At 41.5% G+C, this 125,664-nt stretch overlaps 1 protein-coding gene across 11 annotated transcripts; it reads right to left on the bottom strand.

Annotated features, from left to right (window-relative positions):
• Positions 1–22,027: 22,027 nt before the first annotated feature.
• fat1a (FAT atypical cadherin 1a) lies at positions 22,028–104,718 on the bottom strand. 11 transcript variants are annotated; one of them, XR_005636682.1, is made up of 32 exons: positions 102,678–102,832; positions 97,836–101,125; positions 84,612–84,926; positions 72,188–72,249; positions 65,663–65,992; positions 63,920–64,136; positions 62,381–62,449; positions 61,270–61,409; positions 52,554–52,829; positions 52,047–52,257; positions 47,377–51,450; positions 46,564–46,760; positions 46,274–46,427; positions 44,801–45,034; positions 41,530–41,916; positions 39,365–39,579; positions 37,987–38,124; positions 37,645–37,788; positions 36,005–36,202; positions 34,748–35,344; positions 33,803–34,025; positions 33,588–33,719; positions 33,267–33,424; positions 31,886–32,354; positions 30,908–31,061; positions 30,442–30,552; positions 28,749–29,392; positions 27,906–28,043; positions 26,814–26,859; positions 26,089–26,148; positions 25,184–25,219; positions 23,584–23,658 (listed from the first exon to the last, which is right to left on the bottom strand). XR_005636682.1 is itself a non-coding variant. In XM_039779929.1 (31 exons), exons 2-31 carry the CDS (start codon positions 101,095–101,097, stop codon positions 22,979–22,981), a joined length of 14,025 nt encoding a protein of 4,674 aa, XP_039635863.1. In that variant the 5' UTR covers positions 101,098–101,125; positions 102,678–102,831; the 3' UTR covers positions 22,028–22,978. The 11 variants fall into 11 exon arrangements, 9 of the variants coding, with proteins under 9 accessions (XP_039635863.1, XP_039635214.1, XP_039635125.1 ...); XM_039779929.1 differs by lacking the exon at positions 26,814–26,859 and having other exon boundaries at positions 22,028–23,658; positions 102,678–102,831; XM_039779635.1 differs by lacking the exon at positions 26,089–26,148 and having other exon boundaries at positions 23,526–23,658.
• Positions 104,719–125,664: the final 20,946 nt, after the last annotated feature.

Raw genomic sequence — 125,664 nt, 5'->3', positions numbered from 1 at the left:
GTTTTTTTTGGTCCTATTTGTGGAAAGAGCTTTGAAGTTTCAGGCCTCTGGGGTGGGCAGTTCCCATGACAGCAGTTAACTAATATTTTAGGGCCAGCATTGCTAGGAGACACTACACCGTACTGACAGCTCACGACCTACAACCAATAGTGACTGGAGCAGGTCGTAGCCCTGTAGCCTACGAACGTTGATACAAGATATTTTTTCTCCTTTTTCATCTCGTACTGTTAGCGATTTCAGACGTCTGTTCCTTTTCAACATTTGAGTGGACCCATCATGCTGTCAAGTTTGTATTCAGCTCGGAAATTAAAAAAGCTATAAGTAGCAAGCTGGGTTAATAGCTTCCACTCAGAAATGTTAGCACTGATTCCCTCTTGACGTTACTTTTTATTGATGTTATTTAACCCCTGCTGAGCCACTAATACAGTTCTAGCAAAACTCAGGACAGTCTAAGGCAGATGTGACACATTATGCCCCACAACATTTACTGTGTCAATCAAGCAGGCACAGAAGGCTGGAGTCGCAAGTTGCATGTCATTTTTGTGAGTGTCTGCAAGCTGCGCCTCTCTCCTCATTGCATGTGCATTTAAGGGAGGATTGAGCAAATGAGAGGAAAACTGTTAGGCTGATTATGTATTCCGCTGGTTTACTAAGGGTCACGCTATTTGCGGCTGTCAGTTTTTTACGCAAGGGGATATGGTGCTGCAGCTCAGCCTTCACAGCCAGTTTCTTTCAGTGGTCACTCATGGTATTGCAATGAAAATCCCCTCTGGGGCCCAAGCATTTTTCCCATTGGCCACCATTGTAAAAGAGACATCTGTAAAGCTGTAAAACTGACAGGACACCTCGAACTGCAAATAAGGTAGACTATGACTTTTTCTATTCTGAATTTGAAATCCATGGACTTTTTATATTTGAAAAACCTTCCCTGAACCGAGAAAAGCCATTTAAAAAAACTGTGATGTCAGCACAATGTAAAGTCTATGGTGTGAGCGGGAACTGGCGTCCGGGGCCTGCAGGAGAAAAAGAACTGCGCATATTCATTGGGCCACATATCGCAGAAGTAAACCCAGACCTGGAAGCTTAGAAACTTTTTTTGCTGTATGCGCCAAGCAAGTAATTGTTATTGAACTGAATAGGCGTCATTTTGGGATCCACTATCCAGTTATTATAATGCATCCATGGTTTTAAAAGGGGAAAATACAATTTGAACTTCACCATCAATCAACTGTTAAATCTTGCTAGTGTTCGCTGTCTTTTTTTTCATTGTCCCTTGTTCATCACAAACTGTAATTAGTACCCGCCCACACACATATTTCATTATTCAAATGATGGGACCGACTTGTTAGTCACTACAGAACCAAAATCTTACGTCCCCTGGAGAACACTAACGTAGTGGCGTTATAACAGCAAAAAAATTAAAAGTCTAACAAAAAAACAAGAATATAACTGATTTCTGAGCAAAAATTATTTCATTTTAAACATGCACACCAAAACACGCCTTCCTGTGAATCAGTAGCTGACAGTTCCTGTATGTACCTCCTATTCCGTGTCAGAGCCCATGATTCACCGTTTTCCCGGCGGTTCCTTTATTAGCATCGAGAGCAATGAAACTTTTATCAAATGGATAATTGAAGCAGTTCATAAATCAGTCATTCACACGAGAGAGAAGCAAGCAAAGAACATGTAACCCTTCCCAAGACAAGATAAGTAATGAACAGAAAAGAAATGTAATGTAAAAATGAAAAGAGACATATCTTCAGCGGATACTATATGTTTTGTTTGAACTCTCATACTTTTAGGAAAGCACACTACCGCTACAAGGGTTTACATTTACGAAAATGCTCTTAAAGAGTAAACGGCATGATGCTCCGGCACAGGACGCACCTACAGTATGAACGCTTGCTTAATGCCACATTGTCATTTTCTTCTTTGGCCTTTAATAATAATAATAATAATAGATTTGATTTGTAATGCACTTTACATTTGAAGCAAATCTCAAAGTGCTACAGGTAAGATCATAAAAGCATGGTAAGAACATCAATATAACATGCAAATACTGCAACGACTTGCAGGGATAATTAAAACTCATAAGTTCTGCTAAAAAGAAAAGAAACTTTTTTAAAAGTCTCAATAGTTTGAGGTGCCCTCAGATGGTCGGGGAGGGCATTCCAGATCCAAGGAGCGGCAGAATAGAAAGCCAGATCACCCATTGTGCTGAGCCTAGTCCTGGGGAGAAGGAGGTTGTAGTTAGAGGGGTGAGTAGTGGTGGGTAAGGAGGGAGACCTTACATTCAATCCTGGCGGAAACGGGAAGCCAGCGAAGTGAATGGAGAACGGGTGTGATGTGGTCGTATTTTCGCACTCTCATCAGGATCCTTGCAACACTATAATACTATAAACACTATATTATATACTATAATACTGCAGTCTTTGCAGGCTTTTGTTAGGGATCCCCATGAGAAGTGCGTTACAGTAATCCAGTCTGGAGGAGACAAAGGCGTGGACCAGTTTTTCAGCATCTGCTAAGGTGAGTGTGGAACGGAGTTTTGCAATATTTCTGGGCTTCAAAAGGTGAGTTGTGGGTCAAATCTTACACCAAGATTGGTGACAGTTGTGGAGAGGGATATGTCATGACCAGAGATAGTTATGTCGGTTATGGAGGAAGACTGGGTTTGATGTGAGGTGCCAACAAGAATTGCCTCCGTTTTGGAGCTGTTTAACTGGAGGAAGTTGTGTTTCATCCACACCTTTATCTCCTCCAGACAGGCGGTGAGTGTTGAAGACGGAGATGATGTTGGTGGAGCTGCAGAGGTGCGTGTTTCCGATTTCATGTACAGTTGTGTGTCATCAGCATAGCAGTGAAACGAGACTCCATAGCGGCTAATGACATGGCCGAGGGGGAGGATGTAAATGATGAAGAGGATGGGGCCAAGGACTGACCCCGCAGGTGACCGTGTGTTGGCGGGACCTTGCACTTCCAAGTGAAATGTACTCTGTTCTGTCAGTGAGGTACGATTTAAACCAGTTAAGAGCAGTGTCAGTGAGTCCAGTGGTTTGATGTAGCCGGTTGAGAAGTATGCCATGATCCACAGCGTCGAAAGCAGCAGAAAGATCGAGGAGTATGAGGAGGGAAGGTGAACCAGCATCAGCTGCCATTCGTAGGTCGTTTGTGACTCTAACCAGGGCTGTTTCCGTGCTGTGGGCAGAGCGGAAACCAGACTGGAATTTTTCGAAAAGGTTGTTATGTTTGAGATGATCCTGGAGGTGGGCGGCAACAAGTTTTTCCAGTACTTTGGAGAAGAATGGGAGATTGGAAATGGGCCTGTAATTTGCAAATACATCTGGAGCAAGGATGGTTTTTTTGAGGAGTGGTCTGATTATGGCAGTTTTAAGGGCAGATAGAACATTGCCAGACTGGAGAGAGTGTTTTTTTACAGTGATAATCAGAGGGCTTAGAGCATAGGTGTTTACTTTCACTAGAGCTGTAGGAAAGCGGTCCAGGGCACAGGTGGTGGGTTTCATCCTTTTGATTATCTTCTCAACCTCTTGCTGTGAGATTTCTGGGAAGCAGTGTAGGGGCTCGGAGATTGCAAGCTGTGAGTGGATAGTCGGGGCGGGTAGTGGTGAGGATCCAGGAAAGGTAGAATGAATTGAGTCTATTTTTGTTTTGAAAATTGAATTCAATTGAAATTGAAATTATTACAGTGCTCTTCTGTAGTTTCTGTAAGTGAGGGGGTTTGTGGTTTGAGAAGATGATTGACGGTGGAGAACAGCTGTTTGGAGTTTCCAGGACTGTTTCTGATGACATTTGAGTAGAAATGTGACCGTGCCTCTGTAAGTGACTTTGAGTAGTCCTTTTGGTGTTCCCGAAAAGCGAGCTTGTGCACAGTGAGACCTGTGGCTTTGTATCTCCTCTCAATGGCAGGCCCAGCTGCCTTCATTTTTCGTAACTCAATGGTGTACCAGGGGGCTGATTGGGAGAAAGTGACTGTTCTGACCGGGTTTTGACCGGGGCTTGGAGATCCAGAATGGTCCTGAGGGTGTTATTGTAGTCCACTGAGTCCATGGCTGATAAACAATCTACCGAAAGGAGATGCTGGAAGTTGGATGCCATAGCCTGTAGGTAGATGTTTTTCAGGTTTCTGAAGCAGATTTGGGCTTGATGAGGATGGACGATGAAGACATCCTCATGGAGATGGCCTTGTGGTTGGAAACACCCAGGTCATACACCAGAAGATTGCTGAGATGAGTGGAGTTTGTAGTGACTAGGTCGAGAAAGGAAAGTGGAGAGAAGTGCTGTGTGTGGGGGAAGAAAAGTGCAGATGCAACTGTGATGAGGACAGGAGGGTGCTGAGAGGACCCTCCCTACACACACACACACACACACACACACACACACATGCGCACACACACACACACACACACACACACACACACACACACACACACACACACACACACACACACCTGCCAGAGTCTCTCATTTGAGAGAGCTGTCAGCAAAATGAAGGAGAGGAGACAGAAGTAATGTAATGAGCGCGGTCCCGACACAGCCCCGGCATGTCTCTGCCGCTTGACTGGTCATCACTACATCCCATAGAGAAACAAGAGTGTTTGCTTTTATCTGCCGCTGTTCCCTCCTCCTCCTCCTCCTCCTCCTCCTCCTCCTCCTCTGCTCGACCGGTTGCCGTGACAACAGCTGAGCTCCACCCAGGAAAGAGATGTGTATGCTGGTAGAAAGAGGATTATTGAGGTCAGTGGTCTCTGCTCGCACGCACACACACGCACACACACACACACACACACACGTTTTCTCAGATCACATGATTGTGCAAAACACAAAATACTGTAACTGGTATAATTTAGCATAAATGGAGGGACACAAGTTTTTTGTTTGTTTTTGTTATTAATTTAATACCAAAAATAAATAAATAAACTGTCCAGTGGATACACTTTCCCCCTTATGTACTGATACTATTTAATTTAATAGATTCTGTCCTCCTGGGGAGTTAAACTGAATAATTCATTGTCCACTGATTGAAGTCACATGCTTTATATTTTATGGGTTCCTATTTATATTGTGTTTGGGATTGTTATTTAAAAACCAGTGATTGGGTTTCTCAGCGCCTTTTAAAAAGGCTCCTCCTGTGATATACTATTAAACTTCCATAAAGTTGGGGGACTTGCAAGAGACATAATAAACAATGAAGGGTCATGATAGAAGCAGCAGGGGCTGAAATTTTGACTTTTAGTCGCTACAATTGGCCAAAACTCCATTAATATTAAATCCTATATGTCTCAGATAATTTAATTACATATGCTGTCCTGTGAAAACCATGTAAAAAAAAAAAAAAAGTCAACTTCTCATTCAAAATAACTTAGCTTTGTGTCCAGCTCTGTGACAATGCATTTTCAAGGGATTACACTAGGTTTAAAATTGGTTTACATACTGTAGCTTACAGTTTTTTCCAACTGCTTACACACAAAATCTTTTCATGTCAAACGATTTTTGAAACCTCTCACTCAAAGTGCAAAACTACACAGCAAATCTCCAAAACCATGAGCTATTTCTCAGCCTTTCACTCAGTTTTCAATTGCATAAAACACTTTTTTCAAAACATTACACACAATTCTCTACCTAAGACACAAAAATCTAACAAGAAGTGACTTGCTATCCATTTCTAAACACAACCAATCAAAATGCTACACTTATTTACCAGGGCATACACACACTCCTCACATTTGCAAACACATTATGTCATAACTGAACACTAACCAATCATTGCTTTAGTATAGGCCTATGCATAGGTCAAAGGTCAGATTACCTGTTTTGAACAATGGATGCCAACAACAGACAGAGAGCAAGGGGAGGAGGAGGGAGATACAGGGGATGACAATGAGGAGGAGGAGGAGGAGGAGGAGGAGGAGAAGGAGGAGGAGGAGGGAGAGACAGGGGACAACAACGAGGAGGAGGAGAAGGAGGAGGAGGGAGAGACAGGGGACAACAACAAGGAGGAGGAGGAGGAGGAGGGAGAGACAGGGGATGACAATGAGGAGGAGGAGGAGGAGGAGGAGAAGGAGGAGGAGGAGGGAGAGACAGGGGACAACAACGAGGAGGAGGAGGAGGAGGAGGAGGAGAAGGAGGAGGAGGGAGAGACAGGGGACAACAACAAGGAGGAGGAGGAGGAGGGAGAGACAGGGGATGACAATGAGGAGGAGGAGGAGAAGGAGGAGGAGGGAGAGACAGGGGACAACAACAAGGAGGAGGAGGAGGAGGAGGGAGAGACAGGGATTGACAACGAAGAGGAGGAGGAGGGAAGAAGAGGAAGAAGGAGAGCCATCTCTGATGAGATCAGGCCCACACTTCTTCATCATGTGATCAACCACGGATTGACCAATGAGAGAGTAGCTTTACAGTGGCGTCCATACTGCATGCAACTATCTAATGACAATTTCAGCATTACAAATCAATCAGACTTTGTTTTGCCCAAAGTGCATACAATACCCCCCCACAACACGCATGCATTTTTTACAGTGCACTTTTCAACCCCTCTCAGCAGATGACTTTCTCTCTAGAACATTGTAAATGTAGATATAAGCCTATGAAAGACAAAAGAGCTTTAGATTTAGAACGACAGTGTGTACATAGTATATCCAAAAATGTACTATTATGAAAAAGTGTTTGCCATTTGATGCAAATGCTTCATTTTGAGATGTATTTATGGTATTTTGAATGCAGTGTTTCATTTTGAAGGAGATGTGAGGCACTTAGCATTTTGTGTGTAGTGTTTTGAAAAAGATTGTCCCCGTTTTCAAAATTGTGCTTAAGCAATTGAAAAAAACTGTAGTGTATATATAGGTCAAAGGTCAGATTACCTGTTTTGAACAATGGATGACAACAATAGAGAGCAAGGGGAGGAGGAGGGAGAGACGGGACAACAACAAGTAGGATGAGGAGGAGGAGGGAAGAAGAGGAAGAAGGAGAAAAGCCCATCTTGAGTAGCTTTACAGTGGCGTCCATACTGCATGCCACTAACTAATGACTATTTCTAATGACTTTGTTTTGCACAGAGTGCATACAATTCTTGTTTCATGCTACTGTATACAACACCGTGCTACTCTTACAAACATAATGTTTTGCCCAATAAATATTTTCTGTTTTACTGTAACATTACATAGTTTTTTACAGTGCACTTTTCAACCTCTTTCAGCAGATGACTCTTTCCAGAACATTGTAAATGTAGATATAAGCCTATGAAAGACAATAGAACAACAGTGTGTACATGGTATATCCAAAAATGTACTATTATGAAAAAAAGTGTTTGCCATTTGATGCAAATGCTTCATTTTGAGATGTGTTTATGGTATTTCGAATGCAGTGTTTCATTTTGAAGGAGATGTGAGGCATTTTGCATTTTGTGTGTGCAGTCTGGGGAATTGTTTGTAGAGTTTTGAAAAAAGGAGACATAATTTTGAAAATGTGTGTAAGCAGTTGGAAAAAACTGTAAGAGGTTAAGCATTTTTTTTTCTGTCAACCCATACAAACACATTTGGTTGGACAGCAACTATGCATGACATCATTACCCAGAGAGTTGCATATCAATAAAATATAAAAAGTTTCAAAGCATTTTCACAAAATGAAGTCATGCAGTCGTCATCCTCATCATCAGTAGTAATGTAGCTCAGCGAAAATTCTTTCAGGAAGACCTAACAAGTAATCAGTCCCTCCTAAAGCGAATCAGCGCTGGAGGCATTCACCTTCTGATAAACCAATCAGGAACGGCTAAGGATCCCATAGGCCAATCACAGCGTCTCATCACTGGTTTAAAAAGCTGCTTCTCTCCCTGTTCTATCAGCTGTCATTTCAGGAAGACGTCATCCCTCCTCCTCCCCTTCCACCTCCCGTCCTGGTGGTTCTCCGGCTGTCGCTGCGATGCCTCCTAGGTCTGATTTTCCGGCTTCTCCGCCGCCACTGGTGTCTGGATTCCATCGGGGGGGGTTACATCTTGGTTCACTACCCCTACATTAATTTATTAATATATTAAATGTATTAATAACGATGCATTGTACACTACATGCTGTGTATATTAAAACCTTTTGCATATCTGCAAACAAGTCTCTCCTGATTGAAATAGTAGTTTTGTGTAGCAAGCTATAGAACACTGAGAAACTTGAATATGGAAAAAAGTGAATCAAGTTTAAAAGGGAAAAGAGTAATAATTGAGATTTCAACTAGAACAAGTTAACAAGATATCACTATGGCATCATCGGGGTTATTTTCTCAGACTTGACAAAACTCCTTTAAGCCACAGAAGACAGTACTTCTCATGATGTGTAAACGGATCTTCATGTCAGAAAGTCCACTTGTATTCATTGTATGCCTTTTTGCACTGCTGTTCTTTTAAAAGTGTGTCCACGTTCATCCTAATAATACTGTTAGTGCTACATTTCTCCTGGGAAATAGTAATTATTCTAGCAACACATAAACACAGCACTGCTGAAAGGGCTCCTCCACAATGAAACATGTCTTCAAGATATTTGATGCAGCTCAAATTGACATGACAGGAATCTTCCCCTGAGATTTTCCCGCCGGCTGCTTCTGTTGTGACCAGGCCAATAAGGTCAACGAGAGGGTGTTTTCTTGCGGCGGCTCTTGGTTTGTCCCAGTGTGCATTGTGTGTGGAGAATAATGTCGGGGCAGACAGCTGTGGTGGGTCGATGCTAATATCTCCTCCAAGTCTTTTTGTGTAGATCCGACATTTCTGGGTCTGAGGGGGGGAGGGGGGGCTCTCGGCATAATTCTCACGAATGACCGGGCACGTTATTGTTCTTCTTCAGTCAGACAGACAGTCGGTACTGTTTAAACAACATGATTCTCGTTAATCACCCTCTGCGTTTCTCTCAGACACTTCTGTTTGATTCGACTTGATATTTGAGGTATTTAATATTTGCACTTTGTCTGAGGGACCTCAGCTTGCATTTATAAATAGTCCTGTGCACACAGTCTGCGCAAACAGCAAATTACAGCTTGAGGTATGATTGATGCAACACTAATCTTGCTGTCCAAAACACAGTCTTATACTGACTGTTCTAACTTTCTGTGAGGAGTTTTATGAAGTACATGAATGGCATACATGTATAAGGTATACGGACCTATTATTTCAATTTTTAAAAAGTGGGTTTTTGGCTTTAAAGGGCAGAAAAGAGTTTCATCACTTACTGGTAGACAGAGCAGTGTGAGGGGAAATAACGGAGATTTGAAGTTTACATTGTGCAGGTTTTCATACCAACTGATCCATGAATCGGCTTATTTGGCTGATCTGTGTTCCTCCATTCATCCAGAAAGATCCACTGAGTGAAATCATTTGATGAGACTCCAGGTTGCTCCGCTGTTTTTGGAACTCAGAACCACCCTGTCCTCCTACCGGCTTTTATGAGTTGCCATATGCAGCCATCTTGTGGTTTTCATACAGTATTACAGACTCGCAGCCTCTCAAGTGAAAGCTAATAACCCCATCATCCCCTGAAGCGGAACACCTCCTTTCCCACAGTACTGCATTCCTGATGCCATATTATGAATAATGCATTAACAGGTCTGAAGATCTTAATTTATTTAATGGGGAAAACATCTGGTGCCATATCCAGAGTTAATTGGATCCACCAAGCATGAGATTAAGCAGCACGAGTGGCTGCAAAGTGATTCGAATACAACCTAGAGTTTGGGATGTACTGTATGTTCTTCTTCACATTTTACCTCTCAGACTGTGGAGAATCTTTTAGTCCACATGTGAAACCTGAGCGCAGTTTCTAAAAATGCTTTTTAATGCTGCAAGCCAACTGAGAAAGAATTGTCCATTTCCTCTAATCGGTCTTAGCAACAGCCTCCTTTTGGGGTGACAAATGAATTGACAGACCCGAGAGCTAATTGTTTTTAAACCCAGGAATGTCATCGGCACTCTGATGCTGAGAGAAGCAGCACGATATGACAACACCGCTTACTGTATACTGGGAAAGCAGTTCAAGAATTACTGACCACATTTTCTGTGTAAACCTAAGTGATGTGATGCTTTTCTTATTACTTACACTCAATGAGACTTTACCTAATTAAATATACTGGAGGGTAAATAGATGTGCAGCCAGGATGTCCAACCCTAACCCAAACCCCTAACCCTAACCCAAAAGTTGTAAGGGTTCTGCTTTTAAAACTTAAACCTACATTGTGTAATGTTTTGAGTTGATTCTATAGCAAAAAACCCTTTGTTCTTTCACAAATATGTACTCATTCATGTGTTATTACTTCCATGAACTAATCAAAGTATTCTCGTAAGTGTAGAATCTGCCATGCAGAATCATTCAGAATACATACGAGCGACTTGCTCGAATGACGGCAGCCATGTAGCGCCTCCATCTTTAAAATACATTACCCAAAGAGGGACATACCTCCGCATTTCGCCCTCTTACACCTAGTGACACTGTGACGAATGCCAGGGGGAGATTACTCGCCAGGGAAGCGAAAAAGAGAATTAAAAACGACAACGCGACAGGCAAAGCAACAAGACCAAAATTAATATTGGAGTGGCCAGAACAGCTGCGTGTAAACGATGGAGAGAGCTAATTTCGGGTTCGGCCACCGTAGGAGGAAGGGCTAGAAAGTAATATTCAGTTGGTTGTCAGATACAATTTCAGGAATTCTTACACAATGTAGCTTTAACAAAAAGAATTTTGGTGAGAAATGAGGAAGCCAGAGGAATTAAACAGCATGACCTTTCAACTTGGTTCCACCTTCTTCTTTTTTTACATTTATGTAACCTATGTTACTTTTTTTTTTATTATTTAAATTTTAAATTAAAAAAATAAATGTTTGCCTGTAAAAACTCAATTTGCCTTGTGTTTATCCTCCTGCAGCATACTTTGCTTTGTATTTTCAACAAACTCAAGAACAAGTACGAATATCCCTATATATTACAGTTTTTTACGATTGTTTACACACTAAAATAAAAATGTTCACACAATTTGCAAAATTCTACTCCAATGAGCAAAACACCTCCACAGATTTGCACAACATTACACACAATGTCTGCTTCACCCTTTTTGCAAAACATTACACACAGTGATTTGTAAAACTCTACACACATTTTCACACCTTAGACACAGATAAGGATTGTGAGGTTACTTCCTTGTCATTACAAAGCACCAGATTGCCAATTACCACACTAATGAACGAATTGGATAAACACATCTACCAGGTGTGGAAGCACACATGTGCTAATTTGAAAACGCAGCACTCAGGTGTGCTATAAAAGGCAGCAGGTGAGTTCACCTGTCTTCAACAAAAATGGAAGGAGTTAGAAGAAGAAGAAGAGTGAGAATGAGAGGGGGAGCTCAAAGAGGAGATGAAGGTGGTAGAGGAAGAGGAGAAGAGGTAGAGGAAGAGGAGAAGGAGGTAGAGGAAGAGGCCTAGGTAGAGGAAGAGGAGAAGGAGGAAGAGGAGAAAGAGGTAGAGGAAGAGGCCTAGGTAGAGGAAGAGGAGAAGGAGGAAGAGGAGAAAGAGGTAAAGGAAGAGGCCTAGGTAGAGGAAGAGGAGAAGGAGGAAGAGGAGGTAAAGGAAGAGGCCTAGGTAGAGGAAGAGGAGAAGGAGGAAGAGGAGAAAGAGGAAGAGGCCTAGGTAGAGGAAGAGGAGAAGGAGGAAGAGGAGAAAGAGGTAGAGGAAGACGCCTAGAGGTAGAGAGAACAGAAAAGAAAAAAGAAAAAACACGAGGGACCAAATTTGACTCGAGAAATCCGTACACACTTATTGACCATGTTATCAACCATGGACTGACACTGATGGAAGCTGGACAAAGAGTTCAACCAAATCTCAGCAGAAATACTGTTGCGTCAGTAATTCGGACATTTCATCGAGAAAACAGGTAAGCTAACCACACAGTATAAATTGAAACTGAAGCTTGTATAATCAATATTGTTTACTGTGACATTTGACTGTAGGCTGTCATATATTTATAAATTTATTTATTTATTTTTCTTATTTTTTTTTTACATAGGATTGAGGGTCGAGGACACCAAGGTGGAAGGGGCCCTATGTTTACTCGTGCACAAGAGGCCGCAATTGTGAACATGGTTTTGGCCAATAATTGTATCAGGCTACGAGAAATCCAAGCCAATATCATCAATGACGACAATATTTTCAATAACATCCAACGAGTCTCTCTGTCAACATTAGGTCGAATCCTAAAGAAAAATCAAATCTACATGAAGCAACTGTATCGGGTACCATTTGACAGAAAGAGAGTGAAACATCTGCGCAATGAGTATGTGGAGGTATGCATTGTTCATCTGACTATGGTGTGGTATCATGCACTGCTCATAATGTTCTGTCACAAAAAATATACTGTGCTATAGATATTGAATAGCATCCTATTTTCTTGTGTTTCAGAGAGTCTTGCAAATGGATGCTGCTGAAATTCAACATGAATTTATATATGTGGATGAGGCTGGATTTAACCTTGCAAAAACAACAAGAAGAGGGAGAAATGTAATAGGGCACAGGGCAATCACTAATGTGCCAGGGCAACGAGGGGGTAACATCACCCTTTGCGCTGCTATCACACAAAATGGGGTCCTCCACCACCATGCAAATCTGGGACCCTATAATGCAAATCTGATACTTGCATTTCTTGACCGATTGCTTGAGATTGTCACCGCATTACACCAAGTGGACCAGATGCGGTACGTTGTCGTTTGGGACAATGTCCCATTCCATCGGGCTGCTCTGGTCCAGAACTGGTTCCATGATCACCCTGATTTTGAAGTTTTATATCTTCCCCATACTCCCCCTTCCTGAATCCTATAGAAGAATTTTTTTCAGCGTGGCGGTGGAAGGTATATGACCTGCGGCCTTATGACCGTTTGCCCCTCATTCAGGCCATGGAACAGGCATGTGATCTTATTGAAGCAGCTTCAGTGCAGGGGTGAATTCGTCACACAAGGCGATTCTTCCAACGGTGCCTTGCCAATGAAGACATAGCCTGTGATGTGGATGAAATTTTATGGCCTGATCCAGCCAGACGGAGAGACGAATAGTTACAGTATTCTTGTTGCTTTTACTGTAGCTTTCTTTCAATTCTGTTTACTTTTACTTTTCTTTTCTTCAGAGTCAAAGTGTATGTACTGTAATTCATGCAGTAATTTTTATTTGTCTACAGATTTTATTTGTTTACAGTAATTGATATCATTGTTGGTTGATGACTGAAACTGATTATGGTAGAAATACTGTAAGTATTGAAATAAATACTTGAAATATTCAGTCCGCAGCATCAAGTGTTGTGCAGTGCTTGGTAAGGTTATAGTTGGCCTACAGTATTGTGTACATTCTCCTTAGATCTCAAAACAAATCATGAATGATGTTGTGAGTTTCTCACTATTTTTTGTCACCTAAATTATCTCTTACATAAGAATGTCTGGCCAAAAATCTAATTGCCTACTTTTTTTTTTTTTACAAATGTGTTTTTTATTTATCACAGCAGTGTGAAACTGGCTGCAATAGTGTATGATCATTGACAACTGTGTTGGTTAAAATGAAAACTAATAGCATTTTTACAAATATGTGTATATGTTTTGACTGAAGTGTGTATTTTTTTGACTGAAGTGTTTCATTTTGCAAACAATCTAGGAATTTTGCAAATTGATTGTGGTGTTTGGATAATTGTGATTATATTTTGACAAAAAGAACCCGGTTTTCAAAATTGTGTGTAAAAAATTGAAAAAAACTGTAGGAAGAGTTAGATGAGATGATTGATACAAGTCTTCCAGTAAATATGTAGCTGGATCCAGGAGACCGTTATAGCTTAGTTTATAATTCAGTCTGGAAACAGCATGGCTCTGACGTACTTAGTTAAATATTATAACTGCGGGCTCGACAGATAATTAGAGACGGAGAAATCCATCACACTTTAAGATTTATACCTGCAGATTAAAAGCTTATTATGAAGTGAGTAAGTCAGTAATCCATCAAGCGTGCTGTTCACTACTGTATGTGTAACTTTGATGTCCCCCAGTGGCGCTAGCACAAAAGACAGCAGGACCACTATTTTCATCATGTGATTGTAGTACAATCACAGAGTGTGCTCAGTACATAAATGCATAAATGCATTTGGCACAACCTGGCAACCCAAAAGTTGCTCTCGCAAATGTTTAATTGGAGCATAATTTAAGCAGTTAAATTAGTCAATACCATACAAAAGCCACACATTACTAAGACATTTTCAATCAAGTTTGCCTCATCATAAAGTAGTAGGGATATTTCATGTTGGTGATATGATTCATTAGAGTGAGGCTGAGGAGGGATATGTCTTTTTGTATTTTGTTTTTTGGGGTTTTTTTGGGGCATTTTAGGCCTTAATTTCCATAGGACAGATGAAGACACGAAAGGGGAGAGAGAGGGGGAACGACATGCAGCAAAGGGCCGCAGGTCGGAGTCGAACCCGTTGCCGCTGCGTCGAGGAGTAAACCCCTGTACTCGTGCGCCTTCTCTACCAAACGAGCCAACCCAGCCACAGGAGGAGGGATATGTCTTGACAATAGTCAGCCAATAGTCTATATCGACAACGTTTCACTTCCGGGATTGTTCAGGTGCCGCCAGAAATACCGCCGGATGTCCCTAATTTTGTCCAGATGTCAGTCACCTTCCACTTTCTTTGTGTTGGCATCTTAAACTCCGGTCGAGTTAGGAGGACTATGGTTAACTGCTCCTCAGATCTCTGCAGGGTAAATCCAGCTAGACTGTCTGTCCAATTTGAGTTTTCTGTTGCACAACTAAAACAACTTTTGAACGTACTCGTTCCACTAAAACAAGTTCCTCCTTAGCGCCGCCCAAGACGATTGTGATTGGTTTAAAGAGATACCAATAAACCAGAGCACGTTGTTCTCCCATCCCGGAATGCTGCGTGGACTAGCCTGACCTTCCTCCGCAGCGCTGTGGAGGAAGATCTGGCAATGCGAGACTAGTCAGTCAATAATGTGGAGTGACTCAGTGGTCCTAACTGAAGGGCACTACAAAGCCCAGGAGGAAGAACAGTCAGTCCTGTGTGGAGCTGTGACCGGGTCAGCACAGAGCAGAGAGCCACACGGTGACAAAACACAGAGCTCACAATGAGTGGAATGGTGCACCAGGCCCGGAGGTATCAGGGTCACGTTAGTTTATCATCCTTGTGTGAGACAACCAGGGTTTATTGATACAAGCAGCCGCAGGGAGTCAGAGGAGGGAGGTGACACAGAGCTGTCAGACTGTTGGCTGGCCTGGAGAGTTCATCATTTAATCTCCAGTGGATACACTTTCCCCTTATGTACCGATACTTAATAACATTAGTCTATATCGACCACGATTAATTTAGGGGATTGCTCCGGTTCCAATGGAAGATCCGCCGGATGTCCCTCATTTTCGGCCGGACGTCCGTCACCTTCCGCTTTCTTTGCGTTGGCAGTCTAAACTCCGGTGGATTTCTGAGGACTATGGTTAACTGCTCCTCAGATCTCTACAGGGTAAATCCAGTCAGCTAGCTAGACTATCTGTCCAATCTGAGTTTTCTGTTGCACGAATAAAACAACTTTTGAACGTACACATGTTCCACCAAAACATATTCCTTCCCGAGGCTATTTTCAGGGCTCCAGACTAACTTTTTTCACTAGGAGCACAGTGGCCCCCAACTGAAAATGTTAGGGGTGCAACCACAAAATTTAGGGGCACACACCGTAAATCAACATGCTGACCAAATATTCACATTTATACTAATTTCCACTGTATTACTAATAAACACTTTGATAATAGATGCAGAAATTACAATGTGCTATTTCAAATTTAGTTTCACATTTTATTTTGCACTTTTGAAGATGCAACATAGAAGGTAAACTGACAGCACCATCGCTGTCATGACAGTACAAATATTTAAAAAATATACCAGGTCTAGTCTCCAGTCTACAATTACAATGAATTCAACTTAAAATTAAACATGCATTGTTTAGGCTACTAAACTAAAATAAAAAAAAACAACCTCCCTCTCTCCTCCCAAACCTGCCCTACAACCTTGAATTGAATAATTATTAATTTCTTACTCACTGTAACTTTTATTCTTGTATTTATATTATTCTTTTTTAGCCTGTTTTATTTTCATCATGACCGCTTTTAATTGCTCTTTAATTAATGTAAAGCACTTTGAATTGCCTTGTTGCTGAGAGGTGCTGTAGAAATCAAGCTGACTTCAGCCTGTCAGTCAGTCCCCAGGGCAGATAAACCAACGTTGTGCCTGCCTGACTCAGAGGAAGTGTAACGTCAACAGCCCCGCGACCGCTTTTGCCTCGATATTAATATAATATCGCAGCAAACGCTGTCTGTGTGAAGTTTTGAAAAAATTTAACCACACTTGCAACCACTTTATCGGCATTTCCGTGACTAACTGTGACTTCAACAAAACTGCAGAGCCGACGAGTCTGCTCTGTCCGCACCTCTGCGCGTGTGTGTGTGTGTGTGCGCGCCGGAGCTCCGCTCTCTGTCACTATGCAGAGAGGACCATGGATATATTAGGAGAGGACAGATAAGCTTTGTGCTTACACGCTCTCAGGTACCGAAATTTCCACGTTCAACGTTTTAAAAAGGGGGCAAATTTACTGGTCGCACATATGCGACTGGATGTAAAATTTAGTCGCCCACTCTAAACATTTGGTCGCAAAATGCGACCATTTGGTCGCAGTCTGGAGCCCTGTATTTTGCAGAGGCACCGTTATTGTGTCCGGCGCGTAGCTCCGCCCAAGACGATTGTCATTGGTAAAAGAAATGCCAATAACCAAAGCACGTTTTTCTCCCATCCCGGAATGCTGTGTGGACTAGCCATACCCTCCTGTGCATCGCTGTGGAGGAAGGTCTGGCAATGCGAGACATTAAGGGCCCTATCTTGCACTCAGCGCAATTGCCTTTGTACACCGACGCATGTATCATTCCTATTTTGCACCCGACGCACAGCGGACTTTTCCCTCCACAGACGCACGTCGGTAAATTAGGGAATGTATTTGCGCTCTTGGGGGCGGTTCAGCGAAAAGAGGAGGCGTGTTCAGGCGCAAACGTTCCCTGGTGCTATTTTGCAGTTTCAGAAAACAATTCCACCACTGACCAAGAAAAACCTGGTCTAAAGTCAGTGGCGCTAGTCTAAAGACAGTGGCGCGTTATTCAGATGCTATTTTAGGGGCGCGTGTTTGGCAATAATGTAGCGTGTGCACAACGCGCATACACTTTGGTTCCCTCACCTACAAGGACGCAGCAGTTCCCATTTTTGCAAACCATACATAATTACAAGGAAAAATATTACTGAAAATGCACTTCAGGTGTTTGGATAGATCAAGAGGCACTTTACAGTACAATCCTCAAAGTCGCAGCATTCTTTGTGGCTTGTTGTGTTTTATACAACATTTCCATGAATCATGGATGTGTTGATGACATAAATGAGGAAATATTAGAGGACTTAAGGAGACGTGATGTTGAACTACAGTGGGATTGGACACTCCGGCGGGATCTGGTCCGGGAGTGGCAAGATCAGATTCAGATTCAGATTCACTTTATTAGCCATTTGCAGTGTAACCCACATTGGAAAAAATGTGCAAGTAACTCAAAGTGCAAAGTCAACACAAACATACAACATAAAAACAGACAAAACAAAGCCACATAAAACCTCAATATTAAGATGCTAAATATTAAAATGCTGTACAATAAAATCCATACATAAATTTAAAGTGCCTAGTTTAAGGTACTTTGTTCAAAGCAATCACAGCTTGTGGAAAGAAACTGTTTAAATGGCGATCAGTAGAACATTTGGCAGAACGATACCTTCTCCCTGAGGGAAGCATCTCAAAGAAAGCCCCTGCTGGATGGCCTGAGGCATCATTAGCCAGTTGCAAAGCTCGAGTCAAAAGTCTAGCTTTATATGTGAACTCCAGGAGCAGTAAAGTGCAGCCAATAATTCTGCTGGCTGAGCGAACCACTTTATTCAAAGCCTTCTTCTCTTTCAGAGTGAGATTACCAAACCACACAGTAATCCAACTGGTTAGGACACTCTCAATTACACAATAGTAAAAGTTCAATAGAATCTTAGTATTTTGAGTAAACTCTCGAAGCCTACGTAAAAAGAAAAGGCGCTGTCTCGCTTTCTTAGCAATGTTAGTCGTAGAGCTCCAATTCAAATCATGAGAAAGATTCCCCCAAATTTACATTTCTCAATAATCTGCACATCAGAATCATGGATAGTAATAGGCAACTGATTCCTATTATGACAAAAGTTCACACGTTTTTGAAGTGTTCAAAAGCAAGTTGTTTTCTTTACTCCATTGAACAACATTCTCCACCTCCTCGCGATAATGAGATTCATCGTTTGAACTGATCAGCCCAATGATAGTTGTATCATCGGCATATTCGATTATCACATTATTATCATGAGATGCTGCGAGGTCATGAGTATACAATGTAAACAGCAGGGGGCTCAGAATACACCCCTGCGGTAAACCAGTGCTAACATACAGCTCATCTGAGATACAACCATTGATTTTGACCCTTTGTGGTCGACAAGTCAAAAAATTTAAAATCCATTTACAAATGGCATCATCAAGTCCAAGACATTTCAGTTTATGAATGAGCTTTGTTGGGACCATTGAGTTAAAAGCTGAACTATAGTCTATAAATAGCATTCTAGCATATGATTTATGTACATCTAGATGCTTATAGACAAAGTTTAAAGCAAAGGAAATAGCGTCCTCAACACTTCTGTTTTTCCTGTATGCAAATTGTAGTGGGTCCACAGACACAGGGATTTGATCTCTGATAAAATCCAACACCAACCGCTCAAAGGTTTTCATCAGGACAGATGTGAGGGCCACTGGCCGATAGTCATTTCGACACGTCACAGGTGTCTTCTGGAATTATGATTGATCTTTTAAAGCTAGCTGGAACAGTGCACTTCTCAAGTGACATGTTGAAAAGATCTGTCAGAACAGGAGCAAGTTGCTCGGAGCACAGTTTAAGGACACGTGGAGGAATACAATCCGGTCCAGGTGCCTTCCTAACCTTCGTCCTGGCCAAAACCCTCTGGACATCCTCTTGAATGATGGTAAAACTCTGCTCATTACAAGCAGGAAAAACAACAGGTTCAACATTTCCGATTTCAAAACGACAATAAAACTAATTTAGTTCGTTTGGCAAGGATGGATCAACATTAATGATGGATCCTCCTTTAGGTTTCCAAGCGGTGATAGAATTTAACCCTTGCCACATACGTGGTGGGTCCCCCTCCATAAAATGACCCTCTATCTTAGCTCCATAGGCTCGTTTAGCAGCTTTTATGGACCGCTCCAAAGAATATCTGGACAGTTTATAAGCAACTGCGTTACCAGATTTAAAAGCCACGGCCCGCTGTTGCATTTTCCTATTCACATCCGCATTGTACCACGGGTTCTGACTAGCATGCCGTTTTATTACCTTTTTTGGAACACAGCAATCAATGCAAAAAATCAATATACCCAGTCACTGCATCACAATACTCGTCCAAGTTTTCTGAATGGAACACAGACCAATCAGTAGCATCAAAGCATCCTTGTAGTTTCACTTCACTCTCCTTCCTCCAGCACTGAACAATACATGACGGGGCTTTTGATTGTTTACTCCTCTGTATATATGTAGGAAGAAGTAACACAGAGGATTGATCTGATTTTCCAAAAGCTGGTCTGAGACTGGATTTATAAGCTGATTTTACATTACTGTAACAGTGATCCAGGATATGCGCTCCCCTAGTTGGATGTTTAACATGCTGATATTAGTTGGGAAAGGCAATTTTAAAATTACATTTATTAAAATCACCAGCTACTATAGCCACAGCATTAACCTTGGAGTTCTCAAATTTGTGTACAATGTCACTTAATTCACTCAAGGCAACAGAAATGTCCGCCCGCGGATGTATGTAAACTCCACACAGGAACATCACCGAAAACTCCCGCGCGATGCGCTCCGGGTGGACGGAGTTGGGGGAGGAGGAAGGATCACATCAGGAGCAGGTGGTGCGTTTGAAGGCCCACGCTCCATGGCTGCAGCAATCCTCTCCAGACTTGAGGAGATGCGCCCGAGAGGCCGCAACAACATTGCCACCCGGACAAGACGGGCATTTATTACTTTGCCGCATCCCGGACAGCTCCCGCTGGCGTGCGCCAGGCAAATCCGCCGTCATAATAGCAATCCACCATGGAACAAGCGCGCCTGCTCTTAAAGGGAATGTGAGATGACGCTCTGATTGGTTATTTTCACGTTACGCCCAAACCACACCTAGCTACTTCAGACCAACCCATTTAAGATTTGCGTCGGGCGCAAGAGTCATTTATCCCGCCAGTATCATAGCAACAGCGGCCGAGATCCGCCCACAAAGCTACTTGCGTTTCACGTTTGATACTTGCGTTTCAGATCGTTAAAATAGGGCCCTAACTATGTTGTTGTTGTTGTTGTTGTTGTTGTTATTATTATTATTATTATTATTACTACTTTCATTTTCATGTTTCTATTTTTTATTTGTTTCTCCTTATCCTCTTCTCCTCGGCATAAGGGTTTTGTTGTGGGTGGGATGGGGTTAACAGAAAGATGTCTTTTTATAATTGACACTGTATTATTGCATTGAATTTTGTGCATTCTATCTTCTCTAAAACAATAAAAAAAAAAATAGGGCCCTAACTCATCTTAGTTCACACGATCTGACAGCAGTGATTCAGGAAGTATTCAGACCTCTTTGTTTATTTCATATTTTGTTATGTTGCAGCCTTATGCTGAAATCATTAAAATACTCCCCCCCCATAATGACAAACTACTGGGCCACTTAAAGACATTCACAGAGTTGTCCCCAAGCCACTCCTTGGAGGTTGGAAGGTGAACCTTGGCTTGTCATTAAGGATACCTCTGTACTTTGCTTTATCTTTCCTTCAACCCTGACCAGCCCCCCCAGTTCCTGACATGCACAGAGCGCTGTGAAAGCTCATCTAGACAGCTGCGTGCCTTTCCAAACTCGTCCAATCAATGGAATTTACCACAGGTGGAGTCCAATCAAGGTGTAGAAACATCTGAAAGATGATCAAGAGAAATGGGAGGCACCTGGGCTACACCTCATGTTCAAAGGGTCTGAATACTTTTTATATTTTAGTTTTCTCTTTTTAATACATGCGGGGGCTGTCAATGTGATGTTTCCGTTTGCATTCATTCAAAAATGTCTAAAATCCTGTTTTTGCTTCGTCATTATGGGGAATTGAGGGACTATAGACTGAATTAATTAAAACTACTTTAGCATAAGGCTGCAACATGACAAAGAGTGCAGGATTCTGAATCCTTTCTGAATGTCCTGTATACACTCTGGATCAGCTTGTTCCAAGGCTTTATTAAAGATTAATGGTGTTAACACTGAGAAAAATATTCAAAACCAAATTTTATTGCTGCAGTATTCCATCAAACTGAAATATTCTAGCTATCTTCTGTACTATTTTATTCACATTGCTCTAACATTCAGCCTGACATATGTGGTATGTGTGAAAACTATGAGAGCTGTACAAGAATTCAAAATAACCTTTTGAGTGTTGTATCTTTGGCTGCATGCCATGGGTTTCTAACGACCCATCAGTTCGCCGCTGCTTGTTAACAAGTTACAGTTTTGTTGCTCTGATAATTATAATGTCACTGTATATACAATTTTAAAAAACAAATGTCATTTGTCACATATATTGCAATAAATTGTAGGGCTGCAACTAAAAATAATTTTCCATGCTGATTTGCCTGCCAATAATCTTTTTAAATAGTGGATTAATCATTTTGTCTAAAATTATTACAGCATTTTAAAGAACTGTGACCCGTTTGTATTACTATTCCAGCCATCCAAACAAATGTACTGTACCCAGATTACTGCTACTACTTAACAACTTCTATTCATGAATACAGTTTGTAAATAATTGCACACAGACAGCAGAGCTATTTTTTAGGAATAATTTATTGCCAGTAGGAAAGCGTGAGCTTGTGGCAGTATTCAATAAAAACCTTAACAAGACCATAGCATTGCTCACACACACATAGACACCTGAAAAAGTCCCGTGTCCATGGATAACTCTGCACTATAAATATATTGGGTCCCATTTTCTTGGTGGAAAAATAAAGAGGTTCCAAAGTCAAAATTTACAAACAAACAAATGAAAGAAAAAAAAAACAACAACAAGAATATGCAGTCATTCATTGAAGACCCTTTTTGAAATGAGCAGGAGACAATAAACTTTACGAGTACACAGTTTCGGAAAAGCCACGCTCTTTTCTTCTCACTCTTTTTCTAACGTTTCCTTTTTTTTTGTGAATGTAAGCACAGTAAGGCTGATAATGTCACACCATTTAACTCTTTTTGAAAATAAAAGCATAGAATATCTACAAAACCTAGTAAACTTTGAAATCAAAACTGTACATTTAAATTTACATTGAAAATGAGGACTTGTATAAAAAACATTTTGCTTGGTTGTATTTATAGAAACAGAGATATTCTTTTCTTTTTTTTTTCTCATGATGCTTTTCCTGTTCTACATTGACGTTGTCCCTTCGGACGATCCACTTCCTGTGTATGATGACAGTTACTTAAAGCGATGGCACCGCCAACTCAAAGGGACAGAAGTTGGACTGAGCAGATGTTAAGATGCTACAGAGTCTCTCCTATAGCTTCATGAGATCTTCTCAGCAACCAGTCTCAACAACCCCCGTGTTTAGACCCAATTCATCGTGTGTGTGAATGTATATGTATGTATGTGTGTGTGTGTGTGTGTGAGTGTGTGTGTGTGTTGTGTTTTCTGTGTACACATACTGTGCATGTTTCAGTGTGGGTTGTGTGGGAGGGGTTAACATAAGGTGTAGCTGTGGGTTCAGGCACTTTTGTTTGGATCCAGTGTCAGACTTCAGTGTGCTGTTGGGAGTCCAGCGCCGGGGTGGACAGCCGCTCAAAGTGGCCCTCGTCGCCGCTCTCGTAGTCGCTTATCATGGCCTCGGACTCCTCGCAGCACGCCGACATGTCCGAGCAGGAGGCTGTGGACATGTACAGAGACATGGACATGTTGTCCAGAGCCGAGGAGTCAAAGTCCCGACTGCAGCCTAAAGGGTATCCCCCTCTGTAGCCACCGGTGCCCATGGTGGAAGCCGGGGTGGCGGTGCCCGAGGTGGAAGTGGCACCTTGGCCGTCGGTGTCGCCGCCGTCGCCTGGGTAGGAGTGCTGTGGCAGGTACTGGTTAAGGCTGTAGAGCTGGGGCAGGGCCGGGCGCTGGCGGACCCCGGCCGGGCCGCCCGGACCGGTCCCAGACGGGTCAAAATCTCTGCCCGTGGGCCGCAGCGTGTCACAGCGGTCGCCGTACTCTGGCAACGGTGGCGGCGGCAGGTCGTCGTTCGCAGGGAAGTCCTCCGGCGGCGGAGGGAAGTCGCTCTCGATGTCGAAGCCGCCGGGATAGTAGTCGGTGTCGATGGCGCTCGGGTCGCTGTACAGAGGGGCGGGCGACTCCACAACCTCATACTGTGGAAACTCCTGGATTCCAGGAAGTTGAACACTTGGCATCCAATCAGATGTGTCCCAGTGATATCCTGTTGGAGAAGGAAAAGCCCAAAAGCACAAACGCACGCATTAGTATTCCGCACCAACCAAAGCTTACGTCCAGTACAATTGTTAACATTCACCAAACGACATCATGTTAATGTTAAAAAAAAAAAAACACACCATGCAACAGTAGCACAATACGTCACACCAACACAATGAGTTTTGCGTTAATGAACACTGAACTTCACAACACTTTGTGAGAGCAACTATTTAACACACTGCCGACACATTCACAGACTTAAAGACACAGTGAAATAAACAAACAATAGATCAAGATCTGTTCGGTCTCCCTGTGTTATTTGTTCAGTTATATCTTGTTATCTTCCAAAGATATGTGTAAACAAAACATTGGCGTTGGGTTTTGTCATAGTAAAATCCTTTTGCTTTTTCTTTCTGTAATATATATATATAAAAATATTTGTGCTTAATCATCGATCCGTTCAGGGCACCTACAGTGCTCAGTATCTCTCCACAGCTTCATATCAAATCTATAGCTTTGATTTTAACCACCCTAGTAATTATACCACACGTTCTCTTTCACGTGGTTGTATGTCAAAGTATTCAAGCTAAAGACGCACTTATTGTTTCACTGTGACTTAAAGGACAAATCATCAACATGTAAACAGAAGCATTGAGAACTTTGTAAGTGTACAGGCAGTTTATTAAAAAGATAGTTTAGAAAGACAGTACCGTTCACGTATACATACAGGCGCCGTCTTGGGAAAGCAGTCATGACCAGTCCAACGACAAACGCCGTGCAACCAGTGACACAGTAACAAGCACGGCGTTCGGCTGGTCGTGACTGTTTTCCCAAAAATGGCGCCCGCCTGTATACGTGAACGGTACTGTCTTTATAAACTATGTTTTTAATAAACTGTCTTCTCAATGCTTAAGTTTACATGTAGGGATGCTACCGTGGAAGTGTGGTGCTATTCTGAGCCGTGTTAGTGGTATAGAAATAGCGATTTCTTTTTACTTTAGCCGTGGCCCAACGGCTAGCTTTATAAGCTAATTAGCGGTTTGCGCTAAAACTGGTCACATTCGATTAGCATGAAAACATATCCCATAGAACGGTCGACTCGGTACACATGTGTTATTAACCCCTAGGTTCATTTTGCGCCGGATTTGTCCTTTTAAAGACAGAGTTGTCTAGTACTCTTAACAGTACTAACAGACACACATACTTCCATCCAATCAGCTACATTTCCAATTAGTTACTGATCATATAATGCTCAAATTAACATTTTCTTTCAGTGTTGTCACAACATCGAAGCCATGCATGGGGATGTTTTTTAGGGTGTTATAAATCATCTTACAGAGGCAGACGTAACCTTAAGAGGCCAGTACTGATGCAGAGAGAGAGAGAGCTCGGTGTCACACCAGCTTGGCCTCACAGAGCAGGTCTAACCCTCTCCCTCTCATTAGGCTCCGGGGTTAGTGGTTAAGAGTTAAAGGGTGGGGATTGGGGGGAACACCAATGAACATCAGGCAAACAAAGATGTAAAAAGTCACCTCTTGGGTTCTTGAGATCATGAGCCAAAAAAGACTCTTTATATGAGGCGAGAAGGAGGAGAAAGAGAGAAACAACAAGTCACGTTAAAACCTGAGAGGAAAGAACAATCGGCTGAAGCTTGATTTATGGTTCTGCGGAGGCTCCACGCCTGACATTTATACTTGTGCGCTGGTGTGTGCGTCGAGCCGGCGTGTGTGTGTGTGTGGGGAGTGTGTGATAGAGCGAGGGAGAAAGTGAGAGAGTGACGGTGATTAGCTTCGGAGCGAGTAGCGACTCTAGAGTCATAGTGAGAGAAAAGAAAGTGTCTCCCCTGTTCTTTGTGACCACGGTGGGAAATCTTTAGCAGGAGAAGTTAACCCTCTCCTTGTTTTTATGTTGTTTATGGAGAAGGAGAACCAGGAAATGAATCAGGGGGAATACAACGCTACCCAGCCACGGCCGAGAGGTGCAGTCAAGCTACGGCGTAGGGTCCGTGTCTCCGCGTACCTACATACGTAGCTGCGGCGTGGATTTGTCGCAGAAGCGTAGATCAAGCTTTAGACCACGAATGAAATGAAATGGGATGAGGGACATAACGAAACACTGAGAGACACAATAATGATAAAGAGAGTGACAGGATAATTAATGGACAACAGGTTTGCCATTTTCTTAAACAGACTTCATGAGGTGTGTAATCAAAAGTTGGCAAAAGATCAATACGGAGTCTTGAAGGCAACACTTACGTGCCTGTTTAATTTAGTATTTGCATATCTTTTTTAATTAGAAGCTGAATCAAAAAAAAAGAAAAAGGCCAGGGTCGGCCGAGGTCTCGTCGGTGTAAGATAATGGCAGCTCTGGAACCTGCACTTCACATCCCAACACCGAGGCCAAAAACTACTGGCAGATGGAAGCAATAAAAGAGTACCTTCTCCTTCCACCGTGTCAACGGCAGCATTGACAAGGTGGATTACAGTCACTATGGAGGCTTGTGGGAGGCAATGGGCGGGGGCAGAGAGTGGGTGGAAGAGATCTGGCATTAGTACAAATGCTTTTATAATGTAAAAAAAAAAAAAACACATATGGAGTGCATGGTGGTGGGAGTGATTCCAACACACGCGACATAATTCCCCTCCCAAACTGTCCTGGTTGCTGGAGTTTTTTATTTTTTTTCAATATATCGTACGCCCGGGCAGGGAGGGTTCATGGCTGGGCACAAGACGATGGTGGAAGGCGACACAGTGAGGGGGGAGGGTCTGGATTTTGTTTTGTGCAAGATAACACACAACAACAACGACATACTGAGATGCTACGGGGTGCCATCAACAGTACAGATGGAAGAATCAGTGAAATTCCCCGGAGATATAAACGCATTTCCAACCCCGACACACGGAAACGCCTGTGTGTGTGTGTGTGTGTGTGTGTGTTTAGGAAAACAAACTGGGGAAATGAGGAAAACAGAAAAGACGTGTTTAGGAAATATTCAAGTAACTAATTCAATTTTCGGATTCATTTGCATTTCCCGTGAAAGATATGGAAGGTTTTGATGACTTAGGAGCAGCACAATCCCCACCATGGTATCCCAGTAATGACGGGGTAATAAGGGAGATATGAAGAGGAAATTACAGGAGAACACAACATATGCGCGTATACCCTTGTGATATGTTCCTTGATGTTTGCTTTAAACATCCGTTTGTAGCTACATTTTGAAACAAAAAAAAGAAGAGACAAACAAAGGGAGAATAAGAAGAAAAGGCATGCTTTAAATGAAAAAAAAAAAATCTGTCAAAGTCAATGACCTCGGGAGCGATTTTCAAACAGAACATAAGTGCCTTCTAGGTAAGTCATCAAACTCCTTTTGAACACCGGTGAAGTGAGAGCCGGCGGATCAGAAAACAGGGTCGGAATGTTTTTATGTATCTATATAATCTCGGGGGAATTACACAGGGCAAAGTCTTGTGATTGCTTCCGTCTGTACCGGTAATGATTGAGGACTTACAGGCTGGCCCCCTCCCTATTTAAAACCTTGTTCTGGATCTGTGGACTGATTTGATCCATATGGGAGCTGAAGCCCCGCAGCAAAAAAGAAAGAGAAAAGAACATGTGACCCCAGAGCCACCATTTTGGGCCATCCATTGTGAGCAGCGTGCAAAGAAACAGAGTTAGCATCGAAATCCACAAGGCTCTACAAGACAAGAGGAAACACAACCCTGCACGCTGATCAGACAAAAAGAAAAGAAGAAATAGATCATCACCAGTGCAGAATAACATCTTATATGTGTGTGTGTGTGTGTTATAGAGCTGCACAATATGTCGTTTTTTTTATAGTCGCCACGATATCAACTGGCGCAATATACATGTCGCTAAAGGCTGCGACATGTCGCCAGAGACAGAGTTTTTGTGTTATGATAATTGAAGGAACACATGAGTAGAAAACAGCACCTGTTACAGTGGTTCTTTTTTTGGTTGTGCCTTTTATGTTTAATTCAATGTTCCTTGAGTTCCTTTCGTTTGTTTTTTAAAATCAACAAGCAATTTCTTGTATTTTAGAAGAATACTGAAAGCAGCAGAAATGCAGAACTGAGTACATTTTAATATCAATTTGTTTATCGCAAGTAACATCATCGCATATTTCCCTCATATCGTGCAGCACTAGTGTTATAAAACATGGCACTTTGCAAACTATGCTGTCTTGTCTAGTTTTTCTCCGATGACGGAGGGCGATAGATTTAACATGCTGCGTACCGTTATCGTCGCAGGACTCTGACTGGAAGGAGCTGAGGGACTGGACCTCAGACATGCTGCCCCTGGTGTTGTACGGGTGACAAGCACTGTCCTCCAAAGGCTTCTTGGTCAGACATGAGTCCAAGTCCACCACTTTGGCTGGAAGACAAAGCACAGTTTCATTTTAGCGTGTAACCCACAGTATATGGATGGAATATAGAAAGCTGTATGGGATGCGCAACAAATTCACTTTTGAAAAGACAAAAATACAAGTCCTTGTAGGGTGTTGCTGCTTTTCGAATTTCCATGGGAGTTTTCTACATTTAAATAGTAGAAAATCAATTTCAAACACATACATTTTCTGGTGTCAAAGCGCAATATGGTAAATATATACAAAAATGTATGTTAGGCAAAACTCTTATAAAATTTATTTTTTATTCATTCGGTAAACAGAATTTGCTATCAAATTAAGTTTCCTGGCAAGAGCGACATCATTCGGTACAAACTATAGAGTAAACAGAGACAAAGTTAAACTAGTATTTAACTAAATATTATTTAACCAGATTTGAACCCATTCAACAGGAAACTTCCAAGAAATCTATTAGATAATTAGGGACCTATAAAATAGTGTTAGCCAGAATTTCACTAACTATCTTCATGATTGGATTCCACTGAAAGTGAATGATACTTTTGAATTGTTAAATTCAATATTAATTTTCTTAAATGCAATAAATGTCCTGATAGTAGTAATTTGGAACTCAATGCAACTCCTGCGTTGGCACAGACGTGTGATAACTTCCGTCGTGATTTGGCACTATAGTATATAAAGAAAATGGACTTGGTTTAAAGCTGATGAGAACTTACCATCATAATCATAGTCCCAGTTTGGCTTCTGGATGGAGTCACTGTCTGAGACGGAGTTGGAGGGTGGGGGAGGGGGGAGATTGGGCGCTACACTGCACACGGCCACGGTCTTGCGGTGTCCGTGCACAGAGTCCGGGTTGAAGGTGCTGAACTCCGGGTGCTCCGGGATGGCCGAGCCCTCAAACGAGTTCCTGTCCAGGTTGTTTCGCGAGTCGCTTGGAATGCTGGGAGTGTAGGAGATGGGCCTCACGGGGACCTGCGGCGGGATGTCCGAGTAGATGTTCTTGTTGAGTTTGGCGTCAAAGTAGGGCCTCTGGAGGAAGGAGTGAGGCACGTTTGAACCCCCGAGATGTTTGTCGTCGTTGCCGGCCTTTGACTTTCTGCGACAAGCCTTCTTGCGGATGATGATGAAGAGGAGGACCAGGATGAAGATGCTGGACACAAAGACCACGATGCCGATCACCTCCTCCAGGCCGATGTTCCAGGAGGTGGAGACAAATTCGTTGCGGATCTCGGCGGCGAGTTCACACATCTTTCCGTTGAATCCCAGCGAGCAGTTGCACTTGTAGGCGCCGTACGTGTTCTGGCACTGGCCGCCGTTGGCACAGGGGTTCTTGATGCACTCATCGACATCGCTCAGGCACCTGGACAACACGTTGGGATTTAGTGAGGCGTGTTACAAACTGCTGAGATCAGACTTGTCTAGTTGGAGATTTTAAAGTGCTCATATTATGCTTTTTGGCTTTTTCCCTTCCCTTTATTGTGTTACATCTTTTTTGTGCACGTTATAAGTTTACAAAGTGAGAAGTCCACCCCAAAGGGACCTACCATCTCCAACAGAAAACACTGTTAACAAACTGCTCCAAACAGCTCTGTTGTAGTCCAGCCTTTACTTCAGAGACAAACGTTCGTCACTTTGTAACACACGTTATAATGCTCGCCTAGCTGCTAGTGTGGCGCGCCCTCATCCTCTGCTTCTGACTGGCTAGTAGTCCTTACCTAGCTACTGCGAATGTGCGACTCCCAACAAAGATGGAACAGAAGTGAGATGCCTCACTCTGTAGCTAAAACAGAGATCTCAACACACAGGGTGAAAAGAGGAGCTGCAGCAATGTGCAGTACAACAAAAATATGGTGTTTTTTGAAAATTAACCCATGTAAACCTATTCTGATATAACCTCTATATACAATTATGAACCTGAAAATGAGCATAATATGAGCACTTTAAATCATTTAGTGAGTTCAGTTCATGAGTTTAAACACATCTACAGGTTTCACCAAGTCAAATTTAAGACTTTTTAAGACCATTATGAATGAAATTTAAGACATATATCACGACATCCAAAACAAAGTCAGATGTCAAGAGTCCGGAAACATTTTTGAAACAATTGCCCAATTTCCTTATTGGCATTATAGGACTGGTGTCTAGATTGGCTGTAATATAAGTTGCATGTTGGTTTCATTTGTAGTTGTAATACAGGGAATTATATTTGGACTAGCGACAGAAAAACTACAACACCACAGAATAAAAAAAACACACATTCTAAAGCGCTGCGGGAACATTTCAATGAGCATTAGAGGTAGCATAACATTGACATAAGAAAATTAAGACCTGTTTAAAATAATTTAAGACCTAGAACACAAATCTAAAGTGAATTTTAGACTGCAACCAAACCCTGCAACATGTACGTACCGGTCTCCCTGGAAGCCTGCTTCACACTCACATACTGGACCATCCAGGCTGTCAATACACTTCCCACTGTTTTTACAGGGGTTGTCTCTGCAGTACGGCCCCAACTGGCACCTGAATTCAAAACAAGTTCACTTAAGAAACCTCAAAAAATTATTTTTACAAACATACATGTTATGTGGCTGCAGGATATACTACAGTGTAAAGTAATGCATAAGACATAATTCATAAAGGAAGATTACCGGTCTCCAAATTTCCCCTGACATAGTTTCGATATTAGAAGTAAAATGATGTGTATAAAGTACAGTGATAATTTTGCCTTTGTTCATCATCATCATCATCATCATCATCATTATTATCACACAGACACACGTGCAAAATCATTCTACCAACATGGCATCCCTGCTGCAAGCTTGAGGAAAATGTTCACTATTTCTATGTATAATCAAGACCAAAGAGGATGTAATACCTTTGTCCTGAGTACTGGCCTCTGCACTGGCAGTAGAAGTCGTCTGCACGAGGTACGCAGGTGCCCCCGTACAGGCAGGGGTTGGAGGCACAAGGACTTATGCCAATCTCACAGTGGGTGCCCATGAAAGAGGCAGGACACTTACAGAAGTAGCCTGTGAAATTCAGAAAGAAAGACTTATGAAGACAATGATGCTTTTTGAACTACTGTAAATACTCCAATCCAAGCCAGTTTGGAAAGAATTGCTGGAGGCGAGTTTTCTCTTAAAGCAGGTATGCCATGTGCGTAAGCCACGCATTATTCTACATCATTTGCATTAATTCCAATATTCCGATTACATGCTTACTACACAGTTTTTTGTTTTGTTTCAGCTGATTACTGAAATTCAACACGCCTAAACAACAACGCCTTCCAGAGATGGTGAGGGATTATGCACCCTGAACCGCTGGCAGGTTTTTAATGCGACACAGATGCAGAAATGTTGAGTTTGCATTAATAGCAAACAGCACTAAGTACAAATAAACGGCAATAGGAGCACATCCGAAAAAAGGGAGAGGTCTTGCAAAACTATGATTAAAGATGCCTGTCTCCAATAGCTCTCGAATAAAAGAACAGGTTCACCTCTTCAGTCGCTACAGCTGTTAGCAAGTAGTAAAGAGAAAGCTAGTTTGATTCATAAATAGATAAGGAACATAGGGCATAATTAAAACTCCTGTTAAACCTTGCCGAGACCTGAGATAATGTACAGATACGGAAAAAGGACAATTTGAAATTTGACTTAAAAGGTCAACGTTGCTGATTTTTAACCAGGTTTGTGTCACTGCAGCGCTGGCAGTACATGGAGATGAACGGCACCGGGTCTACTCCCCCAGGAGTCACAAGCCGGCAAAAACCCTGCCGCATGACGCCTGCCAGTGGTTTCCCTTTAAGCACCTCCGGTGAAATGGAGTGCAATGAGCTGAGCAGGACATTATGTACCTCCATTAGGCAGCGAGTTGCAGCTCCCGCCGTTGGCGCAGGGGTTGCTGGAGCAACTCTCAGCCGGCGCGAGTGCACAGCCTGGGGTCACTTCCACAATGTCCTCCAGCACGGCGTAGGCCCGCTGTGCTTTGGTGTTGAGAGGCAGCTCCTGGCCGTTCAGAGTGATGGCCTCCATGCAGCCGCGGAGCCCGTTGGTGACGGGCAGGCTGCGCCCGTGGCGCGCCGAGGTGAGCTGGCGCACGTGGCCGCCGAAGTAAATGCTGTTGTCGAGGTTGAGGGTTCGCAAGGTGCCCGGTGCCGTGCCCGAGGCGGCGTGCACCCGGTCCAGCACAAGCTTAGCGTAGTTACCGTCCACCTCCAGCGTGAGAGAGTGCCACTCGCCGTCGTTAACCTGAGCGCTGTGGACTGACACCAGGCCGGGCCCGCTGCCGCAGTCAAACTTGTACTGCAGACGGCCGTTCACAATCTATCAGAGTCCAAAAAAAACACAGAATCAGAGCACGATCAACATCCAGCATATACCAAGGAGGTTATTCATCTCATCAATTCTGCTCTTTGTTTCCCTTGTTTCATTAACACTTCACAAGATTAAAACTTGGGCGGAGAAATCGTAATCAAATCATCAAGTCACGGCTATAAATCAATGTCTGACACTGTCGTAAATCACTCCCTATCAGAAAATACAGCTTGCATCGATTTATTACCATGTCATGAAATCATTTTTTAATATTATCTTGCTATAGAGCAAACAAATGTCTTACAGCTATAGCCTACTAGGTTTACAGGAAATTATCTTTATACAACAGTATAACTTCTGTTCATGCCTCTAAATAAAACATAATTAGTTTGTTAATAAACATTAATTAACAGTTTGGACAGAAATTAACAGATAAACAATAACTGCCTCTTAGCCAGCCAGGTTTTAGTCTAAAGTTGGGCGTGCAGACTCTTATACCAGACAGACAGAAAAGGAATGTGTGGAAAGCTGCTTTCTCTTTCCCTCCCAGTACTAAAATAGCTCTTGTGTGTGAGATTCTCTTCAACCCACCACCACATTCCCATCCTCCCTTATGTGAAATAGGTTTAAAAATATCTTTTTTGAACCCTTCAGCATAGTTGATTGGTACACATGGCAGGGTGGTCTCATGGGAGGGTGGGTCAGTTTTGTGTTTATTAAGCCCTTCTGATATGGAAATGCTTGGCAGTAATGGAGAGACAAGCTCAGAAATGCAGAGGGACAGTCAGCCTAGACTTAATTATGATAAGTGAGGTTATCATTTTAGTTTAAAAGACGCTGAATGGACTGTTAATAAGGCTGGACAAATATGTTTACCCCCCCCCCACACACACACACACACACACACATACACAAACACACCTCAAGGATGCTGTAGTCGGTTCCTTTAGCGTACATGACAGTAGCATGGCTGGAGAAGGTCCTTAACCTCAGAGACAGTTTCATTAACTCATTGTTCTCGTTCTCCATCAGAAGGTATTTCACATAGCCGCTGCCGCTGAACGTCAGTGAGTGGCCATCTGACAGGAAGTAACAGACATGTATCAAAAAGAGGTGGGACACGCATGCAGCATCAACATTAGATTACTGTATTTGAATTATCGCCACAAGTGGGAGAAGCTGGAGACGGGTAAAGGACGAAAAAACATCTGGGAACACAAATGAAGAGGTGGGTTGTCTTACCGGAACATTTGCCCTTTTTGCCCTCTGGACACACACAACTGAACACAGTATCTCTTGGATCTGCCACACATTCCATTCCCTCAGGGCAGGGGTTGTTCTCACACAGGTTGTTCAACACGGGACATCTGCCACCTAAATGCCAACATACTTCCACTTAGAATGGGAGTTTCTCACAGACAGTAAATGTGCGTGCGTGTGTGTGTGCGTGTGTATACCTTCACACTGGCAGGTGGCAGTTCTCAGGTGTCGTGGGGTAACAAAGCTGAGGCGAGCCGTGCTGTAAGTGGACATGGCGGCCTTGTCCAGGGAGATGACCTCATCGCAGAAGCTTAACGGGCAGTGCAGACCCGCACACAGCTTCTGCACCACCCGCACGATCCGAACCCCCGTCATCTCCTCGATCACAGCCGCAGAGGAGTTCAGCTTACGGAAAACGACCTGAAGACAAACGAACATCAGCTTTTATGTCATCGCAAACTGAATAGCTTTGGGTTTTGGACTGTTGGTCTGGCAAAATAAGTCATTTGAAGACATCCCCTTGGGCTCTTGGAAATGATGACATTGCAACAGTTTTCACAAATTCATAACACTTTATAGACTAAATAATGAATTGATTGATGATTGTTAGTTGCAGCCCAACAACAAAAATAACACTGTTATGTACAAGTTTGGTACTAGGGGTGGGAAATCACAGGGTACCTCATGATACGATATGATACACAATACATGGCTCACGATACCGATGATGTCACCACACAGCCATTCTGCGATAATCAATAAATTGCTAGACAATCGGTCTATGAATACAAAAATGTCTGTAAAAAAGGTTAAGTACAGGCTTTCTTTCTTTATTCACTGCAAGTGCAAACTGTTAGATAAAAAGCACAATTAAATTATGTTTAAGTTTCCCTCATTCATGTGTTGAGCGCTACCTTGAGGAGCCACTAAGTAGCGACGCTGGGAGAAGGGAAATCTATTCAGAGCGCCTTATTTTATGAAATCAAAATATCGATATTTTGCAGCAGCATATCGATTCTGTATCACACGGAAAAGAACAACGATATATTGCCGTATCGATAATACGTCCCACCCCTGTTTGGTACCAGTAGCTACAAATGAACATGTAGAACCATAAAAAAAGTAATCGTGGCTGTTCTCACCTCCTGAGATTGGTAGGGGCTGCCAGATCTCTCTAGAGCCAACAGCACATCCAGATCTCCTTGCTCTGAAGGCTGCAGGCTCACTAACTGGACTTCACTCCTCCTGACTCCAGCGATGTTCCTCAGTGCCCGCTGGAAGTTGCGCCAGTAATCCCCGATGAACTCCTCGGGGGCAATGTTTGCAAAGCGCACCGCGATAGAGTTGTCCAGAGCCTGACGCGTTGCCTGCCTAATGTGCACGGTGACGTCGGCCGCCGTGGTGAAGCGCCCGTCGGTCACCGTCACGTTGAGAGGGTAGTGGCCCACGTCGAGTGGTCGTAGGGCGATGACTTTACCGTCGGAGGCGGAGACTGAAAACAAGGCGCCGCTCTCGTCTGAGGGGGAGGAGGAAGAGGGGGCGAGGCTGTAGGTGAGAGTGTCGTAGACGTCTTGGTCGGTGGCGTGGATCTTGCCCAGGACACCACCGGGGTATTCATCGCCAGCGGTTGTCACAAAGATGTCCAGCGGAAGGATGGCAGGGGGGTAGACACTCTCCTCGATGATGCGTACGCTGATGAAGGCGGTGGAAAAGAGCTGAGGTCTGCCACCGTCTGACACCTGAGCATGAGGAATGAGAAGAGGAAATAATGTGCACTGTTAAGTTCAGATCTGCAAGCTTTATTTTTCAAACAGCAGAGGGCAATCAAGCTCTTTCGCTGATATCCCTAGGTCGACGGCATCGACATACTGTAGGTGCACCAGATATTAAAGCCAACAAATCAGCTACAGATCATGCATTTTAACATTCACAGGCATGGTCATGTGTTCTGCAAGAAAAAAAAACAACATAATGTGACTCAAATCTGAGTGTGCATCTCACGTAACAAGACATCACACTTACATTTCGTATTCCATCTGCCCACTCGTTTCTTTCCCCTGTTCTTTCCTGACACATCAACACCCAGCAACACACGTGACCGTGCCAACTCAAAGCAGTCTTTGATTTATGATTCTCCTGTGAGATGCACTCTGATGCAGCAGCTTTATTGTATGTCTATTTCAATTCAGCATGGTGAAAAGCTTTACATCGTATACATTTTCAAAAGGTTAAAAACATGGAGACACAAACATTGACTGGGGAACGGACTAGAGTGAGCATGACAGAGAAAAGGTACAGAGAGGGAAAAGAGGGAAGACAAATAGATCAGGTTGCTGTGGCTTGACGGTTAAATCAATACAACCTCTCAACTGTGGTTTCTCATCGGTGCTGTGACTCACCTGAGCTTGAAGTAGGTAGTGTTCTTTACTTTTCCTATTCAGCGCCCCCACGGCCACAAGAGCTCCCTGCTGATTGATGTGGAAAGCATCGCCCTCGTTCCCATCCACGATGGCAAAGGTGAATGGTGGGCCGTTGTGGGAAGCGTCCCGATCCGTTACGATGAGCTGAAGAACACTTGTGCCTTTTGGTCGATTCTCCTGCGGGATACAAGAGAGGCATTGTAAATATTCGTGAAGAGAGGAGGTGGTTCTCCGCATGCTCTTCAGCTCTGTAATGTTTGACAATGTAATGTTTTTCAGAAGGTAAGATATGCACCCACAGAACATTGCTGACGTAAGAGAAATTTGAACGGTGCTGAAACTAAACAAGAGCGGAAAATGGAAAAACCAAAGCTTTCCTATTTATTTCAAGTCTAAGTCTCGCATTGCCAGACCTTCCTCAACAGCGCTGCGGAGGAGGGTCTGGCTAGTCCACACAGCATTCCGGGATGGGAGAATAACGTGCTCTGGTTTATTAGCATTTCTTTAAACCAATCACAATCGTCTTGGGCGGGCGGACCAACGGTGCCTCTGCAAAATAGCCTCGGGAAGGAACTGGTTTTGTTGGAAAATGTACGTTCAAAAGTTGTTTTAGTCGTGCAACAGAAAACTCAGATTGGACAGATGGTCTAGCTAGTTGTCTGGATTTACCCTGCAGAGATCTGAGGAGCAGTTAACCATTCGACATCTGGCCGAAATGAGGGGCATCCGGTGGAATTTCCAACTGCACCTGAACAATCCCAGAATTTCAATCCATTGCTAATATAAAAATACGGATTATGACCGCTTTAAAGATTTGAGTTGATGACTTAATCTTCTTCTACTGGTGCTGGTATTTGTCAGCTGTGCTTGTCTAACGGCTCATCCACCATACTTCTGATGAGTCCCAGCGATGGGTACAGTGTGTACACCCTGTGTTTCTTTCTTCTTCTGTTTTAGTGTGATTTTGTGCCTAACTTTGATCAAGGAACCATAGGAAGTAAAATAAAGCCAGTCAGGATTTTGTCGGAGGCAAAACAATCTTTCATCCTGAAGTGCTTGAGCTGTGTACAATGTGTGCGCCGTCTCCTCAAAGTATCTTTTAAATTGCTTTTTCACTTTTCTAAACAGACAGGAAAATTGGAAACAAATCATCTTCCGTCCTAACTTTGAAAGTATTATCTTTCGATTTCTCCTAAAACTGGAATACAGATGCATTTCATTCTTCTCATTTTCGCACATTTTCCCTCCACTCCAGCCAACCACCCATTATCAGCTCTGTATCTTGCACATTCCCACTCTTCCTCACTCCTGCCTCGCAGCCTTTTCCTTCCATCCCTTATGTGAATTCTCATACTTAAGATGCAGCCTCTGTCTTTTAATCCCCCCCCCCACTGCCCCCTCCTTTCTCCCCTGTCCTTACCTCTGTTCTTGCTCCAGCCTCCTACTTGCTTCTTGACATTCTAGTTGCATAGTCTCCCATTATTCCTCCTCCCTGTTAATCCCTCTCTCTGTGTCCACTGCAATGCCCCCTGCACGTCCCTTTCTCTTTCCATCAACCTCATTCTCATCCTCTCTACTTCTAATCAGCCCTCCATACTGACCCCTTTCCCCCCTCTCACCTGGATGATGAGGCTGTAGTTGGCCTGGGAGAAAAGCGGCGGGTTGTCATTGACGTCTGAGATGTCTATGTTGATCATGGCGCTGCTGGAAAGAGCGGGCAGCCCGTTGTCTGAGGCTACCACCATCAGAGTGTACCCTGAAGTCTGAGAAAAGCGGGGGAGAGAATCACCATACATGCAAAGCTGCTTTTGTAAGCAATAACAACACAGTGGAGCTCAGTAAACAGGCTTCCCTATTAGGCCTGACATGACTCTGATTGGATTCTGCACAGAGTGCAATTGGTTCCTCGGTGGATTAAACTCTGTGTGTACAGTCAGCATTGTATCTGCTGTTTCTCTTACTCTCTCTCTGTCCAGCTGGCGAGCAACTCTCAGCTCTCCTCGGACCGGATCGATGGTGAAGGGGCTGCCTTGGTTCCCGTCCACGATGGAGTACCGCACGTGATCGTAAGACGGCCCGTCAAGATCCTCAGCCATCACCTTTGGATCAATCAAACAATCAAAACAACGATCACTCAACCATCCTTGAATATTCAAATGACAATTTAACGCCTTTGCATATTATATGTTAATATGCGTAAAGGCTGTAAAAACCTGTTTCCTGAAGGTTCTTACTATGACCGATGGGTTCCTACATGAACACACAATTATCTGCCACATTTAGAAGAAGAGAGTGATTTCTGCATTTGTGTTTTGGTCTGTGCTCTTCAATTGTTTAAAGTGTATGGATCTTTAATAATTTTCCTAGCCTTTTTCTTGCATCGCCAAGTGTGAATGTCCTTTTGGCGGGTTAGGGCACCACCTATTGTATGTTCAGCTGAACGAACCACTAATTACCATTGTTTTTTAGTAAGTAAGTCTTATCCGATTTTTCAATTAATCAATGTAATAATCGGTAGAAGACTCGACAACTAAAATAATTGAAAGCTGCAGCCCTAGATGCATACAACCTATCTTTTCTCCTGAGCACCCTCCTCCAAAAAACCTACAGGAACACACACACACACACACACACACACACACACACACACACACACACACACACACACACACACACACACACACACACACACACACACACACACAGTCTTAAAAGCCACCAACCGTCACTTATTGAAAGGGATCCCCCGGGGAAATTTAGCAGACAGTGAAGATTTACAAGTATGAGACAACGGCAAGTATTAACATCTAATTTTCTGATGGATAATTTATATTCAGGTACATTGGACACACAGATAAATGGCCACAAGCAGAGGTCCTTTACTAGGGGAGGGAGGAGAGGTGGGCTGCGGGGGTAGACAGAAATAGGTAGAGAAAGCCTTATCTAGGATAGGGGCTTAATGAGTCAAATGCCTTTCAATTAAACTGTTTGAGCATGTGTGTCAGATAATGCATGAGAACAGCGGTGCATTGAGCATGAAGAGCATCGGTCCTAATTTAGCTGTTCCGCCAGATGGTGATTTGCCACAGGTGCAGATATGAGATAGTGTATGCAGTGAGTAATGGGCAGAGAGGAAAAAAGGCTGTGAGGGAGAAATAGACGATGAGAGGGTAAACAAACTGACAGATCTAAATAGAGGAAGAAGTAAAAAGAGAGAGAGAAGGAAAATGTCTTTCACCCAGCATGCAGCTTTACAGTAATTACGGGTTACTGCCCCACAACAAGCAACCATTGTATTCAAACATGTCCCTGAAGATAGCATAGCGTGTATGTTCTTACCACCATCACAGTCTTCCCCAGCTCCGTGTCCTCGCTGACGACGGCTGTGTAGATGTCCTGGCTGAAGACAGGTCTGTTGTCGTTGACATCAGTCAGGTTGATGTTCACAGTGGCCATGTCGCTGAGCGGTGGCGAGCCACCATCTGTAGCCTCTAAGGTGATGTAGTATTCATGGGAGACCTCGTAGTCCAACCCCTCAATCACAAAGATGTCACCTGAGGACAAAGGGACAACAGAAAGTCAGAGTGGTAGGTAGGGAGGCAGACCTGCTGTCATGTCACAATAACTCACACTTCAATACCAATATCTTATTTAAATATATATTTTTTTTAAATCCCTACGATACCACAGTGCGCCAAATCATTCATGAGTCATTCCTTCTTTTGCTGCTACCATAACTTTTGTCAACTGATTTCTAACAAAGGGACCCCCCTCGAAAACAAGATGATACATCTCAAGGGGTTTATCCTAATAAACTAATTTTGAACTCTACATGCAAACATTTCCAGCTGAAATGCACCGCAAACCAAGAGTCAAATTCGGCATCCGCAATTGACTCTCATTCGAAATTCAAAAGTTTTGCTTGGCTCAGCTGCTCTAACTTGCATCGAGACAACAGAAAGGTATCCTAGTTTTTTTCTTCTTCTTTGGTGTCGTGTTGCAGCGGGGGAAGCTAGCCAATCACAGTTCAGCCGGAAATTCAAGTGAAATTCAGTTACGGTTGAAAACTGTTTGCAGTTTAATTTGCAAATGTTTTGTAAATATTTACGTGCAAGATGAGGTGTTTGGGATTGCTAAATGACACTGCAATTTTTGGGTTGTTTGTCCCCACAGCAATTTAGCATGATACCATGGTAATGTTACGACAGGAATGCAGACTGTGTAGACTCAACAACAATTAGACTGCGTGGGCGATGAAGTGCTTAATGTTTAACTCCCTGTGCCCTGTGGACTTTTTTGTAAACAAAATGCCCTGTGTTGTGTATATTCTTGAAGCACAACAAACCTGACGAACATGTTTCCTTCCTCCTGAAAATCTTGCAAAGAGCAGATTTTTGTTCATAGCTTAGTTGCGCATTGTTTACATTCATGTTTGCTTGCTAGCAGTCTTCTTCTTCATTACCTTTGTTTGCTCATTTCTGTGCTTCTTTGCATGCTGCCGACACCAACTGTTGATCAGTGCAATAGTGTGGAACCTGAGCAGGAATGTGCTTCCTTGTGTGTGTGTGTACGCCATGTAAAGAAAACATGAATCCTCTTGTGAAAAACACTGCTCCACAGTGCTACCACTGGTCAAAGACTGCACAACGTACCTTTAACCCCGCTGGTGACACTAAAAATATAATTTCATTTGGTAAACTTATCAAAGTTTTTTCTTTTAATTCAATATTTGTTTGGAAGTAACCAGGGTTTTTCCTGCATAGAGGAAGTTTTGGCACCCCCCCCCACCTGAAGAAGGTCTGAGACCGAAACGTTTTATTTTTCTTAGAAATAAATTATTGCTTGCGTACTGGTCAGTGTGCAGGATTTTCTCAAAAAATTTTGATCTGCTACTTTTGATCTTATCCTACGCACCTGCCCGACAAAAGAGGTGTGCAAAAAAGCTTTCCTACGTGGCACCCCCCCCACGCAAAGAGGTTTTAGCCAGCACCAAAGGAAAATCACCAGTGGGAAAATGATAAGAATTGAGAGAGAAAAAACTCTTCAAATTCTCAAACAACTGTTGAACAAGCAAAACATAATCTTGAATAGGAGCGCAAATCTCAGTTTTACCGCCCAGAGTCAGGCTGTGTGGGACTCTCCCGATGATTTCACCAGTAGTATTTAAATATTAATATTATTTTTTAAGCAATTTTGTTAACTGGGGTTTCATATACTTAAGCAAAACAGACAGTTTTGTTTATCAAATTGTCAAAAATGACAGGCACATGCACTGATTTCTGTCAAATAAGGTAACACAGACTCACTACCTTTACTGTACGCAAACCGATCATGCTTGGTGTCGCATAGTCACCCCCCCCCCAAAGGCTCTTTCTGAGTCAGGAAAGACCTTGCAGTAATACTAAAGTTTACACCGTCATTAGGGAGAAAGCTAAGAGCACATTAAAAGCTGACTTAGAAGAATATAAAAAAGAAAAAGTCATCTATTTCATGCTACCACATACCAGTGCGGGGGTCCACGCTGAACATGCCGTGCTCATTCCCACTGATGATGCTGTAAGAGATCTCTCCGTTAGCCTCCATGTCCCGGCTGGCGGCCTGCACTCTGAGCACCTGTGTGCCCACCGCCACATCCTCAGACAGCGTAGCCGTGTATTCGCGGTGCTCAAACACCGGGGGATTGTCGTTAATGTCCAGGACGGAGATCACCACCTGGCAAAGGGAGGAGAGCCGCGGGGAGCCCTGGTCACTGGCGCGGGCCTTCAGCTCATATGTCGACTGCACCTCGCGGTCTAGGGGGCGTTCCAGGCTAATAACACCTGTGTGCTCGTCAATCGAGAAAAATCCATCAGCAGAATCGCCCAATGAGTAGAGGATGTCGCTGTTAAGACCTGGGATGACAGAAAAAAGGACAATTCATGTTTGTTTTTTTTTACAACGTGAATCCAATTTTTGTATTTTAGACAATCATACTAGTTCGTTAACATGTGATACCTCTCCGTTTACACCCTGTCCCTGTACCCCACATCGCAGCGATTAAACTGCTGAGTAAAATGTTATCTTCACCAATAAGATAAATAGCCACATCAACAGAAATACACTGGTAAGTACAGGGCGTAACAAGCATATTGATTCTTATATTGATGTATTGATTCTTGAATGATTAAAATCGTCGCCCTCTATTCTCATTCCGACACATGCATCTTTCACACAGCCTCTGAAAAACAGGAGCTGTAAACGTCTAATCCATGCCATCCTCATAACTCATGTCCTCCCACTAGCAAGACGCTCCCAGCAACGAGACAGAGACGGATCACAATAATAATCATAATGCCTTTCTGCAGGTGGCCCCCATTTGGAATACGCTATTATATTCCCATTTATCAGGTAAGTGCCCCCGTCCTCCGTGGGAATGTCATTATTGTGCTGGAGAGACTACCACGAGGAGCCCTGCTTATATGGTTTCCCATCACTTTTATCTGGTCTGATCGTCCTTGAGACAACTGCTTATTGGTGGTTAAGTGATCTGTGCTGAATCTTGATTGGCCGTATTGCCGCATACAAGTATGTTTATGATTGTATGCCCATCTCAGTCCCATGACTGGACTGTTTAATATTAAGGTAGAGCTGGAATGAGTCGATTGATAGAACATTATTCTGCAACTTATTTGCCATATATGATAGTAAATAAACTGAATATCGTTTGTGATTGAATTAAAAAAAAGACACTACTCTGAGCTGTCAATTTTTTTTTTTAATTGTATAAAGCAAATAAGTTATTAATCAAGAACATAATCAGCGGATTCATAAAAAAAATCTTAGTTGCAGCAGTATATTAAAGACAATGTTCAGCACCTTTTATTCATGTGAATCTCTACGATATTGCTAAAAACAAACATGCTAACTGCACACTGATCTTTGAAGCAATGCCGACTGATTTCATTTTGAGTACAAATGGCACTTTAAGACATCTTTCTTTACAGTATTGAAGGCAAGATTGTCAGGAACATATATGAATCTGGTGCAGCACCACGGCGGACAAAGCAGAAAATGATTAAATTCCTCCACAGGAGGGACACTCGGGTCCAGGCAGAGTGATAAAAGGATAAAGCAGAATCATAGAAGGAATGTGTGATCGCATAACTTTGGTTTATCACGGATCAAGGCCACCAGTCTGGATCTGTGTGTCTGTCTGGTTCAAAACCACCCCGCACTGATAAGTGCTGCCTTTTCCGAGATTGTAACAGCAGGCTGAACTGAGAAGCAGAAATGTGGGCAAGTATCAAACATCTTCCAGCCAAATGGGCAGCCAAATTATTGATGCAGTGGCACACAGCAGCCGGGGCCAAGAACGAGTCCTCACAGAGATATGCAGAGACAACTATCGATGGAGGATGGATGAAGCGACTCTTTTCTCTTCGGAAGAGGGTTACATTATGTTTCACAATTTGATGGCTGCCTGCTAAGACAGTTGACTGTAGCCTGAGTGAACTGGGTCAAAGCTACAACATCTAATTCTTCTTGTACACTCTACATGTTGCTTGGGATCTGCCAGTTGTGCTTTAATCTGGCACCTAAATCAAAAAATACTAGACAGACACACAAAAAAGAACTATCCACACGTGAGAGAAATACTAATCAAATCCATATCTGCTTCACAAAGTGTAACTCTAAATAATTATTGCCCCAGGCTAAACTGCAGGAAGCACCTTTTTTTCTCCACCCCTCCTTCAACTACCCTTATCCTTGATATTCAAAATGAAGCAAATTGTGTGCAAGCAAAGCCTCAGGGAAGAAACGTCTTAATTCCAGCGCTTTCCATTCACCATTTTAAGTTCCGCTCTGAGGGATCCAATTCTAGCATCCCTTTCATACTGTCAAGCTGTCAGTCCACCCAAAAACGGGACTGAAAAAAGAAAAAGAAAGAGAAGGCGTTGATTCTCTGACAGTGAACATGCCAGAATGGTTTGTGCTCCACTAAAGTAAAGGTGTAATCTGGAACAGCAGGTCCAATAGTTTCTTGGATAAAGTCTCAAGGAGCCTAAATGACTGTTTAACTGCATGCTTTAAGTTCTCAGTCTTATCCACATGTGAGCCTCTCAGTGGTTGGCAATGCTTGCTGAAAGGTAAAGATGCCGGAGATGAATATGTGGCCTGCGTGTTTGTACCAGCTTAATGTGTATTCCCTTCTAATTCTTGCATAAAGGAAAGATAATAGCCCGTGCATTGTGGGTCAGCATTTAGCCAAGATGCACATGCATGCTGTCTATAATCATTTTGAATCACATGTGCTTTTTATTTTCATTTGTGACCTGAAGTAATGTCTTTGTTGGCATTTAAGCATGATGTAGCGGCATTTGTGAAGAGCAAGAGCTTTCAAAGGTTTGCCTAAAATAGTTTTAATATTTAAAGTTGTCCAATCATGGCACAGCAACTGTGACTAGGCATCGTAGGCCTGTCAAACACTGACCAGCGCTTTGATGAATTGTCATTTTAAATGCATGGCCGCTGGCTAGAAATTTGAAGCCTGCTTATATTTTCCACTGTCTGAAATCAACGACCCATTGTTGAAACAAATTACAAAATATTTTGTCTGTAAAATCTGCCCTTCCACAATGCTGTGAGAGAACAGACAGCTCGACAGGCGTAGCGACAGTACATAAGAAGGCAGGGCTTAGCGAACATTGTAGTGTAGTAGGTAATGGATTCACTTTCCTTGTTGTACATTTGATTTTTCAGGTAATGGACCCATATTGTGCCTGAGAATAAACTCACCAGTATCAATATCGTTTGCCAGCAGTTTTGCCACGTAAGTGCCCGTCTCTGTGTTCTCGAAGACAGTAATGGTGTAGGGATCGGACGAGAACTGAGGCGGGTTGTCGTTGACGTCTTCAACAGTGATGTGGACGTCAGCCTCGCAGTACCGTCCTCCCCCGTCCACCGCCCGCACTTTGAACTTGTGCTTGTCCTGCTCCTCTCGGTCTAGGGGCTGTGACGTCTTCAACTCCCCTGAAGGTGGGACAGAAGATTTTTGAGCAAAATACACACAAATAAAGACATACACTCTTTGGGGAGTAGAAAGATGCAATTTGCTATTTAAAGAACATACAGTAAAAAAAAAAAAAAAAAGACAAATGTAAAATTTGTGTAAGCAATGAATCTGACGATTGAGTTAATGTATATAAGACTGTATATAAGTCAAACCACGTATACTCTAAAGCACTGTAACCCCTTTGTCTGCTGTCTACTAACCAAGTAAAAAAAAACATCCAAACAAATGATGGCTTCCAGGGGAGAGAAGAGGGGAACAAATAAGTAATTGAAGCGCGAGAAGAGGGGAAAAAAAATGGCAAAGAGAGTGGAGGGATGAAGGAAACCATCAGAATTGGCAGCTGAGAGCAGCTTGGAAGTACCCTGGGATATGAGGCAGCCAGCATTACCACAACCTCTCTGGAAAACTCCAGAGCCTCTTGGCGGTCCTCATCTGCAATAATCCTACTTGTCTGCACTGAAGAAAGAAAACATCCCCTCTCCATAACGGTAGCACTGCTGCTAGAAACTCAGTAGTAAGAGTTGCCAAAAGACAGCTGGATGATATTGTTGCCTTGGTGTCAGTCTCTCAGCATATCAAACATGACATTTTTACGTTTTTTACATTATTTTGGGATTGTATGTAGCAGCAGAAATATTGTATAGCTGTTTAAATCTACTGGCTTAGTATATTTCATACTTCCATGCTTTAATTTAGCATTTTCTTTTAAAAACAGGTTGTTTGTGATTAACTGGCATTGTTTTTCTTCTTTCTTTTTTTTCATCCTAGCAGCCAGATGGAATCTCTGATTTAGAGGGTCTCCTAGAAGAAATTATTTGCAGGCAAGAGAAGTATAGCACTCATAAATTCAATTTAAGTGTGCAACTCTGGATTTTAGTGCCACTGTGGGTCTTTCATCTGCCCCGCAGGGAAATGTTCTGTTTTAAAAATGAATAAGTAAATAACAACTGGGCACAAGAAAACACGTTTGCCTCTTCTATTGCTAATAATGATTCACACACACACAAAAAAAAATACTAATTTTGCAGAGGGATCACAATTCTCAAATTTTAAGACTGTAGAATGGAAGACCGCTGTCGTGCTGAGCTGCCTTTTTAATTTTGGGGCTCGAAGCAGAGGGCCACATCACACAATCAGCACTCTTCTTCATACACCTAAGCATTTGCATCCATTCTTGTTAACACGCAGACACACACCTGTATCAGAGTCAATGATGAACAATTCAGATCCAACTCCCTGGAGCTCATAAGAGATTTGGGCATTTGAGCGGATGTCGGCATCTGTTGCAGAGACCTGTAAGACGAGCCTGCCGGCAGGGGAGTCCTCTGGGACGCTCTCGCTGTACAGGGACTGGGGGACGGATTAATAAGAGGAAAATGGAAGAGGGAAAGAAATGATAGTGAATACCAGCAAGAAAAGGGCACAAAAAACGCAAATTAAGTGCTGAAATGACAACAAAGTCGAGAAAAAAATAAATTGAATTTACCTTTTGGCATACAGGGCTGTTGTCATTGGCATCCAGCACCTTGACCTCTACAACGGCTTTGGCAGTAAAGATGCCATCACTGGCAGTAATGTTAAGGAGATAATTGTCCTTCTCTTCACGGTCCAAGGACTTCCTGACAGAGACCTTCCATTCATTCTGAATGTGTTCGATGGCAAATTGGCCAAGTGGGTCCCCTCCTGTTTGATGTTAAAAAGAAATATAGCACTTCAGAATGATCAACAACTCAGAGGCAGCAAAGCAGCAGCAGTCATTAAAAAAACACAAGGATATGGGTCTGTCCAGCATTTTAAACTGCATTCCACTAAACATCTATCAATAATTACTGAAATTATCTTCACAAAGCAAACCCTTATTTCTAAATCAAATATGTTTGGTACACAAGCAATCCTGCAAACCAAGAAACAACAGAAAATTTAGATGAATTAATGCTGCATTCGGATTCCTTTTGATAATATTCCCAGACTACTTAATTACACTTGCTAATTAGCACCAGAGGAAGTATTCCCTCCCAGTCTATTTCAAAGCATTATTCAGATAATTATATATTTCTGTATTATGATGACCTTAATATTTGCCTTGAGCTTTGGCAGATTAGGCGATAACTCAAGACTCCTAACAGATAATAGGACTGTGTTATGTTTCAAAGATGAGACATTATCATCATATTAAGTGGCATAAACGGATAATCCCCCCTTAACTCTGTTTATGAAAAACTGTTACACAAAGGACTAGGGTGTAAACTGTCTGGGCTTACTTATAATATTTATAATAATAATAATAATAAATGCCCACCTGTGATAAAGTAGTTCACTTGTTTATTGATGTCCTCGGAATCATCATCTGTAGTGCTGAGTATAGCGATGACTCCGCTGGGAGGAGGGTCATCTTCACTGACTGTGCCTTTGTAGATCTCTGCAGTGAAGCGGGGCGGGTTGTCGTTCACGTCAGCGACCGTTACCTCCACTCTGGTGCCGTTAACGTGTTGGACTTTGTCGCCTTGGTCTGTGGCTAGGACGGCGATTGTGTATTTGTTCATTTTTTCGCGGTCTAGCTCTTTTAAGGTGGTCACCCATCCGGTTTCGCTATTAATAGCGAACAGCTCGGAGATCTCCTGCGAGTTCTGCTTGGGGTCGAGGCTGTAGACGACATGGCCGTTGGTTCCAGAGTCTTGGTCGGTGGCTTTGACTTGGATCACTTGAGCCCCACTTGGAAGGTTTTCCACAATGACAGCCTCGTAAGGGTGTGACTCAAAGACAGGTTTGTTGTCATTAAGGTCCTTCACTTGGATGTTAACATTTACAGATGTCACTATGTCATAGTTCTCATGTTTGGTTTGGGAAAGCAAAGTGAGTTGGTACCATTTGGTTGTCTCATGGTCGAGGCTTTTCTGAAGCTTTAAGGCCCCGCTGTCTCTGTCGACAACAAAAACCTCGTCTTCGTTGCTCTCAGGAGTGTTGCCCTTCACAAGGCTGTAAATGACTGGTTGCTCACTCTCAGCCTGAATTACATCGATCTCTGTGCCAATGGGAAGGTCTTCAGCAATTGTGTAGCGGTAATGTGGTTCAGCAAATTTGGGAATTGGTGTCTCTGGTGCAACAATCCTGATGTATACCTGTACAACAGAATGTTTGGGTGGATTCCCAGTATCCTTCGCCCTCACAAAAAATGCATAGAACTCATTTTCCAGTCCAATGAGACTCTCTTTGGTCGTAATGACTCCAGAGGTTGGGTGGATTTCAAAGTTCTCCTCCACATTTTCAACATCTGCTTCAATTGAATACTCAATGTCAGCATTGCTTCCCTCATCCATGTCTGAAGCAGCAATTTTAACCACAGAGGTTCCCCTTGGGACATCTGATGCAATAGTGGCTTTGTACTCAGCCGCTCTGAATTGTGGGGCATTGTCATTGACATCTGTGAGAATGACATTCACTATAGAAAAGCCTACTTTTCCACCGCCGTCTTTAGCTATGAGAGAAATAGGAATAACCTTTTCAACTGTAATTTCGCGATCAAGGCTCTCAAGAGTGAAAATCTCTCCATTTTCATTGACAGAAAATTTGTCTTTTGCAAAGTCATTGACAATCTGGTATGTTATTCGCCCATAAATGCCTTCGTCATCATCTGTCGCCTTTGCTTCTGCTACCAAGGTACCAATAGGTGAGTTTTCAACTAGCTCTACCACATAGTCCACCTGAGAGAAGGTGGGGTTGTGGAAGTTGGCGCCAGTAACTGTTACCATGACAAGGGCTGAGCTTCTGAATACACCGTCTGATACTGATACATTGAGTTTGTAAAGAGGCTGCATATGTGGCCGGCGGTGGTTGGAAATGGCAATGGCGCCTGTGTGTTTGTCGATGGAAAAGTTCTGATCCTCATTGCCGGATATAATGGAGAACTCCAACGTATCAGAGTCTGAGCTATCAGCATCAGATGCCTGGACTTGGGTGATGAAGTGTCCACGCGGGGCTAACTCGCTAATAGTAGTTTTGTAAATGTGCTCTGTAAATATTGGAGCATTGTCATTCAGGTCGGTAACGTCTATCGTCACAATGACATCACTCGATAGGGCTGGAACTCCTCCGTCCACAACGCGGACTCTCAACTTGTGCTGCTGGATCTCCTCATGATCAAGAACTTGGGCTGTAGATATTATTCCTGTTTGACGGTCAATAGTGAAATAATCTGAACTCTTCCCTTTTTCCTCAACCAGCTGAAAGAATACTTCTTGGTTATTACCAGTATCAGGATCTTTGGCATCAACTTGCAAAATGGATGTACCAATGACAGAGGCCTCTGAAATATTGGCATAGTACGCCTTCGACAGGAACACAGGGGCGTTGTCATTTACATCTTCCAGTATGATATCAACAAACACTTCAGAGTGTGCTCCAGTCAGAGAATCTGTGGCTCTTACATTTAATTTATAGGCAGGATGTGTCTCAAAGTCCAGAGGCTGAATCACATGAATAACACCTGTGTTGAAATCAATTGAGAACTGTTTGAAAGGATCTCCTTCCGATATGCTGTACACAATCCGAGGGCCTTCAGAATCATTGGCCTGTACATGAAGCACAGGTGTGTGTAAGGGAATGTTTTCAGGGATTTCAATGCTGTAAAAGGGCTTCTCAAACACAGGCATTGCTTTGTTCACCACTGTTATTGGCACTTCTACTTCTGCTGTGAGTGCTACCTCTCCATTATCCTTTGCCATAACAACGACGACAAAGTCTGTGTTAAGCGAATCCTTTTCAAATTTCTTTTTGAGGGCGATTTCACCAGAGGGACTAATTTGAAAGTGCTCCTGGTGTTCCTTCAGGTGATAATGGATTTCTGCATTCGGGCCCATGTCTTTGTCCACTGCTGTGACTTGTCGTATGACCTGGCCTTCCTCTGCGTCCATCTGGACCAGGGCATGATAGGGAAGGTTCACAAACATAGGTTTGTTGTCATTTACATCTTCCACTGTCACAGTTACAAGAATGTGAGCCCCATCTTCAGATTTGTCCTCTCTGGTGACCTCAACAACTATATCAAATGTGTCCTGTGCCTCGCGATCAAATGGAATCCCAGTGGTTGAGATTACTCCAGATGTGCGGCTGATTTCAAATCTGCTGTCAGGGTTCAAAATTTTGTAAAACAAGGGCTCGTTCACCTGGTTCCCAACAGCAGCAATGACAGCTAGTGTTTTTTTCTCAGAAAGGTTTTCTTGGATGTGGGCTTTGTAGGACTCCCTGGTGAACTTCAGCTTACTCTCCTTGTTTTCCTTCACATTTATCTTCACTGTAGCAACAGTAGCAAATCTACCATCGGAAACCCTGACCTTTAATTCATATCTGCTCCTGAGCTGTGTGACATTCTGAATAGAAATTATGCCTGCGATTGGATCAATTTTAAATTTATCACCAATATTTCCCTCAGAGATGGAGAAGATAAGTTTGGAGTTAGGCCTAGAGTCTGAGTCTGTAGCATTGACTTTAATGACTTCCACCCCTTTGTAAGTTGGCACTATGACGGTTGTCTCATAGAGTTCTTGGCTAAAAACTGGTGGACAGTCATTAACATCAATTACTTCAATGGTCACGTTGGCTGGCGTCTCTGCAAATAGCCGTGGCATTCCTAGATCATGGACCTGGACTGTGAAGCGGAAAACACTCCTCTGTTCATAATCCAAAGCTGCTGTGATTCTGATTGCTCCAGTGCTTGAGTCAATGGCGAAATAGTTATGTGCATAAGGTTCGACAATTTGGTAGATGAGCATGGCATTCTGGTCGCAATCAGCATCAGAGGCACGAATGACAAAAGGAGTGTTTTCACGGGTCAGAACAACACTGTTGACTGGGGCCGACTCACTGATTACTCCTTTGAATTCCCTCTGGAGAAAGATTGGAGTATTGTCATTTTCATCCTTGAGATGAATCAGTAGAGTTGCATTGCTGGCAAGTCCCGCCATGTTGGTGCCCTGTATGATGAGCCTGTATTGAGAGGCGGTCTCATAGTCTAAAGCTTTCTGGGTTACAACCACTCCCGAGTTAGGGTTTATATCAAATGCGTGGTTGATGTTGCCACCTTTTATTTGATAGAAAACAGATGATTGGCTGTCGGCTGTGACTAAGCTCACAAAACTTCCTGGATTGACTGATTCACTGACTTCTGCAGAGAACTCTTTTTCGGTGAATCTGGGGGCCGCATTGTCAGAAACTGTTACCATAATGTGTACATTGGCTGTAGTTGACAGTGGAGGTATTCCATTATCAGACGCTTTAACGGTCAGTTCAAACAGGGTCTTGCTGCTGCGATCAAGTTCTTTGGCTACTGTAATTGTCCCAAGAACAGGGTTGATGGCAAATGAGTTTGCAACATTTCCTGTAAGAAATAGACAACAAAAGAAGAACATATTAATGTGGCTGTACTAGAAATATTTTCCAATTCTGATCCATGTGCCTGGTAATTAATGCAAAACATATATGGTAAAAAAAAATAATAATAATAATATTTTTGCTACGTGTTGTACCAGGAAGATGTGGTTGATAAGCATTTGCAGAAATTGTCAGAAATGCCTTTTCAAACCATCAGTTTCACTCAAAACAAAGCAAGCAACAATTTAGCTATGTCAAATATGCATGTATTCAAACAAAAAGCTAATAGCCACATGTTTCTTGTTCTCATAAAACAGCATATTGTAGGAGAAAATCATCGTGGGAAATTCTGAGGGGGGATCCACCCATCTCTCACGTATTTGGAGATCCTCTAGACAAAGTCTCCAATATTCTCCTACTCTTTGTAAAGTATTCCATTCATAATCAAGATCCAGTGGGCAGCACGACTCAAGATGACTCATGCATTTTTTACGAGCTGATTTCATTTGCATTCATTTACAATGAAAGCTTTCTGCAATGAGAAAAGAAACTAGGGAAATTGTGGCTCAACAGAATGGCACAGCAACTTTTTTGTGCATTTACCTGATTCAATGCTGTAGACAATGTCTGCGTTATAGCCCTTGTCTTTGTCAAGAGCTGTGACCTGGAGCACAGCCGAGCCTACGGCTGCAGATTCAAACACACGGCCAGAGTAAGGTGTGCCTATAAACCAGGGTGCATTGTCATTAGTGTCATCCACATTGACAATAACACGCACAAGGTTCCTCTTTACTGGGATGTCTTGGTCTCGGACCTAGTGAAGTGAAATTTAGAAAGAGACAGACAGACGGAGGAGGGGGGAAGAAACAGTGACAGACGAAGAGTGTCAGAGCCCTCAAGCGATAATTCATACTTCAATAGTAACATAATAAAACAGCAAATTATTCATATTTTGAAAAGCATAGAAAAAAAAAACATATCTTAATTTCACGGATGTTTATTTTTCCAATGAAGCAAACATTTCCTAAATAAACTCCATTAAACCATATGTAGGAACATTTTATAATTTATCAAGCTATTGTTAAATTGTCAGTGTTCATTGATTCATACCATGACGGTGAGGATGTGACGATGCATGGTCTCATGATCCAGTCGCTCAGCGGTGTACAGCGTGCCAGTTCCTGGGTCTAGTCGGAACTTCCTCAGGCTGAAGGGATCGGTGCTGCTCAGGAGAGTAAAGGTTAGTTTGTTCTTCTCGTCTCTGTCCACGGCGCTGATCTGCAGCACCTCAGTCCCTGCTGGTTTGTCTTCAGGGACATTAACCTCATACACCTCCTGAGAGAACTGTGGCCGGTGGTTGTTGGTGTCAATGACACGGATAAGCACCTATAGGAGAAAAATACATTTTAGAGAATATACATTTTTAACACCGGACTTACACCATCTCCCAAATAATGCATGTGAAAATACTTTTGAGGCTATTATCTGAGTCTAATTCGGTCATTCTGTACTTCAGATGGCCATGTTTCAGAGGATAACTGGATGGCTGTATCAGTCAAAACAATTCAAGTGTTACAAGTTACTGTTGAACATTTTATTTGATGAAAAGCATGAAAAGGGTAATTCTGAAGCAGTGGTCCCCAAACTGGATTAAGTTTCTGTAAGGGTTACAGTTAGTGTTAGGATTATGTGCAAAAACAAAAATTACATACTCCAAAAAACCCAATAACAACCAGAAAACTAGTGTGAGTGTAAATTTACACAAACACATTTAACATTAACTTTAAGTCCTCCCATGCTCTTCAGTAATGCGCAGCGTTATGTCGATATGGACCAAATCGATACATACACCTGATGGCAAAAGCAATATTTTAACTGAAGTGCAACTTAATGCTGCTAACAGTGAAAACAAGAAATCAATGCTGAAAAACCATAATGCATCCAAATGAACTGTGAGCTACGTACAGGAGTGGGTTATTAAATTGAGAGTACATGTGTAATCAACCATTCGACAGTGAGTTGTCAACTGTGATAGGTTAGAAAGCCGATGCGTGGATATTAACAATATATAAGATGTCTAAAAGTCATATGCGTTTTAGGATGGTTAAACATGTTTTAGTGTTACTGTTTAGCAGATATAATATTCTGCTTATGTTTTCACAAACGACCGTTCAGACTCAAATCCATGAAACCAATCTCTACACGTGCTTCTTGCTTTGGACAGCAAAAAGTGCAGTCGCTGTGTTTTTTGCCACACACACACACACACACACACACACACACACTCACTCTCTCACACACACACACACACACACACACACACACACACACACACACACACACACACACACACACACACACACACACAACAAAGAATCTAACATCCCCAAACTGTAAAATTCCACTGGGAGCATGTTTTATCAACACCAGCCACTCGTCTAGTGGACTTCCGACAGAGGATTATGGAGAGCTGCTGGAATGCCATCTCTGCTTCCCAGACCAGCGAGGGGCTTCTACCGTTGCCAAACATGAGGAACAAAGGGATCAGCATAGATTAGACACCTGCATACCAAACACCAGGGGGTGATGTCCCACAAGGAAAAAGGCAAAGCCAAGCTGTTTGGTGCAGGAACAGTGAAGGGGACTGTAGTCACAAAAGTTCTGACCAGTTGACAGCTCACTAGCTGACCAGGATTTGTCAGATCTCTGGTCAACACAAATGCCCACTGTTGTTTTTCGTCATAATACTGTTTGTTGAGCCTATATCAGAGACAAATATAGACTCAACCTGACAGCACTGATAACATTTACAATCTGCTGTGTGCTGTGATGTTGGCAATGCTGCTGAAGCTCACAGATGTCATCTTGCAGGGGGAGTGTTGGGCTGCATGCTGTCTGTCAGTGCTAAAAAACTGGCTGTTTGCCACAAGTCATGTGTCATGAGCGGCCCATTTCGCACTGCTTATCAGGATGCGTAATGTAAAATAAATACAATTGTGTGGAATTTACCCTGAAACAGCGTATGAAATAGGGCCTCTAGTGTATGTTGCACCCTCAGCGGGATGACAAGCTATCTCGTTCCAAGCATGTCTTTTCATGTCATGCCAGACATCATATAGCACCACATCCGTGACGTCTCATGATACATCTTTCACACACACAGATGCACATGCATGCACCCCCACACACCGGCTCATAAAATTTGCACTTCCACACATGCATCCACACAAAGAGGCTGTCCAATGTGTCTCAATCTGGCCAGGGCCAGATAACACGTCTTGTGAATAGTGAGTGAAGGTGGCAAGAGCTGATAGTGCTGTCAAGAAGGAGAAAGGAATGGAACCTGGTCAGTAGTGTCCACATCTATCCACAATGTACTATGTCAGATGGTTTAGAAAGCACACAAAAGCCTATTCAGCCTCTATATGCACACAAACTCGGTTGTTCCTTTTGCAAGGAGGCTCTACAACACTTCAAAGGAACTTTGCCCCCAAACATCACAAAGCAGCATGATACAGCCTGACTGCAGCAGAAATGCTGGTGTAGAAGAAAACTCTGTAGTCTTTGTATATGGCTTCCTCTGGGAAATCTGAAGAGGAACAAGATTGAGACTGAGACACAGACGTGACAGATGGAGATACTAAAGACAAAAAAAAGTGCTGTGAGGGTGAGATGAGAGTATGAAAGAGAAGTGACGGTGAAAAAACAAGAAAGCTCAGGGAAATGGTCAAATTTAGAAAAGACAGGTTGTGGGTGGGAATGACAGAAATACACAAACGGAATAAAATGCATTAAAAAATAAGTCCTAGATACAATAGTCAGCTTTGATACTGTAAGTTAAGAAAACATAACTGTGACTGAATAAGGTAAGCCTTCGAGTGAGACATAAAGAGAGTCTTTGTAATGTGGACTGAGATAACATGAGAAACAGCAGACCAGGAACAGATTGTGAGCAGAACAGCTTGAGGTACTTCTGCATGGCCACGGGAGGATGTCATATAGTTGGAGATGGGGGAAGGGAGGCTGGGCTGCATGCCGAGCCTGCCTTGTTGGCGCAGCTCCTGGCTATGAGGTGCCCGAGCTAGAATGCGGCACCCCTTGTCTACATCATCAGCTGATCCTTCAGAGACGCCTTCATGGAATTACAGCGTTCAAATGGAAAGCACATAACAGAAAGGCCGACTGTTTCCCATAGACCTCCCACAGACCATGAGCTTCATATTGATATCGCCACTGGAGCCCCAGGCAGGTTGGAGTTAACATTATGTTTCAATCTTCAGCTCACAGTTTGTCACTGTCATTTGATAATAAAATAAAAATTCAAAAAGAAAAGCGTGCATAAGAGATCACAAAAGAAAACAGAGCCTTCTGAATAACGAAACACCTTTTGTGTGTTGTGTATCCAGAAAAAAGGACACATAGGGGCTTGCATTGTGCTCATTGTCCTCCTGTGCCATGCGTAGGAGAGGAAGCCCCCCCTGCCAGGTGGCAGGTTCTGGGCAAAGGCAGGGCACTGGCACCAAGCACTCCTACATGTTCCCAAAACAGGATTAACACAGCCCACTACCCACAGAGGTCCGTGCCCTTGTTTGCATTTTAGTCTACCTAAACAGAATAATCATCATCATCATCCCTGCGTGCCTGGCCAATAAATGTGGAGCTCCTTGAAAAGACGGAGAGCGAGAAAATCAGAAAGAAAGACAAAGAGGGATAGAGTAAAAGAGAGAGAGAGAGAGAGAGAGAGAGAGAGAACAAAAAGGGAGGAAAAAAAACATTCCAAGGAGAGAGAAAATAGGCCATACCGTCTGGCGGCACAGCTTCCACATGAGTTTGATTTGAGGAATAGATAAGTCTGACATTGTGCGTGATCGGGTAGATCTAATTTGCAGTGGAATTCAGTATGACTTGTTTTAAAGGTAAACATGCTGTCTCCAAATAAAACTAATTAATATTCAATAACAAACAACTCTTTTGCATTTGATTTCCTATTAAAATTGTCTCTTACTGGATTGTTGCAAACACAGATACAGAGACAATTGATTAATCAACATCTGTCTTTTATATAATAATCTACAGATTATAAAATGTCTTCAAGTGTTCAACGGTTTAGCCTAATTCTGAACAAGGGGTTCATATTATTTGCTGAGCCAAGAAACTTAAAAAGTAAATGAATACATTTCAGTGTGGTTTGACACAACCTTCAAAACCATAGCCCCATTGGTTACTCATTGTAACAAAAAAAAAACATGTATTTCTCTGCAAGAGGTACATCTACAGTTTTCTGTTAAAAGCCCTGCTGACAGAGCAAATACTGTCAATGCTGAACAATGTTATCGGATAAACAAGTTAGTAGCCAAAACACTCAGATGGATTTCCTGAAACATGAAGCACTCAGTACTCTGAATCCTCAGGACATTTAAGGCTCCCCCGCACATATGTGCAAGTCAACCGACTGATACTGTATGTGATGTATCAAATGTGAAAGAAATGGAGGTAGACTCTTTAAGATGTCAGTTTTCAATCCCTTTTCCTGGTTACAAAATTGGCTATTTGAAATTGATGTAATGCGAATTGCTTTGCTTTATTACAGTTCTATTAACTATGTCTTCTTGTGTTTCTTGTCTGTAACTACATGATATTATAAGCTGCTGCATGTCTTGGCCCGGTCACCCTTGAAAAAGAGATTCTTAGGGCCCTATTTTAACGATCTGAAACGCAAGTATCGAATGCCAAACGCAAGTAGCTTTGTGGGCGGATCTCGGGCGCTGTTGCTATTATACCGGCGGGATAAATGACTCTTGCGCCTGACGCAAATCTAAAATGGGTTGGTCTGAAGTAGCTACATTACTCATAGGTGTGGTTTGGGCGTAACGTGCAATAAACCAATCAGAGCGTTATCTCACATTCCCTTTAAAAGCAGGCGTGCTTGTTCCATGGCAGATTGCTACTATGGCGGAGTTGCTAGGCGCACGCTCTTAATAAATTCCATGGGCGCACACCAGGAGAAGTTCACAGCCGAGGAGTCCGACGTTTGCTATTGATTTTTCTTTTTGACAAAATGTAAACAAAGAAATATCACAAAAACATACTTTCCAGTGTTTTGGGCTCACTCTCACTGAATCACGAGGTTATGAATGCATGGTGATATTTTTGCAATGTAGTCTAACATTAGACCGGGATTACCTCACTACAGACGATGCAGCTCTTCTGTCTCTCCTCTCCCGTGCTGCTGCTGGGGCATTTGGGTCAAGTGGCATCGGCACATGTAGTTCAACAGCACATCTCCTTAAGTCCTCTAATATTTCCTCATTTATGTCATCAACACATCCATGATTCATGGAAATGTTGTGTAAAACAAGGTCATATTTTTTCCTTGTATTTATGTATGGTTTGCAAAAATGGGAACTGCTGGGTCCGTGTGGATGTGGGAAGCAAAGTGTATGCGCCCCTAAAATAGCATCTGAATAATGCACCACTGACTTTAGACCAGGTTTTTCCTGGTCAGTGGCGGAATTGTTTTCTGAAACTGCAAAATAGCACCAGGGAACATTTGCGCCGGAACACGCCTCCTCTTTTTGCTGAACCACCCCCGCGAGCGCAAGTTCATTCCCTAATTTACCGACGTGAGTCTGTGGAGGGAAAGGTCCGCTGTGTGTCGGGTGCAAAATAGGAATGATACATGCGTCGGTGTACAAAGTCAATTGCGCTGGGTGCAAGATAGGGCCCTTAATCTTAATGGGTTTCTCCTGTTCAAATAAAGATTATAATAAATAAAAAAATATGAAGGATATACTACACTGAAGACAAATGGTTCTCTCTTACCTAAATTGTGATTTTCAAAACAACAAAAGCATACAGACCAACACAAGTTAGGATTTTGTTTTGTGGAAAAAAATAATAAAACAATACATTTCCACTTTCAGGGATGTCTTTAAATTACTAGCCTACCATTTTTGGGGATTGATAAAGTCTCTGATGATAATACTGTATGCCTTTTACAGTCACCTATTTGTCTCTCAGCATATTCCAGGCAACTGGCCTAAATCACGTCACAAGTTTGGTTTATGGAGCATACAAATTCAGTAAATCCGTTCCCTCTATGGAAAACAGCTGACCTACAGTGATCAGCTGGGTCCACTGGACTGTATCTTAGATACTAGCACTCATCTACAAGAGAGCCTATCAGACACAGCTCTAATAAAACATTAAAAAGGCATGTGCATGCAGAGCGAAACAGTTCCCTGTTGCAGGAAATAAGCTTTATCTTATATGCTGTACAAGTGATTATTCTTTGACCCATTTTCTTGTGTGAAACTGATGGTTGAAATGAGCTGTGATGGCTTGTAGAGGTGGATTTTAATAAAGCGGATCATCAAGCAGTAACAGTCAAACTTGTGATCACGTGAGGAAAATTTGAGGTAGTGTGCAAAGTATGCTGCTGTAAGTTTTGAAGATAGGCAGTCGGGCAGTCTAGGTGTTTTTGGTGTAAATTACTTTTCATAACATCACTATTAAACATCAAACTAAATTAAATCATTCCCTGTCATGTGAAAGGGTTGCCAGTACAGTCGGCCCCACTGAGAATCAAGTTCCTCCTGGGAATTGGATCTTTTGAATAAGTTAACCTTTGAATGTGATTAATTTGACTTAAAATGTCACAGCGTGCAGCATTGCTGAGACGCTTTTACATAAGTGTCTGTTGCCAGGGCTTTAAAGAAAAGTGCTTTATGTGGAGAGAAAATCATGGCTGAGAAAATAGGTACTGTGGCTGTTTTTTAAGGTTCCGCGCTGAACTAAACGACGTGCTGCTTCCTTGGATGAGCTGCAAAATGCCAGTGAAGGCGACGCTTCATCCAAGGCTCAGTGGAGCACAGCAGCCAGATGATGAAAGGCTTTATTCATTCGGAGTGACAACAAATAGATTCTTTTCCAGCTACAGTTCTCTGAAGCGCCGCTTTGAGGACAAAGGACAAAACATTTTGAATGCCACCATCCCATATGACCCAAAACTACCATGTAAAAAAACTTCAAAATCTCATGGACAAGGCATGACCATCTCAACAAAAACCAAAGACAACTTGCATGCTTAAAAGCTTTTATCATGGCAGTTCAGCTTTGGTATCAGCTGGGGAGCAAGAGATATGCAAGAAGGATTAAATTAGCATATTAATATATTAAAATGCAAGTATGCAACTGCTTTGGAAGTTTTTGGAAGCAACTTTAGCTTTCATCTCTCATCAAAATGGTTCACATAGGGTCTTATACAGTAGTACCTAGTACTTGTCTTCTACTGCATCTAAGCTTATTTCAGTTGATTTGGCAGTTTCCGGACTGTAGCATGAGCATACTTGTATATGTATGAGTGTAATATATTCAGTTATTTAGAGTCTCTTCAGAAAATACCAAGGCAATCTGTTTCTCTCAGAGAAGATTCACAGGTTCAGAGCGGGAGAACCACAGCAGAGGGAGGAGTGAAGGGGGCTCAAGAATGTACTGTATGCTTAAAAAAAATAAATTAAAAAAAACTCTGGCTAGACGGCACCATCATCACAGAAGCTCAGCGTCAGGAATGAGACAATGGAAGATTCCTGGAGTTCAATGCTCAACTGAGATGGGAGAGAACAGAGGAGGAGGAACACTGACTACCCATATCATGGTTTGAAAACTCAAATCAACAAAAGTTTTTAAAAACTTAAAAAATTAAGTCTGCTTTAGAATATTTCTTTCTTTCTTTCTTTCTTTCTTTCTTTCTTTCTATAAAAACTGTTCATTCCATTGAATCCGAACTAACCCTTAAAACACCAGCAGTCGACCAGCAACTGCCGTGTTCTATGAGGTAAAATGACTGCTTTTGTCAAAGGAGTCTGGTGGCTTTAAAGAGAGCATAGATGGATATAATGGCTTCAGTTCCTCACTGGAAAGTGCTGTCTGACAGCAACGTGAAGCACTGAATATATTCTAAATAAACCAATACCTCACACAACCCCGCTTCAAAAAGAAAAATCCTTTAAAATAAAAAGTTTGAGGGAATATGCTCATTTGCTTTATATCAATCCAAAATATCAATCTACAGCCAGGAGATGGTTAATTTAACTTAGGACTAGGAAGACTAGGACACAAGGGGAAACAGCTACCCTGGCTCTGTCAGAAAGGGGAAAATCTCCTTACCTTACCACCTCTAACGTTTTGGGAGTCTTTTCATCACTGTAAGGTTGCCAGTTACCCAGCGAAGCACTTCACCAAAATATATACAAAATAGCCCTGCACATAACCCCAACATAGTCTTCCCATTTCCAGTCCTAATGCCAAGCTAAACATGCTAGCTGCTGGTTGTAGCCTTGCATTGTATAGACAGATATGAGAGTGGTATTATCTAATTCTCGCCATTAGAATAAATAAGAATATTTCCCAAAATGTCAGCAATGTCAAAGTGTCAATCTATCTCCCTGTCTGGTGATAAAACACAATTTAACAACACCACACGGGCAGCAACAGACAATAAAAGATGTCTTTTAACAGCACAGCCTGACCATATCATATACTGTACCATATGTTTTGTGTTATCTCTCCAGTTTTTTTCAAGGCCACACCAAACAGTTAGAAGTCAGGTCAGGTAAGGATGTAATGAGACTCAAACCAATAAACCGTCATTTTCCCGGGCCAGTTGAGAGCATCACAACGTAAACACATCACAACTAACAGGACAGTTGGGCCAATGCTTCACTCATTACCCGTCCTTTTGCTCCTGCTATTTCTCACATGAGAAAAACAGAACCATGACAACTGCCTCATCAGCTTCCAACCGTTTCATTAGTGTTTCAATTACCTGGGTGCTGACAGTTCGTGTCCCATCTGTGGCTTCCACCGTCAAGTTGTAATTTGATTTCTGCTCGGAGTCCAGGGGCTGTGCAACAATCAAGGTTCCACTGGCCTTGCCCACGTCAAAGCGGCTGTCATAATTACCACCTGTGGAATTATATTTTTTTTTTTTGTACAAACAAGGAAGGAAAAAAGATTAGTGACAAATCATCGCTTAGTTGTGTGCATGTAGCAAGGTTAACAAACACAAAAATGCGGCGCTGAGATGGGCATACAAACATCCTTTTTTTTGTTGTTGCTGTGCTGATGTCAAAGATAATAATGAATAGATACAGTAATGTTGATGACATCATTAACTATCAGTACGGATTTGTTGTTGACCTAAAAAAGTATTGACATAACAGCTATTTCATGCAATTCATTCTAACACAAACAGGATGGGTACATAACAGTGATGAATGTATAATAGGGCTGCACATATGCAATAAGCGATGACGTTGTTGAATATCGCGATATAACGATATTACTTATAAATAAAAGGATATTAAAGTGTACTCAGTTCGGCTGCATTCAGTATGTTGCTCAAATACAACACACTGCTTGTTGAATTCAAAACAAATCATTTCCAACGTTCTTTTATTGAACAAATTGACCTTTAAATTGAATATAAAAGGCACCACTAAAAAAAAGAATGACATTACATTTTAATGTGTGGTTTTCTAGTGATATTTTCTTTCAACTAACTAAAAAAAATCTATTTTGTGTCTCGCAGCCTTGTGCAAGTTGATATTGCGATGACGATAAAAAAAAACTATATATTGTGCAGCCCTGTATAACACCACAATACATGCTTTTATATACCATGATGCTAAACTCTTAAGGACCAACCACACAACAGTGGATATAAAATGGAGCTCTAATTCACACAAGGTAAGGAGAGGAGTTTTCCCTTTCTTCTCTTGAGACTCTTAATCAGGTCACAGGTTTAGGGGAAGAAATGTGACACAACATCAATCCAGCGGCACAACACAATTGAACCACAGCCAACAGGCAGCACCAACACAGTGAAGGATGATCTCTTAATACAGCACAGCCTATTAGGAAATCCCAGCAGCTACCTTCTGCTGTACAGTTGTGGTCACAAGCCATCTGTAGGATGTAAAACATCTCAGTATCCTCTATGCCGTCTTGCAAAAATCCAACCAAACAGAACATTCCAGAGAAAAGAGGAAAGCAGTAAGCAGAGCACAGAAAGAGAGAAGAGAAGAAAAGAGACGTGTCAGTCAGACATTGATTAAAGGGAGGACAGGCTGGCAGGAAGGAAGAAGAGGCAAGCATTTTTTGAAAGCAGTCAATTTAAGTCTTCTCATGCACAAAGTGCCTTTCAAAATTCTAAAAAGAAAACACATTCAAGAGAGGACAAATTCAATTTTAACACTTCAAAACAGAGCTGCCAATTAAAAATGAAAGGCAATATACTAAATCTCACTTGGCTCACACGGGGAAGCTAGGACAACTATCAATATGAGCTATTAATTCAATTCAATTGTGTAATCTAATCTGCTCTACAAAGGCAGAAAGCAGTAATACAGAAACAGTGAAACTGATAAGCTTTAAAAGTGGCTGACTGGTAACTGGTTTTGCCTTCAGTTTATGCATGTTTAGGTTGATGAAGAACCTGCATACATTAACTGCCATAAATGCTGCACTGCACCTGCCTTTTTACACTCTTCAGGGGGAATCACAGTATTAAGGACAAAATGTCTTCTTTCACCTTTTTTGTCCATTTTGGATTATTAAAAAAATATATATATTATTTTAATTAAAGTCCATAATTATAGGAATTAAATGTCTGTCTAATTCAATATTTTAAGGTAGTAAATAATTCACATGAAATCCACTTGAGTCAAAAGTTTAGATTGCAGCTACTGCCACGCTGCTACGATAGTTTAGCTGTTCTCCATCATAACTGGATTTATCTACAGCCTCCGGATTTAGTAGCAAACTGAATTATCAATATGTTGGTTCATTACAATGGATATTTTTCAGTTACAGAATACAGCCAGGGAAACATCTTTGAGTACATTTAGTTTTAGCTTTAGCTAAGGCTAGCCGTGGCTATCTTCCCCCCCAGCTTACACTTGATGTGCCTCGACTGATTTTTGCTGTCTAGTTGTCTTACGTTCTGTGACAATACTATGCTGTTTTCATAAAAATTATACATTTCTATGGCTTGATAATTTTTTGACAGTTTTGACCAAAAACGCATGTGTAGTGAATGCTTATTGGCTTTGTAAGGCAGCCAACTTGGCTAAGGAAGTCAGATTTTTACCTGAAAACTTGGGAAAGCCAGCTGAAAATGTTTGTTAAAATTTGACTTCTCACTGCCATGCGGTCTAATATGATGAACAACTTAAACTCATAATATACTTTGTACTATAAAACAATATTGTCTTTTAAATTACAGTTTTCTTTAAAGTCATTTTCCATATTACCCATATATCATATCACATATATCATATCACATATCACGCACAAACACTATGTTAGTCCTAAAAAGAGCTTTTCCACCTACAATGCACATCTATGACATGGAGCTTTTCTGCAGTATGCATGCATACACACAACGACAGAGAACCATGTGAAGGAGGCAATACCTGTGATTTCAAACCACACGGGAACTTCGGAGGATTCTGTGGCGATGACCCCCACCATGTGCGCCACAGGGTCGCTTTCCATTACAGAAAAGGTGAATGGGGACTCCTCGAAAAGCAGGGGAGCTGCATCGGCCAGCAATTCTGGCTTGGGAATCCACTCGATATGCAGACGACAAGTGGAGGATTTCTGAGGGCGTCCATTGTCGACTGCTTTAATCTGAGAGAGAGGTGGGGAATGAAAGACGTTACACAGTGTTACGCAAGATTTTGTTGCAAATGAGTTTCTGTGCAGCTCTCTGGCAGGTCCGCTGCCTGACACTCTTCAGGAGTAAAATGTTTGGTTATGTAGCTTGCTAAGTTAATGCTTACAGCTAAAATACTCCAATAAAACCATATTAAATTATAGTAAAGTATAAGCACTGATTTATGGCACTACTTCACAGAAGTGGTTGTGTTTCAATCGTAAAAGCTTTTCTATACTTTGAGCTATCAACATGGCAAGAGAACCAAGCATTTCAAATAACAAAACACCTTTTGTGTGGTATTCTTTTGTGATTCAACCTTTTGTGTGGACTTCAATTACTGTAAACTCTGGTGGGCAGTGTCTTCTTGCAGTAGGAGACACAACTTTGGATGTGTGGGGACATAAAATCTAGGTGAAAACCAGTTTAAACCAAAAAAGATTAGCGTTAAGTATCACCTCGGCGGTTTGGACAGCCGACTGTGATGACTACACAGAGGCAAATTCTTGCTCTTTGTCACACAGGTGGAAGATTGAAAGATAAAAAATTTTTTTTACACATATCGGTTATTCTAAGATACTTAAAAATCAGCTGCCAAGATGAGTAGAAATTGGTGCTGTAGAGCTGTTCACTGTAACAATGGTTGTTAGCGGCCATAAAGAAGTCCCATCAATGACCATGGGAATACAGCAAAAGTACTGTACATCCTTGTAACAATGAGATCCTAATTGATGATAGTGTGAACTGGCTCCCTAAAGCGTAAAGGTGCAGACACACAGGGCCGATTATCGGCTCGAGTCTGTTCGGTGTGTCCCGTGCCGTCGTCAGTCTGGAGGGCTGTCGGCGTTCATTTTGGCCGACCTGACATGTTCAGTCGGCGGCAGGGCAGTCGGGACTCACCCAGAAATGGCGAGTGGAATGAGCGTGACTAGAGTCTCTCAAAATCTGACGAAAATCTTTTAAACTGACCTTTGTTGAGCTGAAATGAAGACAGATTCAGGAACTGCATGGCCTATTTCTCGCTTAAAATGTTTTCAGAAACCTGTTTCAGTGAACACAATATGAGATCGTATCCTGAACGGCCGCCATGACAGTCTGGCTTTGAATTTCCGGAGAAAACAAACCCATGTGATGCGTTCGTCCAATCAGCTGCTGGTTTACAGATTAGCGCCGCCTGCTGCTATGGAGACGTATTAAGTCTCATCTCGCCGGCCATCGGCCCTGTGTGTCCACACCTTAAAGTAGAAGCTTTTTTCAAGCAATTTCCTTCTTCGCTTGCCGACCAACATGATGTGTGTGGACCAATTACCTTTTACGTGTATTTTATATACATTTTTAAACACAAAAACTGAAAAAAAGGGAGGGTGGAGAAACAAATGTGGTAAGAAAACTTGAGAGGAAGAGGAGAATAAATCAGTAAAGCAATAAACAAGCATCCGTTGTAAACATTTACTGCTCACTGAGAGACCATCAGGCTGAAACCCTGGGATTAGATACTCACTGTAAGGATGTCGTATTCTCCAGCAGAAGAGAACTTCTTGGAAGACACCAGGCCGGTCTTGGGCTCGATGAAGAACTTTCCGTTTTCATCTCCCTCCTCGATGCTGTAAGAGATCTCGGAATTGGGTCCCTCGTCACGGTCTGATGCAATGACCCGATACACCGGGTCTCTCTTCGTGGATCGGTCTTTCTCCGGCCTCTCCCGCTCCGGGAGCTTGATCTTGTAGATCTTCTCCAGGAACAGCGGCCTGTTGTCATTCTCGTCAAGAACTCGGACAATGACGCGGACAGTGGTGGATTTGGCAGGAACGCCATGGTCAGTGACTGTGATCTGAGGAGAAAGAACAAATACTTCAGAACAAGACGTACGTAGGCCTCCAAGGCTTGGGGCTGACAACCAGGAAGCAAAATATCATCTGATGCAGTGAACTATAAAATCCATTCAATTTATCTTATGCCATTTTGGTTTTATTTAGATACATTGAAGACCTGAATCCCTTCAACAGTTACAACAATAATGTTCGAGTTTTGGAACAAGAAGCAGTAAATACCTTAAAAAGGTTGATAATTCCAGCTAAATCATTGAACATCATGTAAAAGTGTCAAGATCAAGACAGCTGTGTTAGAAGCTCATCATTCTAAAGCCTAAGAGGAATCAAAGAAGAGATAAAAAACGGGGAGCGTGCTTTTTTCCCCCTTCATCGTGCTTTCATTCCACTTCTTTCTACCAACTCTTTTTGAGATTTGGCTGGCAGGGTGTCTTTTCCAATACACCTTCTTCATTTAAAAATGCAAATATACATCAGAAACAGTCTGTTACCCAATGACCTAATAATCTAATCTCCACGGTATAATGTATGAATCCAGTCAAATTCTTGGTCATAAAGTACTCCATATAATATGCTACTTCTCTGACGAAAAAGTGGTTTGATGTTGTGAAAAGGGGGATTTTTTTTTTTTATAAACTACCAATACAAATCTCTGAGTCTTGTAAGGCAAAATTTGCCAGCAGGGAAATACAAGACTAAATTGGGTTTTATGTATTTTCAACCCTGATAGAGAGAGAGAGAGAGTGCAGGACTTTGATAACAGCAATTTTGGTCCCTTGGTTGTGTGATTGTTTGGTTCAAATGACTTGGTCTGCTTGAATGTGAAGTGCAGCATGACACTAGTGGGGCTTTTAGACTATTGAGCTCCAATTTTAACCTAATAATAAGGATTTAATAATTAAATTTTATGCATAAAGGTACACGGTCACAAACACCCAAATCAATCAGGGAATATACATTCAGTATCAGCTATTTTGCACACTGTGATGTAATGAACAGATCACTTTGGAGATTAAATAATGTAAAAGAGCCAATTTAAATTAGCAAAAAAAAAAAGACACTTACTTTCTAAAATAATACTGGATCCACTGTTGCCCCTGGGGAGTCACTGATGGGTTGGTGTATTCAGGCTTTGTTTAATCTAGAGGCTGTTGTGGTGAACTTAAAACTTTCCTAATTTGAAATAATGTTTAATATGTTTGCCTGTGATCATGACAACAGTAACTTGCATGGCTGCGATATGAACAACCCAGCAGAGCTAATTATTTTTAATTAGCTGCACCTCTTCACTCTGATAGCACCAGCTGCACTGACTCTGCTGCTGTGTGTCGAACTTACAAACAAAGATTTTGCACTGCTAATAACCATTAAGCCTTACTGCACTCAACTAAAGGCCGGGGGCTTTTAAAACCCCAGAAGTACTGAGAATAAAAGACAGTGTCGCACAACTGAATCATTATTGGGGCCTTAATTTAAGCCATGACATCAAGCGATACTGGTGGCATACTTCTGCTTTGTAATATGCGCCATGATTTAACACTGGCATGTGTCTTGGAGTGCACAGTTGGAAAAGTTTAATCAAAAGCAAAGAGCCACAGGCTGACCTAAACAAACACAATTTCCATCTAGTCCCAGAGAAATGGGCTTAAGGGTTGCGCGTCTGAGCGCTGGCATAGATTTGAGCAGTTCTCGCTTCAAGCTGCAAACTACTGTAGAAGGGCAGAACAAATGTCACAGTCGTTTAAGACCATCTGCTAAGTGCTTCACTAAAACCAGTCAGGAGTCCAGCGCCTGGCACACACCATTTGGTGCTATAGTTTCAATTACTAAAGTAATGTGTTTTTGTTTTTCTCGCAGTGTCTGCAGCTGTCTGTGCTATTCACATGAGCGGAATTAATTAAATGGGATGTTTCTCTCTGGGAGGATATGTTGGTGCCCATCCTGTCCTGTGCCCTGAACATTTCCATTAGGATCACATGAGCTTTATATGTGAAGTATAGTGACTGATATCCCTAGAAAAGGCACTCTCTTTGTGGTAGTAGGCCTATTAAGTATTGAAATGAAATGTCCCAGCACAGTACCTCAACAAAACTGCTATGTGTGTAACTGTGCGCATGCACACTATTCATCACTACGCCACCTCTCTTTGGAACATTTTCATCAAAAGCCTTTGTTTGGTAATTAGGCAAACCACACAAAAGACAGAGAAGTTACACCAGAGGGAGTGTGTCTCACTGCATCAGTATAGCACTGCTGTCAAGTCAAATGAGCCAATCCATTATGTTCTGACTATCTATTGCAAAAACCTTTTTCTCAACGACTATATGCAAGTAATGTTGTCTTAATGCATTCAATGTTAACTAAAATAACCCGGGGGTGAGGACAAATTGTGCAGGATTGTGAAACTAGAAAGCAGATGTTTACACGGTGTCATGTTTACATAGAGCAACTCACTCTCTTTTACAGTTATTGTCAAACGTGCATTTCATAGGAGTTACTAATGCCTGCTGCACTTTGAAATTACATTGAGAAAACAAAAATATTAAAAGATATCTCATTGGTACAAAATGGCTACTTCTAGGATGTTTCTACTGCAGGACTTTTCCTAGGGGACCAAAAACCTTTTGGCAAACTATGAGGGGGTTTAATCAAAAGCATTTTTTGAATAAGCCCACTCCTCACAGTTCTTCATATGCAGTGGAAACCCAAACAGGAATGCTCAAAGTGGAAGTTTAATTCCTACTGTAGTTTACTTCTTCAGTGTGGTCCATTTGGCTTTATAGTGCTGTGCGTGGAATTATTTGGTCAAAAAGGGCTATACATTAGCTGTCACTTAATATAGTGGTGTCCAACGTTGTGTCAGTTGATTAATTGTTGATACTATTTTGATAAGTGACCATCAATAGTGGACTAATCATTTCTTAAGACAAAAATATAAATGAATATTCGCTGGTTTCAGCTTCCCACTTTGGCCACTCACCCACTTCTCTACACATTACATACTTATCATTCCAATATGCATCTTGCACAGTAATTTGCACTATTACTTTTTGCACTCTACATCCCACTCCATAAAAAATAAGACGTAATATCAAGACAAGTGTGTACTTGATAATGTCTTATTTGTATATTTGTATGTTATGTTGATATGTGCCTATATGTATATTATTGTCTCTATTGTACAGTATGTGTCTATATTACTATTTGTCTATGTATAGAGAGTTAGCACAAACCAAAGTCAAATTCCTTGTGTATGTAAGTATACTTGGCCAATAAATCGGATTCGGATTCTGATTCATATGTGAGGATTTCTGGTTAAGTGTCAAAAACTCAGTATCTTTAGATTTTGGAGTGCTGGTCAGACAAATCAACCAATCTAAAGACTACACTGGTCAACTTATGAGGCAAGTCTGTCTGTTATTTTTGTGTACATTTTGTAGATAAAATCATTAATCAGAAAAAAATAGACTGAGTAGGCTCTAATATCTTAGTCAAATAGGCCAGACAAGCAACTTATACAGGTACGCTTCGTCTTGCCAACTGCATGCTGGGATAGGATCCAGACAACAGATGTGAACAGCCCATTCACCTCTGCCTTTCCATTATAATGTTCTCTCTACAGTCCCAGGCCTGAATCCTAAGCATGTCCTGGCATGTCCCACTTTTGCTATTTACCCAGCCCCCTCCTTCCTGGGACGGAGGTCTCTCATCCTGCCGCTAGAGCCAACACTCAGACCGTCAGGAGCAGCTTTGCCTTTTTTTCAAATCCCCCCCCCTCACCCCGCCCCCCCCCGCTGCCTTTCTACCTTGTGCTCGCCGTCTCTTTCACACACAGGCACACGACAACTACCAACCCCCATCCTTCTTATCATAAAAGCCGAAGGCCCCCTGTGCTCCCTCCACCTCCTCTTGGCATTTGGTGCAAACAATGCTGACACAGCCCCCACCCTAATTGCTCCACATGTTCCACATGGCCCCACATGTTGCATTTCTTCTTCTACAACAAGCTCGTACAAAAACTTCAACGCTGGTTAGGACTTTGATTAGATTTGTTCTGCCAGCACCCAGTGCACACACAAAGTAATGTGCGCACACATATATATTCTTCTGAGTCATGACTATCCCTTGATTAGCTGCCCTGAGGATACACTAAGGTGTGTGTGTGTGTGTGTGTGTGTGTGTGTGTGTGTGTGTGTGTGTGTGTGTGTGTGTGTGTGTGTGTGTGTGTGTGTCGAGAGGGTCAAATGTAGGGTTTACAGGTCTGTGCTGCTCCATGAATGTTTGGCCCAATAAAGCGCTTCCTGCTGGATTCCCAACAACCAGTGACCAACACGCACAAACTTCTAAAGTTGCCATGGTGACACAGCTCTTTCCAGGCTGTGTTCACTCAGCCGCTTTCTACCTATTTAGGTCAAAAGTTACTTGCTTTAAATTATCCCTCCAACTCATGTTCAAATTAACTAGGAATGTGCAAGAGAGACTTTTTATTAGTTATTTTTCAGAAAAATGTTGGTTCTTTGTGCACTGGAGTTACAGTATCTGATACCATTGTACGCTTTAGCAATACACATTACAAAGAAAAGCAAAGAATATTAGCATGAAGAGAATAGGCGTGTTGAATTTGGCACAACATTAAAGTAGACCAGAGTTTGAGCTGGGCGTTTAATGTGGTTGGCAAATGTCTGTCTGGAGGCATTTTGTCATTAGACAAATGAAAGAAATTCTTGAACTCTGCTTGTTTATTGTCTTTTTACAAACAAAAAGACTTTGAATCAGACACCAATTCCAACCTAGTAGTGCAACAGCTTTCAACCACATGTTGGAAGTAGCAATTCTATGTCGAGAGCAAACCGCTCGAAGGAGGAGCTTTGGGTGTGCATGGGAACCTTTTTGACCATGATATCCAATAATCTTCACAAATTCAAAAGGTGTAGTCCACAAGATTCAATTTACTTGTTTCTTTCTACCAATCTTAGTGAATCAATTTCATTCATCAGCAAAACATTTCCTTAAAGTGCTCATATTATGCTTTTTGGCTTTTTCCCTTTCCTTTATTGTCTTATATATCTTTTTTGTGCACGTTATAGGTTTACAAAGTGAAAAAGCCCAAAGTCCACCCCAAAGGGACTTACCATCTCCAACAGAAAACACTGTTCACAAACTGCTCCAAACAGCTCTGTTGTAGTCCAGCCTTTACTTCAGAGACAAACGTGCGTCACTTTGTAACACACGTTATAATGCTCGCCTAGCTGCTAGCGTGGCGCGCCCTCATCCTCTGCTTCTGACTGGCTAGTAGTCCTTACCTAGCTACTTCGCATGTGCGACTCCCAACAAAGATGGAACAGAAGTGAGATGTCTCACTCTGTAGCTAAAACAGAGAGCTCAACACACAGGGTGAAAAGAGGAGCTGCAGCAATGTGAAGTACAACAAAAATATGGTGTTTTTTGAAAATTAAACCATGTAAACCTATTCTGGTACAACCTCTAAATACAATTATGAACCTGAAAATGAGCATAATATGAGCACTTTAAAGTAACACAGTCTTGCCTTATTCCCCAGTAATGCAATCAGTGCAGTGTAATGTACAATCAGAGTATGAAATAACAACACTGCTCTGGCACCAGATGTACCAGCATTAACCGTCACCCAGTGAGCACTGAATCGTGTTAACTTCTAACAATAATTAAAAGGCGTCCAATCTGCTCCCTGTCATCACCGGAAACACAATTAAAACGCCTATTATCAACCTCGGATCTGTGGCGAGAAAGAGGGCAGGACAACAGATCAGGAGCCCAGCTCAATTTAAAACCCACAAGTTAAGACACTGATCTGTTGGTTTGACAACAGTTTCCTGTCCCAGCTTGCTCCATCCACGAGACGCAACAGTGGGAAAGAACAAAGGAACAGTCACCAGGATCTCCCACACACCTTCCACCTCCCCTTCCTACCCCATCCGGAAATCAGTTCTAGGTGAAATGATTCCAAAGGGATCTTTCCTTGCATATACAAGAAGACTTGTTTTTGTTGTGGCACTTAGCCAAAGTTGGCTGAAAATGCCAAACCTCTGAGACAGAAAATGTAGATTCTTCTAATTATAATGACAGTAATTCATTTTCACAGAAATAAGAGAGGCTGCCACTGACCCCTCCATAGCTTTTTCTTTAGAGTTGAAAATTTGACAAAATAAAGTGCTTACCTCAAGAATGTGCTCGTCTTGTTGCTCCCTGTCCAGTTTTCTTGAAGTAGTTGTAACCAGACCTGGTGGAGACAATCAATAATAGTATGAATTATACGCATATAGAATTAATTACATGAAACAACAACGAATCCATTTCTGTTGCTCTATTTTATAAAATATTTGACATGACAAAGCAATCATTAAATCACAAACTAAATATCACTGAAAATGCTGGACCAGAGGCTATTGTTATTGCAGATATATATATATCGGTGTCAGTGTATGTCGGCCGATTAAAACAAGGAGTTACAGAACAGAAACTCTTAGAAACTATCAGCGAGCATGTCCCACTCAGCACAAATCATGGTCACACTTCTTTAATAACCAAATATTTAGGGATCCTTGTCCATTGTCATGCGTTGTGGATAATAATATTGGCCAATATATTGTTTGACGATATATTGGATTTCTTAAACTCTCAAATATTGATATCGGCATCAAATAGCCAGTGTCAGTAGGCTATATGGTGGGCTAACTAAATTTGTAGCTCATGTTATCAAGAGCCAAAGAGACACTTTCAGAAAACAATGGGGCAGTGAAGCAATATTCGATTAATTAAACTCCCACTCACTGTTGGGTGACATAATCGGAACCCTGCTGGTTACCTCATCAATCACCTATGAGTTAAGAGTTTGCATCTGGAGGAGTGCTCTCCCGGTAGGTCTTCCCTGTTTTTGGTCAAACCCGTTGCCAGACAGCCCACCACACTGCCTTACATATGTGAAATATCACAAAGGTCTGCAAATAGTATCCAAACAGCAGCACAGACTCAACACCCTGCTTTTAATTCTTCGACAAGCTGAATAAATAGTCCGACGTCGCCCCCGGTACTGAGGACTCTTTGAAACAGAGAAAAGGAAACTTTAGAAAAAGATCCTGCTGCAAGTTGAAGGGTTTCAACGGTCTTTTTGAGCTCCATCGTTCATTTTAAGTAGGAGGATTGATCATTGCGTGAGACCAATCGCACAGAGGGGACTTTGTTGAGCCAAGCTTTGACAAAAGTGAAAATAAAACAAGCTTGAGTCTTTAGTTCCTGGCTAATCCAATTTTGAATCAAATTCACAAACATTAGAAGAAAAAGGAGGGGGGGGAGGGGGAGGATATTCCTACATGGCTACGTTATAAGCAGCGTTCTGTTCTCACTACCAATATAATTGCAACTTTGCAGAGACACTGAGTGTAGAGTAGACATGCCAACTTCAACCGCACCAGAGCTGCCTGCTTGCCACACTGCGCCTGATTAGCATAAAGCAAAGGATTTCAGAAACCCAAACCCATCAATGGCACATATGCCTGCAACGAGAATAGCAGGCCACAACTTACGGGTCCTGAAATAGCCCTCCCTCAGCACAGCAAATTGAGGCATATGAGCGAGGCGCTTTTGCTCCCCCTTTTTTCTCCCCCTTTCTTATCCTTCCTAGGCTTTATTTAATCTTCACAGTGAGCTGCAAAGATATAGGTCTATATTATGTTGGGAACAAAAATACTATAAACACCAGACACTTCCTGTAGATGCAACTAATTTCTTTGCTCTGCTTATCTAACATAGCTACATATTGCTGGGCAACACATTTAAATATTAATTGTACATTCATTTGAAATGGCAACCACTGCAGGTGCAAATTTAATATTTATATGAAAGACACATTTTAATTACCACAAATAAAAAAACCTGCCTCCACCCCTCTTTCTCAACACTGTTACATACCCACCTCACCGTGATAAAAGGTGTGTCAACACTGGCAACACAAATTAAGTTCGGTCAATTTATACGACCTGCAGGAATTACTCTTTGCAGTGTTGCGTGATGTCTGCCAGAAAGTTTTGCAGGGGATCAGCATGGGTTACATGAGTGAGCGAGCTGTAGATTATTACCATCAAAGCTAATAGTTCTGCTGTGCCACATCAAAACTGACAACGCTGACTAATTATTCATGTGCTTTAGCCAGGCTGAAGCTGATGGATGATAATGTTGTTAAGCACCCCTGTGTGCTGTGTTAGGTAACTTCTCCCTTTGTGCATGCATTATAGACCAGAATACAGATGACAGCATTAACCACAGCGAGTCTCTGATTTATAATTCCTCTGCAAATCAGCTGCCTAATCAACGCTTGGCTAGGTATCATAACAGAGACAGTGCTTGTGATGTAAACAGTATACTCTCAGGACAGAAGCACAGCACTGCAACAAACATAGCATCAGCAAAACCAATGAAATCACAAAAAAGACCTGGCCTTAATTCCAAACCCACTCTGGTGAATAGGAATTTGGGTTTGCTAAAAACTGCAGAGATGTCCCAATTCACAAACATAATTTACACCTTGATGCTGCAACAGCAGGCACACCAGAAGATGAGCTGAATGCCTTTTGTTTATGGGTATACGTGTTGCTCAAAACTCTTGCATATTTTGGTTGAGGTGTAATCTCTCTGTCACTCTCTCTCTCTCTCTCTCTCTCTTCTCTTTATCACACAAAAAAAAAATATTGACACAAAAAATAGCTCTGCTACCTCCAGCTGAAAACCGGGATGGGAAATTTGGAAAGAGTGCACGGGCAAGCAAAAAAAAAGCTAGAGGAAGTGAAAAGGGATTTTGTCCTTAGTGCACTGTGGTTAGTTGAAGTTAAAATATCAACAGCAGACCTCAGGTACCTCAGGTCTCATGTACTAACTACACCCTGCTGAAATCCCATTGTCAAGAGAAGCCGTTCAGTTGGCAAGGTGTCATTAATATCAAACGTGTATGGCTGTCCTTTCCAGGTGCAATTGTGCCTTTGGCAACAGAAGGGTGCCGACCTTCTCCCAGCAGGGTGGCAACATTCTCTGCCAGACTGTGTATTCTTTATACACGTCTCACATGCAACAGACAGTCCGTCATGTGGTGAGCATTTGCCTTTAATCATATGGTCTGTCCAAGGTTCCACTTTTCACATCACATAAAGTGTGTTCCACAGGTGTGCCGAGTAGTCTAGGGCTGATTATTTTCATTAATGATTAATCTGGCAATTATTGTCTCTATTAACAGATTCATTGTTTTAGTCCATACAATTCCAGACAATTGTTACAAATGTCCTAAAACCTAATGAGGAGTCTATTCAGTTTAATTGGAGAAACCTGGAAGTGGGTACTGTCTTCATCATTTTTCTCTGGTAAGATGACTTTAAACCATTAGGCTAATCAATTTTCAGAATAGTTGCATAATTATTTTCTGTCAACAAACTGATCGATTAATTCACTCTATGTATCAGCTTTACAATAGTCAGCTCAGCGGTTTTGGGGCATGGCCTCTTGGTGAAATTGTTTGAACCGCAAGCTCAATTTTATTGCTCTCTCGTATTTTTAAAAGTTGAAGTATTTTAGGATTTTGATGGAGCATAAAACCAGCATCCACTTCGAGAAGTAGAGATGTCTGGGAGTAGAATCAAACATCTCAAATGCAAAAACACATGTTTGCATCCACTGCGGATGAGTAAAGCTATTTTGATGCATGTTGTGTTGTGGCTTAAAACTGCTTTTGTTTGCTTCTGTTTCCATTTTTGTGTGGCATGCTGCCAGCTCGCTGCCAGATCTCTGACCACGGGACTTGCCGCCCACTCCAATATCCGAGCACTGATCTCACTTGTTTCCAAAAAATCTAAACTTTCTAAACTTCAAATCTATATAAACTTATCCCGCAATCATCGACCACTCGTCGAACTACATGCACAGAAGGAATGGTCCTTTTATGTAGGACTATGGTGGCCATAGTGTTCCAGCCAATAAAGGTGCATACCTCTCTATCTCTAAATGTTAAGGAACTGTAAAATGATTACTTGGTAAGCCAAAGCTCACCAGAGAAGTCTGTACTTCCAACCCCGCAGCCTTTGTCACAAAACACACACACACACACACACACACACACACACACACACACAAGCCATCCTCAGGCGTGGGCTGAGCTGGGCCGACAGTAATTATAGCCATGCTGTTTTGAGAGGGGGAGAAAAACAACAGCAAAGCAGCGGTGGCACTCTCAACCATGTCCTTGAGCGCTACAACCGCTGCTCCAAAATGGAGGCCTGGAGGGAGTTAAGGAGTCTAGGACATTGTTGGGCCGGTTCATACCCAGGCATTACTGCTGTGATTAGCAGTCTTTAGAGTGACACACATATTTATACGACACACATTTAGTCATAACTTTAGACAATCGGGAATGTGCTGGGTGTCTGCAGTGGCAGGACTTGTTGTGCAATTGCAAAAGTCCTTGAGGTATTTAGTACTGTTGTTGTGAACTGACACTATGTTTTGAAAATTAATTATTTAAATGCTTGCTATTTCTCTCGTGTGTGGAAAATAATGACCAAAGAGTGCAACATTTCTTATCCCGAAACCCAGCGTTCAACCCCAGACAGCTATATCAATATTCACAGCTTCATTATGAGTCATGTGTCTGCTACTCAAGCCTAAAACAACACTGTGAAAAGTATCAGTTTTCACTGCTCGTGATACCATCTATCTTCTCGAATGAAAACAGTAGGAGACCAACGTCCAAAGGACTCTGGGAGTTTAAGAAGGGATTGGTACATTAAACTAGGAGCTGTTTGTCGCTTTCTTTATAACCGACTCTCCAAAATGCTGCTGAACAAGAGCTACTGACGGTTGTATTTTATTGAGAAGAAAAGCAATGCTTGGCATGCCATTTAAATGGCAGTGTAGTCCAACTGGGGTCCTGCTCTGTCGTCCAGAAACACAGAATTCCTCCGACATAGAAGCTAATACAAACACATTAATACATACATATTGTCTTTGTGAAAATGAGTAAAAGGCATTTAGCGGGGAAGCTATGTTTGCATTAGGATCGAGATATCTCAGCACCTCACAGCTGCAAGGTTTATTTGTAATCCGAAAAGACAAGCACGTCATGGAAGACTTAGGGCTATGGGGGATTCAGGTTCCCAAGTGCTGGTGAAAGTGAATGTTGTGGGGAGTTGTGCAAATGGATGGGATGCTTGGAAGCAGTGGAGCAGCTGAGGTACCATCATGCTAACTGGTAGTTTTGACGGATGTCAATTCTGATATGTACACATAAAATCTGGGTGGTATTAAAGACAAGGCATCACAGATAGGTAAGAGACCGTGTGGGAGAAATGTACCCATGTTGAGATCGCAGGCAGATAGTTTGGTTTTGATAGCTATTTGTTATACATCTTGTTTTAATGATTTTCCCGTCTCTCCCTCATAGATTTCACATTGGTCTGTCAATTTTCATCAGTCAAATTTTTTTTTTTTTGTAAAGCCACCTAAGTAGTATAGTTGTGGTCATGTCTTAAGAATACATCTGCAAGGCCAATTACACTGCCCACCTGTTAATCAAATACTTTTGGTTATAGTAGAGTATAAAAATGTTGAAGGTTGAACTAGTTCTAGAAGGGCAGATAATTGATGCAAAATGTAATCCTTAGCAAGGATCTGTAGAACTCGCATGGAGAGACCACATATGCACAATTTTCATTGGTGGATGAAGTCCTTTAACACATTTTTTACAACAGATATGTGTGTTCATACATTAACACACACATTAATGCATTACCTTAAAATAGATACACTACAATTTTGTCTGTTGGTCACACCCGCATTAAAACAGTGAATGACAGGTGGATTCGCTCACTAAGGCAAAGTAAAACTGGGCAAATCTTTCATGCTGAGTTTAACTTTGGTTGAGTTTGACCCACAAATGTGTGCTGTTGAGCAATAGCAATGTGTCTTGACAGTACTGACCTTTGAGGGAAAGGAAGAGCCAAGGGGTCCAAAATGGAGAAGGTTAATGTAGGTTATTTGCTGTGTTGCACCATCCACTTTTATTTAACCTCCTCTGTTGGAGTTTGAACTGCTCCACAAAAGAGGAATGGTTTGAAGACAGAGAGTCGATGGTAATTGCGTCTTTTGAATTCACTGGGGCCTGCTAACTGACAGTAAGCACGCTCGTTAGCTTCAAAAGCTTAACTTCCCTTTTCAGTAACACTCGTTGTTGAATGAAATGATGTACAACCCAAAGAACAAAATGCCCTGGGGGAGTAAACTGCATTATAGAAATAATACAAAGAAGCTTGAAGAGCTATTGTTACTAACTAACACTAGTATGTCTCCGGCTGGCTAGCGTGTTAGCTTGACAGCAACACAAATTCACCAACTAGCCTTGCGAATAGTCACTACATCACAAAAACTTCTAGAACCAAATATTTTAAGAGGATGCACGAATGATATTCACTGTGCCAACTTATGATTTGACCAGGTCTCTACAAGGTATCACATATACCAATTTGAAGGCAACAGTATACTAAGAATAAAAAAAAAATACAGTCAAATGTTTTGCTTCCTACAAATTTGCACACACACACACACACACACACACACACACACACACACACACACACACACACACACACACACACACACACACACACACACACACACACACACACACACAGTGGTCCACATGTTGTAGCTTTGTACTGTTCATTTTTTCAAGGTAATTTTACGCCTTTCACCTTTTAAGTGCTTGTGTGTACGGTTCACTTAAATACAGTAGGTGAGGCATTTTGATGTGCACCAACAAGAGCAAGCTGGTCCATTTAACAGAGGTATCTCACTGCACTTCCACATTAACAATTGATCAGGAACATTTTAAGAGATAAAAAATTCAAACTAAAACACTGCACACTGTAATCATAATGTCAGTTTAATCTGTAGGCTTTGGCTCAACTCACTCAACCTTATTGTAACAGTAACACTAATGGCAGTGCGTCTCTGCTGTGACAGATTTGTCAATACACTGTCTTGTGAGCGATGCCTCTGCAATCGCACACGGGTTTGCCATTGTCAAGTAAAACTTTCTTTCAAAATACCAGCAAACCAACCAATCAAAATCAATTGTCTAATTAAAAGCTGTCACTTGATTTGTGCTAATGGAACAAACAGGTTGTCAGAGTTACTAGGCTTCATTTCACACAGAAAGAACAAGCTGGGTCAGGTCTTTTTTTGTTATTTACATGTAGGTCACGAGGTTGATGGGTCAGTGTAACGCTTATCAGTTCAATTTCCTAAGCACAAACGGACATTTGGAAAAACAGAAAAATGGGTTCCAATATCCAATTTTTCCCCACCTTGACAAATAAAAAAAATGGATCTTTAAACTGTTTTTCCAATTTTCTGTTTCTATTCAGAGACTCAGAAATTTAGAAAATTACAAAATTGCGTCTGGGCTCCAATTATTCAATACTGCAATGGTATTCTCTTCCTCGTTCCGCCTAGCTATGCCCCGCCCCCCACTCAAAACCATCAGACCCCAAGTCTATCAGTTTTTCATTTTGGTCCATATGCAGTTAATGACCTGCATATTCCGCAAAGTACAGGAAGAGAATACCATTGCAGTATTGAATAACTGTAGCTCAGATGCAATTTTGTAATTTTCTCAATTTCTGATCCTCAGAAAATTGGAAAAACAGGTTAAAGATCCAATTTTTTAATTTGTCAAGGTGGGAAAAAAATGAAAAATTTGATATTTTAACCCATTTTTCTGTTTTTCCAAATGTCCGTTTGTGCTTAGAAAATGTAACTGATAAGCGTTACACGGACCTTGATCACCCTGCACATAATGGTTTGGCTTCACTTTGCACTGAATAAAGCACAGTTCTCCTGTGGTGATTTTATAAAGATCAGAAGTGAGTAAATGTTAGCTTATCTCTCCCTTCTGCAGGAATTTCAGGAAAATCTTCACACAAAATTTTTGATAGCAATTTCTTCAATTAAAGTATCTGCTCCATGTTCATAAAAATAAGGCAAGATTCAATGAAAACATTGGACACCCACAATGACAAGATTAAAAAGATCACGTCGCGTTATTGGATGTGTTTCAAAGATACTGTGGTTACACTGAATCTTTGACAACTAAGCCACCATGGCCACTCTTTGAAGTTTTTAAGAGGACAATCAGACATTTTTCATTTTCACATTCTCTTTTCACAATCTCTCTTGAGAGCTGTAACAATCGTTTCGGCCCCAAATCACCGGAAACATCAGGAAGTTGTTGGAAGTATCCATTTCCTATCTCACTTCCCCTAATAGTGGTCGGGGCTTTGGTAAACCACTGAAAACACAAGGGTGTGTGTTTTCTCCCTCAAACAGAGAAGGCGTTACTGAAAGTTGATAAAAGCCCCAACAAAAAAATGAATGATTTGCAGCTGCAATCCCAGTGGCTGTTTTCCCTTACCTTTTCATTCAACCCCAGGGGTGACAAATGCACATAAAACCTGTCGAAGGTATCCAAGCTTGCCAAAGCATTACCCACAGCACTCCTTTTAAATTGATGACAATGAGTTGCTGGCTGCAGGCAAAAAAAAAAGGATGGGCCACAATTGTTCAATATGATTGTAAGAATTCACCTGGGTGTATCTTTCTTTATTTGGGCTTAACCACTGGAATGAAAGCTGCCATTAAAAGGGCAAACACAATCAGGTATAGACAGCCATATCCTATTAAAGGCATGCCCTTGTCCGCTATAACTACACCATTGTCTGGTGACGAATACAGAGAGGCGCCATCATTATACGGTTGAGTTTTCAACAGGATTTCGGTGCTCTGAGCAAAAATCTTATAGGTCAGGTCACCACAGACTAATTATGCTATGTTCGAAAAAAAAGTCAATGGACAACACTGGGACAATTAGAGAAGCTTTAGAAAGTACTTATACTACACAAGGAAAGGAAGAATAGGTACAACAGGAAGTAGATTAATGACCATTCAGCAAGATAAGATAGCTATCGGAGTGATCTTTGCTCCAGCTCGCTCTCCTTAACTTAGATATGACAAACCAAACTTCCTGTGTGTGTGTGTGTGTGTGTGTGTGTTCTTTGCCTTTTGTGTGTTCTGGCATAAGAGCTCTGCTCAAAGTCCAGTACGTCCAAGTACAGTAACAGCATTTCAGGGAAGAGAGAGAGAGAGAGAGAGAGAGAGAGAGAGAGAGAGAGAGAGAGATTCACCAGGTAATGAACACTGCTCACTCTCCCACAGAAAAGGTGGGCAACTCATGTCAACAACTTCAGATGACAACTCCTTCATACAGGAAATAAAACTAGACAACTAGTGGACTGGCTGTCTAAAGTACTGTTAGTGTGTGCGTGTGGCCAAACCATCCTCACTCTAATTTGTACCAAAGTAATAAACAGCATTTAATTACATTTACACATTTTACATAGAGCACACGCGATTATCTATCTGTCTGTCTCAGCCCATATCCTGCTGAGTCTTTTATCCAGGGAATACAATTCTTCTCAGCTGCCAAATCAATGCTTAGGAGCCTAAAACAACCGTTGTCATGTCTGTGGGTGGGATGAGATCTGTGCCATCACACAACTGAGCACTGGTTCATCTTTGAAAATTTCAGACCCAAACAGCATTATTCAAATTCACTGATCTCATACTGCTTTAGAACACTTAATTCATATCCAGCTGACTGGCACAATTTTCACCCCACGTGGCTCTGCCTTGTTTTCTCTCTACTTGTTCCAATCCCCTTGAAAGCAAAGCTATATCAAACCGTTAAGTTCTAAGCTCTCCAACGTTGGGATTGCAGTAGTGTCTGCTAGAGAGAAGAGCTAGCCTTGCACTTTAATGACAAACTAAAGTCAGAGAACAGCCAAAACAGCAGGACTTGTTCACTTGGCAGAAATAAGGTGGGCCTAAGCCTTTCATCCTGGGCTTTTCAATGTGGGTCTGTGCGGGAAAAGGGCATCCAACGCCACGCAAGGCGTCAAGCGGAGTCTTCATATGTGTTTGAAGCTTGAGTGTATGCACAAGGCTGCAGTCCATGATAGAAGGCTAGCTAGTTAGCTTGGAACACATGCACGTTCCAAAACCCACACACAAAACATAGGCCTTAACGTCTTTTCCTTTTTCCCACCCCTTTTTCAGAGCTTTGTAGATATGCCAAGGGCCTATGCTTCCAATGCAACTTTAGAACATGTAATTACAGAGACTTACATGTAAATTTAAACATTTTCAAAAACCTGTAATATGCGGTGGGAATGCCATATTGAGTTGATAATGTGGAGAGATATCAGGCCTATTTTCATCTTGTTTAATACCACAGATATAGAAAATAAAATATAATTTGTAATCGTTCCTCAAGACATTCAATTCAACTAAAAACATTGGCTAGTAAACATGTTACTGTCATTTTAACCGGCACTCTGCATAAATCACTGTCTTCTCTAGTAAGCAGCTACACTTGGCTCCCTGTTTTCTCTTGTTTTCTCTCCCCACCCACCTGTCTACCTCCACTCTCTGCTGCAATCTTCACAAACAATGAAGGAAGAAAATCAAAGCAACGAAGCAGGGATTTAATGAAGTTGTCTTTGTCCAACCCACTCTTTGTTTAACTTGACTCAAGGAGCTCCGGTGTCCCACTGTTAAAAGTTTTAACATGCTTTGATATGCGTGAATGGCTCTTATTTTTTTATGCTTCAGTGTCCGCCGTAAAACCAGTTTTTTTTAGAGAGCTCTTCTGACGAGAAAAAGAAAACCACGCAAAGACACGGCCAATTCTACTACGAAGAGCTTCTGCCCACAGTTGATTTGACCCTACGCTTCATAATTACTTCAGATATGTGAGCTAAGAAGACTTTCAACTGCTGAATAAGTGATAATTCACTGTAGGCCTGGATGAAGAAAACTATGTATGCAATAGAATCAAAGCATATTTTACGAAAAACTCATCATCTTCGCTGGGAAAAGAGATAAGATGGAATCTTATTCAGCAAAAATAAATACCAAAAGGCAATGCCATGCCATTCAGTTCAAGATCAGCTGCTTCAGTGTAAACATTCCTTTCCAGGTATGGTCCCATATTGTCACATGTTCCTCGTCCATAGAAGGGCAAAAACACACGCACACACAAAAAAAGAATATATCTGGAAGACACATGATTGTAAAGATATTAGGTATGCCTACGTTATGTATGACTGCTTTGTCAAAAGAGAAATATTCAATTTCACTTTGCGTTTTCAGCCTCCCTGAGTTTTTATCAGCATAATGTAAGCTGATCTTGTCATGCATGCAGATGAAACACCAACATTATGTGTCCGCATACCTATCACATCATTTATTTTGTCTTTCTTTTCCTGTCCATTGGGGAGTGCCCTGCATTACAGTGAGGCTTGTTTGGGAGGCATGCTACATGATAAATCCTTATTTGGTCAGAAAAATTCACATTGCCACTTCCAACGAAAATAACTCTTTCGTTTGTTGATGTGACAACCTTGGGAAACAGGACCACACACACGTCAGTGAGGACAAACTGGAGCAACTGCTTGGCTGCCCATTCCTCATTTCAGTTTAATGAGCACTTGCATTCAAAGCTGCGTGTAAGCTAGGTAAGAAAGAATAACTAATTAAGTAACTGGCACGTTCAGAGACAGAGTTTAACCATCTCATGTTGCTACTGTGATCTGTGTTAGTCAAAATGGAAGTCATTTAAGTTCACACAATTATTGTATTTTATTATTGTTCTTGATTTATTTTATATTTCTATATTGACAAAGCTAATGGTTCTGAGTAGGTTTATGCACACGTGTAGAACACATTCTTCAATGGAATCACGCTCCAGTCCAGCATTGCAAGAATAAATCTGAAAACATTTACAGAGAGTACATGGAGCTTCTTTTTTTTCACCTTTTAGAAGTATTTTCACTGCTATTCAACTAAACATAGCTGGCTCCTGCAACTTTAAAATAATCCAATGAAATATTAATCATCACACCATTTGCAGAGTACCATATGAGAATACACTTTAGAGTGGGAAAAAAACCCCTGTAGGCTCAAGCCATTCCTGTCCTGGGCTAACATATGGTGTTCACACTGCTCTTCCCTTTTCACAAGAAAGGGAACAGGAACCTCACAGCAGCTCACTAGCCTGTCAGCCATGCACTACAGTACATCTCAAAACCTGGCCCCAAGCCATTTAATATGTAGTATAATTCTTTATATGTTTGCCACATTTGTGACATTTAAAGTAATCGCTGGCTTCAATCAGTATATCCCGATTAATCCCTGCTTACATGAAAATAATAAGATGTGACCTGCGATCGTACAACAAGCTATTGTTTTTAATATTTAATCATTTAGATGGTTAGATAGACTGTACACTGGAAATAGGGCTAGCCTTCAAAGTTTGAGTATGAGCTGATCTCTTTGTAGTTGTTAAAGGTTTCTTTCTCAAGTAAGCAGCCATGTTCAAGGTAATCATTTTTCTTGGAATACAATATGTCTTCATGAGTCAGAGCAGGGACTTCCTGTTCTGAGGAAGCAATTTATAGTGATTCATTTCCATCACAGTAACAGCAATCTTACCTGTCTTGGCGTTAACGGCAAAGAAACCCTGGGGATTGCCGCTGGTGATCCTGTAGGTGAGTTTATCGCTGGCCTTGGCGTCTGGATCAACCGCATTTATCTGGATGATTGACACATCTTTAGGGGAGTTCTCCATGACGGAAGGGTAGTAAACCGGTTCTGACGTTTGCGGTGCATTGTCGTTGACGTCCTGCACTTCGACGTAGACCTCGACAAAGGCAGAGAGCGGCACCACGCCGCGATCCATCGCGTAGACTGTGAGCCAGTAGTGAGGTGTAGTCTCATGATCCAAGAGTTCTTGTGTTCGGATAACACCTGAGAGATGGGAAAGACGTAAACATAGTCTTTAGCCTGCGTTATGTCAGGGAGCATGTTTATGTGCAACACATGCCATGAGTTTTACATCACTGCCTGCACTATCAGTGACCTCTGAGATCGATTTGTAGCAATGAAGAGAACAGAAGCTGGAACACCAGCTGCCGCTGAGACTGCGGATATAGGAGGTTGGTTGAAGGCTGAAACATGTCATGGTGGTACATTAACAACAACCAGTCAGTGTTCTCCTGTTTACATTCACTGGCAGGGAATTTTTTTTTTTTTTTTTACTGCCATGTGGGGCTGTAGCCTTCAGCTGCGCAAACAAAAGAGCTTTCAGAGACCTGTGAGTTGTATAAGTTGACAATGGTTAAATGGAAAAGTGGAGGATGGGTCAGTTTGGCAAACTGAAAGAACTAAGGGGGATATGTGAAATGATGGGACTGACTCAGAATATAGGAAAAGCTGAATGCAGTTAAATATGTTAAATAGCACAAAGGTGTTTTGAGTAATTATGTCCCAATGCACTACGGCAAAAGACCAGAGGCGTAAAATTTGTATCAACAAGGTGCGTTTTAAAGCCATAAAAAATGCTATGTAATTGGTTAACTGTTAAAACAATGTTCTGTTGGACGCAGACATACATGCTTGACCTCTCCACTTGAACACTAGTTAAAATGTTTGAAAAGCAGAAACTGGCAAGCAGCGTGAATGGTCTTTCTGATCTTTCTGAGGAAAAGCTAACAGCAAAGTTCACAGAAGTGAATTTGCTTTAGTGCTTTTCATTCCCACCCGGGCCCACTTACAAGCCCTCACCTTTTCAATGTGTGTGTTTAAATAGGTGTAGGGGTGTTTCAGTTAGGGGGTGTTAGTTTGCTTGTGAAAAGTTTTAGCCTTCCTAATGTGTTTACTTGACCACTAATAATTCAATTATAACCAGACTAAGGTTTTTGAATTATTCAATGCAAGGAGGAAAAATGTCACAACGTGAACCTGATGCAAAGCAATATAGACTAACAATAACAAAAAAGTGGGAAAATCCATTAACTGTTATAAATTAATATAGCAGTTACCTTGATTGGTTATTCAATGCAATCACTGTAAACAAACTGATTGATGCTACGCATTTAACATTTTCATATGCTTTTCTTTTGTTAAAAAACAGTGCGGACAAAAGCAAAATCCTCAGAGGGCAAAACTGTAAAAAAAAATAAAAATAAATGAGCTGTTGATAATGAAAAATCACCATATTATTTGTACATGTAAGGTCCCATTATTTCAACAAGCACAAATAACAATATAAGGCAGCGAAGGGCAACATAAACACATAGATATTTTTCAGGCAATGGAAACCCTGACAACCTTTTTAATAACAACCAATTTGCAATACCTCTATAACCTTGATAAGTGAAATGGAAATGTATGGCTTTATTTCATTGTATTATTATCTGTAAACTAATAAAAGTGAATGATGGTCTAAGCACACCCGTATCATTACCGGTTACGAGTATTGTCCATTTTTTCTAGACTGAATCTATAACACACTAACTGGTCGCCCAGATAAGGGAGCCTCAATGAAACCATACACATAAGGACACATTTCAAAGGTTCAAATAGTTTACATAGACCATCTCTTTGCTGCTGCTGCCTTTGTATACCCACTGTAAGGTGATGAACTGCGAGGAAGGAGTGCAGCTGCGAGCTGCCAAACCTTTTGCCTTGGGTAAAGACAGATTTATCAGAAAAGAGATAACACTCCAAATGGCTCCTCACAAAATTCTCAATTTTAACACGGAAGGGGAGTTTGGTGGCACAGCTCATTTATTCTCTCGCCCCGCTTTACTTTGGCGTCCCTGCATTTTCGGCCTGGGATCCTCTCTTGTTATTAGTCATCATTATAGTACTCTCAACTTAGCTTGAGGCGTGTAATAAGAGGGGTAAGCAGGGAAGGGAAAATAAGTAACTCCCGAATGTTTCCTAAAGCCAAGGACCCCATGGCAAAAAACAACCTCGACCAGTACATCAAGAACGCAAAGTAGATGACTCTGTATAGTTGAACTAATGGCTTAAAGCTGACAATACACAGAGAGAAACACAAGTCATAAAATAAGAATAACAGATACTAACAAAAATAAAATAACCCATTATTGACTAATTTATGATCTTATTGAAGCTGACAACTTGGAGTGTATCTCTAATGAAAGAAACCATGTGCAGGAAATAGCAATTGTTAGACATAAGTAGGAAACGCAGATGTGAATGTGAGGCATCCAGAGCAGAAACACAAAAGGATAGGAAGATAAATGTTTCGGGACACCCGTAGAGCGGGAACTGGTGGAAAAGGTGACATGAAAGAAAGAAAGTTAAAGATAACAATGAAGGTGAAAATGGTTAAAGGGGTTGGTGTGAGGAGAGTACAGTAGAGCAGAGTGCTAATAAGACAAAGCACAAGAGAAAATAAGAGAGAAATGGGAAAGTATGAGAAATCTTTTGCGCCTGTGCCAAGGAAGAAGCCCATGCTTGACTGCTCATGTGTTTGACTGGCAGAAACCAGCCTAGCAGAACAATTCCACTTTCTCCAGTGTCATGCGTTTTGCTCCCAGTTCTTCACCCTGATTCTGTCAGCATAAAGGAGATAACTTCACATGTTGCAGTTAAAAACTTGTAACAAGAATACAGCAGCTGCAAGAGGAACGTTACTGTCCACAGTTTTGCCTTTTCAAACTAAATGCCAATGCCAACTTGCACACTAAAAATTTATTTTGGCCATATTTATCTCTGAAGAGACTCAAAAACAGAACAACTTGACCTAAAATGTGTAAAACGGCACAGAGTATGAAACGCTATCTGCCACGGACTTTGGCTGACTAAAAAAAAAAAAAAAAAAAAAAAAAAAAAAAAAAAAATTTTCCCTTTTTTTTTTTTTCCTTTCCTTTCCCCCCCCCCCCCACACACAAACCCCCCCCCCCCCCCCCCAAAAAAAAAAAAAAAAAAAAACCCCCTCCCCCCCTTTTTTTTTTTTTTTTTTTTTTTTTTTTTTTTTTTTTTTTTTTGGCTTTGTTCTTCAAAGTTACTTGAGCACAGTGGCAGTGTAGTGGAGCCTTCAGACAGCCAAAGAAGGATTTCAAATGATCAAGACCAACAGGTATTTTATATATGAGTGTACTTAAATCAAGGCGCTGTACAGATACACAATGAGTTCCTTCTATAACAACTTCCAGTAACCGTTGGAAGAGGGTGACATTTGCTTTTGAAAATCAGCTTGAAACTGTTCACTGCATGTCACAAGTTGTCAAGTGAAACAAAGTAGTGTACTAAATATAGTATATGCTGTCAATACAAGATTAAGACTCACAAATTCCAGATTGGCAGTCGTGCTGATTTTCTCATTTCACCCCGACTATGGGAACTTGCATTTGATTATTCCCCCAAAACGTTGTGATTACGTGCTGCCAGTTCAACGTACTCCAGGACTTCCTTGTCCATTCTGCAGAAAAATCGGGGTTTGCTTTGAACTACCTCCGGTAATTCCGCTCACCCCTACCCCACATTCCTCAGCCCTCTCAGGCCTCTCGCTCACATGCTTACATTAACTTTCTCAGTGCTTTATCCCCTCTTCTCTTTCCACAGTCCCGGCAAAATGCTTCAAATTCCACTACCACGTTGTAGAGCCCGGTGTAATAGAAAGAGTCCCAACGTAAGCTTTCTGTTAGCCAGCAACTTAATATCACATCATCCCAGACATCTGTAGCCAAGATCCGTGCTTCAAAGACATCAAGCCTTGTTGCAATGCCTGAAACATTTTGAAAATGTCATAGATTTAAAAAGTATGGTCCAAGGTTTTGTTATTTTATTATTCAAAGCATTGTCTGGAGCATTGATTTCATAATAGCGGTGCAATATGATGAGTTTTTTTATAGTCAAAGGCAAACAATTCTTAATTCTTAAAACCATAAGTCACTGTAAATAAAGAAATGCATATGGACTGGGTTGCATGGTCTATTCGTAAGTCTATTACTAATTTTGTGTGTAATGGTTTTGCTAAGTTCTTAGTTAACTACTAGCTAGTTTCAAACCAAAGATGAGTTTGCAGTATTCATGCAGTTTAGCATGAGTGGGAAATATTTGATTATGTGAACCTAGCTAAGTAATTTAGCAAAACGTCACTAGCATAAACTTCTATTATTTCAGGTACCTTGTGTTGTTTTCGTAACATGTACAGTACCAGTCAAAGGCTTGGACCCACTTTCCCATTCACTTGAATGAGAAAGTGTGTCCAAACATTTGACTGGTACTGTAATTAAACAAAAATTGTTTATTTTTCAGCTGCACTTTGATGTGTCGACCACATTCCATATTAGCGAGCTAACGTTAGCTTTGTGAGCTAATTTGGTTAGCCGTGCAACCGTTACAACTGGCAGTTAGTGGAGTGTCAACACTTAGTAACAATTAATATCTACATTAGAACTACTTTGTGTGGGGCAACCCATTTTAATTTAGCAATGTATAGTAAACGCGTTGTAACTAAGCTAAGTTTGAACTTACACTGGGCTGATTATTTTAGCAATACTTTTCTTTTTCCGAGACGTTTATATTGGAATTAGATTTTAAGTGATCTTAAGTGATCATGGTGAGAGTTATATGTTAAGTTGAGTTTTCCATACGTTTCATGTGACATTCGAATGCAAAAAATAGGCTATTGTACATGTATTTCTGTGAATAGGCTTACAGTAAGTGTCATGGCTCTCTCGCTCACCTTAATTCCTCTGTTTTTTACCCTAAAGAAGGCAGTTTAGTGCCGCTACGTGTGGGTATGCTGTCCAGTTCTATGTTTAATGTACTAAAGATTTAAATACGAAATAGTCATTTAAATCAAGGTTGTTGTTTTTTTTTTTACTTTTTGTAAGAAGAGTGCCTTGTACCTCTCTTTTCAATTCCTCTTGTTTTGTTTGAAGGGCACACAGTAGCCATAAACATTCTGATAGGCCTCAGAGATAATCATAATGGTGATACAGTATCAAACAAAAGCCATGTCTATCTTATCTCCTTCAATATCCCGGACTACTGAGCCAGTGAGCCATTTCCACTTCATGCATTACTGTGCACGCTGTATACTGTCAGTACCAACAGAGAAATGGCTGTCAACAGCTGGCTAAATGGAACATGGTACTCAAGACAAGCTCCATCATTTCACCAGCCTAACAATGGAGAACACTCCTGAGTCTATCAGTGTAATCCTATAGTTTTTGATTTTTTAACAGCCAGTACTGATAATGAGTTCAGAATTTCTTAATAAGCCATAATGTAAAAGGGTGCCTTGAGAAAACATGACCAGCATTTGGCCTTGGAAAGAGACTGAAAAAATGTCGATACAGTTGTTACATTGCTGTGATGCATGTCTGTATATTTTGTTCTTTCCTCGTTTAAAAGAAAATTGCCTATTAATTCCAGTTGAGATAGCTTTTTTGGGACTTAGCTGACGATACAAAGCTTCCATTGTTACTGGGAACAGCGTTATTGCAAAGGGCTTTGAACAGGCCTTAGAGCAATACTCCTTGATTCAATATCACAGTATTATTTAGGTGTAGTTCTAATACCTCCTAGCTCTCTGCCTGTGCCTTTGGTCACAATGAGGGAAACACAGGGTCCGTCTTTATTCATATCTATACCCCCACCCCTCTAAATATTTTTATATCTTCCTACTCTAAATCTCTCTCTATATATATATACATATTCCCATTGTACATGGTAACCCCAGCTGGCTTAAGGAGGATGTAGACTTTGAGCTCAAATTAAAAAATGTTCTGCCCAGGTGCGACTGCCCTGACCAGGAAATGATATCCTGCTGGCTTCCCACCCAAGAAGCAAAGCCAATCATCATAGAACGTGACTGCAGTTCGATAGGCTACCTCTCGAACAGACGCAACAAAAGTTTTAACAAAAAAAAACACTATAAGCTTAAAAAACAGGTATGGTAACAAAATCCACCTACTAGTACCTCTGAAGCTTACCAATTAACTCATTATATATCTTGAGTCCCTGCTGGTTTCCTGGCAACGTCACTGTTACAACAACTCCAAGACTATGTCCAGCCAAAAAAACATCGGAAACACAACTCCCTGTAAAACCACAACCTGGTGTTTTTACACTTTAATTTATCTACGGATTAAACAAACAAGATATAAAGTTCCCACCTGTTCCAGTCTTTAAGCTAAGCTAAGCTAACCGGCTGATGGTGGTAGCTTCATATCAACCATTCAAACACGAGTGGTATCGATCTTCTCATCTAGCCAAACTTGCGGCAAGAAAGTGAACAGGCAAATTTCCCCAAATTATTATTATTATTATTATTACTATTTAGCAAGGCAAAGAAGTCACTGGGTTATATTATATTGTGAAGGTGGTGATGTTGCTGTGTCCACATCCTACAGTTCTAATCTTTAAGAGATTTGGCAAAAATAAATGTAGGTAAAATTTAAAAACAATTCCCCCCAATTTGACCTCCCCCCGCTCCAATTTTAGTGTCAGTCAACAAATTATTGGTTGACAGACAGGGGAATGTATGTAAGTACACACACTTCACTACACCTTAATGTGTTTGTGGTCAGGGCTCTTGTCAAGTACCAGACAGCATGAAATGCTTGAAATAGGACTTTGCTGAAATTTGAATAAAAGGATAAGAGTAGGGGTGCACGATTCAGAAAATGTCACGATGCTTTTCGATATCAATTTTTAGGCTCAAGATTTGATTCAAAATCGATTTTCGATTCAAAAACTATTCTCAATTAAAAAAAAAATTCCCAGTATGTAATTGTAGTTACTTTTCTCATGTGATTGCAGTAGACATACAGTAAAAAAAAATTCTATGAATCGATTTTGAATCGGTAGAGCTTGAATCACGATACAAATGTGAATCGATTTTCTGGCACAGCCCTAGATAAGAGCATGACGCTATCTCTTAGACCTCCGCCATAATTTAGATCGAGAGCCCCTGGTGAAGATGCTAATGTTTTCAAAATATCACTTCTGTTTGTACTCTGTAATGCTATACAATGCTGTTCATGGCAGTGGTTCTGTTTAGCACCTGTGGCTTGAAGTATTAAATAACAACAAACTCAAACTGTTTAATGAAACCGGGTTTTGAGCATTGTAATTTTACTAAATTAAATAAGCAAATGTAGGTAACGTCATTATGGACTTCTGAATGTTCCTTGGGGCCCATTGAAAAAAAAAAAAACACTGCTTTAAAAGTGAAAAGTCTGCAGTACTATCCACAGTACATAGAGAGTATAGCTCTAATTCATGATAGTGTTAGCATGACAAGAATTAACACATAATGAAGCACATCCTGTGCACAAGGCAGCCTTACGTTTCTTTAAAAAGATTTAATGGACTGAGAGAACAACATACTTTTAACTAGGGAAAGTGTGTTTTCTATTTAGCAACCTACAATCAACTTTGTGCCGCTGCACATTCCTGGTCCCGTCTCCACAGTAACAGCACTCAAGCAAAGACTACTTGGAATCATGTGCCACTTTGCTGTCCCACTTTTGTCTCAAACATATAGGTACTGGATGGAAAATGAGGGACAGAGGGCAACAGTTCTCACTTTTGATGCCAAAAGATTGACCATAAACAAATACAAGCATAAGTCTTTTCATTATTGTCAAGAATCTGTTTACCTTGAATGGAGAACAATGGGGAAAGAAGTGAAGGACTGGCAGTTTTTTTGGGGGGGAATGGAAAACACACTAACAGGACTTTGTCATTATGCATCAAACTGTTTCATTTGCTTTCACAGAGAACACATTTACAGCACAGGCTGCAAACAGATTCAAGTGAAAGGGCAATGAATATATTATCCAACAAGAAAGGGCAATGCATACATTATACAATCAACGTCTGTGTCTCATCTAGACTGAACATTCTGTGCTCTGGTCACCTTGTATGCTGGATAATTTCACTTCAAACTGAGACACAACTTGCTTTTGAGCACATTTTCAAAGTAAGTTGTGTGTTGTAGCTCCATACCATCACCTCCACGGCAACATAGCCTTGAGTTACTCTTTACTTTCAAGTGGAGACACCCAAATTGATTGTCCTGTGGCCTACTTTAGTTGATATTCACTGAACGATTGGGTGTTAATGCATACAATGTATATCTACATTTATTAGGGGTGAGACGGTTCATGAAAAAACATCCGAACCGTTCGGTTTGATTGTCTCGGTTTGATTGTCTCGGTTTGATTGTCTCGGTTCGACTGTCTTGGTTCGGAGCGTGTGTGCGTTGCACGGTTCGTCAGCACACTGTTAATGTGCACTAACCACTTACTGCCGTAGTTACCGGAAATGACGAGCAGGATGAGCGTGACGAACGCAACACATGGCAACTGATTGGACGAATGCGTCACGTGGGTCTTGCTGCTCCCGAAATTTCAACAGACTCTAATGGCGTCTCGTTCTGAATATGATCTCGTATTTTACAAAAATAGTTCACCGAAACGTGTTTCTGAAAACATTTTAAGTGAGAAATAGGCCATACAGTTGCTGAATCTGTCTGTTTTTTTGATCGACAAAGGTCAGTTTAAAAGATTTCCGTCAGATTTTGAGAGGCGGCGAGCCGAGCCGACCGCTCCTCAAGTGGAGTGCGGAGTGCTGCAGGTCGTGTCACGTGTAGAAATGTCAAGTGGGAGAGAAAAGGAAGGCTGCCCGGAGTTAGAGGTCGTATATAGTCTGGTGTGTGGGAACATTTTGGATTTCATGTTACCTGTGATGACAGCGGTAATAAAACAACAGATAGAACTGCCACTGTGTGCAAGCATTGTGCAACATGCATTCAATATGCTAATTTCAGCTATATATCATATGCTGAAGTATATTTCTGGAGTGTTAAAGATTAAAAGAAAAAATAACAAGAACCGGACAGAACCGGACAGAACCGGACAGAACCGAAAACTGTGACCGTAAAACCCTGATACGAACCGAACCGTGGGTTTTGTGAACCGTGCCACCCCTAACATTTATATAGATAAACTAATCTAAAGCCCTATTCGCACGGCATTAGTATCATCTAGGGACCTTTTGTGATTTAGAAAAAAACTTTGCTTGTCAGCAGTGTACCTTTACACTTCCTTTATTTTCAATCAAGCACAGCCCATCATTCCTCGCTAGCCGTCCAACGCACCCTGCAACACGTTTCCCATTACTGTTCTAGGGCTAATTTATAAGCAGTGTTTAGCAAAGCCAAGGACTTCACTGTCCAACATCCTTCAATTCAAACGCTACGGACATTTTTTATCTAAGAATACTCCATCCTGCCGCCTGAGATGAAGTTGTGCAATGGTTTATCTAAATGGGCTGAAAAAGGCCTTATGTGAAGTTGGCTCTTTCCCCTTTGACTTTCCCATTCTTCTGCAATTGCCTAGTCTGAGCTTTTGATCAATTAGGGCTCAGTGTCTTGATTTCTCCATTAGTCATCCCATCATAAGGAAATGAAACGGCAGTTACTCATTGGCAATAAATTAAAAAAAAAAAAACTCACCCTTTTGGTTGATGTCTGAAGGTGTGTCAGGGGGAATGTGAGTCAGGTGTGTACTTAAGAGGAGTGGAGACTTGATTAGGTTCATCATGATAAGAATTGTTTCATTGCTCATCTCGATACTACTGCAACTTTTGGAAGTGTTTGTTCGTGCAAACTATCCTTTGACATTTTTACTACTGATCTTAGCTTTTGTGTGTAAGACCGATATTATAGTTAGGCCCTGCACAAGGAGTTACAATCCTCACAACTGTCTTCACTACAGACCCACATACAATATGCAGTGCTCTTTTGGATTACTCTGCAGCCACACTGTCAGCTGACGGTGTGTCTAGTCTAAAAGAGCTATCTTTAAAAGTAGTTTCCATGGTTTTATAGCCATTCTGAAGAGGACAATACATTGTTCATTTGCCAAACTTACCCCTTCAAAATTGGCATGAGCCCTTGAAAATCCATATCTGTTGACCTCAAAGGCCCAAACATGTAAAACTGTAGCCAGCCACTTGGCATACAAGCCTTCATCGCGAGTAAAGCGTATGCTTCCCCCCCAGCATAAAATGGTGGAGAAACAAAGTGCACTGGTGGGTGGCAAAGGAACTCAAACGTCTCGCAAACTATGAGATGCAGATATATTTCTCAAGATTGGTTGAATAAACCCACGGTTAAAAGCTAATGATGGACTGTATATTCAACAGCAAAATGTCCATCTTTTATTTCTGTTGAATCTCCAAGTTGGTTAATAGGTTAAACATAAAAACTTGGAGTGCTTTCAGTAGGCTACATCAAAGTTCCGTTTTGTTGCTCCGAGTCTTTCAGGTCTCTGTCAGTCAAAATTCACTTTAACTATTAGCAAGTTTTCCAATTAAAGCGGAGAATGGTAAATTTGGTCCACAGCAGCATGGGAAGGGGCCCAGAAAAGAGTCTTGATAAGAGTAAGTTTAAATTAAGATGGCACTGAGCCAGTGACCACAGAGCTTTTAATAACACGGAGAATGTCCGGGCAAACAGTTGCCATGGACTCCCAGAGCAGTCTGACAGAATAGGAACCATATCTGGTAAAGAAGCTGGCATAAAAGGGTTTCTTTTACTCGGCATTGATGTAAATGAGAACATGATGGCATTCAATAAACAGCAATCACCACTTTTAAATTGAATCGCAATGTCTCACAAACAAATAACATTTTTTGTTCCTTGTGTGGTTTGGGAACATCAGTCAAGTGGGTAGCAAGCCTGTTCTAAAATACAACCCATGTTCAGATTTATTAGATACGCCTACTCCAGGAGAATCACTCACTAGGCCTACTTCTAGCATCAAACACCACAGAGTGCAATGTTTTTTTCACAGCAACACTTTGTTACCCACAAACTAGTATTGTTACTGTGTTATTGTGGATGCCACTGTAAGAGGAATATCTAAAACTAAGAATAGTGATTCATACTCTGATGATAGAACAAACCCAACAAAACAAAACAACATAGATAAAAACCATGCGATAAACTGATGTACTCATAACAAACAAAACTGCATGGGTTTAGAATTACAAGCGGCAAGTAAAACAGGAAAAGACTGGGAACGGTCTTCCCTCCCACCCTAAAAAAGAAACTCCATGACTGAAGGTGTGTGGCTCCTGGCATTTTTCCTTACACCGCTTTTTCATTTGTTTTCCAATTTTTAACTATTTTAGAACATTCTGGTTTAGATTCACAACATGCAGCTGCAGAACTGAATATATAGCGGTGAGTGCACCCCTGCTTATATTTTCCTTTTTAGAAGAAAAATAGTCTAAATGCATATGGCAGTCTTACAAACCACACACTTCATCTAGTGAAATCATAGGAGGGGCATTACCACCTTGGCTGTATTTAGTTGTCTACTGACCTCAGATGTAATCCATAATAACAGGACCCAACCCAGGACAATCCTATCATTGCACCCCCTGATAATCACTTAATATAGGCCTCTGGGATTAAGTAGAAGATCAGACCAGGCTCCCTGTGTCTGTAACCCTACACAAGATTTTGAGTTAGACATGGACTACCACTGGCCTGCATGTGGCCCTATCAAGGCAAGTCCATCTTAAATCTATACTATTCCTTGTAAAATTCAACTTCCATTACAGTCAATTTAGAACATAAATAGGAAGAAACTGGACTACAACATCACGAAGCAGCATTTGTAATTCCTGCACGAAGGCAAATACAGTCACTAAGTTTACGCTCGCAGCGCGTCTGCAAAATCTCATTACAAATCAGAATCCAACCACTACCACAGAAACAATCACAGACACACCACAGCTGACACGCAGCCCTGTAGGACAGATCCTTCATAAAGGCTTGTCTCCTCATCCTAAATGTACCAGACAGAAGCAAGTGTTTCCCAACAGGTTCACAGAGGAGACTTCCTGTCAACTTATTGAATAATTCACATATATTGGATTCTTAATAAACACTAAACTAAAAATAGAAACCACTTTTAGAACAGTACAGGTCAGCAGCACACTAATACATTGCATTGCCAGCTTTCCTATGTAGATATAAACCTTTGAGGTTACACGTGCCAAGAGAAATCAATGTATTATGCATTAAGATTCGCTGCCTCATTTAGACATTAAATATGTATAATGCAGAGAAAAAAATGTAATTTCAAATGGGGGGGGGGGGTGTCACATTAAGCTGCTCGAGAATGTGGTTACTAAGTTTTAAAAAGGAGGGCAGCAAGCCAAGTCCAAAACATCCAAATCAGGGGATTGCCAGGTTTTGGGTAGGAACTCCTGGAATTCCAGACTGCTTATTTTGAGCTAATTTGAGTCAGCTGTTAAAATCATTCTGGGCAGCTGAGCAAGTATTAACATATTTCCTGCAGCATAATAAGAAACCTGTAAGCAAATCCTGCCTTCATATGCTGTTATAAAAAAACACTTTACATTTGTAAATGCTATTAGAATGTTTTAATCTTAACTCCAACAAACCATCACCATTTTCTGTATTGGTAGTATTTAAAAATAAGAATAAAAAAAAAGAGTATGTATTAATACAGTGAGAGCAGGGCTGCAAAAAGAGGAGGTGAAACCACTTAGAAACTTCTTAATACCACAACAACTACTCAAGAATGTCCACACAGGTCTGAGAGACAGCTGGTTCAAATGGTTCAATTCTTCCATCACAAGAGAAAAAATGACTGGAATCAGGAACCTTACCCGTCTCCTGGAAGACTCCCTTACCTCATTGTTCCACACAATGAAATGAACTGAATAAACTCTAGCTGCATACAACTTTCCTTATGCAAATTATTTCAAGCTCATGCATCCATATTTCAAAAAAAAAAAAAGGTTTTACACGGCTCTACAGTAACACAGAGAAAAGAGACTTACCAGTTTCCTCATCTATGGTAAATATCCCCAGGCCAGATCCATCTCGTATGGAGTATCGAATCTGTCCGTCTTGGCCTTTGTCTTCATCTTCAGCTGATACAGTCATCACCGAAGTCCCGACGAGCGCATCCTCTTTTATAAATCCCTTTTCCACAAATGATCGGAACAAAGGCCTGTAGAGATTCTCGTTCACATCCACTACGTCCACCTCAATGAAGCAGGTTGACGACAAGGACATGGGCTTCCCTTTGTCTTTAGCTTTTGCCGTCAGGTTGTACACCTGTTTTGTCTCGTAGTCTAGATTTTGCACGATCCGCACGGCGCCGCTGAGTTTGTCTACTTCAAAATTCCCGTCTCCGTTGTCAATGAGGCTGTATCGTACCTGACTGGAAGGTCCGATATCGGGATCGTGAGCCTCCAGCCACATAATTACAGTACCGATAGGAAGGTCTTCCCTTATCTTCACGCGGTAGTTAGGGGGGACAAATCTAGGTGGATTATCGTTCACATCTTCCAAGGTAATTTTAAGAGGCACTGTGGACACCAACTGTGGCTCGGTCACTGCTTGGTCGCGTGCGGCGATCTTCAACACATAAACTGGATGGAGCTCGCGATCCAGCGGCTTTGTCACAGTCACAACGCCGGTCTCCTCATGGATCGCGAAATGATCTGTGCCTCCCAAAATGGAATACTTCAGGACTCCATTATCTCCTTGATCCCTGTCTGTCGAATCCACTTGGATGATTTCCATCCCGACAGGTGTGGTCTCACTTATTTCAACTGAATACGAATCTTGCAAAAACTGAGGGCTGTTATCGTTCGCATCTAGGATCTTAACACCCAAGAGGCGTGATGAGGATTTCTGTGGTAAGCCGAGATCATAAACTGTAATGTTGAGGGTGTACTGGTCTGTTGTTTCCCTGTCAAGAGGAGAATAAACCAAAAGCCAACCGGTTTCCATATCTACTTTGAAGCGGCTTTCTGTGTCCCCTCCTGAAATAACGTAGACTAGTTTCCCATTGAAGCCACTGTCTGAGTCCGTGGCACTCAAATGGACAATGCGGGCCCCAACAGGCAGGTCCTCTTTAACTTCAATAACACTCGGGAAAGACTCTGCAAACTGAGGAGCGTACCGGTTGACTGAGTGAAAGTCCATAAAGTTGTCATCCGGCTCAGTTTGCGTGTGGATTTTGCTGCCCTGAAGTAGCTTTTCAGCCAACATGGTAGCGATACCAGTTTCGACACATTTTAACTGGACGGGCTTGCGTGCCGTGATGACAGTTATGTTCATGACCATTGGCTGAGTCTCGCGTTCGCCGTCCGTCGCAATGACTCGTAAACTATGAAAGGAAACCTTAGCTGCCTCTCCCTCACTCAGCGTGTGCTTCAGGGAAAGCACGCCAGAGTTTGGGTTCAGTTCGAACAGATCCAAGTCATTCCCAGCTTTAATATGGTACCGTACTAGCTGCAGCTCATCAGCATCTATGGCAGACACAGTTGTTATCTGCTCTCCCTCGCCGTGATCTCTTGGCACAGTCACTTCACAGTCTACATTTTCAAACAAGGGCTTATTGTCATTCAGGTTATTTAATGTTATGGTGACTGATACCTCCACCTCTCTCCGGTAAGGGGATCCCCAATCTGACGCCCTGACTTTGAGATTATAAATCCTTGGCATGAGCTCATAATCTAGGACCTCCGAGGTACTGATGACACCAGAGAAGTAGTCGATGACAAATGGCTGAGGGCTCATATTGGTAATGCTGTAGGTCACATAGCCATTATCGCCTGTGTCCAAATCAGTGGCTTTCACTGTTACCACACTGGTCCCTATGGGTACATTCTCATCGACACTGGCCTTGTAAGATGTCTGCTGGAACTCAGGTGCATTGTTATTCACATCAATCACATCAACGATCACTTTAGTTGCCGCGTTTTTGTCACTGGTGATCACGTCTAGCTCAAACCGGGGCGCAAAATCAGCATTGATTGGTCCTGAAGTGCTGATCAAGCCAGTATCGGGATTGATAGTAAATCTGTTTCTGTCAGATTTGTGTTTAAAGGCATACTTTAGCTGTGGATACTTTGGCACGGCTGTTACCATAGTGACAGGTGTTTGAAGAGGGGCAAATTCACTTAGATTGACTCTGTAAACGGCCTTTTCAAATACAGGAGGGCCCACTTTGAACTGTGCAGAAGTGACATGTACCAATTTAGCCGATGAAAATTGAGGGGGGCTGCCTTTGTCCTTAGCCTGTAAAGTGAGGTTATATCCAAAAGGCTGGCTGTCCCAGTCTACATCTTTGACAGCTTTTATTTTATACTCCTTGCTCCCGGGGCTGCTTCTCACAGCCTTGAACTGCTGAAGAGGGTCACCAGCCACAATACTCAATGAGGCTATCTCGCCATTTGGTCCCTGGTCACTGTCCTCCACTGTCACGATAGCAAAGGTGGGGTCATGGTCTGCATCTGAGGGGGCCAAGGTTGCGGCAGTGATTACCGGTGCATGCTCATTGGCCTGCTCCACCCTCACTGTGAGTTTGGCCATGCTACTGAAGCCACTGCTGCCATACAGCTTCATTCCTCTGTCCACTGCAAGGATCTCCAACTCGTACAGCTTTGTCTCAGAGTAGTCAAGTTTGCCGGTCAGTGTCACTACACCGCTTGTTGGATGAACGGCAAACATGTCCGTCCACTCCCTGAAACTATAGTAGTATTCTCCGTTGGTACCGATATCTGCATCCGTGGCCGTGACTTTGGCCACGCTTGTGCGTATGGCCGTGTTCTCTGGCAGCGAGATGCTATAGGATGTTGGCGAGAAGAGAGGCCTCAGATCATTGGTGTCCTGTACCTGCACCTTAACTCTAGCGCGACACTCAAAACTAGAGCTCCTCTCTGAAGCTTTAACAGTCAGCATGTAGTGGTCTTTAACCTCCCGGTTCAGAATGGCAGTGCTGCCTCCTTTGGTCCTTATTCGCAAAAAACTGAAATCTCCCAGCAGGTAGTCCTCTGCTTTGAATAAGTTCTCATTGTCTCCAGAGATGATTTTGTACCGTATCTCCCAGGCTGGGTTTGTGATATAGATCCCCATCTTGGTGTGACTCTCCAAGTAAGTCTTAGCAGCAGAGTTCTCATATATGGTGGCATTGTAAACAGAGTGGGTGAATTGCATGGAGGGCGCCCTCGCCATCCTTTGGTTCCCTGCGCAGCCACAGAGGAGCTGCAGGAGCAGCACAAGCAGTGAGACCAAGTGCTTACCCATTATCGTACCGGGATCTTCACAGAACCACCTGGAAACAAAGAAAATATAATTGTTAGTAATATAACACGGTATCGTGCAAGTGCCTTTAGTACATCAAACTAACTGTAATTACAATGAATCAAATAAAAAGAATTGCAAATAACCACATGAAATCAGCATTTTCTACACAAATCCCTCATGAAAAGATGTAAATACTGACAACTGTCTTCCTTTCATCACTGTGCACCTTCCCAGACTCCTTTAAATGTCATGACAAGTGATGGCGGGACTGATAAATAGCTAAATAGGTTTCCATGTGGTAATAAGATAAAGCAGAGCGGTCAGTCAGGTGACAAGATGTCTGCACAATGCAAGATGCCATATGTGCACTTAAATAACAGAAGAACATCATTCATCCAAACATCAGCTTAATGAGCTCAGAGAAAGAGCAGGCAATAAGAAAATCTGTAAATCTTTAATTTCCTCTTCCATGCTAAAGTAGTTTCAATGTTAAGACTGCACATTTAATACTGCATTATTTTTCCCCGTGTATAGAAATGCATTAAAAATTGCATTTTTGCTCACCCACTCAGGATTAAAAAAAAAAATTATAATAATTACACAAGCAAAAACAACTATCTAATACAATAAATGGACTTTCCTGCTAGTAAGAAACCCTGTCGTGGTAAATCAAATACAAGGGTGCTCTTTTCTATGTCATTGAGTTATGACTCTGAAACTGCTTTAAAATTGCAGATTCACCCGTTTACAGCCGCTTTACAACGTCTCGCGCTGGGTGGGGAGTCCGTACAAAGACAAATAAAAGCAAGACGTTGCGATGTCTGCGCAAAGTGCTGAGTATAAAACCTACATTATGTACTTTTGGCGTGTCAAAATGACCCGTGCGGGGTTTAGTTATCAATGCGTTATGTGGGGTTAATAAGTGACAGAGTCTAACTGAAAATACCTTAAATCTGAGACTATCGCCTGCAGGTACAAAAGAACCATCTGCTTGTGGGCGACCGTTGTAAAAAATTCCAACTAAACTAAAACTTCTGCTTTATTTTTTTACACACAGCCTACAACACAAGATGTTTAGCATTTGCTAAATTCTGTTTCTCTGCGACCTCTAACCAGTGACCTGTTTTCACTGAGAAGAAAAAAAATAAAATTTTTCAAGAAACTAAGTTAGGTGCCTCCAGACTGTTTAATTTCAAACCCCATCCCCCAACTAAAGCCATTCGCTTCATGGAACGATGGTAGCCGTGCGCTGAGTAAGAGACTGGCTTGGAAGAAGAAAAAAAAGCACTCCACACTTTTCCAACAAAACGTAAAACAACGCATTAACTACTGTAAGGGTAAATAACAACGTAAAAAAGCAACTGTGCTGTCCAAAGCGACACTAAACCAATAGTTTTGCTGAGGCTAAACTTCCCCGTAAAGAGGTAGAGAAGCAGCGGCGACTGGTTTCTTTCACAGCCCGCAGCTCACAATAGCCGACCTAACCTATCTCAACTTTTTTTTTTACTCGTTACAGATGCCGAAGCTAAACGCTAAAGGAGCTAAAGGACCACCGCGTACAAAGACAACGATTCACGTACCTTTTCTAGTATAAATCTCATATATTTGGAGGTTTTGCATGTAGTTTATGTAGTCCAAATCTCGGCATGGTAATACGTGGACTTGTCTCCTCTCCGTTACTCCATCTACCACCACCGGGCAGCCGCTCTCTTTTCCCTCACTCCTTCCCTTTCTCTCCCACACTGGAGCTGCCTGGTATCTCTCCGCGCTGCGCACGTCCGGATCTACTTACCGGCTGATAGCAGGATAAAACCTTTCCGCTGTGTGAACCCAGGACCAGGGTACACTAGGCTACTTTGATTTACTGTGGTTGGCCATTGTAATTTTTTTTTTTTTTTAAATATCTGAAAAAAGGCCAAAAGCCTGGGCTCAACTAAATCAGATTAATCATAATCTCGTAACCAATTAGGACCCCCAATAGCATAGGAGTGTCCTTTTACTGAAATTATATCACCAACACTGTTAAACCCCTACACATCCACTTGTGACGGCATTGATTATAAAATTGAGTAGATGATATAGCTGCCATTATTTTTTTGTAATGTATTTTCTGCTAAAATTGTTATTGACATTTAGAGATGTAGGTTAATTTAGAAATAGCCCTATGTGACTCTGTTGGGACTTTTTTTTTTCGATGTATTTTGCTTCATCTTTGTTTTAAATAACCTACACGAAGGTCCTCTTGACGTTAGGCTACGGCACGTGAGATATCCTTACAAAGGGCAAAACCTCGCCCTGCTCAAATGGGACTAACGTTAATCCAATATCCACCTCCTCAGCTGCAGCCCAAACCACTTATGTGCCGTGACTAGGCTCTTTGTGACAAATAAAAAAGCTGAGTCCAGTATTCTGACCTTAAACTGGTGGCAAGCAAAACAAACAAACAAACACATATAGTGTCAATTAGACAATATTTTTTCCTCGCTGTGCTGAAACATGATCCGTGAACTCGCATCATAATGTTGTTGTCAGCAATAAAAAATGTGGATAAAGTCTATTTTGCAAATAAAATCGCAGTTCAGGGCATCCCTCACGATGATAAATAGCTAAATTGCAAATACAAAGTTCCTTGCGCGTGTGGTTTCAATTCAGGTGTTTTAACATCAATTCCGGAGATTATCTTCTTCTCATGTTATTGTCTTTTAATAGCCTGGGCCAGGGCCTGGAAATGTATAGTGTCCAGCGGTGCGCCCCATGGATCTGTATTTTGGCATTAGAGCAGGGTGACTGACTGATGGTGGAAGTATACACTCGCCATGAAGGCGCTGATCCCATCAACCCATTTCCTCGCACAGCCATCCTGACTGCTTCTCAGACCAAAAGCTGCACTACATTCCCTCTAACAGGCGCACAGGAGTGTGGCTGATATGCGATTGATGGCGCTGTCTCACTGCTCTCGCCCGGACTGCAGTGATCCAGCTGGTGCGCCTGCAGAAAGCCTGTGTGCTCCATGCAGCTTGACAACTTGTCAACTTGTACTGCTCCTGCCTGTGTGTGTGTGTGTGTGTGTGTGTGTGTGTGTGTGTGTGTGTGTGTGTGTGTGTGTGTGTGCGCGCGCGCGCGTGCGAGCGTGCAGGTGCGTTAGAGTGCGCTAAGCGTGCGTATTTGCGCATTTGGTTGTTTGGCACAAATCGGGCAGAAACACTCACGCCCTTTTAAAATGTGCTCCGAGTTGAGCACAAAGTTTTAACAGTCATTTAAAGCCTCATTTAGACACCAAAACACGAGCCAATGTGTTCTAATTTTACTCAAAGCTACTCACCAGACCAGCTGGGTGATCGTCCGGCTGCCGCTCCAAACTTCACTTCACATAAATCCTGGCAGTTTTTCGGGAAATGTTCTTTGCGAGCATGTCTCAGATGAGGTAGGCTTCTGTTTGTGAGAATCCGTCACCTTATTCCTCTTCAGTCCCTCACAGTTTTCAGAGCCTTCTGTTCCGATGCGCTCAGAGTCATCCCACTTGGTGGCTTGATACAGTAGAGAGCTGTAGGCTATGGTTTGCCTCGCTCCTCTCCTCCACAACGGTTCAGGTGGAGTTGCGTGCGGTTGCTGCCTTCAGGTCATATCGGAAATATCGTAACCCTGATAGGAGCGCGCAAGAAGACAAACAAAAAAAAAATAGTAAAGAAATGACAAAGTCGTGATTTTCTTGCCGTCATCAGCTACTGCTGTTCGGATAATTGACAGAGCTACTGAGGGGGCGGAGAGAAAGGAAGTCACACCGACAACTGACGGAGAAAGTGATGTCTGTGATTATTAGCCTTTATGTATTGGCTTTCTGCTCATCTGATTATTTGTCACGCATGATAACACTTAGTCTAATGCAATTATTAAATTCCATTCCATATTAAATTATATTTAATCCTTCAGCATAGTCTATTTGGATGCATTTTTTTTATAAACAGCAAATTGAAACACATTTGGTTGCAGGTCTTTTTTTTATTAGCCTATACCAAAAGCCCTTGAATGTCATTTGAAAAACTACAAAGTTTGAAAGTAGGGATGTATCAGATCTCCCTAAAGGCATCCAGCGTCTTACACCTTCAGCTCTGACGTCACGGATGCCTCAGTCATTCCTTGCATGCACAGCTCAGTGTGTTGCCTGCAGTTTGGCCCTGTTTATTCTCTCCACAATTCTAAGGAACCAACCCCACAGCATGTTTATTTGTTTATGGCTTTCTCAATTCATTCCGTTTATTATGGATCGTGTTCTTGGTGTTCTCGAACACTTTAAGAAACCACTGTGTACTGTAGTTTGAATAGTGATCAGTCAGCACACTTGAGCATCAGAGAAGCAAATGTCTCCATTCGGCTCCTCGAACATGTGGTTAACAACTAAACTTGACACCGTGCTGTGAAGTGGCTGCCAAAAAATGCCAGAGCAGAGCGGGTGCTGTTGGAGCCAGTGGTCCAGCGTGAGAATCTCTGCCTAATGTCCATTCAGCACTGGCTCATTAAAGTCACGTTTGCCCACAGGCTGAGTAAACGAACAAGACCTATGGGTTTAGTTTGGTGTGTGTGCATGTGTGTGTGTGTGTGTGTGTGTGTGTGTGTGAGAGAGAGAGAGAGAGAGAGAGAAGGAAAAGAGGGAGGGAGAGAGGGAGGGAGGGAAGTGTGTAATGTTTCATCTCTCTCTCCTCTCCTAGTCTCCACTCTATCTCGCTCCCACCTTTGTCCTAGACAATGTTAGGTATCTGAAACAGCCTTTTCCTTCTCTCTCTCTCCCTCTCTCTTTTAGCCTTCCCTCTGATCTGCCTGTAAAGCTTTAATTGAATTCAGGTCAGATGATGCCCAGGGCTGGTTCCACTGCTTTGATCTTACCTTAGTGTTTGCAGTGCTGGCTGCTGGGGGGTAAGGCCTTAGTGCCTTATAGACCCTATATATGCATGGGGAGGATAGTGTTTGCATTGGGGAACACAGCCAGTCCCGTAATAATAAGTTAAATCGACTTGTACAGAGATAATTCTACAACAACTTGAAATCAGGAGGCACTGAGGGAATAACATCTAGGAGGCTTTTTGTTGGAGATTTTTCTTTATGTCGCTCTGACTGTGTATATTGTCATAGCTTGAAGGCTGGCTCATCTGTCTCCTGTGCCATACTGGTGTGAAAGACACTCCAGTCTTCTGTCTAAAAGCCTCATTATGAAAGTATATACAGTATGCTGCACATTTCCTCTCATGTAACACACTGCAGGCTCAATTTCTTCTTGGAGTCATATTAATCCACTGAAGATCGCACTCGTGTTGTTGAGAGATATTAGGAAACGGGCACAGACTGGCGTGCTGAGTGAATTACTTCTCCTTTCCCCTGTGACTAATGTCTTAAGCTGTAGGTTCCCCTGCAACTTGAAACTGGAGAGAGATCAGGACAAGATTCGGATGATTTGTAGTGCGCCTGCAGCAACAGAGCACCCAGGTATCCGTTTCTCCCACCAACCAATCTGTAGAATCTGAATCCTGAGGCAGAGCTTAACTGTAAGAGAGAGATTAGAATAATTCAATATCCACCCTGCTGTAGTGTCCTCAAGTGAAGGCACTGACCCTCCCAGAGCTGGTGGCCCTGTTCTTAAGATGGGCCTCTGCGCAAAAAGAGAACACATTATCGCAAAGTGAACTACTACCCAAAGAACTGATATTTTGGGCATTATTTTGTCACACAATGTACCTGACACAATTTCAGTGTGCGGGAGTAGATAATGACATGAGAACATTATGAGAATAATAATAAACAATTGACATCACCCCTGGAGCTGGAGACAAACTGCTGTGCTCTGAAAATAAAGTCTTCATGCTGCCTCAAGCAAAGCAGGAGATTATCTTAGCAGAGCCCCTTGGTTGTAGAAGCTTCCGTAATTACCTAACGAAAAAAAAAAAGAATACACTGTGCTATATATGGCACAACCTTTTTGTAGAGTTAACATTACTGCATTATTTATTTGGTGGTGTTACTTTAAGAGAGCGTGCAAGTGAAAAGTAAAAGGTGTGAAATAGATTAGTCTCTGCATGCAAACCTCCATCATGTCCTCAGGGAAATCAATAACCCCCTTTTTCGTTTATAAACTCTTCATTTGACTCCGACTTGGTTGCATTTCGATGCTCTTTGTTATTCACTGGTTCATAAGCCAAATAAGATGGCCTTCCCTGGAGAGGTCCCCAGATGGATCGCAGCAGTGCATTCAAAATGTACTGTAAACAGACTGTTCGCCCTATTAGGCCTGTATTTAAAGTCCATCTAGTCACCCAAGAAGAGAAAGGGGCACTGACGATAATTGTGTCTTTTTAATATTTTAGTGTATTGCATTTTCTCTTTTTATATTTTGTCAATACAGAAAAGTGTTTCACAATTTTGTTAAATATGAAACTATAGTCAGTTAGCCTAGCTTAGCATAAGGACTGAAGACTAGCTCTGCCCAAAGGTAGTCTTGCATTGCCAGACCTTCCTCCACAGCGCTGCGGAGGAGGGTCTGGCTAGTCCACACAGCATTCCGGGATGGGAGAAAAACGTGCTCTGGTTCATTGCCATTTCTTTAAACCAATCACAATCGTCTTGAGCGGCGCTCTGCCGGACGGAGCCACGTTGCTCTGCAAAATAGCCTCGGGGAGGAACTTGTTTTGGTGGAACATGGTGTACGTTCAAATGTTGTGTACGTTCAAATGTTGTTTTAGTCGTACAACAGAAAACTCAGATTGGACAGATAGTCTAGCTAGCTGTCTGGATTTACCCTGCAGAGATCTGAGGAGCTGTTAACCATAGTCCTCAGAAATCAGCCGGAGTTTAGAACGCCAACACAAAGAAAGCAGAAGGTGACGGACATCTGGCCGAAATGAGGGACATCTGGCGGAATTTCCGACGGCACCTGAACAATCCTGGAAATGAAACGTCATCGGAGTTTTTCCTCGCCACTGTCGCACTGAATGCTTGCTCTTGAATTACTGTAATTGTTGGGTATTTGTAAATTATAGAGTGTGGTCTAGACCTACTCTATCTGTGTCTTGAGATAACTCTTGTTATGAATTGATACTATAAATAAAATTGAATTGAATCGATATAGACTAGTCCAAAGGTAACAAAACCTTTCCGGGCACCTCTAAAGCCTGCTAGTGAACATGGAATACCTTTGTGTTATGTTTAATCCTAACAAAAACCGAAGTGTAAAAAAGTAGCCAACATGTTGAACTATCCTGGGAAATGCACACAAACTAAGTGTGGGTTAGATGAGAAGACTGATACTGGTCTTGTTTAGAGTAATTTAATATGCATTTGCAAGCAGACTACCTCTCTGCAGTTCTGCAGTATATACAGTATGTTATTGTCGTACATACGCAGCAGCACGTGAATTTACAGAATCTAGTTACACCTTCTTCAGTTTTCACTCTTGGGAGGCTCTTTGATGTGATGTAATATATTAAGGCGGTGGGGGATAAACAACAAATTGAACACAACACTGGCTGATATTTTTGATGTACTGTACTCCACCAGTCATTTTTGTCTTTATACTAAATCCTAATCCCACAGAAATTGTGTCGGGATTATACACAAAAGGCGCATTTTGGACATGGATTTGCATGGATGGATTAGTAAAGCCTTGTAATGGAGGCTGGTGCTTGTAGAGAAACCTCCATCCTCTTGTTGTTGCACATGGAAATGATGCAGCGCCCAAATTCATGTTAACACACATTACTCATCTTCCACCCTGGGAGCACAGATAATTTGTCATTGCTATTAGAGTTGTGAATGTATATATATCAGCAAGAAACAGATGTCGGAAACCTTCTGCTTTACAAGGACAGTTTCACATGTCAACAAGCCACTCAAACCAGCAGACACCCAGTGCTGTGTGTTCATTTGCTGTTAAGGGCTTTAAGACAGTGATACAGAGGATTGGGAGTGCTTTGAAGCCCTGAGGATGATGTTGCCTTTCACTCTCACCCAGCCCACATTTTCCCTTGAACAAACTGGTGCTCAGCAAACAGAAAATTGCAAATAAAACGAAACCATTAAGTCCTTCACAGTGTATTCATTTGGGCTCTACAAGACACCGCCTCGCTCTTCACTTGCATTCTTTGTACAAAAACAAGCCAATCAAAGTCCTCTGGCAGTCATGTATTATGTATTTACAGACACATTTGCTTATCTAATAGGAGCCATATCGCGTCTCAGATTTAGACAGCTTAGGGAATGCCTTAAGGCCCTCCCGCTGCTTCCTAATCCTCGGATCTGGGGGATGTAATATCTCTCCTGGGAGTGAACAAAACCACCTAAAAGGACTAAAGTTTGCCTCATTCTCTTTTCTCTCAATCTTGTGTACAAAACAGAGAACATTCATGTGCTGGAATAATGTGTGTCAACCTTGGCACAGTCACAGCAGAAGATGTGTGCTTGGTCCTTGCCTGCAGACAATATTTTGTGTAATCCCTTCTCCGGCGAACAGACAGGCCACCACGTTCAGATGGTGTCCTTTTTCACGGCAGGTACAAATTACACTTTTCTAATTGTAGGTGTCTGTTGCTTGTAAATCACCAGTTCTTTGCCACAGGTAACCCAAAATTTAGTCTCGCATTGCCAGACGTATGCTGTGTAGTAAGGTCTGGCTACACGGATAGGAGGAAAAACACTCTGGGTTGTTTGCAAGTCTTTAAACCAATCAAAATCTTCTTGGGCGGCGCTATGTTCTGGATATAGTATATGCAAAATAGTCTCGGGAAAGAACTTGTTTTGGTGGAACCAAACAAAAGAAAACGCCACATATACGCCACATACAACATTAAATGAAGTTAGTAGTAACAGCAATGTGAGCTACTTAGCTGCATACATGGTTAAACGTAATTCGCTCTTACCACTATATGGCCGTGTGTACTTCGTCCACAGCAATCCCACCAATCAGTCAATGGAAATCCATTGATGGTTATCTTCAAATCAGCATATGATGGGGTGTATATTTGGTGGTCAGATTGCCAGCCAGCAATATCTTTTCATGTTTGCTTCTCGCTCCCCAGAGTTACTAACATTCATGGGACATGAGAGATGTATTCTCATGGCGCATTATGTGCATGAAACTGACATTGTGAGATGGACCTCAGCCCTGTCTCTTCTCCTCAAGGACCCGCAGCAGGAAAATAATGGCAAAGTGCTTCGGTGGCAAATAATCTATTATTAATAGATAATAATAATAATAATAGCTTCGCTGGTGGCCCTAACAGTGTTGTCATTGTAATAAGGCAATATGTGTGTGTGTGTGTGTGTGTGTCATACTTGTGTGTTTTTAAAAGGGGCAACACTTTATATAAGTAATATGTGTTGAAGTCTCCGCTGCAAGTCCCAGAGCTGGAAATCAGTGCCAAGACCGAGATGCAAATCAGTGAAGCCGTAGGTGGAGAGTGGCATTCATCAATGTTTGATGGGCTTCTTTCTTTCTTTCTTTCTTTCTTAGCAGCAGTCTTGAGGACTCACAACAGCGTGAAGAGATGAGCCAGAAGCAAGCATACACAGCCAAACCACAGGCAGCGCAGAGGGTCATTATCATGTCACATTTTGTCTAGATCAATATTCCATACGTAAACATTTTTTTTCTTTAAAAGACCTTGAAAGAATAACTCATTCCATTTTCATCAACTTCCTTGTCTCCGCGGGAGCTCGTCAGTCGCTTTATGAGTGAAAGCCCTTTCTTCACTGTCTGTCATTCAATTAGATATAATGGGGTAAAATGTGCCTGCTTGCAGTGCTCAGGATTATTTTTAATACATCAGTTTCCACCCTCTGCCCCTTAGAGAACGACATCACACACAATACTTCCTGACGTTTTGACACTTGTTGCTGAAAAGACGTGTCGCCTTTGGAGCAGGTTTAGGTTCAGTAATCCAACAAGTTACGTTTTTGATTTGTTGGTATAAAAAAAAAAAAAAAAAACCTGGTAATGCTGCTTAAATATTAAGCTTATTTAGATGTAGAAGTTCAGGCAGATGCACACAGCAGCCAAGTCAGTCAGCTAATTATCAAGACAATGCCTCATCAGCATAACAAAGAGTCGGGCTTTACATACTGTTTATGGCTTTTTAAACTGAATAATGCCTTGTGTATATGTGTGTAATATGTGTAATGCATACTCACATATAAATGGGCCTTCATAGGCAAACAGGAGTCTTGGGATTAAAAATTAAGGTTTCTGAGGCCCTCCTATGTCGTGCATCCAGATTATGTTTACATCCAGTTTAGAGGGACAGCTGTTCACATCTGGCATCAGAATACGCTTCATGTCATACATACAGTGTTAGGAAAAAAAGGACCTGTGATGTCACATGCGACTTTCTGAACAGATGTTTTGAAGTCTGGAGTTGAGCTTGATTTGCTTGCTGTCATTTTAGCAGTTTAAGCCTTGAAATTCAAATTTGGAAACAGGGACAAGCAAGCAAGCAAGCAACAAGCACCAGTTGAGAGTGATAGCCTGAGACAGTCTTAGCAAAAGCACCTCAACACATACCTCTTAATATGCTCTTATTGAAACAATTATTATTTATTATTTATTAAACCATGTTAAAAGTGAAATTAGCTATTAGGAGCCCACATTAATTAAATCCAAATGTTCTTCTTCATGTTTTGTCAGGGTAACATCGGTTTTTGTAAATGTTTTGTATATTCACTTGTGATTGGCTAGCCCACACATTTTAGAACAAAGATGGAACAGAGAACACACAGTGAGACAGAACGTACCTTTACATGCCTATTGAACAATTTGGTAGTTATAAATTATTTGAGCTCCAGATCCAAAAAGAAAAGACAGAATGAAAGAAAGAAAGAAAGAAAGAAAGAAAGAAAGAAAGAAAGAAAGAAAGAAAGAAAGAAAGAAAGAAAGAAAGAAAGAAAGTGGCAGACAGGGAGACATATACATAGATTGTTTTTGTGGACCTATTACAACCTGACTATGTTTTAATGAAAACCAAGAAAACAAGCGCTACAATGATGACCTGATTGCCAAAAGCACTACAGCATTGTAGACATGAAATGCACCACATGGAGACTGCTGAGAGTACATTCCTCCCTTTCTGGCTGCCTTCACTGCAGTTAATAGCTATTTAGCAGAAATTAGACTGGCCCTTGTTAGCTAATGACCTGTCACACACACAACTCTACTGCTGATTCAGCACAGATGTCCGGCCAAAGCCAAGCTTAAGTACAGTACATAACACATATATGTGCATGAAATGAAAATAAACTTCCAGTGCTGCAATATTACGGATCTAATACAATTAAATGTCATTGTCAGCCTTTGCCACTGAAAAATGGAAAGTTTTTTTTTTTTTTCCTTATCTAATAACAATCACCTCTCAAGTGCATGACCTTTACTGAGAACAGGGATCAATACAGCTTGCCATGATGCTGCAAACAAACCACTGTTTACTTTACCTTAGCATATCTTTCACTCATTTAAAAAGGTCAACAGACTCTGTTATACTGATAGGGCGAGAACCCTGCCCTTTCGTTTTTGGATTGATCTGAAGGTTGCTGCAAAATGGACTGTACTCGCTCCTGCTATCCATCTTTTCCTTGCGTCATTTTATATGTATACCCACGTGTGTGTGCATGTGTGTGTCTGTGTGTGGATGAGAGCGTTTGTACAAGCACATGTGTGCTCAAACTTTTGGTACAGTTCATGTATTGTAACATTCTTCAAAGAGACGGGTCAAAACAGCATTTTATCATCAAGCGGGTTCGGCTCCCCTTTGAAGGTCTAACGAATGTTTCTTCCAGCACGGACCCTCTTTTTTTCAGTTTGTGTGCAAAACATTACAGAGGCAGTTGTTGTGGGGGGAAGTGGCAACAGCGGCGGCTATTGAAGTTTGGGAAGAATGAAGGCTGAGGATTAGGGTGTTCAAACATCGCTGTCCTGTGCAAGCCTTGATATGACTGCACCTGGGAACAGGCTGCTCTTTGCAGTGGCAGTTTCCCAGAGTCCAAGAGCAGCACTGTCAGTACAAACAAAACAGCCTCAAAAGAGTCCGAAAAATGAGCACAAGTGCTGAAATTCTATACCTGTGGACAAGTGTGTAAAGATGACACTCCTCTATGCTTATGTACCAATCATGAGATAGATGCAATATTTTACCGGTGTTATTATCTTAAGCAACTTGCGTCCTAGCTTTCTAGAGAGTGGTAGAAAGTAAAGCTGCAATGTTAAACTATTGCCTTTTTCTAGGTGCGCAGCTGCCAGGTAATCCTGTTGGGATTGAAAACTGCAATTCTCTTTTTTCTGCAATTTTACCTGCACACAGAAGGTTATAATGTTTAGAAATTGTGCTTATTATAATGAAATTGCATGAGACCAGGCTGGTCTTCTGTGAGGTCAAGAGGCTGATTTGCAAAGACAGACGCCAGAAAGAAGTCAGCAAATTGGAACTGGGTTTGTTACACATTATTATAAGAAGTGTTTAACATACTGTAGATTTGTTGGTGGAGAATGTGAGAATAATTGTGTATCTGTGTTGGGATTGTTACTTAAAAATATAATCAAGTACTCGATGCATATTATTTATTTGAAAAAGTAATTCCATGACTTTACTAATTACTCAACAAAAAAAAGATAGTTACATTACTTGCTACTTAACTTTCATTACTTCAGCACAGATCCATCAATGGTGCATTTAATCAGCACATCTTTATTTAAAAAAAAAAACACATGTAGAAATTATGTAAGCAAACCAGCTTGTGGTTAGGAGATATGTTTACTGACTATCAACAGCTAAAGTTAGCTTAGCCCTGGTAACTGACCACATGCAGTCCCATCCTCAAATGAAGATTGACCAGCGGAATGGAGGCAAAGCTAGCAGCTGGCAGCTGAGGAGACATATGTAAGGAGGGCAACTTTGCCTCCAAAGTAACGTGTGTTACTGGGGGTTATTACTGTACCTGTAATGTAATAGTCTATATCTGCGATGTTCCACTTCCGGGATTGCTCTTGTTCTGCCGGAAATTCCGCCGGATGTCACTCTTTTCAGATATCCATTTTCAGAAGTCCTTTTACCTTCCGCTTTCTTTGTGTTGTAATTTTAAACTCCGGTGGATTTCTGAGGACTATGGTTAACTGCTCCTCAGATCTCTGCAGGGTAAATCCAGACAGCTAGCTAGACTATCTGTCCAATCTGAGTTTTCTGTTGCACAACTAAAACAACCTTTGGACGTACACGTTCCACCAAAACAAGTTCCTTCCTGAGGCTATTTTGCAGAGGCACCGGGGCTCCGCTCGGGGCTCAAAAACATTGAAGACCCCTGCATTTGAGTTTAAAGGCCTATGGTGTGATCTAAAGAACCGCATCACAGCCTGCATCCCATCCAGAGAAGAATTGTGCAGACTGGCTAATATCTCATTTTTTATTTAAAAGCCTTGCAACACGTTGCATATCATTACATAGAGTACTTACTATCTATCCAACTGTGCTCTTGCAGTGAGAATGTGGTAATATGGAATAAATCATGGAGCAAAAGGAGAGAATTAAAATGTACATACACTCAAATCACTTTTGCTAATTTTGTCCCCTTGTCCATTCTCTTCTGCTGCAGATAATGGTGGTAGGTCATGTAAAACACAAAAATACACTTTTATAGTAATTATATTTTATATTAATTCCTCCTTTTGTCACTCCCCAATATAAAAAATATTAGGTTAGCATAAAACATCTGTACTTAAGTTTCTTTAATATCTTACACATGCAAATTGATTGTGAACCTGTTTCGCTAATCAGACACTTAAAGTTTCATGCATGCACTGCATTTGCAATAGTTTCACAGCTTTAGTATATTACTTTTACACATGCAGCACAGCCTATGTGGTTTTGGTGTGTAAAAAAAAGAATTGGTGTGAAAAAGGTCGCTGTTAAAAGTTTGGGAATCAGAGGCGACGTCAGCCGATTTTGCCGGGTCTTTAGCCCCAAATGTTTTGATTGTAGCCCCAAATGTATTTTGAAAGGTTGACTGACAAATATGAAACCGAACAATAGCCTATGTAAACCCCCCAAATCATAAGTTGCCTTATTTCATTGTGCTTTGGCTTTGCACATACTGCATACATCAGTCTAATACATTGATGCCATTAACACAAAGTTTAGGAGCGCAATACTAATGATTTAGTTTGAAGTTCCTGTTACGTGACATTTCCAGTCTATGATTCAGACTCAAACACACAGAGCTCTGAAGCAGACCAGTGTGTTGCTTGGTGTCCACTCTCGCTTTCAAAAGCTGTGCAGCTTCAGGTTTATGGACGCGCTCTGCTGTCGGCATGCTGCGGCAGATGTGATGCGTTTGTGCTCCGTGTATTTCTACCGTAGTTTCGGTTTTCCACCTCCGATGTAGAGCAGCGTACAGCCACTTCCCTAAACTTTGTCTCATTCAGAGACCAGAGACCCAAACGGGACTCTGTGTCTTTGAGACGGTCTGAGATCTACCGTATCAGCAGAGCAATCATGTATTGCACAGCAGACTATGGTGCAGGTAGATTATTTTCTAAAATATAGTGACTTTATTCTAAAACTTTATTTTTCTCAAAATATCACGACTCCTCCAAATCTCAGGATAACACAGATGGGATGAGTTATATTTTGAATGTGCACAAAGTTTTGGACATGAGCAGAAATCTTGCTCAAACACATCTGAAATATTACAGTCCAGGGGTTTATTAATAAATTAAAATGAATGAATGTATCATTGAGGTGAATAATTGTCATATGCACATTTAAAGGGATATTTCACCGCTGGAAAGATGAATATGTATTAAATTGGGTCATTTATGTAGTAGAAATGTGACACTTTTTTAGAAGTTGGTGCCTTCTAGACCGAGAAAAGCCAGAAAATGTATTTTTGGCTCATGTGGATGAAAGACAACAACTCCCAGAAGGCACTTGCTTCGCCACGCTTACCGTTTACAGAAATAATAGACAGTGAGACAGTTAAGTCAACTCAAATGTGTTTTATTGTCATTTCAACCATATACACAAAACAACGTTCACCGTGGCTCAAGTGGTGTTACACATTTAAAATATATAAAAACGACATTATATAAAAACGACATACGAAACAGGCTACATTTAGTGCACACACATTATAGGCTCCGTAAAGTTCAGCTAACGCATTGGTAGCATTAGCGCTTGGTTGGACGTAGCTAAACTAGGGTGACCAGATTTCCCGGAGCTAAAACCGGGACACTTTGCACGTGACCATAGTGCTCGTGCACGCACCCGCTTTTCAACGTGAAAATGTGCCAGCCCAGGTCAGACATATACACAGACAGTAAATTCATTATTTTGATCGTAGGCTCCTCATCTAATAATAACAGGGTTTTTCCTGTAAAATTAACAAAATAGCAGCAACAGCCTTTTTCAGTTTAGTGTGAGATTTATGTTGAGATTTTTTCTAAAAAAGATTCTTTGAAGTGTTATTTATTCCAATAACACCAAAAGAATTAAAATGATTTATTGAAAATTTTGAGCATAACCACCTACTGCATTCTGGTGAATTTTTATGCACATATTTCTACCTTTTTCTGAATCAATGTATACTGCAACCTGCAAATATCTGTAGCCTAGGCATCATTTACTCCTCCCTCCTGTTTGGTGTCTTTTGGTGAGGAAGTAACCTCCTTAAATGTGCATATGACAAGTATTCACCTCAATGATACATTAATTCATTTTAATTTATAATAGACCCCTGGACTGTAATATTTCAGATGTGTTTGTGCAAGATTTCTGCTCATGTCCAAAACTTTGTGCACCTTCAAAATACAGTATATCTGTGTTCTCTGTGATTTGGAGGAGACGATGAGTCGTGACATTTTGAGAAAAATAAAGTTAGGTTAGTAGGCTATCAAAAGAATAAACTGTATTTCAGAAACTAATCTATACCTGCACCATAGTCTGCTGTGCATTACGTGATTGCTCTGCTGATACGGTAGATCTCAGACCTTCTGACAGACACAGAGCCCCGCTTGGGTCTCTGGTCTCTGAATGAGACAAATAGTTTAGCTAGAGAAGTAACTGAACGCTGCTCTACATCGGAGGTGGAAAACGGAAACTACAGAAATACACGGAGCACAAACGCAACACATCTACCGCAGCATGCCCACAGCTGAGCTGAGCGCGTCCATAAACCTGAAGCTGCGCTGCATTTTACAGAGAGTGGACACAAGCAGGTCTGCTTCAGAGCTCCGTGTGGCTGAGTCTGAACCGTAAACTGGAAAAGTCACGTCACAGGAACTTCATTCGAAAATACTACCGGGTTTCTACTGATACAAAGCTTAATGCTAAATTGGTGAAGTATCCCTTTAAGGAGGTTACTTCCCCATCAAAAGATGCAAAAGAGGATGGAGGAGTAAATTATGATTAGGCTACATGTGTGCTGACTATAATTAGAAAAGTCGATCCAAAGGAGAATAAATAGTTGAAAGCAATACAGAATGACTTGAGAGCCTTACTGCAATACATTCCATTATGTTTTTATATTTGGATTGTAATCTGTGTTTCCCTTTACATAAAGATATTTCCAGCATATTGATTCAAAAGGAAAAAGGTAGAAATAGGTGCATAGAAATTCACCAGAATGCAGGAAATGAAGATGAAAATTTTCTCCCAGACCCCCGCATCATAAGTCACCACACAAATCTGGAAACAAAACCTTGGCCTTTGGGTTGCCAGGCCAGTTATTATTAGGCCAAATGTTGGTGCCATCTAACTTTCATCTACAAACTGGTCAGTTAAAATGGACATACACTGGTTATTAACAAGCTGGGCAAGCCAATCGCAGTTTTGCATTGCATTCAGTTTATTTAATTGGGTCCGAGCTAAGCCCCGAACCTCCAAAAAGTCCTAGAAATGCCGCTGTTGGGAATGTTCGCAAGGAAATGTAAAACTATCATGAAAATCACATCAGACTAGAAGTCGTGGAGCTACATTATTGAAATGTTGCCCTCTGTGAAAGCAAAATTTAGTATTTTCACAAGGGATCAGAAATTCATATATTATGATCAGGGAGAATACCAACTGAGAGGGAAAGTTATAAGGTAACATAAGTAAAATTGACAGACTGCTGTGAATAATCTCCAGGAAAGCTTTTATCTACTTTGTGTTAAGCTGGCAGCATATTTCAGGTGAATAAATGCAAGAGGGGGAAGTGGGACTATTTTTCTATGCCATCTACCAGGTACCATGCTCGAGTCACAAAAAATATAGTCTGTTCATTTTCCACCTAAAAGAGCTCCCTTATAGAGCATCCTTTAGAGATTTCATGATTTATGTTCTCGCATAAACAAATACAACACATACAGTACATTATTCTATTATATGCTGATATTAAAGTGCTCATATTATACTTTTTGTCTTTTTCCCTTTCCTTTATTGTGTTATATATCTGACTGTTCACAAACTGCTCCAAACAGCTCTATTGTAGTCCAGCCTTTACTTCCGGGACAAACGTGCGTCACTTTGTAACACACATTATAATGCTCGCCTAGCTGCTAGCATGGCACGCTCTCATACTCTGCTTCTGACTGGCTAGTAGTCCTTACCTAGCTACTGAGCATGTGCGAGTCCCAACAAAGACGGACCAGAAGTGTTATGTCTCACTCTGTAGCTAAAACAGAGAGCTCAACACACAGGGTGAAAAGAGGAGCTGCAGCAATGTGCAGTACAACAAAAAATATGGTGTTTTTTTTTTAAATTAAACCATGTAAACCTATTCTGGTAAAACCTCTAAATACAATTATGAACCTGAAAATGAGCATGATATGAGCACTTTAATACACAAACACACAAGCTAACAGAACAGACTGTTCCTGTGAGAGTTGAAAAGCCTGCATGTTTAGTCTCGGAGCATAATTGATGAAGTGGTGTTGTACTTGTGGAACAAACAGTTTGACATGGTGCTGTGTGATGCTACCTGTATCAAAATGCTGTTACAGTCGACTCCCTGCAGAGAAAGGCCGCTTCTTATTTCTGTCAATGCAATTTATTTCCTCCCATTCTTGCTGGCTGGAAATAACAAGGGGAAATATTCCCTCACTTGTCTGATTTTGCTGGTATGCCCCCTGCTCTTCACCGACAGGACAATGCCAATAGGAGAATATTGAACCAGATAATAGACTATGACAGTGTTGCTTTAGTGAGGTGTCAGACAGAGGATTGCTCCTGGAAGTGGCAAATCCAATCAGGCTGTGACTCCCTGGAGCTGAAGGCCCACAGACTCCAGAACGATTCATTCAAATTCTTTGATCAGGCATAGGTATCTCCAAACTCCTCTGGGACTGAAAACAAACTGAACAGATCCGGACCTTAAGGAGGGAGACAATAAGTAATCTTTATACTGGGATAATGGGGTGCAAATGTAATGTAGTGTAGCACTAAATTATAGCACTTCTACGTTATGAAAGTGTCAGAATTAACAAATGGATTTTATTTCATCCACATGATCATTAGTACACAATACGGTAATGTCCCTGTGCTCAGCCTAAAATAATGATATTCTTACAATAATGTGTGCAGCATGTGAATCTGTATCTGTTTGAGAGAAACATGCAAATCGTCAGCATTAACTATTATAACAAACTATTAATGACGAATATTATGGCTATTTTATCATAGGCAGTAAAGAAATCATGACAATTGCAGTGCCTTTGTAAAGTTAGTGAAACTGAAGTGAATATTTAATTCTTTCATTTCATCACAGCCTGACAATACATAGCAAACTGGGTGCCAGTGACTGAAAAGCCTTTGGACAAGGCTGATACTGGAGAATTTAAAAATACATTAGATATAGAACGGAAATATTTCATAGAACCGCAGGGGTGACCCTGGATGTTATTATCCTCATCATCATTCTTTTAGTTTCACCCTGAAATTGCCCTTGGCTAGTGACACATGCAGTCCAATCTTCAACCTTTTAAAATCTCTGGCATGTTTATGCCCTTAGTCTTTTTTCATTGTGTGAATGGCCGGGGTTCAGACATCAAAGCATGTCATTAAAGTATCATGAACACATGAACCAGGGTTTGGGAGTTCATGGTAATACACACAACTCATTGCATATATATATTTTATACATTTATACATTTCACAGATGCTCATGTTGTGACCTGCAAGTCAAGAGGAGGGCACCGCTTCTGTGGTGACATCTGGGCATTATGCTTGGCCATATGGTGTTGTTCCTTTATTTAGGTTCCTTTTCTAAAAATAACACATTTAAATGTTAGGCATAGTGTGCTTTAGAGACTATTTAGATGGCTTCTCAATAAAAAATGTATTTATTGAAATAAGAAGCAGACAGAGGTCTGGTAAGCTCACTTTGTTCCAGCTCCACACCCCAAGACTTTATTTCCGCAGAGCTCCATCTGGAGCTTCAAAAGGCCTCTATGCCAATTTTTTTTTTCTCTCTCACATAATGCAGAAGTACTCCCTAAGACCTGTTAAGAGACTTTGGTGTGTAAAATCGGTCAATCAAGATTTCCATCTTGGTTGATTTGGTAACACCCCACGGTTGCTGGTGATGTCAGCAAGGGGGGTGCAAACACTCTTGCAACTACTTTGTAATACAGTAGAAGAGCAACTTGTATGTTTATACCGTAGCCAAACAAACTCAAGTTGATAAATTAAATAGTCAGTCAATAATTGACCTTTTCCATCAGGACATAAAATAAAGAAAATAACCATGTCTCGTTTTGTAGATGCATTTTTGATTGACAACCGTCAAATACATTTTATATATTATAATGCATTACAGTGTTTCCTGTGACTGCTTCACAATACAAGCCACCCCTTGGTTCACCAGTTGTACACTTTTAATTTTAACTAGCAGCAGTAGGAAATGTTTGGTTTGCATAGGCAATATACTGTATTATAGAAAGACAGAGAACAGTAAGAATCACATCGATGAACGATGAATCTACAAACAGTAACTCTGGATTGCATGCATGCACAGTTTCCTGTATGTGAATCCCTATTTGAGTCGAAAGGTAATTAGAATCCAGAACTGGAATGGCGGACTCCGCCACTAATAACAAAAACTCCTACAGTATGTATGTAGAGAGGTAATTGCAGAATGTAAATACATTGAATGGCTATTACTTTGAAAAAAGCAGACTACAATAGTATCAAAAGAGTGGTGTGATTTACTGAAGATCTTTAGGATTATAACTTACACAACACATTTTTAAGGCAACCTCCCCATTCAACATTGTATCAAAGAACCCCCTGGGAAAGAATTCCTTCATTACTATTTACGTGCAAGAAATGTGAAAATGTCCTGAAACCATATTTCTATTGGGCTCTATCCATTTATCTGTCAGCCGGCCCTTATTATGAGAAATAATAGTAACCTATAAAGGTGAGGGCGTCTGCTGTTCCATCAGTAATATACTGCAGTTGCCCACTGGTCACTAAACGAGTAGCAATGCTAAATCGTGATGTGCTTCACGTCAGTAGCATGCTTTTTACACAAACTGTTTATCTGTAAAACTGGATTTCCTTGTCAAGGCTTATCGAGATTACATCAGCTAAATGGTGTCTGAGCTTTATCTACAGAGTGAAAAAATCTTAACAATTAGAGTCTCCAATTCAACCATACCAACGATAAGAATCTGAAATTACAACCTTCTATTTCCACTGGGACAAGACAAATTGGTGCGGTTTGCCTGCAGTGGGAAATCGCAACAATATAATTATATTGTCACCAACAACTTATATATTTCACGTGTATTGATCGCATACTGTGAACAAAAGGTACACCCCCCCCCCCCAACTCATTTATTCTTAAGATGGTGCTGCCACCATAAATCTTTGTCATGCTTTTATTTTCTATTGATCACTGAAGTAAGTAGCATGTTGGTGCTGCGACCATTCTAACAATGGTAGGAGAGGAACAAACTGAATTGATTCTGTGAATTAGATTTAGGCATTTATCTTTTGCAGCCAGAGTGCAGTATCTGCAGTTTTCAGTGTCTTCCTATGTTGTCACTTTTATCAGCAATGGTGGTCTAAAACTGCCCAACTTATCTTTCAAAAATAATAATACTTATCTGGAGAAAATATCTTTTTATTTGGCTGCAATTTGGTTTGGCTGCTCAGATAGGGTAGAGTCAGTTTATCAGAGCTTGTTTGTTGAAAACAGCTGTCTGCTGCTGCTGGAAATTGGTTAGATGAGAACAATGTGACCCGAACATACAGTAAAAGGAAAACAATGAGCTTGAAGAGGCCAAGAAGCTCCATAAAGCTGCCCGGCTAATATGTATTCGTGGTATTTATCCCCTTTCATACAACACAGTCATTTGGTTCAATGTTGATATAAAATATATTGATTCATTGAGCTTTAAATTATGAGCAAATGAAAACAGAACATGTAATTTGTTCATGCGGGGTCCCTGGTGGCTATTGCACTCTACATGTAAACAGCCACTCTGTTTGCTGATGCTTTCACAGCCATGTATGATGATGATAAATATGTTGAAATTGCCCCCTTTTCCTGTCGTTGCATTTAATTCATTAAGCTTCCACTACCGCTAAATGGAAATGCCTTTCAGTGGAGGCAGCAGACCACCCAATCTGGCCACTGGTGAATTTATGACAGCTTCCTCCCCCTCTAAACTTCCGAGCAGTTGTACCCTGAGGTGACAGGCACGTCACCATTATTTACCCTCATGCCACCACCAGTGGAATCAGCAACTGGCTCAAAGGTCAGCAGGCCGTGTCTGTCTGCGCCTCAGCCACCAGACGCTCGCTCTTTTCTCAGCCCGCCTGAGCCTCACCGACACTCTGGGGAAATCTGATACCCCCACAGCTGCAGCTACCAGAATCAACAAGTACAGATTCTGTGCAGTCCCATGGCACATTCATGGCAATGACAGATAGACCTTATTAATTAACAGTTAATTTTAATGTAATCTCTGCTCTCTGGATCCCTTGATCAGCTGCTTTAATCTACCCTATGGAGAATACAGTGACATCGACTTGGCTTGTTAGTTAACATCAACAAATGGACCATTAGCAAACATACTCATAGTATATGGCATAGATCTAGAGAGGCACTGCTTGTACAACAGTGTGTTGTATTAAAAATACCAGTTTGTCTTACAATCAGACTTCTACTACTACTATATAATATTATTAATAGAATAGTATTCATGTAGATATACATTATAGTATGCCTTTAGTATTTAATATTACATAAAGTAAAAAAAAAAGCATAAAATATGACTTGTGGTGTTTCAATAATATAGTTTTTATGTTCCGTCATTAATTGACTGGATGCTAAGCCCCTCCCCATAACAGCAATTGTCCAATCACAGCTTAGCAACCGGCATGACAGACCTGTCAAGCTTTGGATTTCTTCATGTGTGCATGGACCTGTAGTAGGAAAGATACTCTGCACATAAAGAGTTTAGAGGGTGGTGGTATCTTCTTAGTCTTTCCAAAATCAAAAACACAGGAGCAAAAATAAGGAATGGATAAATGTAAGCTGCAAATATTAGCATGCCAGCTAACTAGCTTCCTACAGTAGTAACATCGCTATACTTTCAATGCCAAGAGTTAGCATATTATTAGCAAACAACCGGTAGCCTAAGTTATTTTTTGGGGTTAAATATTACGTTCGAAAAATCCCTATTCAGGACTGATATATATCCATTATGTTTCCTGGGCCTAGCCATACAAGAACAATGGGTAAATGCTGTTCCTTTATTTCCATTTTCTTCTTGCTACATTGACCATGAACTGGTGAGGATGCTGATGATTTAAGCCTGGGACATGTAGCTTTAGCCTCAGTCTGCTGTATAGCCATGGAGTGTACATTGAAGATCCTATTACAGGGTTCTTTAAAACAAGTTAGTTGGAGACAGCGTTTTCAACCATCTGAGTTACGATAAGTAGCTAGCTAGCTTGCTGACAAAATCAGCTGACAGCAGTGGAAATGAGAGTACTGCTTTTGTCTACCTCTGTAGACCTATTGTTAGAACAACTACTAACAATTTTGGGTGGTGAATCTGGCTCTGTTATCGTTAATAGAATAAAAAAATCTTCAGTATGAGGGGGACAGGGATTAGTGAAGGGTCAAGTATGTGATCTATAGAAAAATATACTTTTAAAGTGCTGTAAAGCCTGATGAAATTTGAGTCTATGCATTATAAAGTGTTTCACTTCACAAACCACACTTTCCTTTCTGATAACCATGTACTGAGGAAAGTTTGAAGAGTAAAATCTCAAAAATCCAGCATCATTCATCTTTTGGAAAAAAACATTCCGTCAACCATATTGTGCCAGAGTCAGAAAATATCTCATTAATGCATCTATGTGGTTTGAGGTTTTAATTTTATCTTCCTTGGTTATGGAAATGAGAACTCATAGTGAAATTGGGTTTGAAAGATGAAAGGATAGAGGGATGGTGATTGTAGACAACTCCTCAAACAGATAAACTGAAGATATTGTTTTGCTTCTCACAAAATATGTAAAACCACACAGATTTTGTTTGGATAGTGTTTTTAATGTGTCCTCAAAGCAAAGCTGACATCACGTTCAAATGCATTAAAAGATTTGAGTTAAGATCGTTAAAATGTCACCTTTTCCCATCTAGAGAAGGTTATTTGCTTTCTAAATAAGGTTACATTTTGCTCACATCCATCATCTACACGCCTGGAGGGAGTGTGAAACCGTCAGACAGCTGTTCAGTATTTACATGTGATGTCTGTATTTGTATGTTTATGTCTTTGTGTGTGTGGACCAGTCACAGGCGGGGCAGTGATATTACACACATGCTGGAAGCTATACGAGAGAAAATGAAGTATTGGCCTTAGCTAACTCCCATATAAAAACTGTATTACACTATGGTATAGTAAGGGTAGTGATGTTACACCCCATTGCACTTGATTACTGCTTTAACAGTGCTGTTCATAGCTGCCTACATGTGTATGTAATCACTGTAATCTTGTATAGTATATCCTACAGTTAAACTATCATCAACACAGGAATCCTAAAGTATTGTCTGCTTCGAGACTGGACTTTGCTTTGGGCCATTATTTTGGATGGATGGGATGGGGGGGGAGGCACACTGCAGACACAGACAACTAGCCATGGTGCTTAATGCCTGAACTAGACAGGATACCAGTACTGCAGAGTAAAAGTTTGTAATGGTGGTGGCAGAGGATGATGGGCAATATGGGGAGAAATACTGATTCCAAATCTGCTGTCAGAATTACTTTTCACTGTCTGACTAATGGATGTTTTGAGAATGTGTAGTCACAACCAACATGCAGTTTTGCCAGTTTTTCATTGTTTATATTTTTTTGGGGAAATTAATACTTGAACCATTGTGGCCATGAACACAGACCAAAAGTAGCGAACACCGCATACCTCTGCCAAGGTTGCACTATCCTCTGAATTCATTGTTGTGATATAATATAAAATAAAAAACAGAATCTGGTTCGAATCACAAAATATAGCTCTAGATATTCATGAGATACTCCCGAAAAGACCAAAATCAACAACGTTA

Source organism: Perca fluviatilis, chromosome 1, assembly GCF_010015445.1.
Source record: "Perca fluviatilis chromosome 1, GENO_Pfluv_1.0, whole genome shotgun sequence".
NCBI lineage: Eukaryota > Metazoa > Chordata > Actinopteri > Perciformes > Percidae > Perca > Perca fluviatilis.
This window is presented reverse-complemented; position numbering and strand designations above follow the sequence as displayed.

What these genes read in the sequence shown, in the direction of transcription:
- fat1a (XM_039779929.1), bottom strand. Translation starts at nt 101,097, where the DNA reads ATGGGTAAGCACTTGGTCTCACTGCTTGTGCTGCTCCTGCAGCTCCTC. An exon ending in GCCAGCTGGACAGAGAGAGA is followed by an intron (nt 37,789 to 37,986) that starts GTAAGAGAAACA and finishes CGCTTTTCTCAG; the next exon opens with ACTTCAGGGTACACTCTGAT. An exon ending in CCGACTACAGCATCCTTGAG is followed by an intron (nt 32,355 to 33,266) that starts GTGTGTTTGTGT and finishes GGACTCTGATAG; the next exon opens with ATTGTGAACGGCCGTCTGCA.